The 144179-nt window shown below is 40.1% G+C and overlaps 5 protein-coding genes and 1 long non-coding RNA gene across 6 annotated transcripts in view; 5 read left to right on the top strand and 1 right to left on the bottom strand.

Moving 5' to 3' along the window:
• Positions 1-34893: 34893 nt before the first annotated feature.
• Positions 34894-37297, bottom strand: LOC110706202. The gene is made up of 3 exons (XM_021884098.1): positions 36743-37297; positions 35468-36682; positions 34894-35070 (listed from the first exon to the last, which is right to left on the bottom strand). The coding sequence occupies exons 1-3, from the start codon at positions 37295-37297 to the stop codon at positions 34894-34896; spliced, it is 1947 nt and encodes a 648-aa protein (XP_021739790.1).
• Positions 37298-43758: 6461 nt separating this feature from the next.
• Positions 43759-68955, top strand: LOC110706216 (probable transmembrane GTPase FZO-like, chloroplastic). The gene is made up of 11 exons (XM_021884112.1): positions 43759-44436; positions 45600-46165; positions 46277-46345; positions 49202-49399; positions 51612-51743; positions 55432-55518; positions 55944-56375; positions 56753-56917; positions 59525-59755; positions 59960-60075; positions 68258-68955. Exons 1-11 carry the CDS (start codon positions 43917-43919, stop codon positions 68538-68540), a joined length of 2799 nt encoding a protein of 932 aa, XP_021739804.1. The 5' UTR covers positions 43759-43916; the 3' UTR covers positions 68541-68955.
• Positions 68956-70818: 1863 nt separating this feature from the next.
• On the top strand, positions 70819-71370 carry LOC110706203 (glutathione S-transferase T2-like). Its single transcript, XM_021884099.1, has one exon. The coding sequence runs from the start codon at positions 70819-70821 to the stop codon at positions 71368-71370; it is 552 nt and encodes a 183-aa protein (XP_021739791.1).
• A 1212-nt stretch (positions 71371-72582) lies between these two features.
• LOC110706204 lies at positions 72583-73554 on the top strand. Its single transcript, XM_021884100.1, has one exon. The coding sequence runs from the start codon at positions 72583-72585 to the stop codon at positions 73552-73554; it is 972 nt and encodes a 323-aa protein (XP_021739792.1).
• A 1275-nt stretch (positions 73555-74829) lies between these two features.
• LOC110706217 lies at positions 74830-76056 on the top strand. Its single transcript, XR_002508271.1, has 2 exons — positions 74830-75134; positions 75865-76056. It is a non-coding gene; the product is annotated as an uncharacterized LOC110706217 (long non-coding RNA).
• A 50971-nt stretch (positions 76057-127027) lies between these two features.
• Positions 127028-144179, top strand: part of LOC110706205 (protein FAR1-RELATED SEQUENCE 5-like) — a 24698-nt gene continuing 7546 nt past the window's right edge. Inside the window, exon 1 of the mRNA XM_021884101.1 lies at positions 127028-127373. Coding sequence (XP_021739793.1) covers positions 127028-127373 — 346 coding nt within the window. The remainder of the gene's footprint in view (positions 127374-144179) is intronic.

Genomic DNA, 144179 nt, shown 5'->3' on the forward strand with positions numbered 1-144179 from the left:
AGCTTCCACCAATTTTCAGTGAGATGGCCCCTACCTTGGTGATATTTGCAGTGTGCATTGGGGTTCCAATTAGTTGTCCTCTTTTCTACTGGTGGGTCCCTAAATGGTCCAATAGGAGTTATAAGACCTTTTGCATTTAGTTGGTCAAATGCGATGTCATAACTCATACCTATAAGAGTAAAGTTCCTCCTAAATGGTTTGTTTTGTCCTTGGTTGTTCATAGCAAGGACTTCACTCAAATTAAAGGTGCTAACATTGTTTGAGTGGGTGGTTTTGGAAGAAGAAGGATTGTTGTTCTTCTTGTCTTTCCAGCCACCGTTGGAGTTACTTTTAGCAGCTTTTAGCTTAGCCAGGTCGTCTTCAATGTTAATTCCAATGTCATAGACGGCCTTTAAGGTGTGTAGATTATTTTGATATTTTAGATGCTTGGAGTACTTCTCTTGAAGGTTCTTGATGAAAAACCTCAAAAATTCTTTCTCGCTTGGTACTTCAATCATCCTAGTAGAGGTTTCTCTCCATTTGTTGAAGAAAAAAGTGAAACCTTCATTCTCTTTCTGCTTGAGTATTCCAAGTTCCCTATAATTAGTTTCAACTTGAATATTGCACTTGTACCTATCAATGAAAGCGTTTACTATTAATTCCCAAGTAGAGGTTCTCTCTTTGTCAAGGGAGAAGAACCATTGTTGGCAAACGGTTTCAAGAGATAGAGAAAATAAAGAGGGAAATACTTTCTTATTAATACCCTTAATACTCATTATTGTTTCAAAAGCTCTTAGATGAAAATAAGGGTTATCAGTTGCCTTGAATTTTGGGATGTCGTTGGCATTGAACTTCTGCGGAAGAAGCTCCTTGTCCACCGAGACCCCTTGTGAACTAATGCCCTAAAACTTGTAGTCACTAAATAGCTTGCTCAAGCTTTCTTGCATGAGGTCCATCTATTTTTGCTTCACAAGGTCATTGATTTTGAGGGTTAAAGCCTTCAACGCCTCAGTTACGTCGGTCAATTGATTCCTAAGTTCATTAACTTCTTCCTGAGTTGCCATTATCTTCTCAGCTTTCCTTTTTCGAGCGATTGGTTTGTCGAAAATTTGTACTTGAATAAAAAGGTTGTCTTTGACCACGCACTATAAATTAAACCATTTATTGTTTTTAATGATTTGACTCAAATTGACTTTGACTTTACGGGGTTTATAAAGAAAAAAAAAAGCAAAAATAAGGTGTATGTTTTTTAGAATCAAGTATATGGTTCAAACAAGTGGTATAATTGGAGGATTAATATCTGACTTACCCCCCTAAAAAAATGACGGAAAACAGGCGCATACAAGACTCTCTTAGACATGGTCAAAGTATACATATATGTTGGTGTGTGCTTTATATTGTGAGTGCAAGTGACATGCTTTGACTCTTATGTAAGACCATGGAACTTAGTGCCTAGACTCAATTAAGGACTTAACAAGGTATTATTATTAACAAAATAATTGAATTGATTAGCAAACTGTTTAATTAGACTCAAAGTGGTGACTCGAGCAACATACCGAACTGTCGCCGCACTTTATAGTGTAACGCCAGACGACAGAGCAGTCGTCAGGCGCTGCACAACACTGTGTGGCGCTACAGTCCAAATCTCAGCGCCATTACTGGAACATTAATCTGGACTGCTTTCGGTATTATTACTCTACAGGGTACGCCTAAAGTCGTACTAAGTTAATTTTGATTAAATTATTAGACTTTAATTACTGAAATTAATTAATAAGGCAAAGTTCTTTTAGTCATTAATCAGTTTATCTTAAACAAATGGTTAGGAAAAACACATAGAGTATGCACAACGAATAATGCACAATTAGGCAAGTAGGCACAATATGATGCAATGAGTTTGCAACCTAACCATGGCTCTAGTTCTCTAAAGTTAGGGATATGGGTTAGTCAAAGAGGGTCCATGGTTAATTGTCCGGATGCTCCGCGTAGAAGCCTTACCTTTTGAAGGGTTGGCGCGAGTGGATGGGACACCGCGAGTTAAAAAACTCGGTTCCATGGTTTGGTGAATTCAACATTGTCGGATGTACCCTTTGTTGCACAGAACGTTCAATCAGGTAGATGGAGCATGAATTCCCAGAGGGTTATGTCCATATGTAGAACACATATGGGTTTCAGAAAAGTGAGAAAAACTCAATCAGGAAGTAGGATCGAGCAAACAGTGCTAAAAACTAGTCAAAATTAGAACGCATATTTCTGGCTCAGTATTAGAATAACTTGGCGCCAGCAACCAGAGGTCGGCGCCGCAATTTAGCTTTGGCGCCTGACGATAGTAGTGTCGCCTGGTGCCAGAGTCAAATCCTCGGCGCTAGACTCAATTTTCTGACACCAGTTCCTACATGCCTCAGCAGCTTACTGTGCTCGATAAATTTTTCAGTTTCGCGCAGCATTATTTCGATCCTAGTTGTGAAAGATATTCCTCAAATTTCCTACGTGTAAAAATCCTTTGTTTTAACTTATTACGGATGGTCTTTCCAATGAGATCTTTTTATGCATATGACTATAATGTTAATCAAAATTACGCACATGAAATACTTAGAACTTTTCGAGTCTCATCCACTCATTCTAAATCATTGCCAAAATAAATTTCAGGAATTAAAATAGAAATCCTCCCCAGTGGAGTCGCCAAAAACTGTAAGGAATATTTCAAGCATTACCCCAAACTTGAACCCCACTATGATCATACACTAGTACGGTGGCGTCCAAAAGGAAGGAAGATAGAGCAAAAGAGTTGCCAACAAGTTTTAGGAACTTGTAAACCGTTCACGAGGTGAAGGTTACACCCCTTAACGATCCAGGAGATCGTCAACTCCAATAGGTCTGGAACCAAGACTGGTAGTTCGGAGATGAAGGTACAAATCCAACCTAAAAGATATTGAACCTGCCCTAATAATAAGCCTCTACTTTATTCTGATCGTATTCATGTGCGCTTTATGACTAACATGCAATCATTAGGTTTACCCTAAACCTGTTTAATCTATGTTGGTTGAATATTAATGCACAAATAAATCTATTATTGGCGATCACTTGAATTATAATCATATTAACCCTAAACAAGATTATTAATTATCTTATTAAGCATGATTACAAGTACAAATTCCCTTTAAACATGCATAAAAGGCGTGATCAAGCAATAACAATAATAATAATCAACATAATAATAATCATGATTATAATAATAATAATAATAATAATAATAATAATAATAATAATAATGATAATGATAATAATAATAATAATAATAATAATAATAATAATAATAATAATAATAATAATAATAATAATAATAATCATGTTAAGGCATAATAGCAAGATCCTAGGCATGATACTAACAAGATTAATAACAAACCCTAGCATGTCACATATAAAGATCAAATATGTAGCCATGACATGATATTAGAAAAGAAAATAGGAAGCATCACATAAATCATAATAAGCATATTTGATATTAGAAATTATAGTTGTTACCCTAAACATGATTCTAGAAACTTATTGTTGTCATTCAAAACATCAAATTAAGAAAAACATCCTTACATGATACTAGGAATCAAAATAACAACCTAGACATGATTTCTATGTCATAATATCAATAAATTAATTAAAGTACTTACTTGAATGCCTTGTATCTCTTTCTAATAAAAAAATACACACGTTAGTAACTTCAAGGAAAAAAATAATCAAAGAATTAAATTAAATAATTAAAAGAGAGATTCGGGACCAAACCCTCAGAAATTAAACCTTTCACGTCTAGATCTTGTGAATGCGGAATTTTTTATGCAAAAGGCTAGTTTAGAAAAGAGAGAGAGAGAATAAGCTTTAGCTTAGAGAAAGAAGAGAATTAGAGAGTTGTTGATTGAAAACAGAATTTTAGGAGGCTGTTTATAGAGAAAATCAGCCAGATGTGATAAAAAACGAATCAAAGTTTCGATAAGAATAAAACACGACCGCAGCGCCAAACAAGCGCGTGGCGCCAAACGCTGGACTCTAGCGCCAGATGCTAAAATCCAGTTTTCCACGCATTTTCTCATATTGATAAAATTTAGCAGTACGAGATGGAAAAATCGTATTTTCCTTTAAAAACACTTCTTTTATTCTAATTAAAACTCTTAAAGGTCAATCAAAGTCAATTTGTCAATGCTAATTAAATTAGGAATGAAAAGAACCTTCTAGAAAAATCTAGAAGACTATAATCAATTCTAATTGCATTAGTAATGATAAATCAATATTAGGTCCTCCTCTGGATCATTGGGCCGCAAATAAATATCAAACCGGGCCCAGTTTAGAAATTTGACCATTACTTCCTCATTATTCATCGGAATTGGGCTTATAATATATCATTGGAAAGCTCTTTTCAAGCCTGACCCAATTACACTATTATTAGACCCTTTCCATGGACCAAACAAAACTGGATTGGCTGTTTTCTTAAAATAGGTGTTCAAAAACAAAGAGAAAAAAGAGAACCTAAAACCAACCGCAACACTAGACTTTCCACACTTTCACTTCGTTCGATTATGATTCGACGTGAAAGGTACTTATCACTGTGTTTGGTTTTGGGGAGACACAAATGGGTGTCTACAGAAGCCCCACTTTGACTGAGTTTGGAGAAACGCAAGTTTCAAAAACAAAATTCAAAGTAGCAATAGGGACGGAGAATGATTCATAACGTTTTGCGATCCTAAATCATTCTTATAACATCAATACCTGCAAACGAGAATTAGTCAAACAGATAGGAGAGTTAAGAAACGCGTATCTTGCACCGTCAAGCACACGTCTCTGGAGTAACCGATTTGTTGCTGCATTTGCTATTGTTTGTGATAACCTTCCGCAAGCTAGGGAATGTTATCCTGTTGTTTGTTTTAACAATCTTCCGCAAGCTAGAAAATATTGCCTGAAGACCGCTACGCCTGTAACTGCCTCCATTTCCGCCGTGATAGACTTCTACAAGCTAGAGAACCCCATCGAAGATTGTTTTACCTGAAACGACCTTCTAGCGCTTTGTGACCATCTTCAGCAAGGCAGGGAACAAGATCGAAGATTGCTTCGCCTGAAACTATCTTCATTTGTTGCGACAATACTGATAAAGGAATAAACGAGTCGTTAATTGTTTATCCCAAAATCAAACACAATTTATAAAATCCTAAACCAACCTAATACAAGTATAAGGTAAGTATAGGGTCGAACCCAAAGGAGTTAGTTGGTGTTAACTTTAGCCTAAATCAAGCTATTTCAGAAATTGTAGTGAGAAAATGGTTGGTATTATGGTAGCAAAATTAGACTAATCAAGTAATTCAATAAGCTAAATACTAGGGATATAGGTTTGACATGCTAGTTCAATAATCGTGCTAATCGATGATTTCTTAGTTTGATTCAAGCATTGCAAAGGACAAACAACAATAGCAATCAAGAGAGTTCAAGAGCTATCTCCTAGAGGCCAAGCTAGGGGTCACTATGAATGGCTAATCAAGGAAATTCACAATCAAACTCAATAAATTAAAGCAAATCTCAAATTGATGGGTCATGTCATTAAGAATTACAATGCAATATAGATTAATCTTATAGGTTTATCATTCCTAATCTAATTAATCACATGCAAAACTATTTCAACCAATTTAATTGCAATAATTCAATCAATCAAAGATCATCAACTAGCACAAATTATCAATCAAGCATGCTTCCCCTTCTCCCTAATAACTAATCTACTCACTAATAATGGTGTAGCTCAAGAACAAATCACTAGAATTAGCATTGATCATCATTCTAAATCAAAATCAAGAGAAAACAATATCAACTACAATATCCAATTCAAATCCAAGCAATTCAAACAATCAAAGATGAAACTAAATCAATCAAGTAAAGAGATGAACTAGAAGAAGAAATTCTTACTAACATTAATGATTGAAAATGAAGAAATCCAAGCACAATTGATCCAATGTTGAAATACAAATCCAATACCAAGAACTTCTCTCTAACTTCTCTCTAACTTATATCTCTAAAACTAAGCTAATGAACATTATCTAAAAGTTATCTTCAAAAAGGAATTACAAGTGTATTTATAGGCAAAGAAGAAAAATGGGATCCCCACGCCCTCTCTAGTAAACCCCGCGCCCGCGGAAAAATGGGTACGGAACCCATAACAAACTCCGCGGGCTTTCTGGGAAACACCCGCGCCCGCGGGTCTTCTAGCCCGCGCCCGCGACAAAGGCACCCGCGCGGCGAATCCCCTGTTCCCAAAGGTTGATCAGAGGGCCGCGGTCTCTCTGGTATGGAGCACCCACTCTAACGTACCCGCGCCCGCAGGAAGCCCGCGGCCAGACCGCGGAGAGTTCCTGGTCGAAATTTGCCAATTTAATGCATAAGAGCCTGCGCCCGCGGAAGACTGACAGGGCTTGATGCCTTCTCCAAGGCCTATCCAAGCCCTCTCCATGCCCTCTCTGAGCCCTTTCCAAGCCGATTACTTCCTCCTTGCTTAGTCAATATAGCCCATCTTGATCCCCTTGAAAAGACAAATCCTAGGTACCTACAAGAACAAACAACGGAAAGGAATAAAATGGAAAAAGAACCAAATAAAAGAAAAACACGAAGAAAACACGAAAAACACAAGGAAAGAAAGAAAAAAAGGAATTAAAAGAAAAAGGACCAAAAATAAGATAAGAAAGCATAAAAAGGAGATGAAATCATCCTAAAAGACTACCTTATGAGTGCCATAAATGATACTCATTAAATACCCTGAAGAGTATCACCAAAGACCAACTCATGTCGATCCTTTGCTATTGTTATGCCCGTGCGTCGGCGCTTTTACTGCTTTTGAACCAGTATGTCGGTGCCTTTGAATTGTGAACCAGTATGTTGGTGCTTTTGAATCGTGAACCAGTATTTCGGTGCCCTTTGCGTTGTGAACCATTACGTTGGTGTTTTTTGTATATGTATGAACCATTATGTCGGTGCCTAAGCCAATGTTTAGGCGCTTTAAGCTAAGTGAGACGATCATTCATCAAGTCGATCACTTAATACCATTGTAACCGAGCCGATTACTAAATCATGTCAAATTTCTTATAAGGGCTAACTGGCGTACCAAGGAACCCAAATTGTTGTGAGAGGTCAAAATAACCGCTCTGATTGACTGAGAGCTTTTTCGCCGCTACAACGCCTCTAGTGCCAAGATTTATCTCTATCGTCAGTCGCTGAATTCTAGCGTCAGGCCCTGAATCTGGCGTCAAACGCCAAAGCTGTCGTTTTTGGCGCCAGATTCGGGAATTCCGTAAATATTCCCTTCTCTTCCTCATTTCGTCACTGTTGCTGATCTTCTTCGAAAATTCTCCGCGGAACTTTGCTTTACTCGTTTTTGCTCGTTTCTCAACCAAGTTTGCTCAAATTTGTTGCAAACCAAAGCTTTATTCATCTACGTTCCCGATCTATGTAAGTCTTCTTCAAACTCACCCCAATTTTTGATATATTTGACATTCTTGTTCACGAATTTTTATATAAATTTGAACCTTAAATTGCTTAATTCGATTTGTTTGTCAAATTTTATGCCATGAAATTGCTTGATTATGTTTTTATATTGCCTTGGGAGTGTTTTGAGACTTGTTTGACTCAATTTTGTGAATAAACAATCAAATCACCATTGTTGGACCTCTTAAGGTCGGGAAGACAATGTGGCTTATTCTTGATGTTTTTGCTAGCAAATCTTGTCCAATTTGTCACAATAATTATCATAGTATTGCAAGAAATTGTTTGGATGCTTGAAAAATGCCGTATATGCTCGAATTAAAATTGTGCTCTGTTTTTGCGAACATAGTATCATGCGGCTAGGCGAACCTTAAATACTATAGAACCTTAATTTATGTTGATTTTCACAGTGTAGTATGGCTAGAAAGCAAGGTTCGGGTTCACGGTCCCGAGACACACGATGGGAGCATGAGCCCGTAGAGGAGAACGCCGACCCGTCCACTTCTCTCGGTCCCCTCCCTGAATGGGATGAGCGGACTTTGTACTTTTCCCCCGACCACCACATTTCTGAGAGGGTGCGTTGTGGGATCACCGCTAGTATGACACGTTGCCATGGCTCGGACTTTGTACTTTATAGGATGTTCATCAGCATCGACGGAGAGTTGAGACTTCTCTGGGAGTCTTGTGGGCTGACTGCCCTGTTCGAGGCCACGGAGGCCATGATTTCCTCATACGGGGGTCACCGAGTGGCTCGCGCCTTGGTGGAGTTCTTTTGGGACACCACAAACACCTTCCACTTTCCTTGGGGTAAGATGATGGTCACCCTAACTGACTTTAGTCTCATCATAGGACTGAAGTTCAGTTCTACTACGCTGTCGTTCAATAACAACATCAGCGTCTACTCTCCTGAGGTTGATGAGCTGCTGGGTCCGATTGTTGTTCGTCCCCGTGCTGAGGTAGAGTCATCACAGTTCAACGCCAAGGGTATTCGCCAGTCGACTCTGGCGGCAGCTTTCGAGGATGATGCGACCACCCGAGAGCAGCGGGTGCGCATATTTGCGCTTACCTTGCTGTCAGGGACGTTTTCCTCTTACAAGGGTAGTAGAGTGCTACTTAACTACCTTTCTACAATCCGTAATCTTCAAATGATCGCGACTTACGACTGGACAAGCTTGGCCTACGCCGATTTTGTTCGAGAGTTGCGAGACTCGTGTTGACATCGGTCCTACACGGGGAACATCGCTCTGTCCAACTTCTGGAGAGTCGTAGAGGTATACTTGATTTCCTATAAAGTTTAGCTCTAAGATTTTGTTAGCACTTGCTGATATATTTTTTGTCTTTTGTAGATCTGGTTCTATGAGTACTTTCCTTCGCTTGAGCCGGCGACACCGTCGCCACGCGAGTTTCACGTGAGCGCCTGCTAAGGAAGCCGTCACGTTCGGGCGTCTACCACCCATGTTCGAGAGCAAATCCTCTCGATAAGATTTTCGCATAGTTGAACACCTTTGTATTGCTTTTGGTAGATTCTCATCTCATAGGCATTCTTCGCAGGAGCCCGATGTGCAGTACCGGCCATGGGACGGCTTGGTAGTCCCTGGGTTAGCTTTGTAGTATACTGCTAAGCGTCTCTACTTCTTAGGGACGTATGGGGCGGTAGTATACCTAGGAGAGAGGATTGCTATTCAGCACTCCTCGGATGTTTTCGTCGTCCCTGCTCCTCCGCCGCGTCACATGTTCAATTACGCGAGGCTCCTCAGCATGTCGGAGAGGACTGGTACTCCTTGGCGATCTCATGCGATCCCAGGGCAGTGCTATGACGAGGAGTTGATGCCGTTGTTACCTCCGGCCCCTATTCTGTTTGAGGAGGCGGCATTATGATTTTCATCTTTTACCTTTTGTTAAGTAGCCCCTAAGTGATATATTACTCACTTTGGTATGCTTTTGTCAGGCTGAGCCTACTGAGTTCGTGCCCCTCGTATGTCCATCCATTACCAGGGGACATACGGGCCTATCGAGGAAATGATTCCTCCGGCTCCCGAGAATCAGCGCTTTGTGGAGCGATTGATTCCTCGCCACCAAACTCAGGTGAGTTTGTTTACTTGCAATTTGTTCATATCTGTCATGCATTGTTACTGACTTTATTTCTTTGACAGTTCTCGCGCGACGTGGTCACGGCGATGGTAAGGTTTATAGACGCCTTCCGGAGCCAGCTCGTTCGGATGAGGAACATGGCTATGTGTCGTCGTGACGACGTTGTTTAGGAGGTAGCCTTTTCTCCTTATTTCTGCATTGTTAAGTTTCTATTTTGATTGTTTCTAACTTGGTTTCTTCTTGCAGGGTCGGCCCATCCCTTCTCGTACCCGGACGAGACCTTAGGTCCTGAGAGAGCCGGCGAGGTCTAGCTCGAGGCGTCGCCGTAATGGTTCTTGCGGTTGGGGTGGCCGATCTGAGGCTGCCCGGACCGAGGCGGTGGAGGGCTCAAGATCTTCATCTAAGGGTGCACGTGCTAAGCCGGTAGGCCAGGGAAAGGCTACCTCGGCTCCTAGAAGTGGTGTGATGTACAAGGTCGGCTCGTCATCGCAGAAACCTCAGCCTCTATCAGTTCATCAGGGCGACCTTGGGTGTGCGGGACCTGAGCTGAGTTTTCCTCCTCCTGGAGAGACGGGAGCTGGAGCTGGTGTAGAGCATACTCCTCGTACTGCGCAGCTCTTTGATGTGATGGGCGTCCCTCATCATCTGCGTCCTCTAGCGCCGTAGTTTGTATTTGTGTTTTTATGTATTTTGATTTGTATTGAACATTGCCTACTTGACTCATTTATTAGACATATTTGTATATACATATTATCATCTATTTATTATGACTTTATTTATCTTGCATTTATTTTTCATTTTTATGTGTGTATTGTGTGTGCAAAAATTGTGATAAGAAATAATTTTGCGCAAAAAATTCCGTCATTTTTATTATTGATGGAGGGTATCCAACTTTCTCCCCCAAAAAGAAAAAATGAAAAAGAAATTGGACTTGCAACAAACATAAAAATAAATTAAGTTTTATTAAAAATCCAAAAAGGAAAAATTGAAATTAATATATAAAATTAATTTGTAAGGGTATTTGTAGAAGGGACAAAATCGTAAAGCCATTGTACGAGTTCGAATCGTAGCCAGAAAAACGCGGTTTTGAGTAGCTCGCTGATAAGACACATCAGCGCCACGTGGTGCTAGGTGCTGCTGCTGGCGCCTGGCCCAAGAGTCGTCGTTTAGCGGTAAAGAGCGCTGACTCCGAATCCTTTCCGGATTAAAACTGTATCGATGTTGTGTATAAATAGCCCCCTGATCTGCCGGTTTTCTTCATAATTTCAGCAGATTAATCATAGTCTTAGATTTTGAAAAAATAATCATGTCTTTAGTTACTAAGAGTTTTACCAACTTCACTCGTGAATGGTGTCGGTCTTTAACTACTAAAGAGAGAAAAGAACGTGAATTTTTTCATATGGGAGATATCTATGGTGTTAAGGGGGTAGATCTTGATATAGACTTTATTCATATCGCCTTAGAATATTGGGACACAAACACTCATTGTTTTAGACTAGGGTGTGATGAAATTAGCCCTTTACCGGAGAAATTCGGTGCTGTCTTAGGCTTCCCTTCATTATATCATGCAGTAATCCTTAGAATAAATGAATATTATTATAAAGATTTTGAGCGCTTCTTTAATTTAAGAGACAGAGATCTTACAAATATTGTAGATGGTAGCATAGTTAATTTAAAAGAATTTGCACGCCATTACTTTGATAGACCTTACTCTGAATCTTTTCAGTTTTATAGAAGAAGGGCTTTTCTCTTTTGCATGCTTAACCAATATTTTCTCACTAGTGGTAAAAATAATGAGGGTCAGGCAATTATATTAACTGTTTTGGAGCAAATCGAATCTGCAAGAAATCCGATGCCATTAATTGTTGGAGAGACTATGCTTTGTCTTGATGAATTGAAGAGAAATCCAAAAGCACCTTTTCGGGGATCTCCAATTTTATTACAGGTAGAAAAATAATATTTTTAGTTACAGAAATCAAAAACATATTTTTGTATAGTAATATTAATTTATTTGCATTGAATTTTTGCAGATATGGCTAATGGAGAGACTAGAATTAATTAGTCCTCCTGACAATGTTCAAAAATATACTTCAAATTTCTTTGTGAGGCAAAAGAAACGCTTCTATAAGATGGGGCGCCATGAATGGAAAAGATTCTTTGCCTCCTGCAACTTTGCTATCAAGTGGATCATCCCTTGGTGGAAAATAGAGAAGATGGTTGGTGTCAACAAGCAACCTTTCTGTCGTCTTCCAAACTTAACCAAGATGACTTTTTATTATCCCTGCAGGGTAAAAACACAGTACGCCCTGCTTCAAACCATTCCTTCTGGGGATCTTCGTCGTCCCTATGAATTCCCTCTTTTGCTCTAGTTTCCTTCCCTTTGGACGCCACCGTACTTTAGTGTATGATCACAGTGGGGTTCGTGTTTGGGGTAGTGCTTGAAATATTCCCTACATTGGGGCACGTCTTAATCATTACATTATTTATTACTCTCGAAAACATAGAGCACCTGATCTCGGAATCCGAGAAGATATTTACTTTCCGCACGTTTTACACTGAATCCGTACTAACTTAAACTTTGAAAGGCGGACCTCTGAAAATCCGGAGCCCCGTGGTTTTGCGGGTACATACGGCTTCGTTGGATCCAGTATTCGAGTTGTAACTCTCCCAAGGGACACAAAAACCCTCGAAGTAGCTACCACGTTTGCCCACAGGTGGGTTATGGAGTAGACTTTTTCTATGTATAGATTCATTCTCTTGACACCTACTAGCACTTTCGTTGTCGCCAACCCTTATCGCAGTTACATCTATCCTTAGTGAAAATTTTACCCATAAGATGGACTTCAATTATAGGCGTGAAATTCAAATTTGAGAATGATAATTTTGAAGAAATTATGAGCGTTTGCTACAAGGGATATGATATATAGGGTAAAAGAGGGAGCATCAAGATATGGACTTGATCATGTTAATAGGGATGACGATAATTATTATCCAATGTAAGAAATGTATATTGAATTAGTTAGGGATAAGTGAAAAATTACAAATTTAACCTTACTTCGTCTCTTAGTAGCTAGGGTAATTTATTGTAATACCCTGAAAATTTCCTCCTTAAAATTGTAGGGGTGATCATGTCCTCCCTGTTGCGAGAAGATAGGTGGTGAAAGTGATGGGTTTTGGCAAGAAAACGGGAAGATATGTGGTGACAGTGATGAGTTTCGGTGAGCAGGGTAATTACAATCAGCGAGATGTACTTCTCCGGCACCGTCTCACCTTCATCACTACCTTCATAACATAAAACCCACAAAATTACTCAACCTTAATAAATATCTTAAAATCCAAAAGCATTTACAGCCTAATCACTACTACTACCTTTAGGGACTTTAGATCTCAACTCTCAAATACTGAAAAAAGGAGACGACGATGACCAAGGATGACAAATATGATGCTGCAATCAAAGTTCTAGTAATTTAATTAAGGAAAATTTGTGAGGAGTCCTTTTAAGTAGACCTTTTTGTGACAAAGGCCCTTTTATTAAAAAAAAAAGGTGGCACAAAAGATCCTTATATCATGTTTGGGTTGTGAGGAGGGTCCTTTGACCATTTTCTAGCGTTGACTTTTTTATTTTTCAGTAAAAAAAAAAGCCACGTTTAAAGCACGTGACTTATTAAGTTCCCTTTTTTCCCTATTTTCTCTCATTGTGGGGTGGATTAGCCTTGAATTACTTTGAATAGCCTTCAATTTTAATTTATGGGATTACAATTGAAGTTTTGGTGTTAATTGTTTTCAGAAATTTGGGTTTATCAATAGAGGAAAAAAGGGGGAACACGAGGGAAAAGAGGAGGGAGAAAAAAGAGAACTTAGATGTGAATTTTTTTGGTCGGGAAATAAAAAAAGTCAATGCCAAAAAATGGTCAAAGAACCCTCCTCACAACCTAAACATGATATAAGGACCTTTTATGCCACCTTTTTTTATAAAAGGGTCTTTGTCATAAAAAGGTCTACTTAAAAGGACCTTCGTCACAAATTTTCCTTTAATTAAAAATGTAGAAACAAAGAATCTCATATCTCACTTTGTTAGTTTGTAATGTGGGGATGAAATTACTAGCCTATCGACGGAATCGAAAGAGGAACAACATGATTGATGAAATCGAGATCTTAATTTAGTAGGTTCGATGCTTTGAAGGTTTTTTTGTTTTTTATTTTTTTATTTTTTATTTTTTTTATGTATGGGACATACTGATCTGAACAGAGGTTGGCTCGCGATTGGAGAAGTCCTTGGTGTCTTTTCTTTCATCGCCGATTTGACAGGGAGTGCAGGATGGAGAGTAGTGGAGAATGGAAATTGGCTAGAGAGAGAAATTTAGGATTTGTAAATTGTATCGGTTTCAGATATGGGTTGGACCGAATGTTGTGAGTCTTTGTGACTATTAGAAATTTAAGTTTTTTTAATGAATTTATAAAACGGATTCACCAATCCGGGTCCGGGTCTAGGAGTTAGACTCGGACCCAGATTCGTTTTTTCCAGCAGGACCCAGATCCCACCCGGATCAGTCAGATGAAAATTTTGAGGACCCGTATCCGTAGTGGCAATTGTTGCTTTTATTTGCGTATATTGATTTTGGCACACCCTTCATTGATATTGGCACACCTCGTTGTGATATGAGTATAAAAAACTGTAATATCACATAGGGTGTACTAAAATCAAATTATGATATGCCAAAATCAATTTTCTTTATCCACTATTGTAGGCGTCGTTCGAATTGCGCCTACGTAAATCATGTGTGAATATGCTTGGAACTCATAGGAATTGGGAATTGACATAATACGATCAGGGACAAGGAAAGTAGGGAGCCGCCAACAAGTTTTTTAAGGAACTTGTAAACCGTTCACAGATCATTTAACGCAACAACAATTAACCCGTGAAGGTTACACCCTATTTGTTTCGGGGTTTTCTGATGTCCTGCGGGAGAGTTACAATTCCCAGACTGGAACCGGACGCTTGTACCTGCAAAACAAACGGATGCTCCGGATGATTGGAGATCCGCCTCCGACGGTCAAGTTAGTACTTGATTAAGGAGTAATTAGTGCGGAAATTAAAGTGATTGGGTCTCTCTAGGTGAGAGAGTTTAATGTGTGTAATCTGCGTTTTTTGCGTAATCCCCCTTAATGAGGATTAAGGGAGGTATTTATAACCTCGGGAAACGTGCCAATCTAGGTTTAGGTTAACCTTGGGCTGATTGGGCTTCCCTCGGAAGTTGGGCCTAGGTGACCGGTTATCCCAGGTGTCATGGGAAGGACACGTGTCGTGTCGTAATTGGTCCATAGTAGACGGATCATTGCTTGACACGTGGCAGGCTCCTATTGGCCCATGTGACGGACACATGGCGGAACCTGATTGGTCCACTTGTCAGATGGTGATTAGTGGGGAAAAATCCCCTAATCATTTGCCCCTCACAGGTGGCACGTGACTGGTCACGTGTTACCTGTGACAAGTATCGCCCTGTAACAGGCGACGGCCTGCTACAGGTGTCACTCGGCGAGAGGCCGAGAGATTCTCCCGCCAAAATTTTGAATTCTGGAAGTGACCCTTCGCCTTCTCACTTCGCCTATATAAAGGAGTGTTGACTTCGGTCATTTTCACACTTGAAAACTTTGAGAGAACATTCGGACCCCTGAACTTGCTCTGACATTTTGGACCCTTTCTGCCTACCGCGTGCTCTGACAAGCCGACTGCAAAGGATTTTCAGAACTTCATCAATCGTCACTCGTTCAGGTAACCGTCGGTTCTCTTACTCTTAATTTTCTCTTTACTTTATTCTTTTTTTGAAATGGCACCACGGAAGCACACGACACGACCTAGGTTAGTGATCAGCCGGTCACCGGGGACGGCTGAATCTAGGACTAGGAGTGTCGCCTGCCCTTTTCTGGACCCATCTTTGCCCTTTATACAAAGTCCGACTGTATCTGTGTCTATGCAGAGCATGATGGCCAGAACAAAAAAGACTGCCAGGATTTCAAACTCAGACGGCTCCTCCCACAGGGTGCCGATTAGTGAAACATCTGACCAGGCGCCAGATGTGGAAATGAAACAAAGCGGCTTGAAAGCCGGCAGTTCTGAGGGAGGAGTCAAAGTGACCCCTTCCCATTTTACAGTTGACAATTCTACATTCTCTTCTACTCCTTTTAAAGGTGAGGAGGCGGGCCCCTCCGGGAGAGGGGATGAGTCGTCCTCTTCGGACTCGTCCTCTTGCAGGCGGCCGCAGCATGCCGCCTGTTCCCCCCAAGGCTAAAAAAGAGATCCTAGATAAAGGACTCTTCAAAGTAGAGTCGAAGGTGAACTCTACTTCAGGGGTACGAGAGCAAGTACCCCTGCACTGCGTCCCGAGCTTCAAATGGCTCTACGACGAGTACTTTTTGGCCGCCTGTGGCCTCAGCAGTCGGTGCTCAAGAGGTAGCCGGCCTGTCGAATACTCTATTGTTCCGTGCATTTCTTGTTATGACTTTTATTAACTTTGCTATTTGTTTTTGCACCGGACGCCATGAGCAAAATTACCGCCTCCAAGGCTGCGGCGCCCATGTTGCGGGCCTCCATCATGCAACAGTCTTCAACCGACTCCCCCAACAAAGGGGCACCCTTGGTGGGCTTCGAACCTTTCACCCTCTCTTTGGAGTTGTGTTTATGCATATACTGACTCTTTTCTTCTTTTTTAGACGGGCGCTCCAAGAGCTTCTTCTTCCCAACAGCCGGACCCCAAGGCCCGGAGGACGACTGTTGCGAGCTCTCCTGGTTCTGCCAGGAAACATGTGGCGGCTAAGAAGCAGCCGGCCACTTCTTCTAAAACTCCAGCTGGGCCACCTAGAAGTATGAAATTATCCTTGTAAATTTTAAACTTGCTCCCTTCTTTACTAGGTTTAACCCGTTTGTTTATACTTGATGCAGCCGGCCCTCAGGAGCCTGACTTGGTCGAGGTGGCCAAGTCTATGATCAAGGTCGTTCCTCCAGCTGAAAGGGAGGCGGTCAGGGGTGTCGGGACCCTTGACCTAGACGGGATTGCAGGGGTCCTTGCTGAGGTATACTTAGCATATTTTTTAGTATTTGAATTCCAGGACGCCTGTTTTCTTTTTTGTTTGGAAACTGACGCCTGTTCCCCTTTTTACTTAGGCCCTGCTCCGAGTGAACGGCCTTCGCAAGCCGCTTGACCGGAAGAACAAAGAGGTAAAGGCTGCAAAAGCTATGGCCGCCTCTGACTGTGATAAGGCAATGTTTCAAATTGCCCAAAATGAAGTTTTGACCATTGATATTCTTTATTATCAGGCGCAGGCTACCGCCGTTATCCGGGCTCAGTTAGAGGCGGCCCAGAAGAGGAATAGCGAGCTGGAGACGACCATCAACAACCTCAAAGCCGAGCTGAGACCTCTTCGCCAAAAGATGTCCTCATACGAAACCTTGGAGAAATCATTGGCGAGCGTAAAGGTACGCCTGGTGACCCAGGAGAAGAGTCTTACTCAGGAGTTCTCGGAAAAGGCCGAACAAGAAAAGAAAGAGCTGGTCCGGGAGATGATGGAAGACTCTGCTCAAATCCAGCGCATGACCTGGGGCTGCCTCTTCCCCAATGCCGACTTTGCCTCATGGGAAAAAACGTACTGCCAGTGTTCTGATAGATATAATCAAGAGATCCTGGCGGCTGCTGAGGAAGAGGCGTTGGAGGAGGAGGAGGAGCCGGTAGTGGCGCTTGTGCCGCTTGGGGGTAATGCATCAAAGAAGGATGCAGCTGAAGCCGAGTCCAGCAAGAAGAGTGCTGACCAGGCGGCAGCTGCTAATATTGAAGATTTGCCCCCTTCTTAAGCTTTATGTCTTCTTTCCACGGCCTGCGTGCCGTTTGTTTGTATTTACCCGGCCAGGGGGCTGGGGCTCTGAATATTTTTCCGGTCTTTAATGACCGGCTTCTTTTTAATGAATTTTTTTGTTTTGCTTCAAATTTGTTCAAGTATTGAATTATTCTGATATCCAATTGTACACTATACCGACTGTTTTACATGGCCGATAGTTGCAGACAGGTACGGATAGTTAGTCACGCCGCCTATGCCCCTGGACGACTGGTTGTCTGTTTCCAGGCTAGACGATCAGTCGGCCATTTATTCAATCGGTATTCGAACCATTTTAAAGACTGGATCCCCTTTAGGCAGGCGGTCCTGTCCTTTGTAAAATTAACTAAGTAGGAAAGTGGTTTTCTACTTGTCATGTTTTTAGGCTAGAGACTTAAGGCCGTCTAGGCCGACCGTTCCCCGCCATATTTAATCTAGTGTGAACAGGTGCTGTATGAACACCTTTTTAGTTTCATACTAAATTTTTAAGGAGTGACCAAGTAAACATGATTGTTACCTAGACTCCAAGTAACTGAGTAGTAGAGGCATCAAGCGGTGGGTACCGGTTGTTCCCCTTTAATCGCCAATGTTTGTTGGCTTTTAACTCATAGGTTGTTAACCTAGCAGGAGTAGTGGTTGAGAGCCCCTGTTTGCTAAAACAGGCGGACGACTCATACCTTTTAGGCTCCATACTAAGTTTGAGAGAGTGACTATGAGTTAACTTTGGTGTTACTCAGTCGCCGTCACTCCTGCTTGATTAGTAAAGGTACCAGGCGGCGGAGGCCGACTGAACCTTTTGATTCGCCAATGTTTGTTGGCTATTAACTCAAGAGGTACCCCCTGCATTTATCCCAAGTAATACAGGCGGTCATCTGACTCAGATGTCAACTGCTACCACTGGTTTGGTTAGTGATAGAGTTATCCTTGTCTCACAAACGGCTACGTGGTTGCCCTTGGGGACAGTCGTATAGGTGCCGTGTAATTAGTTTATAGAGCAATGTTCCACCCAAAAGGGAGCTGCTCTCTGCGACGAATTTCATCCGGAGGGATGCCGCCGGACGCCTGCTATGATGTTGGGACAGGTCGTATTAGTTTAAAGGTTGGATCAGTTGGCTTGGCGCCTGGACTGATCATTCGGCTTGTGGCCTTGGTTAGTTCTTGGTGAACATAGGTGCTAAGTAAGAGAAGGGTAGCCGCCTATTTAGGCACAGGGTCGGCCAGGCCCTGATCATTTTTAGCTAAGTGTAAGGGGGGTAGCTGTGTGCTTTGGAACCAGTCGGCCCTCTTCTATGGAGAGTAGCCGACTATATATCCAGACGGCATGCCCCTATGGTGAGAGTAAAATATTTAATGGAGAGTAGCCGACTGTAAAGGTACAGGCGGCATGCCCCTCTGAAGATAGAGTAAAATACTCAATGGAGAGTAGCCGACTGTAAAGGTACAGACGGCATGCCCCTCTTAGTACAAAATTGAATATTAAGTATGCAAACTTTTATTAAGTAGCCCTTGACTATTTACATCATTCAAAAGAAATATTTCTTAAGATTATCTACATTCCAAGTTCGAGGCAACGGTTGTCCGTCTGGTGTTCCCAGACGGTAGGTACCGTCCCTGACCTCTTCACAGATTCGGTAGGGTCCTTCCCAGTTGGGAGTTAGTTTGCCAGACTCATTAGCCCTTCCAACTGCTTCCATTTTTCTAAGTACAAAGTCCCCCACTTTGAGTGGACGCCTGTGTACTTTTTTGTTGTATGATCTAGTCATTCTCAGGCGGTAAATTTCATGGCGTAAGACAGCATTGCCCCTCCTTTCAGGAAGTGAGTCTAATGCCAGGCGCATGGCTTCCCAGTTTGCCTCTTCGTCATATAGCATTACTTGAAGAGTCGGCTCGTAGTGTTCTATTGGAAGAACAGCTTCCGCACCATAAGTTAGGAGGAATGGAGTTTCTCCAGTCGCCCCTTTTTCAGTCGTCCTAATGGCCCAGAGAACATGTGGTAATTCATCCGCCCATAGGCCGCCTGCTCGTTCAACCTTTTTCTTGAGACCGTCTGAGATGATTTTATTAAAGGCTTCTACCTGGCCGTTTGCTTGTGGACGGCCGACAGATGCAAAGTAGTGTGCAAAACCTTTGTCACCCAACCAGCTTTTGAGAACAGGCGTCTCAAACTGGGGACCATTATCAAAAACCATAGACATGGGAACCCCGAACCGAGTGATGACATTTTTCCAAATGAATGAAATTACATCCTTCGTCTTGATTCCCTTTATAGCCTCCGCCTCTACCCATTTAGTGAAGTAGTCGACGGCAACAAGTATGTACCTCCTTCCGCCTGTAGCAGGCATATATGGACCCAGAATATCCATGCCCCACTTAGCAAACGGTAGTGGGCTATGAATGGTAGTGAGGTCAATAGCCGGGCGGTGAATTAGCTTGCCAAACCTTTGGCACTTGTCACATTTTTTCACCATCTCCCTTGCATCTGCTTCTAAAGTAGGCCAAAAGTAGCCCTGCCGCCTTGCCCGTTGAGCAAGCGTCCTACCGCCTATATGGGAAGCACAGTAACCAGAGTGAAGATCGTCTAGTATCTCTCGTCCCTTTTCTGGAGTAACACACTTTAAGAAGGGTTGAAGGTACCCCCTTTTGTGAAGTTCTCCCTTTATTAATTCAAAACTGGTTGCTCGTTTTTTCACTGCTACCGCCTGTTGATGATCATCCGGCAGGGTACCGTTTGTCAGATATGCCCTGATTGGATCCATCCAGGTTGAGCTTCTATCTAGGATTCCAATAGGGTCTTCCTCGATGCTTCTCTTCTCCATTACTTCCCAAAAAACAGTTCGAGGAGTATCGCAGGAGGCGGATGATGCTAATTTTGACAGTGCATCCGTCTGATTGTTTTCTGATCTCGGCACTTTGGTCAGATGGAAATCCTCAAGGGAGCCGACTGCTTGTCGGACCGCCTGTAAATACTTGATCATGGCCGGATGGGTTGCTTCGTATTCGCCATTGTACTGACTCACTATCAATTGTGAATCGGAACAGGCGTCTATTTTTCTTGCCCCTGCCGCCTTGCACATGCGGATTCCGGCTAGTAAAGCTTCATATTCTGCCTCATTGTTTGAGGCCTGAAAACTGAAGCGTAGAGCATACTCGTACCTGTCGCCCTCTGGCGACTGACATATGACGCCTGCTCCACAACCATTTGAAGTAGAGCTTCCGTCCACATATACCCTCCAGACTTGGTCTGTAACTTGAGAGTCAGGAGGACGAGTCATCTCAACAATAAAGTTAGCAAAGGCTTGCCCCTTCACTGCTTTTCTAGGCTCGAAGGTAACTTCGAGGCTCTGTATTTCTATGGCCCATTTGATCATTCGGCCTAACGACTCCATGATGGTCAGTGGCCGCTTGATAGGTTGGTCTGTATACACGGCGACTGCATGTGCCAAAAAGTAGGGCTTCAATTTTTTAACAGCCGTGAAGAGTGCAAGACCAAATTTCTCCACTAAGGGATACCTCAACTCGGCATTTTTCAGTACATGACTGACAAAGTAGACCGGGAGCTGACAGCCGTCTCTTTCAGCAAGGAGAACAACGCTTAACGCATGATCAGAGACGGCCAAATACATGTAGAGTACTTCTCTGGGTAAAGGGCTGACCAGTCTTGGCAAGGAATGCAAGTGAACTTTCAATTTCTGGAAGGCCGCCTCAGCATCCGCCCCCATTCAAACCTTGCCTTTTTCTTAATTGCCTGGGAAAATTATAGGCATTTGTCGCCTGATCGGCTTAGAAATATTCCCAAAGCCGCCAGACAACCTGTTAACTTCAGAACCTCTCGGACGGTACGAGGCGACTGCATGTCGATGACCGCCTGCACCTTCTCAGGGTTCGCCTCTATTCCTCTCTGATTGATAAGGAATCCAAGAAATTTCCCAGACTCAACTCCAAAGACACATTTCTTGGGATTGAGCATGACATGGTGCCGCCTGAGTGTGGCGAAAGTTTCTCGGAGGTCCAACAGATGATCTTTCTGAAGTTTAGACTTGACAATCATATCATCAATATATGCCTCGACATTTCTCCCAATCTGATCAAAGAACACAGTGTTTATCATTCGCTGGAAAGTGGCCGGGGCATTCTTAAGACCAAACGGCATGACCGTGTAACAGTATAACCCTTGATCAGTGACGAAGGCTGTCTTCTCCTGATCTTTCTCCCATAAAGGAATTTGATGGAAACCAGAGTAGGCGTCCATAAAGCTCATCAAAGCATGGTCGGCTGTTGAGTCGACCAGGTTATCAATTTTAGGCAGAGGGTAACTGTCTTTGGGGCACGCCTTGTTTAAGTCTGTGTAGTCTACACACATTCGCCAGGTGCCATTCGGCTTTTTAACAAGCACCACATTTGCAACCCAGTCTGGGAAGTAACATTGCCGAATGAACCCTGCATCAAGTAATTTTTTAACTTCGGCGGCTGCCGCCTGACTTCTTTCTTCGCCATGGTTCCGCTTCTTCTGCCGTACCGGCTTCTTTTTGGATCCACGGCCAGTTTATGTACCGCCAAATCAGGACTAATGCCTGGCATTTCATGGACTTTGAATGCAAAGATGTCCTTGTATTCTTTCAATAGTTTGTGAAAATCGTCACCCAGGTCCCTTAGAGCAGTCGTCCCAACCTTGATTGTTCTGTCAGGACGCGAGTCATCTAACATCAGGTCCGTATGCTCACCAGCTGGCTGAGGGCGGAATTCATCCGACCGCTCCTCTTCCAATGATTGCTATTTTCTGTCTTTTCTTGCGGCCCCTGTCTGGGATGCCTTTCTCTTCTTGCCGCCTGCTTCTTGAACAGGCGCACTTTCCTTGACATTGTCAAGGTCTATTTTTCCACCGCTCGACATAGTGGCCATAACACTGGGCTTGATATCCGAGAGATAGCACTCTTGGGCCATCCTCTGATCTCCCCTTAGGGACCCGACTGTTCCATTATCCCTCTCAAACTTGAGCAACATAAGAGATGGGATTATAACAGCCTTGGAATTATTCAGGGTTGGTCGTCCCATAATCAGGTTGTAGGCCGAGAGTTCTTCTACTACCAGGAACCGGACTACCATGTGTCGTCCTTCCCCTTTTTCACCCAGGCGGATGGGTAAATCCACTCATCCAACTGGGTGGACGACTCCTCCTCCAAACCCTACTAAAGGGTGGGATGCCGGATGTATGCAATCAGTCTGATATTTTAGTTTCGACAGACATTTGCTACTGATGAGATCTGAGGAGCTTCCGGTATCTATGAGGATTCGGCCAACTCTCTGGTTGGCCACTTTACATTCAATAACGATAGGGTCGTCATGCGGCCCTCTTACCCCTCCTAGATCTTCTTTAGTGATGACAATCTCAGGAATGAAATATTTAGAGGGTCGTTCTTGGTGAACGGAATTTACATCTAACCGTCTGATATTGTCTTTGTTGCCCCTAATAGTGGGGCCGCCTCCTGAGAAGTCGCCTGCAATGGTGTAGACGACTGCATCATCTGTATCTGAACTGTCGGCCTGCTGATTCTTTTTGGCCGACTGCTTTTTCGAGGAAGTGTTCCCCGTAGATTTCTTGACATAAGTGTCAAGATCACCTTGCTCAGCCAGGCGGTCCAGATACCGCATGAGACTGATGCATTCATTGGTGTGATGACCAACATCTTCATGATAATCACAGAATTTTTCTTGGTTCCGGTTGTTTGCAGAACCCTTCATGGGGACCGGCTTCTCAATTGAGATCCGTCCCTTGATTTCCTTTAGGATAAATTGGTTATCCTTGTTAAACGCATACTTTGGGGAGTATGGTTTGAATTCTTTTTTATTTTTTTGGGCCTGCTGTTTAGAGGAATCAGCCGCCCAGACCTCTTTTCTCTTCTCGTCTTTGTTTGACGACTGTTTCTGTCGTCCTTCTCTTTTGTCGGACCTTCTCCCGTCTGACTGTTTTACCGTACTACAAAGATCAATCGCCTGTATATAAGCTTCCGCTTCAATCAAGGCCTCTTGAAGAGTCGCCACCCTCTTTCGGACCAAATCAAATTTGAAGGTCGACCCGTCTTTGAGACCTCTGAAAAAGTCAGTATAGGCTACTTCATCCGGTAACCCTTGAATCTTTATTCTCATCAGGTTAAACCGCCTGATGTAAGAACGAAGCCCTTCCTTCTCGCCCTGCTGAATTGTTCCTAAATCAAGGGTCGTCTTCTTCGCAGGGATGTTCATGGCGAAGTTGGAGGTGAATATGTAAGCAAGCGTCTTGAAGTTATTTACACAACCAGTCGGCAGGTTGCCGAACCATTGTTGTGCGATTCCTTTGAGAGTCGCTGGGAAACACTTGCACCAAGTGGGATCATCTAACCCTTGAAGGTACAGCAGGTTGGTGAATGCCATCAGATGGTCTTCTAGGTTAGTAGTGCCGTCATAAGCGCCTACTAATACATTTTTCACTTTGGCCGGCTGAGCGGCTTCAGTAATTTCCTTAGAGAAGGCCGACGGCTGTTCGCCAAGTCTAAGCAATCGTAGCTGCCAGTCCATAGGTTGGACGTTTTTTGCTGCTTGTCCACCAAACGGAGGTGGCTGTAAAAGATACTGTTGTTGCGGTACAAACGGTAAGTTTGGTACCGCCTGGTCGCTATGATAACCGGACTGACGGGAGGTGCCGCCTGACTGACTCTCATGATACGACTGAGTATGCCTCATCGAGGTATTTCACAGACTGTCTTGGAAGTTTGAAGTAGAGGTCGACTCTGACAATCGGTCACTCTTCTTCTGCTCTAGCAGTAGACGAGCGTCTGTGTATGTTTTTCTCGACTCGTCCGCCTGAATATGACGAACAGGTTTCCTATTTCCTAGAGTAGGAAAACGGTATTTTGAGAAATCAAGGGCAGGTGGCTCCTACTTCCTAGATTTAGGATGAGGGGTCGCCTCTCGCCCTTGAACTGGCTTCCTCTTTCGTGAAGTGGAGGGTTTCTTAGCCGACTGCTCCTTGTCCAGAGCAGGCGGCTTCTTGTTGATCAACTCTTGAATTTCTCCCTTGAAGTCCCTCATGAAGGTCATGAGTTCGTTCCTTGTGATGGGAGCAGACCCATCAGTCGGCTGCTGCCAAACAGGCGGTGCGCCTGCTGGCTCGCTTCCAGTTTGAAGATGTTCCCGTTCCCTTCTTTCGGTATGACGGGTACGTCGGGCCCTTAGGGTCCCGTCTGAAGCTGTGTGAGCTTCAACTTCAAATTCATTCTCAGTATCGTGGTCCGACTGAACTTGAGGGTCGTCTAGGGGACGCCTCTCTTCAGGAGCCGGTACAAACGTGGATGCCATCTCAGAAGTACTCTCCCCACAGACGGCGCCAAGATGTTTCGGGGTTTTCTGATGTCCTGCGGGAGAGTTACAATTCCGAGACTGGAACCGGACGCCTGTACCTGCAAAACAAACGGATGCTCCGGATGATTGGAGATCCGCCTCCGACGGTCAAGTTAGTACTTGATTAAGGAGTAATTAGTGCGGAAATTAAAGTGATTGGGTCTCTCTAGGTGAGAGAGTTTAATGTGTGTAATCTGCGTTTTTTGCGTAATCCCCCTTAATGAGGATTAAGGGAGGTATTTATAACCTCGGGAAACGTGCCAATCTAGGTTTAGGTTAACCTTGGGCTGATTGGGCTTCCCTCGGAAGTTGGGCCTAGGTGACCGGTTATCCCAGGTGTCATGGGAAGGACATGTGTCGTGTCGTAATTGGTCCATAGTGGACGGATCATTGCTTGACACGTGGCAGGCTCCTATTGGCCCATGTGACGGACACATGGCGGAACCTGATTGGTCCACTTGTCCGATGGTGATTGGTGGGGAAAAATCCCCTAATCACTATTCATAATCCATGAGATTACTAACTCCATATGGTTCGGAACCACAAAAGGAGTATCGGGGATGATGGTACGAAGTGAGTCATGGAGTCACATTTGCCTGTATCGGCCTCTACTCAATTCTTATAGTGAAAATTGATTCCTGCGATCTCAAAGGCATGCAAACAAAATATTCAATTTTCTCCAATCTATTATTAGGCTCAATTGGTTTAATATTAATGCAACATATAATTCTAAAATATTATGATCACTTGAATTAATAACAAGATTAAAAAGGAACTTAAACCGGTTGTCCAAATTATCTTATTAGGCGTGATTTTCAATAACATATTCCCTTTAAACATGCAATATGGTGATCAATAAATAATAGAACAAACATTAATATTGGAAGCAATTTAACAATAATATCGTTAGTCAAATCAAATGTAAATAAACCTAATCATGATACTAGCAACAAGAATAGAAATAAGAGTAATTAAGTGATTAATTACTCACTTTCCACGTTTCCTTGAATTCTTACATCATGAATAAACTGTTAGTAACTTCAATTAAAATATAAATCAAATTGAAACAATTAAATTAAATAAAAAATAGATTTGATTTGGTCTAAACCCTCAGTTAATTATACCTTTCACGCCTTGGCTTAAGTATAGAGCTTTGGGTATTGTATGGACTCCTTGGAGTGCTTAGGGGAAGTATTATGAAATAATAGGGAGGCTAGTGTTTAGGCTAAAAAAGGAGAATAGAATGATTTGATGATCAAGCTTGTTGATAATTGAAAAAGGGGAGATATGACCTCTTGACGAGGGGAAAACTAGGTCGTTATCTAATCCTCCCTCGGTCAAACTAAATTTATAAACACTTAAAAAATCCTAATACGAGTATAGAGGCAAGTCAAGGGTCGAACCCAAAGGAAGGTAATGTTCAAGCACTTTCAATTATGCGCCTAAGCTAGGTCGAAGACGAAGGTAAGAGAGAATATTAACAACTAACTGATGTGTCTATTTTATTTAGTATTTTACCCCCGTCCCTTGGCCATATTTAGTAGTGTTTTTGGCTCTTTAGAGCCACTTTTATTACTAATTGGTATTTTCTAGTGTTTTCGTAGATTTGGTTGACTTTTGCAGGGATTTACACTTTCGGAGCATTTTCCCAAGATATTATGGAGCAATTACGAGCATTGGAGAAGCACGCCAGTTTCTATAGCCCAGGGCCGGTTAGAGCCATCGAACCGGTGATTAAGGGCTCGGTATATGTGATACTGGGGCATTTGGACCAAGTATTCAAGACCTGAAGAGGAAATCCAGATTGGCCCGAAGAATTGAAGCCCAATCGGAGTCCAAATAGTGGCCCAAGAGAGCCACCCGGCCAAAGAGGCTGGCTCCCAGAGGCGCGCCCGGCCGGGCGAGGGAAGCAAAAGCTGGCGCCCGAACTCGCGCCCGGCCGGGCGCGAGATTCATACTTGAGAGGAAAAAGGCGCGCCCGATCGGGCGCGTGTCATTGTTAGGAGACGATTAGCGTCATTTAAGTTTGTTTTAGTTTAGGATTCTTACTGAGTATAAATACTTTTCCTTAAAACGAGTTTAGTATCATCTTTTACTCTTTCTTAATTATTTTTTAGATTTTCTCTCTCTACTTAGCTTTTAGATTAGTTTTCTCTCTCTTATACTTTGTTCTTAACTTTATTCTTAATTCCATATGTCTTTGGTAACGATTTCTCTTCTCTTAATCTTAGTTATTTACTTTATTTTATTCTTTTGATCATGTCTTGTTTTATTGCCTTGATTAGTTTAGTTTTTATAATGTGTGAGTGGTTTTATTTCTAGGGTTTGTGAGGATCCATAAATAATATGAAGGGGTAATTTATTGATGTTGATTATCAATGCTAGATTAATTTCCTATTGATTGATTTAATGCTCTGTGACTAGATTTGCGCAGATCTTTTATGCATGAGTTTGACAATATTGATTCGAGATTCGACAGATGAGAATTAATGTTCAGGTCTAGTTTCAATAGGCAGGTTAATTTATAAATGGTTAAGTCGAGATTCGAGAGATGAGATTTAATACCGGTAAATTAATTGTGTGATTGTAATACGTAGCGAAATCCCTTTATGATCTGAATAATGTATGCATTGATGATTGATTATTATGTTTTGGCCTGGAATATTATTTATTGGTGAACCTATGCCCTAGGCCTTTTATTCATTTTTTTTCCTCCTACTTTTATTCTTTCCAACTTTTACTCTTCGTAGTTTAGTTTCCTTCGATCATTATATTTTGGTTACTTTATAATCTAGATTATATTAATTAATTAGGAATAGAAATACTCGTTTATTTGTGGATTCGACCCTACTTCCCTATCTACATTAGTTAGAGGATTTAGGAATTACTTTTGATTAGGAGATACGACTTTACCCTGTCAAAAATTGGCGCCATTGCCGGGGAAACAGTTTTATTTTTATTTCCAATTATTATTAGAGTCTAGATTATTTTAAATTTTTTTTATTTTTAATTATTTTTTTATGAGTTGAAAATATCCATGCTTACGTCACTAAAAGAATTACATAATTTTTATGCAGCACCTAACTACTGTAGTTGTCAACGTCTTTGTCATGAAAATCCTGAATGCCCTTATGGTGAGTTTTTTGTGCGTGCTCCGAATGATTTTAGTGTCTTTCCATATACATATGATCATATTCGGAAACGACTAGTTGCTAATGAAAGTTAATGGAAGGCTCTTGATGAAAAAGTTTACGGACACTATAATAATATGAATGTTATTGAGGAAGAAGAATCACCCGTTATAGAGTTGGTGGTTGAAAAATCACTGGTTGACGAATCGGTGATTGAAAAATCATTATTTGTAGAAACGGTGGTTGAAAATTCCTTTGTTGATGATGAGGTTATTCGTAAGGGTAAAATTTTCAAGTCATTATTGGATGATAAAGATAATGACTACCTCCATGTTCGTTCTATTAATTCTAAATTTTTAACGGAGGAAGTAGAAGGTTGTGGTGTATTTTCATCTCTCTCTCTTTTGATTTTTTCTTCTACCTTGAGTTATCTTTATGTGCTCCTAACCTTTTCTTTGTAGGGATTAATGTGCTTGCAATTAAGCCCTATATAGTGCTTAATGAAATGTTTGCAGGAGCGTTTGATAAGTTACTCAAGGCGTTGAATTCCTCCGATTGATAAGAGGAGTATGGTCGAGCGGGACCTTGATAAACTAGCGCTTTGCGGGAGGCAACCCGTATTTTGTTGCTTTTTTTTTTAGTTTTTTTTTTATTTAATTTTGTGTGTTTTCTTTTTGTTTTGTTTTAGAGAGATAGAGGAGAGTATATCTTATATTTGTGGGAGTGTGATTTTGTGCAGAGATGACTAGAAAAGTTGAGAAAAGATCGAAGGGCTAAAGGAATCCCGGGGCAATTAGCAGCAACAAGTTGCCCCGTCAAATCAGTAGCACGGGCCCGATCGGGCGCGCGTACGCGTCAGCAAACTTTGTCAACTTCGACAGGCCGTAACTTTTGTGTTTCTTATCGAATTTTGGCGTGTGACCTATCATTGAAAGGCTCATCAAGTCTAGTTTCCAACCCAATTAGAATCACTGCATTATCACTTATATATCAAAAGTTATGATCGGAATAGTGAACCTGACTCAAATTTAGACTTTTCCCACTAACACTTTGTTTCTTTCTTGCCCAATTTTGTTCCAAAGAGATGTATTGCAATCCTTGAGGCTTTGGTGACATTGATGTGGTGATGATGAAGAGTAGTCACCTTGACTAATAGCTTCCCTTTAAGACAATGAGGACATTGTCTAATTTAGCTTGGGGGGAGGTTCTCGTGTCATATGGTATATCTTTCACTCTCTCTTTTTATTTTATTTTATTTTCTTTTCTTTTCTTTTGGTGTGCTTAGTATAGATTTTATTTCTTTCTTAGGTTAGTTTTATTGCTTTCAAAAATAAAAAAAAATCCAAAAATACATTCCAATGAATTATAAATCATGCTTCCCTGTGCCCCTTGATGAAAATATTTCGAAATTATTTTGATTCTTGGTTATTGATGATAAATATTGTGGATTAGTTGATCATGATTTGATGTTTGATTGTCTTAAAACCTTAATATGCTTCAATTTTGCCCAATTACTTGTGAATATAGTGCTTGACTAGTTGATTTGGTTAGGAATGTGCTTTAGTTCCTAGTATGTCAAGGAATTTGAGTATTGGTTTGCAACTGTAAGTAATGTTTGTATGACTCATTATTATGCATATTGTGGAGGACTAAGGCCTTTGTTCTTTTAGGTAGCCTTAAGATGACTTTAAATACATTTGTTCCCTTCTTGCTACCCATGTTGTTGTCTTGACTTTTTATTGTTTATTAGCCACGTTACAAGCCAATTTGCCCCATTGGTTACTAGTCCCAAGCTTGGCTTGGGGGAGCTATTAGTAAGTGAGGTGAGGGAGTTTGTAGTGTGCTTATTATTTGCACAATTTGGGTAGGTTTTGAGAAGTTATTTTATTCTTGATCATGTTTATTTTTTATGAGTTTGGAAGTTATATTTTCTTGAGAAAAAAAAATAAAGCATGATGTTATGAAAAAAAAAGAGAAGTTCAAGAAAAAAAAAAGTGAAAAAATAGGTGAACTTCAATAGAAAAAAAAGAGCAAAAGAAAAAAAATTGTTTAATGTTCAAATGTTCTAGTTAGAGGTTGATCAAAAGAAAGAAAAAAAATTTAGAAGTTGAGTTTCAATGAAAAATTTAAGTTTCGAAAATAAAGTTTGTTTATTCACTCCAGTTCTTTATTATTATATCTTATGAGTGAAATTGTAAGAGTTGGGATTATTTATATTGTTTGGAGTTGTATTTGGTGGATTTTTGTTAGAGTTGGTTATGTAGGAGATGTTGATCATTATTTATTTTGATCATGGGTTTTACTAGGATTTGCTCCCTTAAGCATAGCTTTTCTATCACTTGTTCCCAAATGATTCCTACCCTATACCCTAGCCTTACATTACAAGCTTTAAAGACCTTCCGACCTTTGTGCATAGAGTTGTATGAACGTGAAAGTGTTGTTTATCAATGCAAGTTATTATTTGACATATTTCGAGTCGACTAGTAGGTTGAGCGTACCTCCTTTTATACACACGAGACTGTAAGTTTGGAGGGCATTGTTCATATAAAGGGGTTGGTTGGAGAAAGATCGAGTACATCTTTTGCTCGCCACATAAATGAGAGTTGAGTGTGTGAGCACTAGGCTTGAATTCTATATGCTCTTGTGGTTTGCTCTATTTGACAATTGTTAGGGAAGAAGGGCAGTTAGATGGATTTGTGGTGTGCCTCAGTCGTATGCAACCAAAAATATCACAACTAAGCTAACTGCAAATAAACGTAGTTAGGGGAGTCGAGTTCGAATCCACAGGGAAGAAGGGACTAATAACTGCAAACCTAAGTGGAATTACTCTAGGAACGTAGTAATCTAAGTAACAAGGGGGTTTTGACAAGCAATGGTGACAATTAAACTAAATCAAAACAATGAACGTAAATAGTATGCGATCAATGAGAATAACGGTCTTGGTTATGCGAAATCCACAATTGAACATACAAATTGATCATAGAAGCCTCTTCAATCAAACACTATTGAACACCTTGTTGTAGAATTCTAAATTCTAAATTCTCATAAGCTAGTTAGAAATAGCAAAGCGCTCCTTTCTAACCCTTTCTAATGTATAATTTAAGACAAGCGCTCTAAATCATCCACAAGAAGAACATAAACGGAGAAATCAACAAGGATTGAATAAATTAACACAAGCGGTCTAATTTCTTCAATAATATTATTCCCTCTTTAAGTTATCAATCAAAAGCGTGCATTCATAACCCAAAGTTGCTACTTTGGAAAGATTAATTAGATGCAAGCGAATCTAACAATTCTAACCTAGCAATTGATTAAAGCAAATCATGAAATAATTCAAAGGAATAATAAACATTCAATAGATAATAAAGAGAAGAGAAATCTCACAATTCGTAGCCAAAAGCTTCAATCTTTAACCAAGAATCCGGAAGATTAAGCTTCCATGGATTCTAATTCAAAAACAAAGATTTCTGAAATTTGCCAAGAACCCTAGAAAACTTTTACTTCTCTCTCCCTTAATTCTCCTAATTAATCTCCTTTTACTCTTCATAAAAAAAGACTATATATATGTTTCCATACTTAAATAATATAAAACAATAATAAAAATAATAAATAAATACAAAACACGAGCCAAGACAAAGCAAACTGCTGAAAAATAACCAAAACAGGCCCCGAAATCTGGAAGACCCGCTGCCAGCTGCTCGGGACCCGCTGGCAGCGGCTAAAGCAGCAAAACACTTCGTCCTCTCTGGCTAACCCGCTGCCAGCGGCTCTGGCCAGCTGCCAGCGGCCCTGGCAGCGGTTCTGCTGTCTTCTGTTGTCTTCTTTGCTCTTTCTTCTAGCTTTGCTTCACCTTTACTCAAGCTTTCTCCCTTGCTCTTCCAAGCTCCATCACGCTTCTCAAATCACGAGCTAAGGTCCATACTCTATAATCCTCCTCATTAGTTCCCGAACTCACTCACTAACACCTATAAATCCCGGCTTTTGCACACAAGTGAGATCACTGCCCGAAACTCACAAAAGCTATTAAAAACTCATGCACAACATCAAAACACACCCTAAAACTCTTCTCTCAACCCTTGATAAGACGGCTTATCAAATTCCCCCATACTTGAACCTTTACTCGCCCTCGAGTAAACTTAGAGAATAGAACACATCTCCCCATTAAGGTTCAAAACAGAAGATGGCGGAACCGAACAAGCTCTACGCATTCAAACTCAAGAAGACATCCTAGCAACCACCAACTAACCGCCTTCTCACTTTACAAACTCCCTTTTTCATTTTTTTTTACATTCAACTCATCCCCCAAAACCAACCTAGAACAACAAGCACATAGCCAAGAGCATAGATATTCTCAACTATCCTACCACACGAAACTTTTGATAAAATTGGGCAAACAAGACTCAACTAAACCAAAAGTCCACAAAAGAAAACACTTCCACACTCAAAAGTCAAGAAAAATAACTCTAGCTTTCTAAGCATGATCAACACTTCTCCCGAACTTCAACTATCTCCCGAAAACATCAAGATGAGACCTACCCGACACCTCCATATTTCTCCTCCCCTTATGACACCGACTCCGGCAAATAGATGCGCAAATTCACGAATTTTTCTCTCTCTTCTCTCATTTTGCCTAGGAGCCCTTTCGGGTTTTCATCCTAGCCTCTCATCTTTTTCCAAATCTCACTTTCTCACCCACTCATTAGCCACTTTTTTGCTTAGGTCGCCCTTTCGGGTTTTCAACCTAACCGGGCCCCCATTTTTGCCTAAGCCGCCTTTTCAGGTTTTCGGCTTAGCGGGTTTCTTTTTCTTTCTTTTTTTTTCAATTTTATTTCTTTTTTCTTTTTCTTTTTGCATTTTTTTTTTCATTGAACCACAATTAAGATAGTTATACAAATCATGGAATCAAGATAACTATACAAAATTTCAAAAATATGCAATGAAAAGCTTCCCCCCTACTTAAATGAGGCATTGTCCTCGATGCAAGAACAACTACAATGAAACCAAAAGTAAGGGAAAAGGAAGAAAATCGTTACCATCTCAATGAGAGGGACCTCCAGAGCCAGAAGAGCTGGCATCACCCCGAGAAGCACGCCTCTCGGAACGACGCAAAGCACGGGATGCCAGGTGATCCATGAACGCCTCAGTTGGGGGCTCATACTGTGGATATTGAGCGGTATAAAACCGACTCATGCTTCTCTGATATGCAAGCAGCTCTTGCATCCCATCGCACACCTCCTCTAGTCTATCATCTACATCAGCCCTCCAGTGAGGCCAATCATCATGCTGCACTCCAGCAGCATCCTCACCCCCATCCTCATCAACAAACTCTCCGCCCATATGAACATCGGGATTCTCCTCTCCCATGTTCTCAATTATTACTTCGGCATCTCCCAAATAGGGGGCAACATCCGGGTCGGGCGCAAGGAAAAAGTCTGTGATGGCAGGGCCATAAGGCAAAGCTCGTCCCTCGGGACGAGGAATTCTCAAATAGTTCAGGCCCTGTGGCCCATATAGCCAGAAATAACTACCGACGACGGGGGAACGCGATAACAAACCAATCTTGACCAGAGTCATGATGTTATAAGTTAGGTACGTCGAATCTACTGGCACAAGATCTGCGGGGGGTGGAACATTTAAATAACAAGCGAGCAGGGAGACCATACCACCCATGCTAATGTGGCCACTTGAATTTGACCGCACTTTCACACAGCTATCTACAAAAATATCGACCCAATTGGGGGTGCCGACACCCTCAGGGGTCATCGCCCACAAATAAGATAATGTAGCCTTGGGAACCTTAGTAGCTTCTCCTTGACATAGTATGGTGGACGAAATAAACCTATGAACGAGTCTAAGGCATGGGTGAGTGATCTTGAAGCTATGATCACCATGAGGGTCAACTTCACAACCAGTTATAGCCCTCCAAAATGTTCGGGACGAGTACGTGCTATAATCACCCCAATGGTTCACCAATGGGGGTGCATCCCAACCAAATGCCATTCGCATATCATCATAAGACACAACATAATTCCTATTATTCAAATTAAAGGATATTTGATCACGTCCTTTAGTAAGAGTTGAAAGGAATTCATAGGTATACCTGACATAGGTGGGGGCGCATTTGGTCATGAAATTCTCCAGACCCACTTTCCGCAGCAAGAGCCGCACTACTTCCTCCATGCCTAGCTCTTGCAAAGCTTCTAAGTCAAAAAACTTGGTGCATTGCACCGTTCGTCGTGGTTGTTGAAGCTTAGTCCATATCCCCTTCTCCTTGGAATTCAACCGCACACCCATGAATCCATCCCCTCGAGGCAATGGAAGTGCCTCACCTTGACTAGAAGAAGCACCTTGCTTCTTGCCCCTTGGGGGTCTTGATGGAGATGATGCTTTAGACCTCTTGTTGTCTCTACCCATGGCTATAAAAAGGAATATGTTCACTTGCACCTTCACCTTCACCTTCAATGAAAATAAATTAAGCTTGCAATTCCACACAACCAACTCAATTTCACAATTGAAATCAAGAAAAATGGTAAACCTTAGGTGAAATTGTGATGGGAATTGAGAATTTGATGAAAGATGAAGATTTGGGAAAGGGAAATTGGTAGGAATTTGGTATAATTGGAGTAGGGGAATGAATGAGTAGAGAGAAGGAGAAGAAAAGGAGTAAGGGTTTATGTGAATTGGGGTTGAGGGAAGAAATAATGAAGTTGGAGTTGGAAAAGGGGAAATAAGGGGAAAAAAAAACTCGGGGAAGCTGGTGGAGCCGCTGGTAGCGGCTTGAGGCCCGCTGCCAGCGGCTCTGGCAGGTTTTGGGAGATTTTTGGGCTGGAAGACCCACTGCCAGCGGGTAAGGGGCAGCTGGCAGCGGCTGATGCTGAACCAACTTTTTTTTTTTTTTATTTTGAAAAAAAAAATAAAAACGTAGAGGGGGGGTCCCGCTGGCAGCGGCTCAGGAGCAGCTACCAGCGGCTGGGACAGAAACAAAGGGGTTTGGGCTGCAAGAAGACCCGCTGGTAGCGGCTGCAGAGCAGCTGCCAGCGGCTTCTGCAGGGAAGGCCCCCCTTGTCTCTGTTTTGCTCTGTTTTTGCTGCGTTTCGCGCATAAAAATTGCTCCTAAGGCCTCCACCTACACAAAAACAATAAAAACACTCTTCACATCACACGAAAAAATAAAAACTAAACTACGAAAAGTAATGGGGAAGAGTTTTCGATCGGGTTGCCTCCCGATTAGCGCCTTTGTTTTACGTCGTTGGCTCGACGCAACTCATCCCACTTCGCTACTCGGTTGAAGGCTCATAGAGGTCAATGCACTCTATGTTCTCGGATTTGAAACCATCGAAGTAGGGCTTGAGCCTTTGTCCATTGACCTTGAAGACATTGTCGGTCTCTAGGCTCTGAATTTCTACCGCTCCATGCGGGTAGACTTTCACCACTTGAAATGGACTCTCCCAATGGGAGCGGAGTTTATCAGGACATAATTTGAGTCGGGATTTTTATAGGAGGACTTTTTCACCGACTTTAACCTTCTTCCTAGCAATCATCTTGTCATGCCACAACCTATTCTTTGCTTTGTGGTATAAATGGGACAATTTCTTGCCCGGAATTGCAGACGGGCCGATTGTTGAACCTGGTGGTATAGGTGGAAGCTTGGAATGTTCATTCAATTCCCCCACCTTCACCTGCACATTAGTAGGCATAGAGAAATCCAAGCAATCACCAGATACAACATTAGTTATAGGTGTGAGGAACTCATCCCCACGATCATTGTTAGGAACATCATGCACCATTGGATCGACAACATTAAGAGAACATAAAGAATGAGTGTTGACAGGATACTTTATGGAATCATAAATGTTATACCCAATTGCTTTCCCATCAACCTCCATAGTCAAGGAACCGGTAGACACATCGATTTTTGTTTTAGCAGTCTTCAAGAAAGGTCTTCCTAACAAGATGGGGATTGCTTGTTTGTCATGTTCCATGTCAAGCACATAAAAGTCAGCAGGAAAAATCAAACCATCAACCTTAACCAACACATCTTCCACCACCCCCTTAGGATACACATTAGACCTATCCGCTAACTGAATCACTACCCCAGTTCCATGTAAAGGTCCAAGTTTTAAAGATTTAAACAGGGAGTAGGGAATGACATTGATTGATGCACCTAGGTCCAACATAGCTCGGTGCAATGTGGTGTCTCCTATTGTAACAGGAACAATAAACATACCAGGATCACCACATTTTTCTGGGATTTTCTTTTGGAAAACCGCAGAAACATGAGCACTCACCTTTACCTTCTCTTTTCCTCCCAACCTATGCTTTCTCTTGATAGTACACAGTTCTTTCATAAACTTAGCAAAACGAGGAATACTTTTAATCACATTCAAGAGGGGAATATTTACCTCACATTTGCTAAAAGTCTCATAAATATCCTTGTCTTTCTCATACCTTCGAGTATCTTGCAAGGCTTCAGGGAAAGGTGGTGTGGGTTCATAAGAGGGAAAAGTTGGTGGATTCGCCACAGCTTCATGTTCTACTTCTTGCTCTTCAGTTCCAATCAAGTCTTTAGCCCTCTTAGTTGCAACTGCAGTCTCTTTCAGCTCCTTGCCACTCCTCAATGTAATAGCGTTGGCTTGTTGCTTAGGATTCAACTCCGTTTGAGATGGAAGTTTTCCTGAATCTTTAGCTTCAAGTCTGCTCACTGCACTTGAAATTTGGCTCACTTGACTTTCCAAATTCTGAATACTGGATTTGGTTTCTTGCTGGAATTGCACCATGTTTTGCTGCATAGTAGAAACATTAGAAGTTAGTGATCTAATCATTTCTTCAGTTGACATATTATTCGAATTTGAGCTTTGGCCTTGAGGTTTGGGTAATGGTGCCCTATATTGCTGATACTGTTGCTGGCCTTGAGCATTTTGTTGTTGTTGGTTCCCTTGGGAGTTCCCATATCTCAAATTTGGATGATCCCTCCATCCTAGATTGTATGTATTTGAATAGGGATCATATCTTCTCTGAGGACCTTGCCCTTGGAAACCCATTGCATTTGCTTGCTCATTCTGCTCCTCTTGTAATTGAGGACATGCATCAGTGGGATGTCCCATGGAGGTGCATATACCACAAGCATTCAGTTGCTGCGGATTCCTTGAGTTCACCATGAACTCACGCATCATAGAAGTCAAATCAGCTACTTGACTTCCTAACTCAGACGTATTTGAATTTGTTGCATTCACCCGGCGCGTGGGAGTTCTCTGACTGAATTGCCTAGAATTTTCTGCTAGCTCTGCAATCAGCCTAGTTGCATCTCCTGGAGTCTTATTCACTAGCCCTCCTCCACTTGCTGCATTCACCATCCTCAAGTCATCATCAGTTAGACCTCCATAGAAGTATAGGATGAGGTCTTGATCGGAATACCCATGGTAAGGACAACTAGCACACAATCTCTTAAATCTCTCCCAATACTCATACAAGGATTCATCTTCCTTCTGATCCACATTGCTGATAGCTTTCTTAAGGCTCGTAGAAATAGTGGCTGGGTAGTACTTCTCAAGGAAACACTTCTTCAAATCTGCCCAAGTTGTTATGCTACCTGGGGGAAGATAGTAAAACCAATCCTTTGCTGCATCTTTGAGAGAAAAAGGAAATGCTCTCAACTGAATTTGTTCATCAGTCATCCCAATCGGTTTCATGCTAGTGCAAACCACATGAAATTCTGCCAGATGTTTATTCGGATCTTCGCCTTTCATGCCATGGAATGCCGGCAATAGATGAATTAGACCGGATTTGATCTCAACATTAGTACCTTCCTCCAACTGCTGGTATGCAATGCACAACGGTTGTTGGTTCAAGTTGGGAGCTGTGAGTTCCCTTAGAGTTCGATTGTCAGCCATCTCCTCTTCTTCTTGAATATTGAAGGAGTACGTTGATTCACTGGGGGTTGTTCTTGCCTCTTTTCGCAACCTGGAAATATTCCTTTCAATTTCTGGATCAAACTGCAAAACTTCTTTGTTAGCAGAAGGGGTACTTATCATACCTAGCGAACAAACAAAGAAAGATAGCTAAGAACAGTCCTAAAATAAATTCTACTAAGATAAACAATTAAAAAGTAATGCCTTAGTTCCCCGGCAACGGCGCCAAAATTTGGTGTGCCTCAGTCGTATGCAACCAAAAATATCACAACTAAGCTAACTGCAAATAAACGTAGTTAGGGGAGTCGAGTTCGAATCCACAGGGAAAAAGGGACTAATAACTGCAAACCTAAGTGGAATTACTCTAGGAACGTAGTAATCTAAGTAACAAGGGGGTTTTGACAAGCAATGGTGACAATTAAACTAAATCAGAACAATGAACGTAAATAGTATGCGATCAATGAGAATAACGGTCTTGGTTATGCGAAATCCACAATTGAACATACAAATTGATCATAGAAGCCTCTTCAATCAAACACTATTGAACACCTTGTTGTAGAATTCTAAATTCTAAATTCTCATAAGCTAGTTAGAAATAGCAAAGCGCTCCTTTCTAACCCTTTCTAATGTATAATTTAAGACAAGCGCTCTAAATCATCCACAAGAAGAACATAAACGGAGAAATCAACAAGGATTGAATAAATTAACACAAGCGGTATAATTTCTTCAATAATATTATTCCCTCTTTAAGTTATCAATCAAAAGCATGCATTCATAACCCAAAGTTGCTACTTTGGAAAGATTAATTAGATGCAAGCGAATCTAACAATTCTAACCTAGCAATTGATTAAAGCAAATCATGAAATAATTCAAAGGAATAATAAACATTCAATAGATAATAAAGAGAAGAGAAATCTCACAATTCGTAGCCAAAAGCTTCAATCTTTAACCAAGAATCCGGAAGATTAAGCTTCCATGGATTCTAATTCAAAAACAAAGATTTCTGAAATTTGCCAAGAACCCTAGAAAACTTTTACTTCTCTCTCCCTTAATTCTCCTAATTAATCTCCTTTTACTCTTCATAAAAAAAGACTATATATATGTTTCCATACTTAAATAGTATAAAACAATAATAAAAATAATAAATAAATACAAAACACGAGCCAAGACAAAGCAAACTGCTAAAAAATAACCAAAACAGGCCCCGAAATCTGGAAGACCCGCTGCCAGCTGCTCGGGACCCGCTGGCAGCGGCTAAAGCAGCAAAACACTTCGTCCTCTCTGGCTGACCCGCTGTCAGCGGCTCTGGCCAGCTGCCAGCGGCCCTGGCAGCGGTTTTGCTGTCTTCTGCTGTCTTCTTTGCTCTTTCTTCTAGCTTTGCTTCACCTTTACTCAAGCTTTATCCCTTGCTCTTCCAAGCTCCATCACGCTTCTCAAATCACGAGCTAAGGTCCATACTCTATAATCCTCCTCATTAGTTCCCGAACTCACTCACTAACACCTATAAATCCCGGCTTTTGCACACAAGTGAGATCACTGCCCGAAACTCACAAAAGCTATTAAAAACTCATGCACAACATCAAAACACACCCTAAAACTCTTCTCTCAACCCTTGATAAGACGGCTTATCAATTTGATTGGTTGATTTTGAGGCATGTTTATTTGATTTACCCTGAATTGTTTGTGCTTGATTTTTATTTTTTGGGGTGAAGCGTATTTATTTATTCATTGATAAGATCTTTGCTTAGGGACAAGCAAAGGTTTGGCTTGGGTGAGTTTGGTGTGTCTATTTTATATATTATTTTACCCCCGTCCCTTGGTCATATTTAGTAGTGTTTTTGTCTCTTCAGAGCCACTTTTATTTCTAATTGGTGTTTTCTAGTGTTTTCGTAGATTTGGTTGACTTTTGCAGGGATTTGCACTTTTGGAGCATTTTCCCGAGATATTATGGAGCAATTACGAGCATTGGAGAAGCACGATCGGTTTCTATAGCCCAGGGCCGGTTAGAGCCATCGAACAAGTGATTAAGGGCTAGGTATATGTGATAACGGGGCATTTGGACCAAGTATTCAAGGCCCAAAGAGGAAATCCAGATTGGCCCGAAAAATTGAAGCCCAATCGAAGTCCAAATAGTGGCCCAAGAGAACCGCCCGGCTAAAGAGGTTGGCGCCCAGAGGCGCGCCCGGTTGGGCGAGGGAAGCAAAGGCTGGCGCCCGAACTCGCGCCCGACTTGGCGTGAGATTCATACTTGAGAGGAAAAAGGCGCGCCCGATCGGGCGGTGCCTCGCCCGATCGGGTGCGTGTCATTGTTAGGAGACGATTGGCGTCGTTTAAGTTTATTTTAGTTTAGGATTCTTACTGAGTATAAATACTTTTCCGTAAAACGAGTTTAGGATCATCTTTTACTCTTTCTTAATTATTTTTTAGATTTTCTCTCTCTACTTAGCTTTTAGATTAGTTTTCTCTCTCTTATACTTTGTTCTTAACTTTATTCTTAATTCCATATTTCTTTGGTAACGATTTCTCTTCTCTTAATCTTAGTTATTTACTTTATTTTATTCTTTTGATCATGTCTTGTTTTATTGCCTTGATTAGTTTAGTTTTTATTATGTGTGAGTGGTTTTATTTCTAAGGTTTGTGAGGATCCATAAATAATATGAAGGGGTAATTTATTGTTGTTGATTATCAATGCTAGATTAATTTCCTATTGATTGATTTAATGCTCTGTGACTAGATTTGCGCAGATCTTTTATGCATGAGTTTGACAATATTGACTCGAGATTCAACATATGAGAATTAATGTTCAGGTCTAGTTTCAATAGGCAGGTTAATTTATAAATGGTTAAATCGAGATTCGAGAGATGAGATTTAATACCGGTAAATTAATTGTGTGATTGTAATACGTAGCGAAAGCCCTTTATGATCTGATTAATGTATGCATTGATGATTGATTATTATGTTTTGGCCTGGAATATTATTTATTGGTGAACCTATGCCCTAGGCCTTTTATTCATTGTTTTTTTCCTCCTACTTTTATTCTTTCCCACTTTTACTCTTCGTAGTTTAGTTTCCTTCGATCATTATATTTTGGTTACTTCATAATCTAGATTATATTAATTAATTAGGAATAGAAAGACTCGTTTCTTTGTGGATTCGACCCTACTTCCCTATCTACATTAGTTAGAGGATTTAGGAATTACTTTTGATTAGGGGATACGACTTTACCCTGTCACTAACAAAATAAGTAACCATGGAAATAAAACACTAGGAACGGGGATCAACAAGTAATCATGTCGATTGCAACAACTTGGAAAGATCAAGTCAATCAAAGGTTGTGAAGACTAATGATAAGAGCAATCAATTGGAATTAAAGAGCTATCTCCTAATTGTTAAGCTATGGTTCATTATGAATAACAAACTAAGAGAATCACAATCAAAGCCAAGCGATAATTGCAGTTCCTAAATCAATTATTCTTGTCATTAGCAATTAAAATGCAATCTAGCATAATTCTCAAGGCCGAATTGAATTACACACATGCAAACCTTCATTAATCACTTTAATCTCAACTATTAATCAACACAATTCCCAAATTAATCACAATTAATCAATCATACAAGTTTCACCCAATTCCTAGCCAACAACTACTCAAATATCATCATCTATCAACAATCAACTAAAGAAATCAAGAATTCACAAAATATGGAGAACAACTACACTAATCAAGCATCAAACATCAAAATCAATTCAAACAAACATGAAATTAAATAAAGCAATAAAGAGGAGAGAGAGTGAGAAAGCTTCATTGATTGATAATGGAGATCTTCAATACAATTGTCATCTTGAATCTTCAACCTCTCAAATAACTAACCATTGAAATTGGTGGAGCAGGGACTGATTTATGTTGCGGGAACAAGGGAAGTTGCGTGAAACAGGGAACAATGGCCGCGCCCCCGGTGAGCCCGCGGCCAGACAGCGGTGACTTACTGCCTAATTTGGTGCAGCTGAGCCCGCGCCCGCGACTGTCATACCCGCGTCCACAGCTGGGCTGCTCGGTTATTCCCTTTTTTGATAATGGATTCTTCAATAAAAACAATGGATTTTACCATATAAGAAATCTTGAACTCATTTCTGTTGTTATTCCTTAGATTTTACCATATAAAAAATTAGATTTGATTTGGTCTAAACCCTAAGTTAATTATACCTTTCACGCCTTTGTTTAAGTATAGAACTTTGGGTATTGTATGGACTCCTTGAAGTGTTTAGGGGAAGTATTATGGAATAATAGGGAGGCTAGTGTTTAGGCTAAAGAGGGAGAAGAGAATTATTTGATGATCAAGTTTGTTGATGAATGAAAAAGGGGAAATATGACCTCTATTTATAAGAAAAGAAGGGTCGAAGAATCAAGAAAAAATAAGAATTCGAATTGGAATAATACTCTTGCGATAGACAACAGTTTTTGCGGTTTTTGTTTTTATCATATCTTTTGATCTATAAATCGAAATAAGATAAATAATATGTCATTGGAAAGCTGATGAAGTCTACTTTCTAATACAAATAGAATCAAATTAAAATCCCTTGTAGAATAAAAGATATGGACGAAATAGTGGGACAGTGTCAGTTTTGGATAGAGTTTGATATTTAATTCATATCTTTTTTGTTATTACTCGGAATTGATATTATAATATATCATTGGAAAGATAATTTCAAGGGCTATCCAACCATCTAAGATTTGGATAAAAAATATGTGGCACAAAAAATAATATATGTCTATTTTTGTACGTCTTTCAATTCGAAAAGAATTAGGATTTTCAAAAAGAAAAGTTTTATTCAATTTCAATCTCTTTAATTTTATCTTTTCAAAAAGGATAATTAAGATTTTTTAGAAACTTATAGAAGCTTCTAATTAATCCTAATTGGTTTAGAAATGAGATTAAATCCTTTGGACCCTCCACATGATCATTGGGTCGTCAAAAACTTTTGTATACATCCGGTTTACACTAATATTTAGCTAATTTTACGGTAACTTTTAGCTAATTTTACGGTAAATTTTAGCTAATTTTACGGTAACTTTTAGCTAATTTTACGGTAACTTTTAGCTAATTTTACGGTAACTTTTTGTCTTTTTTGGGTGACTCTAAACATAATACAATTTTTATATAAATCAACAACAAGAAAAGTTTTATAAAGGTAATTTAATTACATTCAATCACTAATAATTGATTTTTAGTCATTTAAAATGTGATTATTTACTAATAAAGCGTAGATAATTTTTATTTGAATTGGGTTACTTTAACGCATATTGGGGTAACATTTATTCATTTCAGGGGTAATCTTTAATCACTTTAGGTTATCTTTATAATGGATGTACAATAATTATTGTACACCCGATTTTTTTTTAAAAGTTTGTGTTGGGTCGTAGGTAAGGTGGGCTTAGGTTCGGTTTGGACTCAATTTAATATTTTAGTCATAACTTATTCGTTATAACTCGGATTTGGGTTTATAATGTATCGTTGAAAAGCTCTTTTCAAGCCTCATCACTGGACCAGATTATGGACCAAAATAAACTGGAATAAACGTTTTTATAAAAAGGACACGAAATGAATCATTTTAAAAGACACGAAATGAATTATTTTGGGTTTAAAGGCACGAAAAGAGGAAATAAGCGAAGGTTTGGGGAAATGGGCGAGGAATTGGATTGGCTTATGAAATGAAAATATGGATTTAAGCACTCCAAGATTAAATACTCAACCCGACCAATAATGGCAGTGAAAGGTTATTCATCATCGGATTTGGTTTTGTGGAGACATTTATAGGTGTTTACAACTATTTAACCACTAGATTAACAAAATTCATTAATTAAAAAGATTAACTTACCGTCCTAGTATAAAAGGATTGTTTTGACAAATGTTTCGTACTTCCCTAACAATAATTTATTTAGGAGACAAAGATTTTAGATAAGCTTTCCAAATTGAATTTTCCTTCCTCAACCTCCTTACAAAACCATGAAACCAAATCCATCTTCTCAATAACAGTAGAATAGTACCACCTTCAATATCTACATCAATGTCATCTTTTACTTCTCTCTCTTCACCCCATTTCTTCTCCACTAGTTTCCTCTCTTTCAAACAATCAAGTATTCCCACAAACACCCATTTCCTTCATAGATTCACGCACCCAAATCCACCCCACCAACTCACTCAATTTCACTCTTTCAACAGAAATTCACTCCAAAACAATGCAGCTCAATCATCAGATGCTTTTGTCCCCAAAAAACCGACGCCTAGGACACTTTTCCCTGGTGGGTATAAGCGGCCTGAGATCAAAATCCCCAACATTGTGCTCCAATTGAATGCTTCTGAGGTTCTGAATGATGGGTCAGTTGTTGATTTTGTGGATATGGTGGTTTCGAAGTGGGTTGGAATTGTGGTTGTTAATGGAGACGAAGGCGGTAGTGGTGGAAAGCTTTATGAGGCTGCTTGTTTGTTGAAGTCTGTGATTAGAGACCGAGCTTATTTGTTGGTTGCTGAGCGTGTTGATATTGCTGTTGCTGTTAATGCTAGTGGAGTTTTGTTATCTGATCAAGGTTTTCTTCTGCACCTTTTTTATAGTTATTTTTATTTTTTTAATTTTTTCAATTTACTGTAATTAAGTAAGGTTTGTTTTAATTTGTGGTATGCTGTTAGTTTCTATGCATAGTGGAGTTTTGTTATCTGATCAAGGTTTTCTTCTGCACCTTTTTTTATAGTTATTTTTATTTTTATTTTTTTACAATTTAGTGTAATTAAGTAAGGTTTGTTTTAATTTGTGGTATGCTGTTAGTTTCTATGCATAATTTGTGGTATAATTGATAAGGGTTTTGTCGATTTTGTGGTTTGTTGTTAGTTTCATTACCTAATTTGTGGTATAATTGATATGGGTTTTGTTGAATTTGTGGTTTGTTGTTAGTTTCATTGCCTAATTTGTAGTATAATTGATATGGGTTTTGTTGAATTTGTGGATTGTTGTTAGTTTCATTGCCTAATTTTGTGGTATAACTGATATGAGTTCCAATGAATTTGTGGTATGCTGTTAGTTTCAATTGCCTAATTTGTGGTATAACTGATATGGGTTTCGTCGAATTTTGGTGTGCTATTAGTTTTTGTGGTATGTTGGGTGTGCTGTATTCACCTGATAATAACAGAACTTATTAAACCTTATTAGAACTTATTTTAGTTATAAATTGAACTTGGGTATCCCTTACCACTTATTAGAACATATTTTTCCCGAACTTATTCACCCGTGTATAATGGACTTGTCTTGAAATAATTGGAAATAAGGTGAACAAAACATGACCGTCGTTTGTTTTCGTCATTTGATTAATTGATGGGTTGCATTTGGGATGGTATATTGGTTGATTTAGTGTCTGTTTGTGCAATAAACCTTTACTCTCGATGGCGCAGTTGAGGTAGTGAGGGTTTAAATTTTGGTTTAGAGTTCTTTACTTTTGATATCAAGTTCTTAAAGACTACGGAGTATTTTTTATTTTTATTTTTATTTTTTTTTGTGGTTTTTAGTTTTTATTATTTCCATTGCTTGATTCTAGAAGGTTTAGTATGTGGGTCAATAATTTTGATCAAACTTTCAAAAATATTACAGACATGATCACCATTTATTGCCTCTTGAATATTAAACACTGGAGGCTTAAAGTGATAACAATGGAAGTAAATGTCTCATTAATGGGCTGATACCGCTTGTATATATCTACAGGTCTTCCACCAATTGTAGCAAGGAATACATTGATGAGTTCAAAATCAGACTCAGTAGTCCTTCCAGTTGTGGGAAAGATAGTGCAAACTGTGAAAGCTGCACTCAACGCTTCTAGAGCTGAGGGCGCTGATTTTCTTATTTATAGTATTCTTGCCGAAGAACCCGCTGAAAATTTCTTGAATTCTATTAATAATAGTGTCAAGATCCCGGTGTTTGTTGAAGTGGAATTGATAACAACTGGTTGGTCATTTGATGAAGTATCAAAGGTGCTTATGTCCAGTGCAAGTGGAGTTGTTACTTCATTGCAGGAATTGAAGTCTAGTGGTGATGGTCTTAGCAAAATTTTATATGACCCATCAGCTATAAATAGACTTGCTACAGACATAAGACGCCAGGATGAAGATTTAAGCTTCAATAAGCACGCGTTGAACACTGCTAATGGCTTTTCTGTTGATACGGGGATAGCTAGCTTTGTCAATCTAGAGGACAGAGAAATGCAGTTCATAAAGAAGGAAAGACGGTTATTAATGGAAGCAGTTGACACTATTGAGAAGGCTGCACCACTGGTGATCATTTATTGTTAACATTGGGTAGCTAAGTTATTTAAAGTGTCCTAACACTTCAACATATGTTCCTTATTGCACGTGACTCTTGATTGAGGATTAATTCTGATGCAGATGGAGGAAATTTCACTTCTCAATGATGCTATCTCACAACTTGATGAGCCATTTTTGCTGGTCATAGTGGTAATTGAGTGCTGAACTTCAACAAAATTCTGGTTCAAGGATAATATGGGTATTAGCTCTGATTTTCAATGAAAATTTTTCTGTCATGTTAGTATAATTTTACAAAATGTAATTGTAATTGGGTGGTCATTAGGGTAAAAATAATATATTGTGCATGAAAATCAGGGAATCATCAGCCTCTAATCCATTATAGAGCTTCTTATAAAATTTTCCTGTTCATGTATCTTCTTGGCTAACTTATACTTTTGCTCCCTCTGAGGTTCATGAATTTGGTTTTATAAGGTGTTTTCTGAAAGTTATAGGTCTTGTATTAGGTAACTCTGAGGACTGAGGTATAGAAAACTCAAAATATCCTTTGTTGTTTAAAGATCTCTGGCTTACTATTCTTAAACTTTGATTGTAATAAATAGTATCTCTTTTCAGGTAGGACTTTTAATGACAATAACCCCTCTTTCAATCTTGGATCTCTGATGCATTTCTCTCTCTATATTCTCATTCTCAGTCTTAAATGACTAATTATATTTGCATTGAAGTTTTTCCTTTCTTTACTTCCATGCCTTCCTTCCTTCTCTCCCTTCCCTCATCTTTTTTGCTTCATTGTTCATCTTGAGACATCAAATATGGAAGGGGCTGCACCAGGCAGAAATCTTACCCAAATATCTGTGATTGTAATCCCCAACAAAAAAAACCTAGAAATGTGAACCTAACACTCAGCTTAAACTTAGTTGCTGATATATTAGGAGCAGCAGCCATAGATTGGGTTTGGATCCAGTGGGTCTTTGGGACTTTTCCTGTAAATTTTCGCAATTGAAAAGGATGGAAATAGCGGTATACTTATATTTCTTGCCGTCTCTTCTTACATGTACAACTTCTTGTTTTCTTTTTATAAATTTTCTTGGCTATTTCCCTTTTTTGTCACTACTCGCTATTCATTTTTCTCTCTCCTTGATTTGGGTATCTGAATTTGTTGCTTTTCTACTGCATATGTGTTTGGGTTTGGGTGATATTGCATTGTAATCATTGATCAATAACCTCATAAATCATGAATGTTTATGAATTTCGTTTAAAAACATTGCATAAAATGTGAATCATTTTATGGCTTCAAGACTTGTTTTAGTTGTTTCTTCTCAACACTTTAGAACTAGGTTCTAGTAACTCTACTCCTAAACTTTAAATGTGCCAGATCTTAGTGCAATTAGGAAGATCAAGGCCTATCTTTTTTATTAGGAGACGTTTGTGCTACCAGAGAGAAAGACATTAAAGGGGAAAAGAGACAGATAGGACAGGGATAGAGACATAGCCAAAGATGATTGTGGTGGCTGACTTGATCATTGGCTGATTGGTTATGATGGTAAAAGACAATGGATGTGGTGGTGGTGGATTTGTTAAACGGGAAAAAGGGAGTGAAGGGAGCAAATGAAGGGTTTTGTGGATAAGGGAGGAAATAATTCCAGAGTTGAGCGAGATAATTAAAAGAGTGCAGATCATTGATCCTTTGTCTCAGTAAGGTCATTATATGAGATATTTCCTATTTAGAGTCTTGTAGGATTATTTGATCTTCTGAACATGAGGGATATTATTAAGTTTTCTTTATGCCTATTATTTTGGCTTTAGAGTTATCTTCTTATTCGGTTTAACGTTAGTCGAATACCCTGTATAAAGTGATTTTTGTATGCTATTATTAGGTGGACGTTTTATGATAAAATTATAGTTTAACTACCATTCAACTTTACCTCAAGAATGGTTGCTTCCTGATTAAATTATATGATTTTCATCCTAAAATCACTTATATTATTCATCCATCTAAGGATGCGCTCTATTCACCTTATTTTTACTTATCTGATCTTGTCAAGCCTTACTAAACCTTATAAGAACTTATTTTAGTCGTAAATTGAACTTATTTTAGATGCAATTATGCTAGTCTCAATTTGTAATGATTGTCAAACCTCATATCTCCTCTACCCCATAATGTTTTTCCCATATTCCATTTTGGGTGTCCCAAAATGATTTTCCCTTTTTCTTTTATGGTGTCCCTATCTAATCATTTTGTCCTAACCTTTTCCAGAAAATTTTGCCCAGATTGAATATAGAATTCATGCAAATGTGCTTTTTGTTCTTTTATTCAGACATAAGTTAAATACAACAAAAGCATTTAATGTTCTATCTTCTCCCAACGTTGAATTGTGCACTTTTCAATAGAAGTACACATACAAATGTACAATATTAAATGCAAATCATGTTTGTCCTAAATTTCTTATTTCACGAAAAATTTGACAATGGAAAAAACATTATTAGACGGAAAGAGTAATAAAGATATCCCCATATTTGCAGTGTTCAAGCTTTAAACTCTAATGCTAAAGACCTACTTTTTCAATCATGCTTTTCCGTGAAAAAAGCAGCCAAAAGCTGATTGTGCAAGGAGTGTTGTGTAAATGTGATTATTAAACTGGAAAAAGATTGTAAATGATTTGAAAGTTACTTTTATTACCATTGATGTTGAATGGCTAGTGTTTAGCACGAGTAAAAAACTGAGAGAAATTTCTGACAGGTTCATTTTTTAAATGTGGGAAAATAATTTTTTTTCCTTAGTTTCTGTTAGGTTAAAATTTTCAGTTACTTTGCAAAATACCTTTGAACCTTAACACTAAACTTCTGAATCTGGAAGTGTTCATTTTGGGTCAGAGTCATTCCTGCTCTTTGATTGTGAACAGTGCAACAGTGAACTGTTTAGCAAAACTATGTTCATTTAAGAATTTGATGATTGAATTTCTCTATGAGTGCACCCTACAACATAATGTGTTATCTCTGTTGAAGAAGTTATTACTCGGTTAATCTGTTATTGTCTTTGTGTACCAGGGTGAATTTAACTCTGGAAAATCGTCAGTCATCAATGCACTCCTTGGAGGAAAATTTGTGATGGAAGGGGTAGTTCCCACCACCAATGAGATTACCTTCCTGCGCTATGCTGATATGGATGCTAAGGAGGAGCAACGTTGTGTAAGGCTTCCTGATGGTCAAAATATTTGCTACCTACCTGCCAAAATTCTAAATAAGGTTGGTTTTCTTGGTTGTTTACTTTTTTTTTTATTTTTTATTTTTTTTATTTTTTGTAATTTAAGTTGGTGCTGTTGCTCATAGGCTTATGCATCCATATATTCCATTATTTTAATGTTAGATTATCAGATGCCTACAACTTTATTGAGCAATATTATTTTATGTAGATTTAGAGCATATGTGGTGTTATTGAACCCAATCTTAGTCATCTTCAGTCATTTGTCATCATGTTGTTTGACTGTGTCATGAGATGAATTATAAGACTGTCGTACTTATGGTTTGCACCTTGACGCCTTTCTATCTGCTATACCTTAAAAACATGAAAATACCCTTTAAGCTTCAAGAAATCAGATGACTGTTACAACATGCAAGAGAAAAGATTAAGCAAAATCAACAAACAAGAGGCGTCAAGAGCACATACATTTTATGGGGTTCATTATCAATTCATTAGCTATGTCCTCAAAGGCAGGTGAGATGAAGTGCTTTTTGTGATCTTGAAGAATATAGATTATGGAAGTAGGCAAGGTTAAGAATTAGGGAAATATATAATAATTCCTTAAACTAAAACAGAATAGGCCTGTAAAATAAGCTGTGAAAAAAAAACACCATAGCCCATTATAACGGATAGCATAGGTTTTGGGACTTCACCCCTAAACTCCTAAACTGGAGTTCTTTGACCCCTAGACCCCCGACTTGCAGACTGTAGGGTCACCCAAAATGATATATATTTTTTTTGAAACACCCAAAAGGCCTAAATGATAGATTGATTCAAGGCATATGTGAACGATGACAAAAATATGTTAATCAAGAGCATATTGCTCTATCTTTCCTTGTAATATTGAGCTCTACAGCCTCCCGAGTCTTGAATTCTATGTACAATAGCTGTTAGAATTTTATTAATTATCAACAAAGAGGAAAAACAAAGAACATGGATGTAGTGTCGCATCTTATTTTTCAGCATGCACCCGTGCAATCCATTTTTTATAACTTTTGTAACATGTAATTTTTTTGAAACATTTGCCTTCTGTGGGCAATGGTGGATCCCATGCATAAACTGTTGTAGTGTTGCTATGTGTCTTTTTCTGTAGTGTTTGGTTGCAGTCTACCCCTGGTTAGTCTGTAGCAGCTTTATGTATATGACTTGGTATGTAATTGAAACAATATGGAAAATAGAAAGTTAGAGTATCTGAGTATGTAAGATAAGATAGCAGGGAGTGTAATATAGCTGTTTATGACTTGATAATTGGTCAAATTTCACTTCATGTCTTTTTAGTCTTTTATAGATGCATTTTAATAATTGTTTTCTCTTTATCATTGCTAATAAAAAGCCAAGTTACTTTTGGAAATAACATATTTGTGTACATTTATGTTACACCTCTTAATTCCTATCAATTTTCAGTATCTTTCTACCTGAATTGTCTCAGATTAGTTTCCACACTTTATTTATCATGTGTCCCAGATTACTTCCTTTGTCCCGAGGTTTTACTTAATCAATTTTTAATTGGGGCATAGTTGATGAGATAAAATCGGTGGAACCAAATGTAATATATGTGAGAGTAAAGTGGTGGACCCTTATTGCCATGGTTAATGATAGTATGGGGAATACTCAACGGGAGAACCCAAAAAGGAAAGTGGGGCCAACTTTAAGGGACAAAGTGATTGAAGTAGTAATTTTTACACTTCTATTTTTGGAAAGATTCCACTACCAAAAAGGTAATGTTTCCGCACAGCCACAATCTCTCACATTGAATATTATTTTCTATCACATCTACCTTTTCAATATAATAATACCCTACTAGATTCTTTTATATGTCAAGACAAGTGTCAAAACTAATTTGGCAAGGAGGGAGTATTTCCTAAATCATGTTCATTTCTCAGCAGCTGCAATGTTGCATCTATAGCGCAAAAAATGATAATCTGGTTTGCAGTTTGGACTTCTTTTGAGAAGTATTGACTTTTTAAAATTTAGATTGTAGTTGCATATAGCCATGTAGAATAATAGATGCATGATCTCTGCCAAATATGATGCAATCATTTTTCTTTGTCATTGTGATCCTTCGACAAGTTTTTAATAGTTACAATTGTATATATGTAAAGAAAATATTTCATTGACATTACTTGATGCAGAATGTTTACACTATTTTAATTATGAGACAATATTTTTGAGCCGATTGCTTAAGTTAATGAATTTCCTTTTGTTATGTTAAATCAGATGGTTATTGTTGATACTCCCGGAACTAATGTCATTCTGCAAAGACAGCAGCGCCTCACTGAAGAATTTGTGCCTAGAGCTGATTTACTCCTTTTTGTTCTTTCTGCTGACCGTCCATTAAGTGAGAGTGAGGTATGTTTGCTTCTTGTGCTATCCTGTCATGCTCATTGTAAAGAATGAGAATCAGGCTGCACAACTCATTATCTTCTCCAATATAAGATGATTGTCCTTGTGATATTGGTTTATACTAAGGTTTGTTGACTGTTCTATCCAACTTATTTTGACGTGTTTGATCTGATCTTATTTTTCCCCAAAAATTGTCTATGCTAAGTCAAATCAAGTTAAAAATTATACATTTATATAGACAACACACATTCTATGTTTACTATGATGATTTGTATCAATCGATGCTTTGTTTAGACTTGACATTACTGAGCTATGGTTTACAATATAAAGTAAGACGGACCAAAAAGGAAAGTGAGCAATTAAATAGATGGAATGCTATATTTCTGATCTATGTAAAAAATTGCTAAGAATGTGATTTTTAAAATCAAGAAAAATCAAGTTTAATTTGTTTTTAGGGGTCAAATAGCCATTATAATATGGAGATGCTTGATAAGATTTTGTAGTAAACGAAAATCAATTGAAGTGTTGTGCGATATCGTAATTAAGTGGGGAGCTTTTTGTATAAAATTGCAGATGCGAACATCTACATCTAAAGAGCGCAATTGAAATTTGTGATTGTTGTGAAAGAATGCCATATAAATGAATGTTGGAAAGTGATTAGATTTTCCTCGTTTGGACCTTGTAAAGTAATTCTTGAAACTCATGAGCTCAACTTGTTGATTGTACCTCAACTGGCTCAAGAAATTTTCTCTTAATTTTCTTCAATGTTATAACAGTATAGTGCTATGTGATGAGGAGATAATGATCGTTGCCAGCTATTCCAATCACCAACTTAAGTAAGGTGATAAGCAAGGGTCATTTCCAAAGGAGTCATGCGAATAATACAGCGTAAAGCATGTGACAAGCTAGATCAAAAAGGATGAGTTGATTAGTTAACCACTACTATAGAGATGAAATCTAAAGGTATTATAGGGATAAACGATAAAGATAAGTTCAACACACATGCACAAGTTTAACTGGTTGAAATTAGGGAAGAGTTGATAGCCTACTTCGAACCATAAATGGATTACAAGATTGATTTATTGGAACAAGAACAAATTGACAGACGCAAGAGTTCTTTTACTTCACATTAAGGTATCATTAATATCATAAATTTTATAGTCACGATTGCTAATGACACTATATTAATTTCACATGTTATGCCTATGCGAACACGTTTAAATTCAACTAATCAATCAATTCAAGAGGCTAATAGTTAGCTTTACAAAATCAAGAATCCTAAACATGCACTAATTAGGCTTCCATCAATGCAATCAAACTACATGGGAACTCAAGAATCATAATAACCATTTGATTATTCCCCTAAATCCCCGAGTAGTCACAAACATGCATGGTAGGGTCTCCACCTTACCCCTAGCTAAGAGACTACTCACTAATGTTTAAAAACTCTTTCATAGCACTAATTAAGAAGTCTTTGGAAATTGACATAGTTATGTGTGATGGATCAGCAATTGGGTCGGCCCATTAAGGTCTACCAGCGAAGGGCTAAGATGGGTCAGGCTAAGATGGGTCAAGTTCACCAAGTGGGCCAAGTGCATGAAGTCAACAGCAACGGTCACCAGGAGGAAGTAGAAACAGAATTGGAAGAGCAAGGAGAGCAGTAGCTTTTGGCATAGAAGTCAATTTGGGAAAGAGACAAGCTTGAAAAGGAAGAGACACCACTTTAGTAACCATGGCAAAAAGATTGATACTCCCTAAGCTTTGGAGGTCAACCATTATTAGTTTTAGGTTATGTTAGTGCTTGAGTATAAATTGTAAGGTAGGTAGTATTAGCCGATATCCAGAAATTTGTATGAACAACTTCAAGAGAGTGGTAGCCTAAAGCTGCTAGTGAGACTAATAGCCTCAAGTTATTACTATCTTGTAATCCTTTCATTTTAATTATTAATCAAATTACTCAAGCTTACCACTAATCACTGTGACATTAATTACAATCAATTGTGAGAAAAACGAGTCCCCGACATTATGCTAGAGTTGAGATTCAACTAGTCACTATGGTAAATAACATCATGCTTGATAGGAACTAAACAAAGAGAAATCAAAGGGCAAATAGCTAAATCATTATCTATAGAATAATCTATCACTAATTAAACATACTAGTTTCAAGCAATTAACACTAGTTAGCTGGATTAAGATTGAACTAAGATTAAGAGAGCTAAAAGTTCATGCTTTTGGTTTTTTAGTAAATAATAAAGGATAAACATGAGAAGTATGAAAGAAAAAAACTAATATGCTTGATAAATTATCAATTTTTTCCAAGAACTCTTCAACTTCTCTCTTAAAAAAATACTCTCTTTTAAAGGCTGAGCTTTCCAAAAATTATAAGCTGTCCTAATTTATTGATGTACTCCATATGAAACTATATATGCTCCCCTTAAATTACAACTTAAAAGTGGATTAAAACAACTTGGATAGTAGATAGAAGTTTTGAGTCCACCTTCAGAAAATTCATGAATGCAAGAGTACTGGGCACCCACTCCTTGGTCACTCAGAGGCCACAAAGCCACTTGAAACTAATTGCAGCCTGCTCTATTGTAGTTGGAGCGTTTTACACTGCTGCTCTTTGAGTCCTCCTCGATGTTTATTGCCCTTTCTTGTTCCTTGATTTCTTTTCCTACAACACAAAACACGTGAGAGTATCAAACTACTAAAAAACAAGGGGAAAAGTGCAATTAGAGGGCATAAAAGGGTAAGATAGGGTTAACTTACTAATAGATGAATAAGTATGAAAATGAAAAAAAAAAAAGGAAAGAAAGGGTATAGTAGGTCTAGAAAAGGGGAAAACATGCTAGAGTGCTACCAATATTGTTGCATAAATGCCACTCATCAGAGTTTGTAGGTCCTGGCATATAATACTTTCTCCAGTTAATAATATCAAAGAAAACTTTAGAATATAATACTGTTGTTACTACTCGTCTGAAGATAAAAAGAGAGTATGGAAGAGAAAAACGGTGGGCCAAATTAAGTGAAATATTTTATGTCATCTGCCAAATAAGATTATAATGAGTTGTTCTTTATGGAACTACGATAACAGAAATTTAGTAGTTATTGTAGAAATTAGCGAAATATTACTAAAATTTTGGATATTCAAGTAAAACATGGACCTTGCAACGGGAATGTTTCCTAGGTCATCCACTAATCAGTAGGTATGCAAATAATTGATAAACACACCACAATCTTTTGGGTGTTGGGAGGTATAGAAAAAGTTTTTCCTATGTGTGTGTTTACTTATGGTCTGATGATTTCCTTCTTCTATCTTAAGGTTTTAGGAAATCCTGAGCTGATCTTATTCTAGATAACCAATCTGTAATCATATTCTTGCCTAAATGCCTAGGATAAGTTTTACATTATTTGAGTTCCTTTGGATACAATTTTTATTACATTTTATCTAAAGGTTAGAAATAAGCTTTTTGTTGCATGTTGTCTGTGATGGTGTTGTGTTTTCTGAACTGATAGAGTATTGATGAAACTTAGTATGGTTGATTGTAGAAGAAATTAATGGTGCTAATGCTGGTTACCCTATGGTAGCAAGTCTTGTTTAGTTATTATCCTTTTAACACATTGGGATAAGTTGATGCTTTTGAATGTTATTTCAAACTGGTGTTAATTTCAGACCTCATTTTATGTTTTTCAGGTTGAATTCCTACGCTATACTCAGCAGTGGAAGAAAAAAGTACTATTCTTGTTGAATAAAGCCGATCTATACAGGAATGGCAATGAGGTATAATTGTAACTTAAATTGAGCATTGAAAGTATCACAAACCTAATTGGTGATTAGTTATAAGCAAATAATAGATCAGGAGACAAGTTACGATAAAAAAGTGCTCCTTTTTATCTTCCTATATATTTTTTTCTTGAAGATGGAAAAACAACTAGTAGACGTATGAGGCAGCAGAGTTCATGACCTATGTGCACTGAATTTTGAAAATTTGGGATCTCATAGTTGCCTTAGATCCTCTGCAGGTATGCAATGAGCGTAGCGATGTAGAGGATCCAGACATTTAATTGAGAATTGTGTATAGTTGGGAATTGGGACTGTGAATTGCAGTCCTAGCTAGCTACTGCACATGATATGCCTTTTGTTTTTATCTGTTAGTCCTTCATTTCCGGAGGTGTAACATAACCCTTTCTACTAATTTGATGCAGCTTGATGAAGCCATTACATTTGTAAGAGATAATGTGCGAAATTTGCTGAATGTAGAAAATGTGACTCTATTTCCTGTATCTGCACGCTCTGCTCTTGAAGCAAAACTTGCGACTAATGATGGAACAGTTCAACAAAATCTAATGTCTGAATCCTACCCAAGCTCTCAGACTTTTGATGAATTTGAGAAATTTCTATATGACTTCATGGATGGTTCAACAACTGCTGGTCTTGAGAGGATGACAATTAAGCTTCAAACACCTCTTGCAATTGCTGAGCGACTATTGTCTTCCTGTCAAACACTGGTGACACAGGACTGCAGGTATGCCCAGAAGGACTTAATATCAGTGAAGGATTTAGTTCGCAGTGTTGAGGAGTATAGAAGGAAAATGGAAAACGAGAGCAATTCGTGGAGTCGGCAAATTATCTCACTGGTATACGGCATAAATGATTCCAAATTTTAGGTTTAACTAATCTTATTTCATCATTGCTTTGTTCACTAGTCTATTGATTTGACCTTGTGAATCAACTGCAATAAAATGAAAAATTGAAAAGTGTATCAGATTTTTCCATTCTTGCTGCCAGTATTCTCTAGTCCTGGCTCTCACAAACATATTGGAAAGTTGTATTTATATATTTTTTCTCCACTCTTGCACTAAATGAGCCTTTGGTAGATGAAGTATGACCTAGAAAGTGTGGTAAAAGTTACACTTGGCCTGAGTCTATATTTGTAGTATTAACTTGCTTGGTTATCTGAAAAAAAAATCTATGAGATGATTACTGATGCCTGGGTGTAATTGTATAACTGTAGGTTGGCAGTGCAAAAGAGCGTATGTTAAAACTTGTGGAATCTACCCTGCAGCTATCCAATTTGGATATTGCTTTTTCAATGTTTTTGGGAGGAGACAAATCCGCATCAGCCGCCACACAGAGTATTCAAAATGACATTGTCAGCCCTGCACTTGCTGATGCTCAAGTAAGTTAGATTCCTAGTAACTATACGCCTGTATCTTCCCCTTCAAGCTGTGCTGCTGCTTTTAGCCTTTTATGTGGAGTTGCAATGGGGTGAAGTGAATGTGTCTTGCTACCATATTGGTTCATTGCAAAGGGAAACTTTACTCGGAACCTTGGTGGAGGGGATTTTAGTTTTGATTATTTGATTTGGGGGAGGGTGTGTTTGGTTAATAAAAGAAGGTTGTTTGGCATGAGAATCTTTTGCTATAGTCAATTAGGATGTAGATTTTGATTGGTTTGATTTTTCCTTGCCAACTTAGCTTCCTTTGTGAGGATTTTGCTGGGTCTTTTGACTGGATTTCTTTTAACCAGCTTGCATAGATCAGTACTGTCAACTGTGTATATGCTACCTCCACTATTTAATTTGCTGAGGGCCAAGGAGGGAGGTGGGAGAAGGGGTGGGGGGGGGGTGGAGGACATATCTCTTTCCATCCTTTGGTGCTCTTCAATTCTTAAATTTTGAATTGTTAATTTCAAAAAATTGGATTTCTCCATTATTCCTAAAGAAGTTGTTTGATTGATCTTCAATTATGTTCTAGCCTTCCCCCCCTCCCCCCCACCAAAACCCCACCCACCCTCCAGGTTTCAGAATAGTGAGAGACTGATACTTGGGAACCCATAGTTTCAAGAGCTTTAAGACTAGAAGCTATTATGAATAGGTGCAAATGAGATGGGAAAAACCTCTAGTCTCTATCGTAGCTTAATAGTCCATGGTGTAAAGAACCAAATTTAGCCCTTTGAATATCATGAATGGAAACTACGTTGCTTCCTTCTGGCATGAATTTTCATACTAATTGTGTTTACATCTAGATGACTGATTTTAGGGTCTGACACCTCAGTTATCTTGTTCATCTATTGACAGTGGTTGATAGTCTCTGCTGATCCCTCAAATGTCTTTTTATTCCATATTAAAATGACAGAGGATTATTTCTAGCAATTCTTGGAATTATTACTGTTATTGACTCCAGAGCCAGGACAGATAGAGATATCTGTTAAGTGCTTGCCTGCTGTCTCTTTGATTTGTCTTCGAGTCATCCAAACCTCTTTGTTTGTGAATATTCACTATGAGGATAGCATATTTCTGTTACTTTAGCGTCTTTTTTCCCTGTAGTTATCCATAAGTTTATTAGGACCATCCTCACATATCAATGACAAATCCAAATACAAAGTTTGATAATAATTACTGAAATGTTGCATTCCAGTTTTTTGTGAAAGGTAGAAAGATTGCGGGATTTGATGATCTTGGCCATCTTGCTGGTAGCACTTAAAGCACTCCAAGCTTTAGGTCACCCGCAAAGTAAATTTAGGTTTGAGGAAGAAGGATACATATTCCAGCAGGCGCATATATTCTGAAATTGGGCTATATAAGAGGGAAGGAAGGAAACCATTTCTGTTTTTTAGAGTTGACTGTTGTTCACGAGTGTCAGGTGCTTCTGTTTGGCTCAATTATTACAAGATAAATGGCAATAGATCCTTTTTTTTTTTTGGTTTGCTCGACAACCAAACGGCTTTTCAACTCAAGGGGACATGTTAGATGAATTTGATGACTTGCATGGTTTGTTGAACCTGCTCCATATTTGCTGATAATGGATATGATGTGATAATGTAGATCATCTTTTGATATCTTAATCCCCCCCCCTCCTCGTCTTCGTTTTGTTTGTTTGTTGGTTGGTTTTTTGTTGTTTGCATTACGGTAACATATTTGTTAAGTGGACTTTTAACTTAGTGGTACATGTTAGTGAGATGTGATTAATGAACTGCATTTGTTTAAAGAACGCAGGAAATCCATAATACTGGATTGTTTAGATGCAGATCATTCTTCTATACACAATATGCCGTGCTATAGTAGCTAAGAACCTTCATTTAGAAGGCCAAAGTCACTGCATAGGTTTATCAAGCTAAATAATGTGCATGGTCCAAAAAAAGTGGGCAGCGTAGCTTATGCTTTTGTCCAAGAGGCTAGAATGAGACTATTTCACTCACCTTGTATTAACTACTTCAACCAACCAATGTGTCTATATGTGAAGATATGTGAATTATTTAGTTGATCTAAAGCTGTTCAGCATTTAAATATGCTTCTAGTAATTAATCTATTTCCTTCTTTTGGTACAAAAATAAAATGTTGAATGGAGAAATACACTTAAACTACAATTAATACTTTTCTGAAGGTGTATTGGAAGAATATAATTGTTCTTTTGATCATCAGATGGTTGCATACTTATTTTTAATCTCCCTGTTATAAATTGATGTGAAAAAAATGCTGATCTCTTTGCACATCCTTGAATGATCAATTCAAATCTTGTGGATAAAGTGGGCAAAAAATTAGGCCAGATTTTAATACTTTTTGATGGATGGTATGGAGAAACTTTGAAATTTGTGAGTTTTAATATGACGGTTTTCAAAAAGATTTTCCTAATTTTGGCCAACTTTGTTGTTTTAATGTTTGGCCTCGCAGAGCAGGTGTCTCTAGTCGTTTTTGTTTTGTTGTCTGGCATTAAACTATTTTCTCTTAATTTATCATCATAGCAGAAGTCTTTGTTTTCTTTATTTGATTTGGTTTCAAAAACAGAGGATTCTTAGGGAATATACGTCCTGGTTAAGAGAAAACAACATGCATGAAGGTATGCAGTATAAGGAGACATTTGAGAAAAGATGGTCTGTACTTTTTGACTCACACCACGAAGGGGATTTTACCAGTAATCTTCTGCTGAGAGAAGTTGATACCCAGAGCTTGAAATCAATAGAAAAGTTTAGTGGTACTGCAGCTTCAAAACTTTTTGACCAAGAAGTTCGTCAAGTGGTGAGTGCCATGTTCTGCAAATCTTCTTTCATCTATTTTGATTTCACATTTGGAAATTAGGAGCCTATGTTGCTCTTTACCTCAAATTATTATTACCTGATAGGTATTGCCAACAACCACAGCATAGTTTTATTGTCACATTTTAACTTATGTATAGGTTGAGGTTGAACCATTTCTAACTGCCCCTTTCTTCTCTCTCTGTAGTTCTTCGGAGCTTTTGGAGGTCTAGGAGCTGCTGGTTTATCTGCTTCACTACTGACATCAGTTTTGCCAACTACATTAGAAGACCTTCTAGCACTTGGACTTTGTTCTGCTGGCGGGTGATATATCTTTTTCCATCTCCTTGTTGAATTGTCTGATTCCACAATATCTGCTGTGCACATAGAATCTGTTCTTTTTATGACGAGAGTTATGGCCTGTTACCTGATGGAGCATCATTGATGGTCTATATAGTTTATAAATGCTCTTTATCAGAAATTTATTTGAACATGTTAATTGGTATTTTAAGGGTAGTTTTTACTCCTTAGCCCCTTCACAAAAAGTATGTTACATTTCTTTGAAGTGATGTTTCAATGATTAAATATGTAGGCTTGCTAACATAAATTCAAACGTAAATCTTATATTAATGATATTATTATCCAATATCCCATATCACCCACACTTCTACCTCAAGATGTAATCTAACACATTATTCAATCTAAACCAAACAACAACCTACGATATGACAAGTTTGTTTGATTTCTCTCAAATTTTGTGACTAGCAAAAGCACACGCTTTTATTGGGATGTAGAATTGTTTTTATTTTATTTTATTTTATTTACATAAATTGATGATAATGGTAGGAGTTGACATATTATAAATATTCTTATCTTTAATAAACAATTGCATGACAACTGGGACTTCAAATCTTCAATATCAAACTGTTTCCCTTGTTAATAATATACTCCCTATGTACTAGGATAAAAGGCATGTTACTTTTCATTAGATTCATTATAGAAAACTGTTGTACTTTTTTGTAATTTCTTAATGAGCAAGTTCTTCGATTTATCCTATTGCATTAAAATTTGATGTAGTTTTATGTGCAAAGATATTAGTGAATCCTGGTCTTTTCAAGATTTTAGGAATCCTCATGTATTTTTTTTGGGCAAAATTGCATTATATTAACATCTAAGTTGTTCTAACTTTTCATTTCACCTTGATTACCCACATTGGGTTCTTGAAACTTGGACATGGGTATGCCAATTAGGGTGTGTTGGATGGTTGAAGAAAATGAAATGGTATGGAATCAAATGAGAGGGAATGGGTGATAACATCACTTGTATGGATTGTTTGATGTTAGAATGGAATGGAAACAAATGAGGGAGGAAGGATATTAAGGAGGGTACATGATGTGGTACCACTGTGTTTGAGAGGGTTATAGGAGATTGTGGAGGTTAAGGAATCATTTACCGTCAAGCAAGGAGAATTGTACCATACCCCTCAAACAACACAACATATAATGGAGTTTTTTTTGTGATTCCATTTCCAGCTCCTTGAATTTTCATTCCAAACTTTCAGGACATTTCATTTATGACCAAATATGCAAATTTTTAAGATGGGCTATCTGACACTTGAAGTGGGTGTGTCCGAGATTTAGATGGCACATACCTGCGCAGCTGCGCCCAACACTTCTGGTAGAGTTAACTTTTGCCAAAATATTCTACCTTTCAGTCTGATACTTCTATTAGAGCTAACTTAGATTACAAGAACTAATGCTTTCTCCAATAAGCATTTTATTTTTCTATTAACTGAGTAATTAGGTTAACTAAATGTTGGTTTGAATAGTAGTCTATTGCAACGATCGTGGTGGTTCAACAATGAGATAGTTGGTCGGAAGGTTAATTTGATTACTTAAGCAACAAGCTTTCGTGCATAACACTGGCTTTAGGCAATGACTCTCCAATGTCAATACATCAATTTTTCTGGATACCCTCCTCATACAAAGCTACTACTATTTATATTACTACTACCATCTAAGAATTGGCAAACAAGGCGTTAATTACTTAGAGTATTGTTCTTGTCTTCTTTCCCCTTTTGCACAATAGCAAACAAATAGCTAAAGGTATCTTGGCTCCCGTCTGCCTCCTCTTGTAGTGGCCACGGCTTGGTGTTGTTGGTCTGTCCTCGTTGTCTCTTTTATCGCTTGCTGTAGGTGAGTGTTATGGACTTACGGGTGGTGGGAATGGGTTCATTGCAACATTTCCCCCCAAAAGAGCCACCTTGTCCTCAAGGTGAAAGTCCGGGAACCTCGCCTTGATGCCTTCGGTGTCCTCCCAAGTCGACTAAAACTCTGACCCTCCTTGCCACTTAATTAGGACTTCCTTCCCCGTACCTCGCCCCGCCTTAAACCGCATGTCCAACACACTCTCGGGCTCGACTATCAGCTTTAACTCTGGTGTGATTTGAGTTGGAATAGTGGGCGAACTTGGTATATCCCGAGGTGCCTTCTTAAGTTGTGACACATGAAACACGGGGTGTATGCGACAATCATCGTTTAACAACAATTTATAAGCCACCTTCCCCACGCGTTGCACCACCTTAAACGGTCCATAGTAGCGGGCTGCCAACTTTTCAAAGGGTCGCTTGGCCAATGACCTTTGGCGGTATGGTTGGAGTTTGAGGAACACATAATCTCCCACTTAAAATTCCACATCCCGGCACTTCCCATTTTCATATCTCTTCATAACTTGCTGAGCCCTCAACAAATTCATCTTCAATTCATCGAGTATCATGTCCCTTTCTTGTAACACTTCTTCGATGGTATCCACTGCCGTTTGCCCAGCTCCAATTCGAATTAATTTTGGGGGATCCCTACCATAAACTGCCTTGAACGGAGTGATTAGTATTGACGAGTGAGAGGTAGTGTTGTATGAATATTCGGCCAAGGAAGCCACCTTGCCCACGCCTTGGGCTGCTCTACGGCAAAGCAACGCAAGTACGTTTCAAGCCTCTTATTCAGCACCTTTGTTTTGCCATCGGTTAGGGGGTGATAAGAGGTGATCTTTCTTAATTCCGTCCCTTGTATTCGAAAGAGTTCCTTCCAAAACACACTTACAAAGACTCGATCTTGATCAGTGACTATACTCCTCGGAATTCCGTGCAACCTCACAACTTCCTTGACGAACACTTCGGCCACCGTTACGGCTGTGAACGAGTGTTTCAAGCCAATGAATTGAGCGTACTTAGTTAGGCAACCCACCACCACTAGAATAGTGTCAATCCCTTTTGACCGAGGCAACCCCTCGACAAAATCCATGCTTATGTCCTCCAATACCCTCTCCGGAATCGGTAATGGCTGAAGTAATCCCGCCGGTGATTGTTTGGACAGCTTGTTCCGTTGACAAATCACACAATTGCGGACATATTTGACCACTTCCTTTCTCATAGCCGGCCAAAATAGCTCTGCCCCCATCCTCAAGTAAGTTTTCGTGTCCCTGTGTGCCCTCCTTCAGGTGAGTCGTGGTAGGACTTCAATAGAACGACCTTCTCGAACTTCGAGGGACCACCAACCTCCCTTTATATAGTAGCTGCTAATTTTCTACGGTATATCCCGGAATTAATTCCTCTGCTTCCACTGCAGCCCGCAACTTCTGAATTTCCCCATCTTTTTCAATTTCCCTATTCAATATTCCAATCCACCCTATGAGTCGCGAGCAAGGCCTTCAACTCCCCTTCAACTTCGCTATCTCCCCTCCGCGACAAGGCGTCAACCACTTTGTTTGTCCGGGTTTGTATTGTAAATCAAAATCAAACATGATTAATTTTCTCACCTATTTTTGATACTCCATCCCAATTTCTCTTTGTTGAGTGATATACTTGAGGCTTTGTTGGTCGCTCCGGACCACAAATCGTCTTACCAATAAGTAATGCTTCCATTTTTGCACGGATAGACAAACGACCATTAACTATTTCTCATAAATCGATTTGCTTCGACCTCCAGGTCTTGCTGTAGAAAGCCACCGACCTTACTTCTTGCATGAGCACGACCCCGAGGCCAAAACCTAAGGCATCAGATTCCACCACGAAGGTTTTGGTGAAATCCGGCATAGCTAAGACTGGCGCCGAACTCATGGTCACCTTCAACCGCCTGAACGCCTCTTTTGTCGCTTCGGTCCACCCATAATTGTCCTTTCTCAATTGATCAATGAGAGGATAAGCAATTTGTGCATATTGCTTTATGAACTTACAGAAGTCTCCAGTAACTCCTAGAAAGCCCCTTAGATCCTTTAATGGTTTAGGAGTGGGCCAATCAATCATGGACTTGATTTTATCTATATCTACTGCCACTCCCTCTTTTGAAATCATGTGGCCCAAATAAGCCACTACTTGCTTACCAAACTCACATTTTTTAAGGTTAGCAAATAGTGAGTGCTCCTTAAGTGTGGCTAAAACAATTCTTAAATGTTCAATATGTTCTTCACAGCTAGCACTATAAATGAGAATGTCATAAAAAAAAAAATACATGGACAAATTTTCGTAAAAACGGACGAAATACCTTATTCATCAATGATTAAAAAGTCGTCGGAGCATTAGTTAATCTGAATGCTGTGTTACTCGGACACGACATTTTTGCCATCATACCCGGGTCGGTACGACCCGACACGGATCCGGGTATGAAATCCGTCCCGGACTCGCCATCAAGATCTCGGGTACTATGCACAGTAGCGATTGAAGAAAAGAAGCTTCAAGAGAGAGAGTAGAGAGGGAAGAACGAAGAAAGCAACCATTAAAGAAAGATGAAGGGTTTTAAGTATTTCTGTACCTTAATTTTTTTTAAGGAATAACTTTATTTAAAAAGGCTTTTTGATTTCCCAAGAATGAGATGTACAGTACATTAATTTAAAATAAAGGTTTTGGGGTTTCCCAAGAATTGGTACAGAGAGAAAAGCTGTGGTACTCATTTTTTTAATAACAAATCTAATTTGGCTTCCCAAACAAGCTTTCATAAGATTTTTTTTACTTTTTTAAAAGAAAGCTTTCATAAGATTTTATAATGTTTAATTTTAAATATTATATTATTTATCTTAGTTATTTAAAAGATACCGTATCAAAATTTATATTGAATAAATATTGACTCAAAAGATTTTTGATCTGTGCCAAATTAAAAATAAATAAAAACGTTTCTCTTATTGATGTTTTTTTCCTTAAAGAATTTATTGTCGTATCCGTACCCGAGTCCAAAGTTAAGACGGTGTCCCCGTGTCCTAAATTTTTGAAAATGATGTATCAGACACTCAGATCCGTACCAGTATAGGATACCCGTACCCGTGTCAATGGCATGACAAGAAATTTGTAGTGCCTCTCATGTGTCCGAAATGCCGTCTTATGGGTGTCTTCCGGCCGAACAAGTATTTGGTGGTAGCCGACTTTGAGATCAAGTTTTGAAAATATTTGAGCGCCATGTAACTCATCCAGTAATTCATCGATTACCGGAATGGGATACTTATTGGGGACGGTTTCTTTGTTAAATGTCTGATATTCCACACAAAACCTCCATGACCCATCTTTCTTCTGGACTAAAAGTATCGGACTCGAAAATGGGCTAGTGAAGGATCGTATGATACCTGCAGCATCCCTCCGATGAGCTTTTCGATCTCATCCTTTTGGAATTGTGGGTAGCGATATGGTTTAACGCTAACTGGGTTACTACCCTCTTTGAGGATTATGGCGTGCTCGTGTCCCCTAGTTGGAGGCAACCCTTTTGCACTTTCGAACACCACTGCATACTCCTCCATCACTCCCTTTAAAAATTCTAGCGGCCCACTCTCTTTTGGCTTCCTGTTCTTCCTCTACCCGATTCATTTCTACCAATAATCCTCCATCCTCTTTCCTCAATGTTCTAATCATAGCCTTGAGAGTGATTCCCGTCCTCGTTAAGCTCGGATCCCCTCTAATCACAACGGTTTGTCCATTCAAAGAGAAACTCATCTCTTGGAGTTTCCTATTGGTGAGCACGGTTCCTAATTTGTCGAGCCATTATATCCCCATGATTACATCCGAATTTCCCAACTTAAGAGGCAAGAAGTCCTCTTCTATTTCAATCCCATCTCCCAACAGCAATCGTACTCCTTTACATTAGAAACTCCAGAATTCGTGTCGCCGGAAACGACTTATCCAAGACTCTCAATGGTTTGCAAGGAGATAAAGTTATGTGTGGCCTACCACCGGCTGCCCTTTGATCGTTCCCTTGAGCCTCATTGTCTTAGGATTGGATAGGCCTACAATCGAGTTCATTGATATTGAGGCCGGAGTTTCTTCATCCTCTTCCTCCGATATCTCCATGGCCGTGAACTCCCTCCCGCTCTCCTCTTCTTCCTCCTCCACCAATAGCACACTAAGACCTTTAGCCGCACACACATGGGTAGGTCCGGTCCACCTTCCATCACAGTTGAAACATAGGCTCTTGGCTCGCTTCTCTTGCATCTCCTGCTTTGTCAAACGTCTCAATATTGAGAAGAGTTATGGTGGGTTCGGTTTAGGTAAGTGTTATGGTGGATGGTTTACTGAAGCAATGAATCTTTGGGAATTTTGGCTAGGTTGGGAATTGTAGGCTGGGTTGTTTTTAGTGGGGTTAAAAGATTGGGCTGGTGTAGTGCTATAAGGTTGGATAATTGTGTGCTGTGATTGGGCCGGCCCAGTTCCCAGGATGGCTGTTGTTGGGCTCCTATTGAAATAAGAGTATGGCCCAGGCTTACAGAAAACTCCACCCGTTTTCTTGAAACCGGTGACCCGATTACGCTCCTCGACCCGAACCGCCAAGTCCATAGCCTCATCTAGGGTTATCGGATTTAACATCCGGATCTCCATTTTCACCTCCTCTTTCAACCCATTAATGAATTTCCCCTTTAATATGCTCTCCGGTATGTTTGGAAGTGGGGCGACCTTCTCGATAAACACCCTACGATACTCCACCACCGTGGTGGTCTGCTGCACAGCAAACCATTGCTCGTGCAAGGATCCGGCATTAATCGGTCAGAATTGATCGAGGATGCGCAACTTCAAGTCGTCCCTATGAACCACCAGTCGATGCTGGTGCTCCCACTGATACCACCTCAGTGCATCTCCGTCCAACGCCACTACAGCTGCCTGTGATTTCTCTAACTCCGAAAGATTGGAAGAATTGGAAGAATTGCTCTCCCCTTAAGATCCACCGATCTGGGTCGGATCCATCAAAGGAGCTGTGGTTGTCCCGACGGTAGTCATGGTGAGTTTCATGTTAATGGTGGAAACTTCCTCCTAATCCGGTTTTCCAATTCCCGAAACGGAGGCCATTGAAGCACTTGTGCCTACCATGGCGGCGAGCCGTTGAAGCCACCATTTGGTTGCGGTTGCTCTACCTCGTCTTCCACCATTATGGGTTGTGCCGGTTGTTTACCCAGACTTTTGATGGCGCCTCGGATTTCCTCCATAAATTTGTCCTGCTTGCTCGCCACTAACGTGTTCTGCTGGTTTTGCTCGTTGCGAAAACGGTCGATCCTGCCTTCAAGCACCTGCCTTACATCGTCAATGGCTACTCGTTGGCTCTTAATCAAGTTCTGCTAAAGTGAGTTCTCTCCGTCACCCAGCTTCTCGAAAATTTCCTCCACTCGTTCTTTGAGCGCGGCCACTCGCTCCGGCGTCACTGTCAGCGGCGTCGGAGGCATGGTTGCTCTGACACCAAATGCAACGATCGTGGTGGTTCAACAATGAGATAGTTGGTCGGAAGGTTGATTCGATTAATTAAGCAACAAGCTTTCGTACATAACAATGGCTTTAGGCCATGACTCTCCAATGTCAATCCATCAATTTTTCTGGATACCGTCCTCATACAAAGCTACTACTATTTATATTACTACTACCATCTAAGAATTGGCAAACAAGGCCTTAATTACTAAGAGTACGGTTCTTGTCTTCTTTCCCCTTTTGCACAGTAGCAACAAATAGCTAAAGGTATCTTGTCTCCCCTGCTCCACGGTCCTCTGCCTCTTCTTGTAGTGGCCACGGCTTGGTGTTGTTGTTGGTCTGTCCTTGCTGTCTCTTCTGGCGCCTGCTGTAGGTGAGTGTCACGGGTGGTGGGAATGTGTTTATTGCATCTACAAGGGAAATTGAAGGTTAACCTACTTGATCACCTCCTATAGGCTTGATCACCTTGGCAGAAGGTTAACCTAATGCTAAGGTGATGTGCGCATAATTCAACTGTTTTCTCAGTGTCTTTACCAATATTACAAGTTTGAACTTTGATTTGCTTACTGAACAGCTAGAATTGTCTTGCTTTCGTTAGAAACAAAAGATCAGTAAGCATTATGAATTCAAAAATTGACAGGGGATTTAAAATTAGGCAATATGTTAACTGTCTCAAATCCGTCAACTTGGTTAAACTTCGGGAATTGAAGCTGTGGACTTTTGAGCCTTTGCCATTAAAATGATTATAATTTCATGCTTTTTAATATGATTTTAGCTAACAGGTCCTCGTTTTTTTGTCAGTTTGTTGGCTATCTCAAATTTTCCAGCTCGTAGGCAAAAGGTTCTAGATAGCGTTAAAAAGATTGCAGATGTTGTAGAAAAAGAAATTGTGGAAGCCATGCAGAAGGATCTGTCAATCACTGTCAAGAACATGGAAGACTTTGTATCCTTGGTCGGGAAGCCATATGAGGAAGCAGCTCAACAAAGATTAGACAAGTTGTTGGAAACTCGAGAACAGCTGACTGTTGTTGAGAAAAAACTCCAAACGTTACAGGTTGAACTTCAGAATTTACATTTATCATGAGCTTTCTTGGCAATCACTTTCTACTGAAGACAAATCTTGCTTCATTGGTATATAATGTATAGTAAGTGATTCGTGAACTCTATATGGTTGTATTCTGTTGAATTATTTTGATATATCATACAATAATATGGGTGGCTGTTTATATGATCTATCAGACACAGCTGCATTAGTTTTTTTTTTTAATTTTTTTTTATTTTTCTTTTTCGAAACGTTCTCAGAAAATGTGGTTGTAGGCTTTGTGAGTCAACAGATTTTGTGGTGATTAAATGTGTGGCTCTCTTGATTTTGAATCTTGGCACAAACATGTGTCAGTTGCTGCTGGCTTTTCGCTAATGGATGCGGAACGTTGCATGCTGTAAAACGAATACTTTGTGTCAAAACAGTTTTAAATGAAGTTTATTCCTTTGTTCTTTTAGTTCCTTGATTAAACAAAGTTTTGACTTGCTCTGAGTGATTACCGGCTTATACTAAATGTGGTAGCTCCACGACATTAGTCTTTATCACTATACTAAAAATAATGATGTTATTTTATAGTAATATGCGGCACAGACGATATTCAGATTCGTCCATCAAGCTGCAGTCAAGCTTCTGCTGCATTCCACTAGTTTTTTTTTTTTTATAGAACCGAAATTCTCTCAGGACCGGCCAGCAGGGTATATGTTTATCTGTTGAATTGTTATTTTACCAATCATCAGTCTGCTGACATCTCTGCATTCTCATGGAGTGTTGCGTTCGTACATACTTTTCTTTAATCTTATGTGAAAGGTACGACTGAATTATTAGTGGGAGAAAAAGGCGACACTTTAATGTAGTCAAAAGCTTTAAAGGAGATGACGGGAAGAAGATAGAGGCTTTGAAAAATGCTTGTGTAAGCGATGTTTTTGATTCCTCCTTTGTCTTCCCGATTAAAGGTACATGGAAAATAATAAAAATAGTCCTATATAATGCATATAATATGGCGAGCTTACTGTAAAGTCAGGCGAAGAAAGTCGTGCTGAGATAGTCCCTTTGTCTCTCAAGGGAAAAGCCTAGTGACGAAACAAACAGTAAGAACTTTTTTGCTTAGTTTGCAAGATACTTATACCCTTGATTAGCTAGTCCACATCAATTAAATTATTTGCTAACGATGGATTACGGCAGCAAATTCGACGGTTTAGGCTCCAAATTGTGTGTTAGCTAAGCCTTAGGAGTACATATTCTTAGCCTCCTTAGAGCATAACCAGCCATTGGTTATTGAGGTTGGTTATTAAGAGAGAGAAAGTGGAATAATAATAAAATGATGAGGAGAGAGAAATTTTTGGGGGAAATTTTCAATAACTTGGTTACTAGAATAACCGGTTATTGTAGATTGGTCATGGAATATTTTATTGTTTTTGATAGTGACATATAATGACAAGGCTGCTTGAGATTGTGACACCTATTCATTTAATCAATGGCTGAGATTTGCTCTGATTTTATTACCGTTGTAATTTTGTAACGACCATAATTTTAAAAATACAATTCTTAAAAAAAAAAAAAAAACCAACGACTCTATTTTATTTTTCTCTATAAAATGAGCGCAGAGGTATTTTGAAACAATTTTTTTTTAGTGAATATTACTCTCTTTATTATCAAATTGTGTAGAGATGAATATTCCAAAATCTAATAGAAAAAAAAAACCCACAAAATCTCAAAACTCATCACAACCCCAAAATAATCCTAATCTTCAACCTTACTATTCTAACATTCCAATTGATCTCAACTCAGATTTAGATACAAATTTTCAACAATTTTCAAATTATGGTTCACAAAATATCAATTTCTCAAATCCAAGTACTTTTACTCCTTTCCCTTTTCAACCACCACAAAATCCTAATTATTCATATTCTCAAAATGTTATCCCATCTTTTGAGAATATTCAAATCTCTCAAGGTGATCCAACATTTCCTATGTCCCAATTTCCTATGTCACAAGGTGATGATAGTGTACTTCCGAGTTTCAATTAATCATACACTTCGGCTGGATCAGATGATGACAATGAACCAGAAGTTGAAGTCAATGAAAGAGGTCATGAAGAAGGCAATCAAGATGGAAAAACAAAGTTTTGGTCAAAAGCTGAAGAAGTGGTTCTTGTGAAGGCTTGGCTTGAGGTTAGTCAAAATAAAAAAAAACTAACACTAACCAAAAAGGGGATGTTTTTTGGAGGAAAATTGAGGAAATGTATAATAATGTTAGATTATACAAACAAAGGTGTTTCGAAAAAGGTACTGACGGGGTAACATGAGAAGATTTGTTGAAAATGAGGGGTTCGGAGCAACTTAGAAACCGTTGGAGAAGGATCAATGCTTCATGTTCTAAATTTTGTGGTTCACATGCTCTTTCTGAATCAAGAAGGGGAAGTGGAAACAATGATGAAGATGTTATGAAGGCAGCATATAGTATATATGCTGCTGACAAAACAAAGACATCATTGATGTCTAAAACCTTTCAAGACAAGCATATTTGGGACATTTTGATACAACAAGATGCGTGGAAACCAAGTGAAGATATTGTTCAAAAATGCAAGCAAAAAACATCTACTCAAGGAAGTGACTCAAAGAGATCACGTATCAATGAAGCTGGCAACTACTCATCTTCATCAAACCCGGAAACACCAACCAGTGGTGATATTGGGTATTCAGGCTTGCCTTCCAGCAACGAATCTAGCAAAAATAAAGGAAAGAGCAAGATGACAAATATGCCACTTGCAGCATGGCAACAATGGTTGGACACGGCCCAGAACATGAACCTTATAAGGCAATCAGAAAATCAAGTGGAACTTACAAGGTTGCAACTAGAAAGGGAGAAATAAGCAAGGAAGCAAAGAAAGATTAATATGGAGTTATTTAAACACCTCGATTCAAAGCCAAACCTATCTTCGGAAGATCAAGAACTAAGGAACAATTTATTGAAGAAGTTGTTCCCCTCAGACTGATGTACTAGGTGTATGGTTAATCATAGTTTAAATGTTGCTTAGATTAATTTCAAATAATTTGCTTTTTAGTTTTCTTTTTTATGTACTAAGGTTCGATTTTTATTTTCGCAATTTTTAATGTGTTGTTGATTTAGGATATGAATGAATGTTACATTGTAATGTTATTATTAATATAAAAAAAAAACAAGTTTATTAACAATTTAGTATTAAAATCGTATTATACGATACGCTTTATATACATATAATTATTATTGATTTGACTAAACTCATCAATTCACTTTGATATTTCACAGAAAAAGATGTAAATTGATTTACATTACACTAAAAAAGAATTGATGTACCCAACACTGAAAAAAGCAAATATTAGATGACATTGATGTACTTAACACTGAAAAGGTAATAGTAACACTATATTGCTTTTACGTACATAATAATGTTAAGGTGATATTGACAATACAAAAGCATGCATCTACATTATTAAAAAATTATTAATTTTTTTCTGAATCAATGCATGCATGCAAGACTTCAAATTCACCATATAAGACAATAAAGATGACTACATACCCAACACATTTGTTCTATAAAATGGATGAGATACGTTTCACTTGATTAACAATCCATCTTTTCCCCTAAAAAACTTCTACCTTCCATTCTCATATCAACTTGGTTTTTAATAACATGTCATCCGACGAAAGCTCCAACTCTTCTAATTCTTCATCCAATTCAGAAAATAGCCAAACACAATGATATGAAAGACGAAGGCAAGTCAATCGTCTTGTTAACCGAATGATGGATGAAGTTTTTATGTCCAATCCAATTGAAATATATCAAATGTTAAATCAAGTTCCAAGGGCACCAAGGATCCCCGTTCCAAGGGATCGTGAGGATGGACACAATCGTTTATGGAATGACTACTTTGCTGACCATCCTGTGTTTCCCCCATAGTTATTTCGTCGGAGATTTCGTATGAACAAACATATATTTCTCCGAATAAAGAAAACTTTAGAAGAACGTCATCCCTTCTTTCAACAAAGACAAGATTCTACAGGAAGATTTGGTGCCTCCGGATTGCAAAAATGCACAGCTGCTATGAGGCTAATAGCTTATGGCACCTCTGCTGATTTTGTAGATGACTACATTCGAATTAGTGCATATCTTGCAAGAGATTCACTACAACATTTTGTGGAAGGAATTGTCTCTTACTTTAGTGATGAATACCTTAGAATTTCCAATGAAGAAGATCTAGTAAGACTACTAAGAATTGGTGAACGTCGAGGATTTCCAGGTATGCTAGGTTCTATTGATTGCATGCATTGGCGGTGGAAAAATTGTCCACTTCGATTAAAAGGTATGTTTTCTGGAAGACCAGGTAAGCCCACATTAATATTGGAAGTTGTGGCATCATATGATCTTTGGATCTGGCATGCTTTTTTTGGGACACCATGTAGTCGTAATGATATTAACGTTCTTGATAGATCCCCTTTGTTTAACGATGTTTTTGAAGGTCATGCACCTTCTATTAACTATGTTGTGAATGACCATCATTACAATATGGGATATTATCTCACTGATGGCATATATCCTAAATGGGTAGCATTCATTTCTACAATATCACTACCACAAAATGAAAAAGAAGGTCTTTTTGCCAAATTACAAGAAGCTAGACGAAAGGATGTTGAACGTGCTTTTGGAGTATTACAAGCTCATTTTGCAATAATACGGAATCCTGCGCTAGCTCGTGACGCATCAATGTTAGGAAAAATAATGATAGCATGTATCATTATGCACAATATGATCGTTGAGGACGAAAGAGATACGTATAAAACGTATTACGATTCAAATGAATATGATCAAGCTACAAACGCGTCTTCAAGTAATAGAAACACTGAAGAGCCTTTTCAGTTCGAAAATAGCAACAACCGAATTGCAAGTTTGGAAATTTATATGTCTAATAGAGCTTGTGTTCGTGATGAATCTATGCATAAAGCCTTAAAGAAAGACTTAGTTGAACATATGTGGCTCAAATTCGGTGTTCACAGTAGGCAAAATAATTTGCGTTAATAGTTGTATAATCGTAACATTAAATTATTGTATTTGTACTCAAGCACGGTTCGTTTTTATCTTTTAAAGATTGTTGTCATTTGATAGAATATGTACTATTTTTATTATTATCGAATTTAGTAAAGTTGCTATTATTGTGTATTTCTTAATTAACGACTAATTACTTACTAATTAAATAATATAATGCATTAATTTTAAACATAAGTCATTTTATTTAATTATTATATGCTAATAATAATTATTAGTTTTAATTGATTATTACCAAGTGTATTAGTTATATATGGTAGGATTTAAGAGAGATATTGTGTGGTGGGGTTGGGTAAAAGTAGGAGAGAGAAAATGTATAACCAAAAAGATGTGGTTAACTATTGGGAGACATTGGTTATTAAATGGGTATAAGAGTGGTTATAGGTGAGGTGGAAGATGTAGAAATTAATAAAATAAGCAATAACCACAATGGTTGTGCAACCATTGTGCATGCTCTTAATAACATAGGCTTTTCAAGATTACGCTCAAAATACTTTTGTATGTTTATTTAGTAGCCGACTGTTTGACTCTTTGTATTATCTTTAGTGTACTGGCTGAAATAGCTTTTTTCTAGTTGTATACCTAGTTGGATTCTGGCTACTCAGCTTTCTTTTTGGTGAATTTCAATTTGATGTGCTTTTTATACCCCACATAATGAAAGTGAATCCAAAGATCTTTTTGGACTTTTACCCTTTGTTTGTAGAGCTGTCAGTTTCTGACCCGAACCGTTAAACCCAACTGTTTCGAACCGATCCGAAAAGGAACTGAACTGTTTAAAACCCGTTTTTTGGAAATCGAAAACTGACCGACCCAATTTTTTCCAAACCGAAACTGAACTAAATCGAATTTGTGCAAACCGTTACTAACCCGACCCGTTATCAAGCCAAACCGTTACAACCCGAAACTGAAAGCAACCCAAACCGATTACGTTTAAACCCGATAGTAACCCGACCCGTTTTAAACTGAAGACCGTTAAAACCCGATCACTAATAGAAAAATAGCAATAGGCAGCCCCCATATGGCACCGGTTCAGGCCAAACCGGTGGCCAAAACCGGTCTAGAAATGGGCGGGATTTTAGAACATGAGAAAAGGCACCGATTTGGCCTAAACCGGTGCCAAAAATAAAAAAGACACCGGTTTGAACCGGTGCCAATTGAACCGGTGCCCTTGTTAGATTAAAAAAAAAAAAAACCGGTCAAGCTTTATTCCTTAGCTTCCTTTATATTCCTAACCCTAAATGAGAACTCAGCTTCCTTAGCTGCCTCTCTCTTCTCTCTCCTCTCTTCTCTATCATTTTTCCTTCTCGATCTCTCTGACCACAACGAAACGATCTCTTCTCTATTGTCCTCCTTCTCTGTCTGATCTCGCTATCCTCTTCTTTCCCCCCTCTTCTCCGACCTTTCTTCTCCCTTCTGTCTTTTGCCCACCACCGCTACTAACCACAGCCGCTACTAACCACCGCCGCCACCTACATGTTTCTGGGTTTATTATTCGAGGTAAGGGTTTACTAACCACCGCCGCCACCTGCATGTTTCTGGGTTTAATATTCGAGGTAAGGGTTTCTGGGTTTGATTATTTTTGGTAAATGCCTTGATTTTTTTTGGTTTGATTGTTGTAATATTGTTTGAAATTGATGGGTTTAATTGATTTTTGAATTTTCTGGGATGATTTTGAATTTTTTTTTGCGTTTAATTGATTTTCGAAATTGATTTTTCTAGGTTCTGAGTTTAATTGATTTCGAATATTTTGGGAATAATTTTAATTGATTTTTCTGGGTTCTGAGTTTAATTGATTTCGAAATTGATTGGAAATAATTTTAATTGATTTTTCTGGGTTCTGAGTTTAATTGATTTCGAAATTGATTTTGAATTTTTTTTGCGTTTAATTGATTTTCGAAATTGATTTTCTGGGTTCTGAGTTTAATTGATTTTGAAAATTTTGCATTTAATTGATTTTTCTAGGTTCTCAGTTTAATTGATTTCAAAAATTTTGGGAAAAATTGATTTCGAAATTTTTGGGGTTAATTGATCTTCGAAAATCTTGGTGTTTAATTGCTTTTCGAAATTTTGGGGTTAATTGATCTTCGTAAATTTTGGGATCTAAAACACATTTAAAAAATTTGTGGTTAATTGTGTTTCGATTTTTTTGGGTTTTTTTTTGGTTATTTATTTATTAAATTATTTTGATTTTTGAGTTCGTACATGATGCATGAGTTTCCTGGGTTTTTTTTTTGCATTTTTTTTTTGTGAGTTTTATTGATTTCTGGGTTTTAATTGATGCAGGTGTTGGTGTTAATTGATGCACAAGGATTCAAGACTTTGATTTTGGAATATTTTTTTTGATGTTGTAATTTTTATTTGTATTTTTCAATATCAATTTAACGTTGAATTTTATTGTATGATTATAATTCATTGTATTTTTTTTTGTATTGTACAATAACAGTTTAATATATTGATATATTTCATTGTCTTTTGCGCTTGTTCTAATTTATATTTTGATGTTCTAATTTATTTTAGTTGATTTAATTTTAAGGTGAAAAAGGAAAAAAAATAATAATAATTTTGGGCAGTTTTGGCACCGGTTAACCGGTTCCAAAACCAACGAAATAAATATTTTGGTTCATTTTTGGCACCGGTTTACCGGTGTATAATTGGATATATGGCACCGGTTTTGAACCGGTGTTAAAAAGGGGGTATTTGGCACCCCCCACATAGGCAGTGGTTCAAACCGGTGCCTTAGACCAGGTTTGAACCGCTGCCAAAGCACTTTTTTCACCTTGTGGATAAAAATCCGATAAACCTAAATCGTTCCAACCCGTAACCCGTTGTGACCGGACCGGTTATAATCCGTAACCCGTTGTGACCAAACCGTGTACGACCTGTAGCCCGTTATGACCAAACCGTTTAAAACCCGTAACCCGTTATGACTGAGTCAGTTACAACCTGTTACCCAATATGTTTATGATCTAATCTGTTTCAACCCACTACTCGATAAACCCAACTTATTTATGACTTGACTTGATTATAACATGACTCGTTCCTACCCATTATCTGACTAATTCGACTCGATAATCATCCGACTCAATTTTAACCCGATATGATTTTGATTAGAAACCCGTTTCAAATTGGGTAAACTCGTTTTCAAACCAACCAAGTTCAATCTAAACCGATTATAACCGAAACAATAATGGTTGGACCCGATTTCACCCGATCTATTTTGAACCGAAACCCATTTTCGAATCGACCCAGTTAAACCCAAACTGATTATGACCCGAACCAATTACGACCTGTCCTGATTAAGACCCGAACTGTTTTTAACCGAAACCCACATTAAATGGGCTAAACCCGTTTTCAAACCGACCCAGTTCAACCCAAATTGATTATGACCCGAACCGACTAGAACCCGATCCGATAAGGACCCGATCCGAATAGAAACTGCAATTAAAAAACCAAACCGAACTGACCCGATAATTATCAAAACCGACCCAAACCGACCCGCTTATTATTTCAATCCGTTATAAACCGACCCGTTATAACCCAAAACTGATAAACCCAACCCAAACCCGAACTGTTTAACCGAATTGACACCCCTATTTGTTTGGTATGTATGGTGTTATATATGGGGAAATGGTAGTTATTTTGTGAATAGTAGATATTTTCGACAACCAGGGACTGCTTGAATTGCGGATGATTAATTCGAGTGATTCTAAATTAAGCCGTTGATAGATTGTGGAGTTGTAGTCGGATGGATGTTTTTTTTTTTTTTTTTTTAATTTTTTTTTTTGGTTGTATATAGAGAGCCACGTGGCCAATTGATGAGAATTAATTTCAAGATCTCGTGAAATCGGTAGGAAAACTCTAACCATCTGAGGTATCCCTCAACCTCTGGATGGAGGACTTATTACCCTCTATAAGTTAAAATTACAAGTACTTATGGTCCCATCACTCTTCTTTGTAAATGTTATGGTACCCTAGCTAGTTGCCTTCTTGTTAAAGTGAAAATCTATCTCAATTCTTATATGAGGGAGCCCCTGTTTATCAACATGATAAACGAAATTTGTTGATCAAATGGCAATTCAGTAAATATTTTGCTTTGTTTTATGTGAAATGACTTACAAAAATTTATTTCTACTCAGTTGGTAGGTGGCACTTATGGACCACAATTAACACCAAGTTAACGAGGGCGTTAACTCTAGAAGACCATCAGCAGTATACATCTCTTTCAAACTCTCTTTATTTTCTATCTCCTCCTCCATTGAAGTCGACGATGAAGCTTACACCGCCATTGATCGATCTCTTGATTGGACTCCGCTGGAAAACAAATGAATCTGGAACAATAAAATTGTATTGAATTCTCAAAAATTCAGATTGGTATTTTTTCAATATTTTTTGTCCTTTGCTTCTTCATTCCTCCATCTTCTTCATCCTTCATTCCTCCATCTTCTGCATCCTCCATCTTCTTCATGCTTTCTTGCTCGTGAACACCATGTCACCACCACAATTTTGGCGAAAACGAAAACCCCAGTTGAAAAATTAAAGGTGAAAAGAGGAAAGGGTTACATCCTCCTGCCCAAATTTAGTGAATTTTAATTGCCCAACATCAATGGTTAGTGCTCCGACCTTAATTTTGTGACAGAGGAGACCAATGTTCAGCTTTAAATTTATAGGAGAGAGAATTTTTTTTCTTTCTAAATGAACAGGAGAGAGAAAATTAAAGGAGGAGAGAGAAAGTGTTTAGAATAACCAGAAGAAAGAGAAAATGTTCAATTATGTGTTCACGTCGTCAAATTCACGTTTACAGAAAATGTCAATTTTGCTCTTAAATTTTCAGATGAAAGTACATCAAAACCCCTTGATAAACAAAACTTGTTTCTCATTCTGATAAACTTGAATTTGCTCTTCTTATATATTCTAATAATTTAATTGACACACTTGTGAATGCACACTTTTGACCTAAAGTAACAATTAAGTAAAAGAATAAATGTTTGTAAGAAAACAATTGAATTTTAGCAAAAATAATTTTAATTTAACAAAAAATCAGATGAAGATAATAGGACAGTAGTAAATATGTATTCAATGTTAATCTATGCATAAAATCTTAAAGTCAAATTGTTAGAGGGGATATGAATAAATTCTTTAGGTTTTGATTAACTTTCAATATGCTCACTTTATTAGCGAAGATGTAAAGGTACATTTTACATGATAGGATTATGCAGTGAAGTTGTATCTATAGTTTGAGCAAATTTTGCAACTGAAATTATCTGGCTTAGCCAAAAATGCGTGTGGTTAAGAGAGCTTGCGTTTCATATTAAGAGATACCTTTCGTGATACGAAATTGAGGGCCTAAAGTTGGTCGAGCAAAGCTGCTCAATTCACATGGATATCATATGCTTCCACCATCCTACACTATATTTCAATTGGTCTAGCCTCTGATATTTCACTTAGTTTTTGCGTAAATTTTGGTTGATTTATCAAGGTGATAAACTTGTATTTTCTCTATTTTTTCTATTATGATATATTTGGCTCTCTAAAAAATACACACTTTAAATTAGAGCTGTCAATTAAGGTATTCAAGTCGGGTTCAGGTCAGGTCAAATCAGGTCTCGGGTCAAATCAAGATCAGGTTGTGTCGAGTCAATCTAGCCTAAGATCAGGTTCAGGTTCCGATCGGGTCAATTTCGGTTTAAGTTATTCCGGGTCGTTCATCCTTTCGGGTGTAGGTCAGGTCTGATTCGAGTCAAATTCATAACGGGTTCAATTTTAGGTTCGGGTAGTATTGAGTCGGGTTTGGTCGGGTTAATAGATGGTACATTCGGGTTCGGGTTAAGGTTGGGTCAGATAATTATATTATTTGGTCGGATAATCTTAAAGTTGGATCATTGTTGGTTTTGGTTCAAGTTCAATTCGAATAAATTCGATCGATGTGGTCAAGTTAATTTATTTAAATTACGCTCTGCATAATTTGTTTAACCATTATCAAGATTTTATTACACCTATATATAAAGTAATAAAGAATAAAAGGTATATAAAATTTATTAAACGTCCATGATTCGCTTCAATGACAGGTTGTGTTGGGTTATAAACGTTTTCAGGTTCTAATAGGGTCGGGTACTAGTTCGGGTTCGGATTATTGTCGGGTCGGATTAAATCGGTTGACGGTTACTATCGGTTCGGGTGCGGATTCGGATTCAGGTCATAAAATATTGAATCAAATCAGTCATCGGTTAACATCGGGCCGGGTTACGGTCATAGTTTCACCCCATTGTTCGGGTACATGTCAGGTTCAGATCATTATCAGTTCAGATCGGGTTCTCGGGTCGGGTCAATTTTTGACAGCTCCACTTAAAATTACTCCCTCAATTAAGTAAATTATACCGTGACAAATCAATAATTACGTAATCTGCCGTAATATTTGTTTTCATAAGTTAATGGAAGATATAAGCAATGTAAAACATGTGAATAATGCATTTTTTTTATTTTTATTTTTATTTTATTTTTTGAAACATGAATAAATATTCCATTTAAAGAGTAATTTTATTATTAGGTTGGTAAGTCGCAAAAATTAGTGGTATCTAATTTTATTAAATAAGTTCCATTATGATACAACTTTGTTTCTTATGTATTTTTCTAAAAAAGTTTACACTATTAATTGTCAAATTTCAAACCGAATCCGTTAATTATTCAAAATCCACCGACCCAAATGAGAACCGAACTGATTTAAAACCCATAGTTTGAAATCAAAAACTGACTTGAATCATTTAAATAAACCTGAAATTGAACCGCTCCGAATAATGTTAAACTATATAAGAACCGAACTCGTTACACACCGAATTGAAATAGAATCTAACCGAAAAATGAATCGTTTTTAACCCAAAACCGTTTGAACCGTGTTAAAAAGTAAAAAATCGTTTAAATCGAAATTGTATCATACCGCAACCCGTTTTCATCGTATTGTTTACAAACCGACCCGTTTACAAACCAAACCGCTTATAAACCAAATGATTTATAAACCAAGCTACTTATAAACTGACTGTTTACAAACTGCTTATTGTAATTTTCCATCCGTTTTAAAATACTTGCTCCACTTTTCATTTTCGACCATTTTTTAAATACTTGCTCTTATTTCCTTATTTGGAAAGGTTTTATAATATTTAATTCATTTTTCTCACCTAGTAGACAGTAGACCCAACATAAATCATATTTTATTAATTTTATATTCTCCCTCCTCCAATTCTCTATATTACTTTTGCTTTTTATAATTTTTTATTTTTTCACCTACTCCACTACCTCTATATTTTATTACTTTCTCCAAATTATTCAAAAATCCCGCATATGAAGAAATAAAGTAAGTATTTGAAAACGGAGGAAGTATATTGATAACCTCATTAGAATTAATTCTGTCATCTTAATCTACATGTATGAATAAAGGGAAGATTAATTATATTATTAACATTATATATTGATATTATTGAGGTAAACACCGGTTCCTGCTCCTAGGATCCTTAGTTTTATGTTTTACCTTTGCTTTTATGCTGGTCTAGTGTCTTCTGTTTGGATTACTTACATCCAATTTTCTTGTACTCATATTGATGTAAGGATAATCTTTAATTAATATTTTTCGTCTAGTTTGTGTTAAATAAAAAAGACTTCAGACGATTCTTGTTTGGTTGTGCTCTCTTACGGTTTTGTGACTTTTGTCTATTCGTCCTATCATTGTTTTGAATTATTGATCCAAACAAATGTCACTTATCCATCAATTTGTACTAATAAAAACATAACTCCTAGAAAATTGATTAACCTTATTTAACTTTATTTCCCTACTATTAAAGCGAATAAAAAGGACAACATCTTCTCCTGCAATTTGGTGGGCCCAGTGAACACGTTGCCTATCTATTAGCTTGTAAATCTCGCATTGCTGGAAAGTGGAGCCCAAACGTTGTATCTGTTGCACTAGCCAAAGAACACAAATCCCCCCCCCCCGACCATCACCCTGCAAAAGGGTGACAAGATTATAAGAATCTGTAAAAAGTAGGGCCGAATGAATGTGACGGTTGGAAGCTCATTGCAGGACATATAAACAAGCTAAGGCTTCTGAAGGAAGGGAGGAAGTGTAAAGTCCAAAATTATTCCCGCCAATAATCCTATGATCCAGCGGATCTGCATTATCAATACACCATCCCATTCCTGCATGCCTAGTGTCCTTGTACCATGCTCTGTCAATTTGAATCTGAACGAAGAGGGAACCTGTACGAGAAACCCCTAAATGGGCCACATGAAACCCTGGCGGGGGCAAACCCTCATGAATAGTAGAAGACGGGGAAACTGCCGTAATACATTTTGTATTTATAAAGAGAGTATGAGTTTGCAAGATGTTTAAAACGTGAAACCCAACTGGTTGTGTAACAGGCGTAGCAGGATTGAAAACTCTGTTATTCCTAAATAACCACAGAGCCCAAAGAGTACTAACGAAGGTACTAATGTTGGAACCAATCTGAAATAGAAAGATCTCCATGAAATTGTGAGTGGATGTCCAAACATCCACCCCTCCATGTTGCTCTTGCAATTCTGCACTCCCTAAAAAAATGGTTAAAATCCTCGGTCGGTGCACCGCAAAGGTCACATGACACATCTTGTATTGGAACCCCCCAGTGATGAAGTTCTGACTTGACCGCTAACCCATTATGAAGTAACTTTCATAAGAATAATTTCCATTTTGGTTGTAAGGAAAGGGACCAAAGAGTTTTCCAGCTGGTTGAGGGGAGTGCTGTTGTATTAGCATTGCATAGCCCGTCTTGACCGAATATTTGCCCGAGATAGTGGGCGCCCAGTAGTGGAAGTTCGCTTCATTTACATTAGGAGCTTCCATAGAAAGAATTGCAGAAGCGTCTTGGGATTGAAAATACTGCTGAACTTTATTATCAACATCCCAAGATAGAGTCTAGGGATGAATGAAGAAATATAACGTCCAATCGTTTGTAGTGTCTAGGAGGATTCCTGGTTTGAATTCAGGAATAGTACCATTGACCCAATTAGAATGCCCTGCAAGAATGTTATTGCCATTCCCAACTTTCCAGCTGCAACCGTTGGAAAGAAAGGCATCTGCATGTAGGAGACCTCTAAGGCCGTAGGAACTCCGACCCGAAAAGCGGCGAGCAGGAGACGGAGCCGAAGCTAAGAAGTGAGCACGGGCAGTATAAACTCCAGAAATGAGAAGTTGGGGATTGTTAACAATTCTCCAGACTTGCTTCATAAGAAAGGCTTTATTTAAAGTTGAGATACAGCGAATTCCCAACCCTCCCATACCCTGAGGGAGGTGCATCTTATCTTTGCCAACCCAATGCATATCCTGATTCCCTGAGTGGGACCAGAAAAATTTTAACAGAAGGCCATCAATTTTCCCTACAATAGAAAGCGGGATTTCAAAGCAAGAAAGAAGGTGAGAAGATTAACAACCAAGATGGAGTTAATGAAGATTAACTTTTGCGATTGAGAAAGACGGACAACATTGAGCGTCGTAATCCGCGCAACAATTTTATCGATCACAAATTGGAAAAAATCCCGCTTCTTTCCTATGAAATCAATAGGGGATCCTAGATGATGGTCAAACACCTGAATAGGCGTCATTCTGAAAATTACTTTAAATTCCTCCTGCGCCAGTGGAGGTGTTTTCGGGCTGGTTTTGAGCAGTGACTTGTTGAGGTTAAGTTCCTCTCCAGAGATTTTTGTAAAGCACCGGATGATCTGGAGGATACTAGTGCACGAAGAAGAGGTCGCCTTGAAGAAAACCATTGCATCATCAGCGAAGAATAAATGGGAGATAACCGGACTATCCCTAGAGATTTTAATACCCTGAAACTGGCGCAAATCTTGGCCCAAGTGAAGCATTATGGAAAAAATATCCATGCAAAAGAGGAAGAGGTATGGAGACAAAGGATCTCCTTGACGAAGACCACAATTAGGCCTAAACGATTTAGAAGTATTGCCGTTGATGAGAGATTTGTAGGAGACTGTGGAGATACACTAATGAACCATCTGAAGCCATCGGGCAGGGAACCCATGGTTTGAAGAACTTGTAAGAGGAAAGTCCGGTGAACTATGTCATATGCCTTACTCATATCAATTTTAAGCGTAGCGAGCCAACTAGAACCCATTTTAGCAGAGTTAATATTCTCCCCAACAGTTTATGGGACATTAAGATGTTATTTGACATAACTCTTCCTTGAAAAATAGCGTGTTCAGAATCAGAGATGAGGCCAAGCAAATAAGGACGCATCCGAGCAACTAAGCACTTAGAAGCACATTTGTAGATCGTATTGCAGAGGCTAATAGGACGGAAGTGAGTAACCTCTATAGGTGAGGCAATCTTAGGAATCATGACAAGGAGGGATTGGTTCCATTCCTTATGAAGTAAATCATTATGAAAAAAACTTTGAATAGCCGCGACAACAGAATCCCCAACCGTATGCCAATGAAGCTTGAAAAATTCTACGGTAATACCATCAGCACCTGTGGATTTACAGTTCCCCAAATCAAACATCGCTGCCTGTATTTCCACTACATTAAAGGGGCATTCTAGAATATTAACCTGTGAAGAAGAAAGCAAAGGAAGATGTAGTTCATGAAGGACAATATCAAACTCTGGATCATAAATTGGAAGTGCATCGCACTTAAAAGTTTCCTTTAGAGAATGGACAACAATTCGTTGAACCTCTTGTTGACCAGATTGTAAAATGTCGCCTTCATCCAGCAAGGAGGAGAAGGTATTCTTCTTTTCCCGACACTTTACCTTCGAGAAAAGGAGTTTAGAGGAGCACTCCCCATTTAAGATCCAATCCTTTTTACATTGTTGTCTCCAGAACTGTAGTTGTAACAATATATTTTCCTTCGAAGTAACTATATTGGACAAATAAGAATAAGTGTTTGAGACGGACCGAATTACCTCCCCTTCAACTGAGAGTGCTTCACTGAAACTCTTCCAATCCACCCCCTAGAATTTCTTATTATTAAGGCACCAGTTCGTAATTTGAACTCGGACAAAATCGAGCTTTTTTGAGAGAGGGAATAATGGTGATCCAATGTTCTGCAGTTGCCAAGTCTAAGTAACAAAATCATGGATCTATTGATAATTGAGACACCAATTATCCAATTGATATGGCCTATTGGAGAGTTGGCAGAAGAGGGTATCCTAAAAAATAATGGCAGCATGGTTTGAAACCAGAATAGGTTGATTGAGCAACCTACTTTCAGGGAAGTTAGTGAACCAATCAGAGGTCATATAAGAACGATCTAGCCGTTGTAGAATAAGTTGATCCCCTTCCCGATTATTGGACCAAGTGTAAGGTGGGCCTTTGAAAGGTGTGGAAATAAGACTCAAAGTAAGCCGAAAATCGATAAATGAATCATATTCCCTAATGACATTAGAACCACCAATCCTATCATAATGGTGTTCAATTTTATTAATATCTCCAGTAATCAAAGTATTAGGGACTATAGCTAACAAATCCAAAATCAAGCCCCAAACTTGGGGACGATCTTCTAGAACAGGAGCACCATAAACAAACATCACACATTTATCTATTGCATTAGGAATTTTGACATTACAAAGTACAACATTTGTAGCAAAAAACACAAGAAATATCTTCCGATCCAAACCCAAAAACAACTAGGCCACCACTAGTACCTACCGCATTTGAACCTCTAACAAAAGAGAGATTTGTACAAGCAAGCAAACTTGAAACAACAGAGACAACTACCTTAGTTTTACTAAGAAACAAAAAAGAAGGTTTAAACTTATGTAAGAGCCAAAAATCATAAGGGAGTTTGGGGGAGTTATCGTCATTAAGACCCCGACAATTCCATGATGTAACAATCATGGACACCTTGGGAGCCGTGAATGGCCAGCCGCTGAACCAAAGGTACTACCTGGAACATGTGTAAAAGAAGCAGAAAGAGCAGGAACATTCAAAGGACAGTGTGGGCCGCAAGTAGCAACAAGATCATCCAACTTTTGAAACTTAAAAGTGGATGTAACCTAAGAGTCTGTAACCTTTCTCTTACATCAAGCAGCATCAAAAGGAGCCTTTTAAACTCAGCATTTAAAAAGGCAGAAGAAGAAGAGCCATGAAAGCCCAAGTCCATAGCAACCGAAACATCAGAGTAGCATTTTTCCTTGGGGTAAGAAACCTGAGACGAAGGTGGAAACAAGGAGAAGCCACCTTTGCTATATAAAATGAGATTTTTTTTATCTTCCTTCGCTTTTGAGACCATGACGATCCTGCATACCCAAAGAAAGGAGGTTGTTCATATGACCTGCACCGATTGAATGGCAGTTGACGGCTCCGTTTCTTCAGTCAATTGTGTGGCACAGATGGAGCAGTTGCAGCAGCTAGAGGTGGAACCGTGGAAGCTCCGTAAAGCAGTGAGCAGTTGAAGAACGAGCGAAAGAGTTAGATTCTTTCATGAGTGTGAGCAAAGCAAACAAAGATTGCACTTCCATATCCATTAGAACATGCGAATCAAACGACTCAGAGGAGTGAGATTGAGAATGATCAAGCCCTGGACTTGGAGACTCGGCAAAATTGGTAGCATAACTGTCGGTGAAGAACTCCTCTAGAATAACCGACATACAAAACCCTCCACCAAAGTTGGAGCTTGACCGTGGTAAGCTGAAAGGTGCATACGAATCTCTTGGAGGAGTAGAAGCCCTTTTATGTTAAGCTTCAGCAGTAGCAACCATGTTTTCCTCAATAAACCGAGTAAATAAGGGGTTATGATACGACTTGGGTGTAGTGGGAACCGTCTCACAAGAAGGGAAAGAATTCGTGCTCTGTCCAGAAGCAAAGTACTCTGATATAGAAGGTGTAGTCGCAACAAGTGTTCCCGGTGTTGAAATTTTCTTGAGTACCTTCCACCATATTAGTATAAAAAGGCCGCCTAAGAGGATTAGTGTACCGTCATACCTTGAGCCTCAAAGGACTCCATTTGAGCATGAATTCGCCTAGTCGCTACATAATCCGAAGACCTACAAAAATCCTCATAATGACCCACACAACCACACTTCTTACAAAATCTAAAAAACTCCTTCATCCCTAAAGTAAACCCAAAGGGGAGCGAATTCACTGGGAACAAAACATCCAGGGATTAAAGGCTTAAAAAGATCAACCAAAACTTGTCCGGGAAACTCTGGATCTTCGAGAAATTCATCACCATCATAATCAAGTGTTTCAACCAACCCTGCAAGGTCTAGGGTTTGACAGCCCATCAGGATCAAGGAGCCCTAATGGAAGGCCATAAACACGAATCCACAACCTAGTCATGTCGAAATTAACTGAAGCAGGCACAAAACTTATAAATCGTAATAATCACTAATATTTTGAACTAATTTGATACGACATACTGATTAGACAAGGTAACTGAACATATTTACCGATATAATTTAATTTCAATACCATAGAACGGTTAGATATTATGTGTATATATAATCAGTTAAACGGATCGATGAAACCTTTTTAATCATAAATGTTTTCTTTCACTATAAAAGTCAAATTATTTTTTAATATGTTAATAATTTTATGCAAATATATAATTCTACTTAATCACCATATCAATTATCAAAGTAACAGGAAGCTAAGTTGTATACTCGTGAATTTAAATATCGTAACATAGTATATAATCTTTAATTATTAATAATTATAAAATGAATTGTAATTTTAAGCCTTGTTGACTAATCAAGTTTTGAATTATCGAATTGCAAATTTTATTAAATATCTTAACATAGTATATAATCTTAGATTATTAATAATTATAAAACAAATCTTAATTATAAGCCTTGTTGACTAATCAAGTGTTGAATTATCGAATTGCAAATTTTGATGTTATATCATCTTATAAAATCGTAATTATGACCCGATCTCTCTAAATCAATCAAACAAGAAGCACATAATAGCCTGATAATAAAACAATACTTCTTCCATTTCATATTAGATGACACATTTCAATTAAGCACGTTTGCCAACGTATACTAACTAATGCAAATATTGTTGATTACATCGTAACAAAAATTATAAAAATTTGATATTAAAAAAAGTAGATGTTGAAATGAATCTAACATGACCCCATTTGACTATATTTTTTCTCAACATAAAATTACAAAACAAAGTCAAAAGAAGTTATGTGAATAGTACACAAAATTAAACTATGTGTTATCTAATTAATTTGGAACGGAGTAATTGATAATCTAATAAACTAGTAAGATGAGTATAGCTAAACTTGAAGCATAAATACATATAACATGATATATAAAGATTCAATGACGATTTGTATATAATATGATGCCTAAAAATGAAGTGACGAAGTCCTCACTTGATGTAAAATAAAATCTAGCAGGGATAATATGTGTAATTAATTTTTTTTTTTTTATTTTTTGTATTTTTTTTGTATTTTTTTTTGTAAAGTTAAGAACTGTAATCTACTCAAACATAGCATGGATAATTTCACTAATTATCATTCTACCCCTTTTGTTCATAATTATTTGCCTTCAAAGCCATAGTTAATTCAGTTTTGGTGCGTAATCTTTTTGAGAATAAAGTCGTGGTATCTTGTAAAATTAATATGATAGGCTAATTTTATTTTTAGTAATGACCTAATAGCAAAAATAAAAAATAAGACAAACTGTAGGGAATATATTTCAAGCATTAATCCCTAGCTTGAACCCCACTGTGGTCATACACTAAAGTACGGTGGCGTCCAAAGGGAAAGAAGATAGAGCAAAAGAGTCGCCAACAAGTTTTAGGAACTTGTAAACCGTTCACAGGGTGAAGGTTACAACCCTTAACGATCCAGGAGATCGTTAACTCCAATAGGTCTAGAACCATAACTGGTAGTTCGGGGATGAAGGTACGAATCCAACCTAAAAGAGATTGAACCTGCCCTAATAATAGGCCTCTACTTTATTCTGATCGTATTCATGTGCGCTTTCTGACTAACATGCTATCAATAGGATTAACCCTAAACATGTTTATCTATGTTGGTTGAATATTAATGCACAAATAAGTCTATTATTGGCGATCACTTGAATTAAAATCACATTAACCTTAAACAAGATTATTAATTATCTTATTAAGCGTGATTACAATGACCAATTCCCTTTAAACATGCATAAAAGGTGTGATCAAGCAATAATAATAAAAATCAAGCAACATAATAAATAATCATCACATTAATAACCATAATTAAAATAATCATGTTAAATCATAATAATAATAGCAAGATCCTAGGCATGATACTAACAAGATTAATAACTAACCTTAGCATGTCACTAAACAATAAAGATCAAAACTTTAACCCTAACATGATATTAGGAAGAAAATAGGAAGTATCACAGGAATCATAATTGATATAAGCAAATCACCCTAAATATCATACTAAGAAAAGCATCCTAACATGATACTAGGAATCAAAATAACACCCTAAACATGATTCATATACCATAATATCAATGCAAACAATTAAAGCACTTACTTGGATGTCTTGTACCTCTTTCTAATAACAAAATACACACGTTAGTAACTTCAAGGAAAATAATAATTAAAACAATTAAATTAAATAATAATTGAAATAAATATTTGGGACCAAACCCTAAGAAATTAAAACCTTTCACGTCTAGGGCGAAGGCAACTTCGAATTATGCTAGGTGTGTCTAGTGGTAATTGTTTCGGGGTTTTCTGATGTCCTGCGGGAGAGTTACAATTCCGAGACTAGAACCGGGCGCCTGTGCCTGCAAAACAAACGGATGCTCCGGATGATTGGAGATCCGCCTCCGACGGCCAAGTTAGTACTTGATTAAGGAGTAATTAATGCGGAAATTAAAGTGATTGGGTCTCTCTAGGTGAGAGAGTTTAATGTGTGTAATCTGCGTCATCTCCCTTAATGAGGATTAAGGGAGGTATTTATAACCTCGGGAAACGTGCTAATCTAGGTTTAGGTTAACCTTGGGCTGATTGGGCTTCCCACGGAAGTTGGGCCTAGGTGACCGGTTATCCCAGGTGTCATGGGAAGGACACGTGTCGTGTCGTAATTGGTCCATAGTGGACAGATCATTGCTTGACACGTGGCAGGCTCCTATTGGCCCATGTGACGGACACATGGCGGAACCTGATTGGTCCGCTTGTCAGATGGTGATTGGTGGGGAAAAATCCCCTAATCATTTGCCCCTCACAGGTGGCACGTGACTGGTCACGTGTTACCTGTGACAGGTATCGCCCTGTAACAGGCGACGGCCTGCTACAGGTGTCACTCGGCGAGAGGCCGAGAGATTCTCCCGCCAAAATTTTGAATTCTGGAAGTGACCCTTCGCCTTCTCACTTCGCCTATATAAAGGAGTGTTGACTTCGGTTATTTTCACACTTGAAAAATTTGTGAGAGAACATTCGGACCCCTGAACTTGCTCTGACATTTTGGACCCTTTCTGCCTACCGCCTGCTCTGACAAGCCGACTGCAAAGGATTTTCAGAACTTCATCAATCGTCACTCGTTCAGGTAACCGTCGGTTCTCTTACTCTTAATTTTCTCTTTACTTTATTCTTTTTTTTGAAATGGCACCACGGAAGCACACGACACGACCTAGGTTAGTGATCAGTCGGTCACCGGGGACGGCTGAATCTAGGACTAGGAGTGCCGCCTACCCTTTTCTGGACCCATCTTTGCCCTTTATACAAAGTCCGACTGTATCTGTGTCTATGCAGAGCATGATGGCCAGAACAAAAAAGACTGCCAGGATCTCAAACTTAGACGGCTCCTCCCACAGGGTGCCGATTAGTGAAACATCTGACCAGGCGCCAGATCTGGAAGTGAAACAAAGCGGCTTGAAAGCCGGCAGTTCTGAGGGAGGAGTCAAAGTGACCCCTTCCCATTTTACAGTTGACAATTCTACATTCTCTCCTGCTCCTTTTAAAGGAGAGGAGGCGGGCCCCTCCGAGAGAGGGGAGGAGTCGTCCTCTTCGGACTCGTCAGAGGACGATTCCGAGTCTAGCTCTTCTGGCCATGCTTCTCTGGACACAGAAGAGAAAAACAGTCGCCTACAAGAAGCGAGGCTTTCTCACGCAGTTGAGAAGGGGGACGATTGGGCGGAGCCATCCGCCTCTCACTGAGAGCAAAATACCCCCTACTACTGCACGGTACCTCGGGGCCGGACCACAGCCATGCAAGAGAAAGTGGAGAGCTTTATCGCAAACCACACAATGGGCCCCGGCTTTTTAGTGTTCGTGCCGGATCCAGAAGACACAGTCGTCTGGCCGGCTGGTACCAGTTATGATGGCGCCTGCTTTGGCTGCTACGAGGCGGCCATCAAGGCTGGGCTGCGCTTCCCACTACATCCGGCTGTTCAGCGGATCTTGGATGGGTATGAGTTGGGGTTATGGCAGTTAGCCCCGAACTCCTGGGTCAACGTACTCGGCTATGTTGCCGGGTGCGAACTGCACGGGGTGGAGCCGAACTTCGAGGCTTTCGCCCACATGAACTACCTCAGCCGGACCCCTAAGGCAGGCGGTACCGGCTGGTATCAATTGACGAGCCACAGGGGCTACCTCATGACGAGAGGTAAAGCAAACAAATGGAAGGACTGGCGGAGCACCTTCCTTATCATTAAGAGTTCAGACACAGAGCTGAACAAGCGCTTCAACAGGTGGAACAGGAATCCGCCCCTTCTTGCAGGCGGCCGCAGTATGCCGCCTGTTCCCCCCAAGGCTAAGAAAGAGATCCTAGATAAAGGACTCTTCAAAGTAGAGTCGAAGGTGAACTCTACTTCAGGGGTACGAGAGCAAGTACCCCTGCACTGCGTCCCGAGCTTCAAATGGCTCTACGACGAGTACTTTTTGGCCGCCTGTGGCCTCAGCAGTCAGTGCTTAAGAGGTAGCCGGCCTGTCGAATACTCTGTTGTTCCATGCATTTCTTGTTATGACTTTTATTAACTTTGCTATTTGTTTTTGCAGCGGACGCCATGAGAAAAATTACCGCCTCCAAGACTGCGGCGACCATGTTGCGGACCTCCATCATGCAACAGTCTTCAACCGACTCCCCCAACAAGAGGGAACCCTTGGTGGGCTTCGAACCTTTCACCCTCTTTTTGGAGATGTGCTTATGCATATACTGACTCTTTTCTTCTTTTTTAGACGGGCGCTCCAAGAGCTTCTTCTTCCCAACAGCCGGACCCCAAGGCCCGGAGGACGACTGATGCGAGCTCTCCTGGTTCTGCCAGGAAACATGTGGCGGCTGAGAAGCAGCCGGCCACTTCTTCTAAAACTCCAGCTGGGCCACCTAGAAGTATGAAATTATCCTTGTTAATTTTAGACTTGCTCCCTTCTTTACTAGGGCTAATCCGTTTGTTTATGCTTGATGCAGCCGGCCCTCAAGAGCCTGACTTGGTCGAGTTGGCCAAGTCTATGATCAAGGCCGTTCCTCCAGCTGAAAGGGAGGCGGTCAGGGGTGTCGGCACCCTTGACCTAGACGGGATTGCAGGGGTCCTTGCTGAGGTATACTTAGCATATTTTTGAGTATTTGAATTCCAGGACGCCTGTTTTCTTTTTTGTTTGGAAACTGACGCCTGTTCCCCTTTTTACTTAGGCCCTGCTCCGAGTGAACGGCCTTCGCAAGCCGCTTGACCGGAAGAACAAAGAGGTAAAGGCTGCAAAAGTTATGGCCGCCTTTGACTGTGATAAGGCAATGTTTCAAATTGCCCAAAATGAAGTTCTGACCATTGATATTCTTTATTATCAGGCGCAGGCTACCGCCGCTATCCGGGCTCAGTTAGAGGCGGCCCAGAAGAGGAATAGCGAGCTGGAGGCGACCATCAACAACCTCAAGGCCGAGCTGAGACCTCTTCGCCAAAAGATGTCCTCATACGAAACCTTGGAGAAATCCTTGGCGAGCATAAAGGTACGCCTGGTGACCCAGGAGAAGAGTCTTACTCAGGAGCTCTCGGAAAAGGCCGAGCAAGAAAAGAAAAAGCTGGTTCGGGAGATGATGGAAGACTCTGCTCAAATCCAGCGCATGACTTGGGGCCGCCTCTTCCCCAATGCCGACTTTGCCTCATGGGAAAAAACATACTGCCAGTGTTCTGATAGATATAATCAAGAGATCCTGGCGGCTGCTGAGGAAGAGGCGTTGGAGGAGGAGGAGCAGCCGGTAGTGGCGCTTGTGCCGCTTGGGGGTAATGCATCAAAGAAGGATGCAACTGAAGCCGAGTCCAGCAAGAAGAGTGCTGACCAGGCAGCTGCTAATATTGAAGATCTGCCCCCTTCTTAAGCTTTATGTCTTCTTTCCACGGCCTGCGTGCCGTTTGTTTGTATTTACCCAGCCAGGGGGCCGGGGCTCTGAATATTTTGCCGGTCTTTAATGACCAGCTTCTTTGTAATGAATTTTTTTGTTTTGCTTCAAATTTGTTCAAGTATTGAATTATTCTGATATCCAATTGTACACTATACCGACTGTTTTACATGGCCGATAGTTGCAGACAGGTACGGATAGTTAGTCACGCCGCCTATGCCCCTGGACAACTGGTTGTCTGTTTCCAGGCTAGACGATCAGTCGGCCATTTATCCAATCGGTATTCGAACCATTTTAAAGACTGGATCCCCTTTAGGCAGGCGGTCCTGTCATTTGTAAAATTAACCAAGTAGGAAAGTTGTTTCCTACTTGTCATGCTTTTAGGCTAGAGACTTTAGGCCGTCTAGGCCGACTGTTTCCCGCCATATTAAATCTAGTGTGAGCAGGTGCTGTATGAACACCTTTTTAGTTTCATACTAAAGTTTTTAAGGAGTGACCAAGTAAACATGATTGTTACCTAGTCGCTAAGTAACTGAGTAGTAGAGGTATCAAGCGGTGGGTACCGGTTGTTCCCCTTTATTCGCCAATGTTTGTTGGCTTTTAACTCATAGGTTGTTAACCTAGCAGGAGTAGTGGTTGAGAGCCCCTGTTTGCTAAAAACAAGCGGACGACTCATACCTTTTAGGCTCCATACTAAGTTTGAGAGAGTGACTATGAGTTAAATTTGGTGTTACTCAGTCGCCGTCACTCCTGCTTAAGTAGTAAAGGTACCAGGCGGCGGAGGCCGGCTGAACCTTTTGATTCGCCAATGTTTGTTGGCTATTAACTCAAGAGGTACCCCCTGCATTTATCCCAAGTAATACAGGCGGTCATCTGACTCAGATGCCAACTGCTACCACTGGTTTGGTTAGTGATAGAGTTATCCTTGTCTCAAAAACGGCTACGTGGTTGCCCTTGGGGACAGTCGTATAGGTGCCGTGTAATTAGTTTATAGAGCAATGTTCCACCCAAAAGGGAGCTGCTCTCTGCGACGAATTTCATCCGGAGGGATGCCGCCGGACGCCTGCTATGATGTTGGGACAGGTCGTATTAGTTTAAATATTGGATCAGTTGGCTTGGCGCCTGGACTGATCATTCGGCTTGTGGAATTGGTTAGTTCTTGGTGAACGTAGGTGCTAAGTAAGAGGAGGGTAGCCGATAAGAATTAAACATGGAGAGTAGCCGACTGTTTGTCAGTAGGCATGCCCCTCTTAAGTAAAAATGAAAAATGAGTATGGAGAGTAGCCTACTATTTGTTAGTAGGCGTGCCCCTCTTAGTACAAAATTGAATATTAAGTATGCAAACTTTTATTAAGTAGCCCTTGACTATTTATATCATTCAAAAGAAATATTTCTTAAGATTATCTGCATTCCAAGTTCGAGGCAACGGTTGGCCGTCTGGTGTTTCCAGACGGTAGGTACCGTCCCTGACCTCTTCACAGATTCGGTAAGGTCCTTCCCAGTTGGGAGTTAGTTTTCCAGACTCATTAGCCCTTCTGACCAAGATGGTCAAGGGTCAACTATCCATGGTCAAGATGAGGAGGTTCAACACGGTGCTATTGAGCAAGGTGCTAAGGGATTATTCTTGTCTAAATCATTCTTCAATCCTATGCACGGTTTTAGTCCAAAGAGTTTAACAAATGGTTACACTTCCCTTAGTGTAATTAATCTTGTTGAAGGTATCTAGTACATGAGCCGTTTTTCCAAGCTTGAAGCCACGCATGATTTATGCATTTGGGAGTTACATTGGACTGATTTTGACAGCGTGATTCAAGGCTTGTGTTGGGCGTGAATTAAGGCATTAGTTGGCTGATTATTCTACCTCTTTACTTGGGGTTTACATGTACTTAATTAGAGAGTTGTTGCTAGAATAAAGGAGCTTGAATCAAGGGTTTAAATGGGAGGTTACAAGCGTGACTCAAGGGGGTTGTTTGCATGTTTTCTTGGACGTTGAAAATGCTGTTTGAAGACCTCATGATTGCTGAACGTTTTCTCCTTAATTTAAGCATAGTTTTAAGCTTAGTTGATTAGTTTTACTTTGTTGTTATGAGGGGTTAATTGGACAGTCATATGAGCCTTTTAATCACCTTATAATTAGCATTTTATCTTGTCTTTTAATTAGGCAAGTGATGGATGATCATTAAAAATTGTAGAAGGGAATCCTATGTTCCTTTATGTAACTTATACACTACTATAAATAGTGTACTATGCATGAATGAAAAGCATCCAGAAATTTGCTTAAACACTTGTGTTTTGTTGATTAAACGTGACTTAGCAATTAGTCATTTTTAAGGTCCAAGTTTGATAACTCGAATTTGAAGAGTGCTAGTTTTGGTAGAGTGTTCCCAAACCTAGGAACTTGCGTAGTGAACGAGTGGGTTGAGTGTTCCCCATTCCTAACTACACCAAGCAAAGGGTGAGTGTTCCCCTTTGTTATATCCGAGACTAGGGTTGAGTGTTCCCCTATTCTCCCCTTCACTATTCACGATTTCACTAAGACCCCTTAAAACGTACTTTTGTAACAAGGTTCTCATCTTGCTTACACATCATTTGGCGCGTCAGGTAGGGGGAGTTTTCCTAAACATTTCCTAAGGGGTCGTATACCTACACACCATGGGAGAGAATCAAGACTTGAGGACAGCCTTGGAAGCTCTTAATCGATCCATTGCTAGTCAAGAAAGGTTGGCCGAAACCAATGCCAATCTACAAGGGAACCTTGCTGCCTTGATGGCAAGGCTCATGAACGAGCAAGATAGGAGAGATCAAGATGAAGACCCTCCACCTAGGAGGGAAGATAGGAGTCTCAAAGTGGACGTCCCTTCTTTTGATGGGACACTTGATCCAGAGAAGTACTTGGAATGGGAGAAATCCTTGGAAAGGTACTTTGAATACAAGGACATTCATGAGGATGTTCAACGTTTTAAGATTGCCAAAGTCAAATTGAAGGGCTATGGTGATAGTTGGCTACAAGGAGAGCAGAGGGGACGTACCCTTAGGGGGAAAGCTCCTATCTCTACTTGGGGCAAACTCAAGAAACGGATGAAAGACCGTTTCATCCCCCACAATTACAAGCAGAGTCAATATGTGAAGTGGAGTACCTTGCAACAAAATGGGGACTCTGTGGAGGATTACATAAAAGAGTTTGATAGACTTGCTATTGTGTGTGAAGTAACCGAAAATGAAGAGCTCAAAATGGGGCGTTTCATATCTGGTTTGGACCAAGAATTACAAGACAAACTTGAAGGTTATACTAACCTCACGTTTGCTGAAGCTTGCAAGTTGGTGATTAAGTTCGATGCTAAGAGGAAGAAGAAGAAGCCTACTACCATTCCTCAATTGGCACGAAAACCTTCTTTTCCTACGAAGGAAGGTTCTTCCTTTAACAAACCAAGTAATCCACCAAAAAAGGACACAAAGGACGTGAAGCTAGGTGACATTGTGTGTTACAAATGTGGAGGACGAGGTCATTACAAGAAGGATTGTCCTAATACTAGGGCGTTAACCATACAAGAGGTTAAGCTCATGGCCACTCAAAACATCAACTGGGATGAGTTTGAGGAGGGGGAAGAAGAAGTTGAAGATGATTGTGATGATTGCATTGCCGAGCCAGAGGAGAAGACTAGCCTCGTGATTAGGAGGGCCTTACAAGCACGTGTGGAAGAGGATGCTGCCCCCCAACGACAACACATTTTCATCACCCGTTGTAAAATTGGTGACGAGGTATGTGATTTGATTATTGATGGAGGAAGTGAGGCTAATACCGTGTCTAAGACCCTAGTATCTAAACTTGGTCTTACGACTACTAATCATCCACAACCTTACAAATTAAGTTGGTTAGATTCTAATGCTAGCACTGGGGTTAGGAAGCAATGCATGGTTTCTTTTTGTATTGGTCCGTATTGTGATTCTATATTATGTGATGTTGTGTCCATGGATGCTTGTCATATTCTACTTGGTAGGCCTTGGCAAACTGATAAAAGATCTATACATGATGGGTATCACAACACGTATACCATAGTCCATGAAGGGAGAAAGAAAAAACTACACCCTTTACCACCCCCACGGTTTTCACCATCACAAACACCCCAAAAAGAAGTATCCTTGTTGTCTCTTAAAGAGTTTGAAAGGGAGTTAGATGGTGAGGGAGAGTTGTTCATACTATACTCCAAAGAAACCCACGAAAATTTTGTTGCTCAAAATCCTAAGTTAGCCCAATTGATTAAGGATTTTGAGGACGTTTTTCCGAATGAATTACCTAAAGAACTACCACCCATACGTGGAATTGAGCATCAAATCGATCTCATTCCCGGAGCACCTTTGCCAAATAAGCCAGCCTATAGGTGTAACCCTTTAGAAACTAAGGAATTACAACGTCAAATTGAAGAGCTAATGGGGATGGGTTATGTGCGTGAGTCCATGAGTCCATGTGCCGTTCCTGCTTTGTTGGTCCCTAAGAAAGATGGTACTTGGAGAATGTGTATTGATAGTAGAGCCGTTAATAACATTACTATCAAGTACAGGTTTCCAATTCCAAGGCTTGATGACATGCTTGATGAGTTAAGTGGTTCCAAGGTCTTCTCAAAGGTAGACTTGAGAAGTGGGTATCATCAAATTCGCATGAGAGAAGGGGATGAATGGAAAACCGCGTTCAAGACAAAGCATGGGTTGTATGAGTGGCTCGTCATGCCATTTGGCCTTACAAATGCCCCTAGCACGTTCATGAGATTAATGAATGAGGTGCTAAGGCCATTTCTTGGCAAGTTCGTGGTAGTATACTTGGATGACATTCTCATTTATTCACGTGATGAAGAATCTCATTTTGATCATCTTTTCCAAGTATTTTCTGTTTTGAGGCAAGAAAAATTGTATGGGAAACTAGAAAAATGTGATTTTTTATTGTATGAAGTCATGTTTCTTGGTTACATAGTTTCAGGTGATGGCGTGAAGGTGGATCCTAGCAAAATTGAAGCAATTCAATCATGGCCTAGTCCAAGGACACTCACGGAAGTTCGTTCATTTCATGGACTTGCCTCCTTCTATAGAAGATTCATCAAGAATTTTAGCACACTCATGTCTCCCATCACCGAGTGTACTAAGAAAGGCGTGTTTGAATGGACACCCCAAGCTCAAAGGGCATTTGAAGAAGTCAAGAAGAAGATGTGCAACACACCCATCTTAGCACTTCCGGATTTTTCCAAACCATTTGAGGTTGAATGTGACGCAAGTGGAAAGGGTATTGGTGCCGTATTGATTCAAGGTGGGCGTCCCATTGCTTACTTTAGTGAGAAGATGAGTCAAGGCAAGTTGAATTACTCCACCTATGATAAAGAGTTCTATGCTATGGTAAGAGCTCTAGATCATTGGTCACATTACTTGAGGCCACAACCTTTCATATTGCATTCCGATCATGAATCCTTGAGGTTCATACATGGCCAAAAGAAGCTGAATGCAAGACATGCAAAGTGGGTCGAATTCTTGCAAACATTTAACTTTTCCTCTAAATACAAGAGTGGGAAAGCTAATGTGGTTGCGGATGCCTTATCTCGAAGGCATAATTTGCTTGGAATGGTTGAAGCAAAGGTACTTGGGTTCGATTTGATCAAAGAATACTATCAAGAAGATGATGAACTCAAAAGGATAATTGATAACTGTGTCCATGGAGTCTATGATCTGTTTTCCTTACATAATGGTTTTCTTTTTAAAGGAAATAGATTATGTATTCCAAAATGTCCCATTAGAAGTTTGTTGATACATGAAGCTCATGGGGGAGGGCTAGCTGGTCACGTTGGTATTCACAAGACAGTGGAGCTTCTCCAAGCTCACTTTTATTGGCCGAAAATGTTAGCCACGGTTCATCATGTGGTGAGTCGTTGTTCTACTTGTCAAAGAGCAAAGATGGTGTTTCATAAAGGTCTCTACAAGCCCTTACCAATTCCCGAGAGACCTTGGGAAGATGTTAGTATGGATTTTATTGTAGCTTTGCCAAGAACTCAAAGAGGCAAGGATTCAATAATGGTGGTGGTTGATCGGTTTTCAAAAATGGCTCATTTCATTCCTTGCCATAAAACTGAAGATGCAGTAAAAGTGGCTAAGTTATACTTCGAAGAAGTGGTTCGTTTTCATGGGGTGCCACGCACCATTGTGTCGGATCGTGACACTAAGTTCCTAAGTCATTTTTGGAAGTCTATATGGCGTTTGATGGGAACTAAGTTATTGTTTTCTACCTCACATCATCCACAAACCGATGGTCAAACGGAGGTGGTGAATAGGATACTTGGTTCGTTGCTTAGGGCTTTGGTAAGCAAAAGTACCAAAGATTGGGATAATAAGCTTGCTCATGCCGAGTTTGCTTATAATAGGACACCTAGTGCTACTACGAAGTACTCTCCTTTTGAAGTAGTATATGGCGTTAACCCTTATGTTCCCATTGATCTTATTGCTTTGCCAAAAGACAAGTTCGTTCATGGTGGGGCAAAGGAGCAAGCCGAGTTCATGATAAAAGTCCATAAAGAAGTTCGAAGAAACATTGAAAAGGCAAATGAAATCTACAAGAAACAAGCCAACAAACGAGTTAGAAATATGAAGTCTTTTGAAGTTGGGGACTTGGTGTGGATTTACATGAGGAAAGAACGTTTTCCTAGCAAAAGGAAGAACAAGCTTATGCCAAGAGCCGAGGGTCCGTTTGAGGTCGTGGAAAGGATCAATGACAATGCATACAAAATAGATTTGGGAGGCCAATATGGTGTCTCAAGTACATTCAACATTGGTGATCTTGCGCCTTACTTTGATGATGACGAATTGAGGGCAATTCCTTTTGAAGAAGGGGAAGATGACCAAGATGGTCAAGGGTCAACTATCCATGGTCAAGATGAGGAGGTTCAACACGGTGCTATTGAGCAAGGTGCTAAGGGATTATTCTTGTCTAAATCATTCTTCAATCCTATGCACGGTTTTAGTCCAAAGAGTTTAACAAATGGTTACACTTCCCTTAGTGTAATTAATCTTGTTGAAGGTATCTAGTACATGAGCCGTTTTTCCAAGCTTGAAGCCACGCATGATTTATGCATTTGGGAGTTACATTGGACTGATTTTGACAGCGTGATTCAAGGCTTGTGTTGGGCGTGAATTAAGGCATTAGTTGGCTGATTATTCTACCTCTTTACTTGGGGTTTACATGTACTTAATTAGAGAGTTGTTGCTAGAATAAAGGAGCTTGAATCAAGGGTTTAAATGGGAGGTTACAAGCGTGACTCAAGGGGGTTGTTTGCATGTTTTCTTGGACGTTGAAAATGCTGTTTGAAGACCTCATGATTGCTGAACGTTTTCTCCTTAATTTAAGCATAGTTTTAAGCTTAGTTGATTAGTTTTACTTTGTTGTTATGAGGGGTTAATTGGACAGTCATATGAGCCTTTTAATCACCTTATAATTAGCATTTTATCTTGTCTTTTAATTAGGCAAGTGATGGATGATCATTAAAAATTGTAGAAGGGAATCCTATGTTCCTTTATGTAACTTATACACTACTATAAATAGTGTACTATGCATGAATGAAAAGCATCCAGAAATTTGCTTAAACACTTGTGTTTTGTTGATTAAACGTGACTTAGCAATTAGTCATTTTTAAGGTCCAAGTTTGATAACTCAAATTTGAAGAGTGCTAGTTTTGGTAGAGTGTTCCCAAACCTAGGAACTTGCGTAGTGAACGAGTGGGTTGAGTGTTCCCCATTCCTAACTACACCAAGCAAAGGGTGAGTGTTCCCCTTTGTTATATCCGAGACTAGGGTTGAGTGTTCCCCTATTCTCCCCTTCACTATTCACGATTTCACTAAGACCCCTTAAAACGTACTTTTGTAACAAGGTTCTCATCTTGCTTACACATCACCTTCCAACTGCTTCCATTTTTCTAAGTACAAAGTCCACCACTTTGAGTGGACGCCTGTGTACTTTTTTGTTGTATGATCTAGTCATTCTCAGGCGGTAAATTTCATGGCGCAAGACAACATTGCCCCTCCTTTCAGGAAGTGAGTCTAATGCCAGGCGCATGGCTTCCCAGTTTGCCTCTTCGTCATATAGCATTACTCGAAAAGTCGGCTCGTAGTGTTCTATTGGAAGAACAGCTTCCGCACCATAAGTTAGGAGGAATGGAGTTTCTCAAGTCGCCCCTTTTTCAGTCGTCCTAATGGCCCAGAGAACATGTGGTAATTCATCCGCCCATAGGCCGCCTGCTCGTTCGATCTTTTTCTTGAGACCGTTTGAGATGATTTTATTAAAGGCTTCTACCTGGCCGTTTGCTTGTGGACGGCCGACAGATGCAAAGTAGTGTGCAATTCCTTGGTCACCCAACCAGCTTTTGAGAACAGGCGTCTCAAATTGGGGACCATTATCAAAAACCATAGACATGGGAACCCCGAACCGGGTGATGACATTTTTCCTAAAGAATGAAATTACATCCTTCGTCTTGATTCCCTTTACAGCCTCCGCCTCTACCCATTTAGTGAAATAGTCGACGGCAACAAGTATGTACCTCCTTCCGCCTGTAGCAGGCGTATATGGACCCAGAATATCCATGCCCCACTTAGCAAACGGTAGTGGGCTATGAATGGTAGTGAGGTCAGTAGCCGGACAGTGAATTAGCTTGCCAAACCTTTGGCACTTGTCACATTTTTTCACCATCTCCATTGCATCTGCTTCTAAAGTAGGCCAAAAGTATCCCTGCCGCCTTGCCCGTTGAGCAAGCGTCCTACCGCCTATATGGGAAGCACAGTAACCAGAGTGAAGATCGTCTAGTATCTCTCGTCCCTTTTCTGGAGTAACACACTTTAAGAAGGGTTGAAGGTACCCCCTTTTGTGAAGTTCTCCCTTTATTATTTCAAAACTGGTTGCTCGTTTTTTCAGTGCTGTCGCCTGTTGATGATCATCCGGCAGGGTACCGTTTGTCAGATATGCCCTGATTGGATCCATCCAGGTTGAGCTTCTGTCTAGGATTCCAATAGGGTCTTCCTCGATGCTTCTCTTCTCCATTACTTCCCAAAAAACAGTTCGAGGAGTATCACAGGAGGCGGATGATGCTAATTTTGACAGTGCATCCGCCTGGTTGTTTTCTGATCTCGGCACTTGGGTCAGATGGAAATCCTCAAGGGAGCCAACTGCTTGTCGGACCGCCTGTAAATACTTGATCATGGCCGGATAGGTTGCTTCGTATTCGCCATTGTACTGACTCACTATCAATTGTGAATTGGAACAGGCGTCTATTTTTCTTGCCCCTGCCGCCTTGCACATGCGGATTCCGGCTAGTAAAGCTTCATATTCTGCCTCATTGTTTGAGGCCTGAAAACTGAAGCGTAGAGCATACTCGTACCTGTCGCCCTCTGGCGACTGACATATGACGCCTGCTCCACAACCATTTGAAGTAGAGCTTCCGTCCACATATACCTTCCAGACTTGGTCTGTAACTTGAGAGTCAGGAGGACGAGTCATCTCAACAATAAAGTCAGCAAAGGCTTGCCCCTTCACTGCTTTTCTAGGCTCTAAAGTAACTTCAAGGCTCTGTATTTCTATGCCCATTTGATCATTCGGCCTGAAAACTCCATGATGGTCAGTGGCCGCTTGATAGGTTGGTCTGTATACACGACGACTACATGTGCCAAAAAGTAGGGCTTCAATTTTTTAACAGCCATGAAGAGTGCAAGACCAAATTTCTCCACTAAGGGATACCTCAACTCGGCATTTTTCAGTACATGACTGACAAAGTAGACCAGGAGCTGACAGCCGTCTCTTTCAGCAAGGAGAACAGCGCTTAACGCATGATTAGAGACGGCCAGGTACATGTAGAGTACTTCTTTGGGCAAAGGGCTGACCAGCCTCGGCAAGGAATGTAAGTGAACTTTCAATTTCTAGAAGGCCGCCTCAGCATCCGGCCCCCATTTAAACCTTGCCTTTTTCTTAATTGCCTGGAAAAAGTATAGGCATTTGTCGCCTGATCGGCTTAGAAATCTTCCCAAGGCCGCCAGACAACCTGTTAACTTCTGAACTTCTCGGATGGTACGAGGCGACTGCATGTCGATGACCGCCTGCACCTTCTCAGGGTTCGCCTCTATTCCTCTCTAATTGATAAGGAATCCGAGAAATTTCCCAGACTCAACTCCAAAGACACATTTCTTGGGATTGAGCATGACATGGTGCCGCCTGAGTGTGGAAAAAGTTTCTCGGAGGTCCGACAGATGATCTTTCTGAAGTTAAGACTTGACTATCATATCATCAATATATGCCTCGACATTTCTCCCAATCTGATCAAAGAACACAGTGTTTATCATTCGCTGGAAAGTGGCCGGGGCATTCTTAAGAACAAACGGCATGACCGTGTAACAGTATAACCCCTGATCAGTGACGAAGGCCGTCTTCTCCTGATCTTTCTTCCATAAAGGAATTTGATGGAAACCAGAGTAGGCGTCCATAAAGCTCATCAAAGCATGGCCGGCTGTTGAGTCGACCATGTTATCAATTTTAGGCAGAGGGTAACTGTCTTTGGGGCACGCCTTGTTTAAGTCTGTGTAGTCTACACACATTCGCCAGGTGCCATTCGGCTTTTTAACAAGCACCACATTTGCAACCCAGTCTGGGAAGTAACATTGCCGGATGAACCCTGCATCAAGTAATTTTTTAACTTCGGCGGCTGCCGCCTGACTTCTTTCTTCGCCATGGTTCCGCTTCTTCTGCCGTACCGGCTTCTTTTTCGGATCCACGGCCTGTTTATGTACCGCCAGATCAGGACTAATGCCTGGCATTTCTTGGACTTCAAATGCAAAGATGTCCTTGTATTCTTTCAATAGTTTGTGAAAGTCGTCACCCAGGTCCCTTAGAGCAGTCGTCCCAACCTTGGTTGTTCTGTCAGGACGCGAATCATCTAACATCAGGTCCGTATGCTCACCAGCTGGCTGAGGGCGGAATTCATCTGACCGCTCCTCTTCCAATGATTGCTATTTTCTGTCTTTTCTTGCGGCCCCTGTCTGGGATGCCTTTCTCTTCTTGCCGCCTGCTTCTTGAACAGGCGCACTCTCCTTGACATTGTCAAGGTCTATTTTTCCACCGCTCGACATAGTGGCCATAACAGTGGGCTTGACATCCGAGAGATAGCACTCTCGGGCCATCCTCTGATCTCCCCTTAGGGACCCGACTGTTCCATTATCCCTCTCAAACTTGAGCAACATAAGAGATGGGATTATAACAGCCTTGGAATTATTCAGGGTTGGTCGTCCCAGAATCATGTTGTAGGCCGAGATTTCTTCTACTACTAGGAACCGGACTACCATGTGTCGTCCTTCCCCTTTTTCACCCAGGCGGATGGGTAAATCCAGTCGTCCAACTGGGTGGACGACTCCTCCTCCAAACCCTACTAAAGGGTGGGATGCCGGATGTATGCAATCAGTCTGATATTTTAGTTTCGACAGACATTTGCTACTGATGAGATCTGAGGAGCTTCCGGTATCTATGAGGATTCGGCCAACTCTCTGGTTGGCCACTTTACATTCAATAACGATAGGGTCGTCATGCAGCCCTCTTACCCCTCCTAGATCTTCTTCTGTGATGACAATCTCAGGAAATGAATATTTGGAGGGCCGTTCTTGGTGAACGGAATTTACATCTAACCGTCTGATATTGTCTTTGTTGCCCCTAATAGTGGGGCCGCCTCCTGAGAAGCCGCTTGCAATGGTGTAGACGACTGCATCATCTGTATCGGAACTGTCGACCTGTTGATTCTTTTTGGCCGACTTCTTTTTGGAGGAAGTGTTCCCCGTAGATTTCTTGCCATAAGTGTCAAGATCACCTTGCTCAGCCAGGCGATCCAGATACCGCATGAGACTGATGCATTCATTGGTGTGATGACCAACATCTTCATGATAATCACAAAATTTTTCTTGGTTCCGGTTGTTTGCAGAACCCTTCATGGGGACCGGATTCTCAATTGAGATCCGTCCCTTGATTTCCTTTAGGATAAATTTGCTATCCTTGTTAAACGCATACTTTGGGGAGTATGGTTTGGATTCTTTTTTCTTTTTCTGGGCCGGCTGTTTAGAGGAATCAGCCACCCAGACCTCTTTTCTCTTCTCGTCTTTGTTTGACGAGTGTTTCTGTCGTCCTTCTCTTTTGTCGGACCTTCTCCCGTCTGACTGTTTTACCGTACTACAAAGATCAGTCGCCTGTATATAAGCTTCCGCTTCAATCAAGGCCTCTTGAAGAGTCGCCACCCTCTTTCGGACCAAATCAAATTTGAAGGTCGACCCGTCTTTGAGACCTCTGAAAAATTCAGTATAGGCTACTTCATCCTGTAACCCTTGAATCTGTATTCTCATCAGGTTAAACCGCCTGATGTAAGAACGAAGCCCCTCCTTCTCGCCCTGCTGAATTGTTCCTAAATCAAGGGTCGTCTTCTTCGCAGGGATGTTCATGGCGAAGTTAGAGGTGAATAAGTAAGCAAGCGTCTTGAAGTTATTTACACAACCAGTCGGCAGGTTGCCGAACCATTGTTGTGCGATTTCTTTGAGAGTCGCTGGGAAACACTTGCACAAAGTGGGATCATCCAACCCTTGAAGGTACATCAGGTTGGTGAATGCCATCAGATGGTCTTCTGGGTTAGTAGTGCCGTCATAGGCGCCTACTAATACATTTTTCACTTTGGCCGGCTGAGCGACTTCAGTAATTTCCTTGGAGAAGGCCGACGGCTGTTCACCAAGTCTAAGCAACCGTAGCTGCCAGTCCATAGGTTGGACAATTTTTTGCTGCATGTCCACCAAACGGAGGTGGCTATAAAAAATACTGTTGTTGCGGTACAAACGGTAAGTTTGGTACCGCCTGGTCGCTATGATAGTCGGACTGACGGGAGGTGCCGCCTGACTAACTCTCATGATACGACTGAGTATGCCTCATCGAGGTATTTCGCAGACTGTCTTGGAAGTTTGAAGTAGAGGCCGACTCTGACAATCGGTCACTCTTCTTCTGCTCTAGCAGTAGCCGAGCGTCTATGTATGTTTTCCTCGACCCGTCCGCCTGAATATGACGAACAGGTTTCCTATTTCCTGGAGTAGGAAAACGGTATTTTGTGAAATCAAGGGCAGGTGGCTCCCACTTCCTAGATTTAGGATGAGGGGTCGCCTTTCGCCCTTGAACTGCCTTCCTCTTTCGTGAAGTTGAGGGTTTCTTAGCCGACTGCTCCTTGTCCAGAGCAGGAGGCTTCTTGTTGATCAACTCTTGAATTTCTCCCTTGAAGTCCCTCATGAAGGTCATGAGTTCGTTCCTTGTGATGGGAGCAGACCCATCAGTCGGCTGCTGCCGAACAGGCGGTGCGCTTGCTGGCTCGCTTCCTGTATGAAGATGTTCCCGTTCCCTCCGTTCGGTATGACAGGTACGTCGGGCCCTTAGGATCCCGTCTGAAGCTGTGTGAGCTTCAACTTCAAATTCATTCTCAGTATCGTGGTCCGACTGAACTAGAGGGTCGTCTAGGGGACGTCTCTCTTCAGGAGCCGGTACAAACGTGGATGCCATCTCAGAAGTACTCTCCCCACAGACGGCGCCAAGATGTTTCGGGGTTTTCTGATATCCTGCGGGAGAGTGACAATTCCGAGACTGGAACCGGGCGCCTGTACCTGCAAAACAAACGGATGCTCCGGATGATTGGAGATCCGCCTCCGACGGTCAAGTTAGTACTTGATTAAGGAGTAATTAATGCGGAAATTAAAGTGATTGGGTCTCTCTAGGTGAGAGAGTTTAATGTGTGTAATCTGCGTCATCTCCCTTAATGAGGATTAAGGGAGGTATTTATAACCTCGGGAAACGTGCCAATCTAGGTTTAGGTTAACCTTGGGCTGATTGGGCTTCCCACGGAAGTTGGGCCTAGGTGACCGGTTATCCCAAGTGTCATGGGAAGGACACGTGTCGTGTCGTAATTGGTCCATAGTGGACGTATCATTGCTTGACACGTGGCAGGCTCCTATTGGCCCATTGACGGACACATGGCGGAACCTGATTGGTCCACTTGTCAGATGGTGATTTGTGGGGAAAAATCCCCTAATCAGTAATGTATGAGGAATTGTGTTTGTAAAAGGCTAGGCAAGAAAGAGGGAGAGAATCAAGAATTTCTTGATGAGAGTTGATAAGAATTATAAAGAATAAGAATTGATGAGAATTGATGGTTGAAGATTTGATGAGTGTAGATTGTAGATTGTAGATTGTAGATGAATGAAAACGAAGATTATTGGAGGCTATTTATATAGAAAATTTGCCAAAAAGATAGAAAATCGAACCAGAGTTCTGACGCAAAAAAAACGAGGTTGGCGCCTGACGCTGACATTAGCGCCAGGCGCCAGGCTTAGCGTCAGGCGCTAATGCTGGAATTTGGCGCTAATTAAATTTTTGACGCGTTTTCCAAAATCAGATAGAAATTAACCGTACAGGAGGATAAAATCGTATTTTCCTCAAAAACATTCTTTTATTCTTATTAAAACTCTAAAAAGTCAACAAAAAGTCAATTTATCAATGCTAATTGAATTAGGAATGAAAAGAACCTTCTAGAAGAATCTAGAAGCCTAAGACCATTCCTAATTGCATTAGGAATGATAAATCCATATTAGGCCCTCCCCTATATCATTGGGCCGCATATAAGGCTCAAACCGGCCCAGTTTAGTAATTTGGCCATAACTTCCTCAATATTCATCGGAATTAGGCTTATAATATATCTTTGGAAAGCTCTTTTCAAACCCTATCCAACTATACAACTATTGGAACTATATCATGGACCAACAAAATTGGATTGGCTGTTTTCTTAAAATAGGTTTTCAAAAACAAAGAGAAAAGAAAAGAAATTAAAACTATCCGCAACACTAAACTTTCTACACTTTCACCTTATTCGATTATGATTTGACGTGAAAGGTACTCATCACTGGGTTTGGTTTTGGGGAGACACAAATGGGTGTCTACAGAAGCCCCCACTTTGACTGAGTTGGGAGAAACGCAAGTTTCGAAAACAAAAGTCAAAGTATCGATAGGGACGGAGAATGATTCAGAACGTTCTGCGATACTAAATCACTCTTGTAACGCCAATACCTGCAAACTAGCGTTAGTTAAACAGATAAAAGAGTTAAGAAACGCGTATCTTGCACCTTCGAGCACACGTCTCTGAAAAGTAACCGATTTGCTGCTGTTGTATTTGTCGTGATAACCTTCCACAATCTAGGGAACGCCATCTTGCTGCTTGTTTTGACGATCTTCCGCAATCTAGGGAACGCCGTCGATCAATGTTGCTACATCTCGAGCCTTTTTTTGAATCATAGTGACAACCTTTCCAATCATAGCAAAAGTCGTCGAAGACCGCCTCATCACGAACTGTCCTTCTCAAATCTAGGTGACAACCTCCACAATCTTAGCGAATGCTATCAAAGACCGCCTATCTCGCGCTATCTTCTCAAATCTTGGTGAAAACCTCCACAATCTCAGCGAATGTCGTCGAAGACTGCCCATCTCGTGCTATCTTCTCAAATCTCGGTGACAACCTCCACAATCTTAGCGAATGTCGTCGAAGACCGCCCATCTCGTGCTATCTTCTCAAATCTCGGTGACAACTTCCACAATCTTAGCGAATGTCGTCGAAGACCGCCCATCTCGTGCCATCTTCTTAAATCTTGGGTAACAACCTCCACAATCTTAGCGAATGCTGTCTAGAAATAACCTCTCTTGAAGTCATCCTCATTTGTTGCGATAATATTTCGAAGAAAACTTCCGAAGACCAACGCTTGTCGATCCTTAAAGCTCGCTTGAACTTTGCTTTAGCCTGGTGCGTCGGCGCTGCTACTACTTGTAAACCAGTATGTCGGTACTTTGAGTTGTGAACCTGTATGTCGGTGATGTGAACCATTACGTTGGTGCTTCTGAACCAGTATGTTGGTGCCTTTGTGATGAGCCAATGTTTAGGCGCTTTAAGCTAAGTAAGACGATCTTTCATTAGGTCGATCACTTATTTGCGGTTGTAATCAAATCGACTACTTAATCATGTCAAATTGCTTATAGGGGCTAACTGGCGTACCAAGGAATCCGAAATTGTTGTTCTAAGAGGCTTCAAGCTCTGTCGCTGCTAAAATATCTCTGGCGCCAAGAATTGGCTCTGTCGCCAGGCGTTGTAATCTGTTGCCAAACGCTGGATGTCGTTGTCTGGCGCTGGAGTCGGGTCTTCCCTATTCTGCTCTTGCTGCCGTTGTTGCTCGGTTTGTTAATTAAATCTCTTCATCTCCAATTTCCCGATCAATGTAATTCCTCTTATCTTGGAGGAATCTCCTGTGTCATATTCGCGGTTTTTTTGAAAAAAATCGGGAATGTCCTCGCTTGCTGGGATGCACCTGCATTTATATCTTTAACTATAGGACTTTGCTTATCTTTCTTTAGGGTTGACCTAAGACTTAGTGTTGCTTGACTCATTGACTTGACATGACTCAAGGTATGAACTTGACTCGCTGTGATTGACTCGAGGTTGACTCGACTCAAAGTGTTGGACACATGTGTTAGAGTCAAATCAAGGTGATATCATGACATGACTCAACGTGTACATGACTCGTGTGTGCATTATATTGTGATCGTGCGACTCGAAAAATGCAAAAAGGCAAAAATTTTCCATCATTTTTGTGGAGGGTACCGACTTTCTCCTGAAAAAGAAAGACGCAAAAAAGAATCGAAGTTTTTGAATGTGCATGTTGAATGAGCTTAGTCAAATGTCATTTGATACTTTCTCTCAAGGATTGTAACATCTTAGACTATCCTACATGACTCGATAATGAAAGTATTTAGGTAACTTAGGTGCGGAGGATAAGTACCTCATACTTTGTGATGCAATGATGATTGATGAGCGATTTTGACATGACAAGGCATGCTTTAGCGTTATGTTAAGATTTCATGACAAAGGGTTCCTTAGGGAAAGACTATTTGGTCATGTATCTGTGCGGTGTGTGAAAGTGATACTAAAGTTAGGCCGCAAGGGCTAAGTGTGTGGGAAAATATATTGAAAAGAGTCAAATGGTGGTGACTCTTAGGCTAAGTAAGCTAATGATGTAGGGATCAAGCCCCCAAGTCTAGCTCTAAGTAAATAGGGATGAGCATAGGAGATCCCTTGATATGATCATGGTGTATGAATGTGAATATGAATGCATATTTATTACGGTCGCACCTCGACGTGAGGTTGCCTACGTATCCGTTAGGAATCAGGCCGAATGTAGCTTTAGCCGAACCTCACACAAGTGTGTGTATACCTCAAAAAGGTCTTTTTAAGGGTTGTAACGTGGTTAGGTTAAAGGTTATAGAAGAAGGGGATAAAGGCTCAAGACCCTCGATAAAGCCCCCAAGGTGTGCAACTTTGCTATTGAATATTTGTATTTTCATGCTTGAGGTTTTCTACTTTTTTTAGCTCTTTCTTTTTCTTTAGCATTAATTTCATTTTTATAAGTGTGGGCAATCCCGATCATGCGGTGTATCACTAACTTGGCATTCATGTTTCTCAAGCACGGTACCGAGCACTCGATAAGAGACGCAATATGAGACGTGTTCATATCAAAGATATTTTCATATCAAAGACATTGGAACACTTGCCCTTTTGTACACTTTTATTTTTAAATTTTTTTCTATTTTAATCTTTTGAAGTCACTAAAGCTTTTTATGAAATTGAAAATTGCATAAGTTGCACACCATCCCATCCCAAAATTAGGTAGATATGGGTTGAAAACGAAAGGTCTATCGTTAGGCGAGGCTCAAAGTGGTTTATCAAAATAGGATTGCATATTTGAAGGGTGACAGGTAATATGATGTGGCTACAAGGGGTGCCTCAAATCATTGGTATACCTTGTGCTTAGTTTGACATGGATTTTTTTTTTAAATGCAATGTAATGAAATGATCATACGCAAGAAAATAAATGCTCATTTTATTAAAAAGGAAAAAATAAAGAATCTACAAAATTAATCTAAGGGGAATAAAAAGGTCCTATGCTAGACTTATTGGGGAAAATAAAAAAAGAAATAGAAAAAAAAGTCACGAAATCTTGTCGTTGAAGTTCGCCTCTTGTCTTGTGTCGTTTGCTTTATCATCACTCGCTCTTCTTGTTAGCTGGAGGCATGGGAAGCTTGTTATTATCAATCAAATGTTGGATAGCCTCCTTTAGCTTCCAACAGCTCTCAGTTGCATGAGCCCTACCTTGATGGTACTTGCAGTGTTCATCTAGATTCCAAGTAGGCAATCTCTTTTCAGGTGCGGGATCTTGAATAGGTCCAATGGGAGTAATGAGTCCTTTGGCATGGAGTCGATCGAAGGCAGTATCGTAGCTCATCCCAATGGGGGTGAAGTCTTTCCTTAGTTTCTTCTTAGATCCTTGGTTATCCATGGCTAAAACTTCATTGAGATCAAAGGTACTAACATTGTTACTAGGGTAGGCGTTTTCAGAAGAAGAAAGATTGTCGTTCTTCTTTCCTTACCAGCCACCGTGGTTACTATTGTTAGTAGCTTTTTGCTTTGCGAATTCATCTTCGATCTCGATACCTATGTCATAGACGGCTTTGAAAGTATTCAAGTTGTGTTGATATTTTAAGTGCTTTGAATACTTTTCTTGGAGATTCTTGATAAACATCCTCACAGACTCTTTTTCGGTGAGGACCTCAACCATCTTAGTGGAAGTTTCCCTCCACTTATTGAAGAAAGAAGTAAAGCCTTCACTCTCTTTTTGTCTTAGCATTTCAAGTTGTCTATAATCAGTTTCGACTTGGATATTGCATTTATACCTATCAATGAAAGCGTTTACTATTGATTCCCAGGTAGAGGTTTTCTCTTTGCATTGTCGAGGGAGAAGAACCATTGTTGACAAACAGTTTCAAGAGATAAGGAAAACAAGGAATGAAACACTTTCTTATCAATCCCCTTAATGTTAATTATAGTTTCAAAGGCTCTTAAGTGAAGGTAAGGATTATCTGTTGCCATGAATTTTGGGATGTCGTTGGCATTGAACTTATGCGGAAGAAGTTCTTTGTCCACCAAGACCCCTTGTGAACTAATGCCTTGAAACTTGTAATCACTAGATAGCTTGCTTAATATTTGCATGAGCTCCATTGTTGTTGCTTCACAAGGTCATCAATTTTGAGGGTTAAAACCTTCAATGCCTCAGTCATGGTAGTCAATTGATTCTTAAGTTCATTGACTTCTTTTTGAGTTTCCATTATCTTTTTAGATTTCCTCTTTTGACGAATCGGTTTATCAAAAAGTAAGACTTGAATAAAGAGGTTGTCCTTGATTAATCGCCCTTCTCTCCTCGACCAAGTACAGTGGAAAGGGAAATTAGGGATATTCATTGTTAATTATTTGACTCAAACTCTATTCAACATGCAATGGATAGAAGATGGTAGAAAAATGATGGTGGTGATATGGAGAAAGCATGTAGATGGAGAGATATGAAAAGCTAGGAATAGAATGTACCCCCAACTCAAATGACGGAAAAAACCGACTCATGCATGAACCTAAGACATGGTCATGGTGATATATACTCAAAGTGTGTGCTAAGACTGGTGAGTGTAGGTGACATGTTAAGACTCGTGTCATGACCATGTGGCTAGACTATGTGACTAGACTCAATTAATTACTTAACAAGGTATAATTAACAGTAAAAATTAACCAAATTAATTAGCAAACTGTTTAATTAGACACAAGGTGATGACTCGAGCAATAAACCGAACTGTCGTCAAAACGACAAGACTGGCGCCTCTCTTTGCAATGTAGCGCCAGACGATAGGATTGTCGCCAGGCGCTACACTCCACAGAGTGGCGCTACAATTGAAATTTTGGCACCATTGCTGGAGCGTTGATCTGAAACTGTTTTTAGTATTATTACTCAACAGGGATATACCTAAAGTCGTACTAAGTCAACTCTGATTAAATATTAGACTTTATTTACTCATATTAATTAATTAATTAGGCAAAGTTCTTTTAGTCATAACTTAATTTATTTTTAATCTTAGCACAAGTCAAACAAACGGTTAGGAAAAAAACACATAGAGAATGCACAAACAATAATGCACAATTAGTCAAGTAGACACATTATGATGCAATGAGTTTGCAACCTAACCGTGGCTCTAGTTCTCTAAAGTTCGAGATATGGGTTATTCAATAAAGGGTCCATGGTTAATTGTCCGGATGCACCGCGTGGAAGCCTAACTGTGAAGGGTTGGCGCGAGTGGATGGGACACCGCGAATTTAGAAAAACTCGCTTCCATGGTTTGGTGAATTCAACATTCTCGGATGTGCCCTTTGTTGCTCAGAGTGTTCAATCATGTAAATGGAGCATGAATTCCCAAAGGGTTATGTCCATATGTAGAACACATATGGGTTTCAGAAAAGTGAGAAAACTCAATAAGGAAGTAGGATCGAGCAAACAATGCTAAAAACTGGTCGAAATTAGAACGCATATTTCTGGCTCGGTATTGGAAGAACTTGGCGCCAGAAAACAGAGGCCAGCGCCACTTTTTGTCTTTAGCGCCTGGCGATAGAGGCTATCATCTGGCGCTAAAGTCAAAATACTGGCGCTAATCTTTGTTTGCTGACGCTAGTTCCTACATGCCTCAGCAGCTTTCTGTGCTCGATAAAATTTTCCAGTTTCGCGCAGTGTTATTTCGATCCTAGTTGTGAAACATATTCCTCAAATTTCCTACGTAAAAAAATCCTATGTTTTAACTCATTACGAATGGTCTTTCCAATGAGATCTTTTTTATGCATATGACAATAATGTTAATCAAAATTACGCACATGAAATACTTAGAACTTTTCGAGTCTTATACACTCATTTTAAATCATTGCCGAAATAAAATTTAGGAATTAAAATAGAAATCGTCCGTAGTAGAGTCGCCAAAAACTGTAGGGAATATTTCAAGCACTAATCCCTAGCTTGAACCCCACTGTGGTCATACACTAAATTACGGTGGCGTCCAAAGGGAAAGAAGATAGAGCAAAAGAGTGGCCAACAATGTTTTAGGAACTTGTAAACCGTTCACAAGATGAAGGTTACAGCCCTTAACGATCAAGGAAATCGTTAACTCCAATAGGTCTGGAACCATGACTGGTAGTTCGGGGATGAAGGTACAAATCCAACCTAAAAGAGATTGAACCTGCCCTAATAATAGGCCTTTACTTTATTCTGATCGTATTCATATGCGCTTTCTGACTAACATACAATAAATAGGATTAACCCTAAACCTGTTTATCTATGTTGGTTGAATATTAATGCACAAAAAAGTCTATTATTGGCGATCACTTGAATTATAATCACATTAACCCTAAACAAGATTATTAATTATCTTATTAAGCGTGATTAAAAGTACCAATTCCCTTTAAACATGCATAAAAGGTGTGATCGATCAAGCAATAACAATAAAAATCAAGCAACATAATAAATAATCATCATAGTAATAATCATAATTAAAAGGAAAAATTAAATACACTTTATTAATCCCAACTATTGCCGATTTACTTCTAACAATCCGAACTAAGGTTTATTTTTAACAATCCTAACTATGCCCTTAGTTTTCCTCCAACAGTCCCAACCGGTCAACAAAAAGTCAACAACCTATTGTAACAGGTACCATCACACGTGTCAACACGTGATTGGTCCAAATTTAAAAAAAAATTAAAAAAAATAAAAAAAAACCCAAAAATTCCCAACCACCTTCTCCATCGCAAAACCCTAGCTGACTGCCTAACATCGCCGACAGAAACTCAACGGATACCACCCTTACCCACCGGACATCGCCGACCTAACCTCAACAACCCTAGCTGGCCCAATCCCGACCCCCGAAACCACCTACCCAGCCACCCTGTTGGACTTTCGTTGGACTTGTTGGTGGTTTTGGGAATCTGGGTGACTGGGAAGGTGGTTTCAAGGGTCGGGGATAGGTCACCTAGGGTCGTAAAGGTGAAATCGACTTGTTTCGGTGGTTAGTGGGGACGTGTGGCTATTTTCCGACGAGTTTATGTGGGTTTCACGGTGTGGGGTTAGGGTGTTGCGGTGGTTAGTGGAGAAGGTGGCTGGGTGGTTTTGGGGGTTGGGAGAACCTGTCGGCCATTTTCGGGGTGGGGGAAGGTGGCTGGGTGGTTTTGGGGGTTGGCCGGCCGGTTTCCCGGTTGGTTAGCGTTTGGTTGGCGGTTTCCGGTGGGCTAGGGGTGGCTGGAATGGGTTTTGTTTATTTTTTTTTCTTTTTTTTCCTTTTTATTTTTTTAACATTAGGCCAATCATGTGCTAACATGTGGCATTTAAAAAAAATAAAAAAATTTACCTTTTTAGCAGGTAACCGGTTTTTGGGATTGTTGTAGGAAAACTAAGGGCATAGTTAGGATTGTTAAAAAATAAACCTTAGTTGGGATTGTTAGAAGTAAATCGGCAATATTTGGGATTAATAAAGTGTATTTTTCCTAATTAAAATAATCATGTTAAAGCATAATAATAATAGCAAGATCCTAGGCATGATATTAATAAGATTAATAACAAACCCTAGCATGTCACTAAACAATAAAGATCAAAACTTTAACCCTAACATGATACTAATATGATATTAGGAAGAAAATAGGAAGGATCACAAGAATCATAATTGATATAAGCAAATCACCCTAAATATCATACTAAAAAAAGCATCCTAACATGATACTAGGAATAAAAATAACATCCTAAACATGATTTCTATATCATAATATCAATGCAAACAATTAAAGCACTTACTTGGATGCCTCGTACCTCTTTCTAATAACAAAATACACACGTTAGTAACTTCAAGGAAAATAATAATTAAAACAATTAAATTAAATAATAATTGAAATAAATATTTGGGACCAAACCCTCAAAAATTAAAACCTTTCATGTGTAGGGCGAAGGCAACTTCGAATTATGCTAGGTGTGTCTAGTGCTAATGTATGAGGAATTGTGTTTGTAAAAGGCTAGACTAGAAAGAGGAGAGAATCAAGAATTTCTTGATGAGAGTTGATAAGAATTAGAAAGAATAAGAATTGATGGCCGTAGATTTGATGAGTGTAGGTTGTAGATTGTAGATGAATGAAAACGGAGTTTATAGGAGGGTAATTATAGAGAAAATCAGCCAAAAAGATAGAAAATCGAACCAGAGTTCTGACTCGAAAAAACGAGGTTGGTGCCAGACGCTGACATTAGCGCCAGGCGCCAGGCTTAGCGTCAGGCGCTAATGCTGGTGTTTGGCGCTAATTAAATTTTTGACGCGTTTTCCAAAATCAGATAGAAATTAACCGTACAAGAGGATAAAATCGTATTTTCCTCAAAAACATTCTTTTATTCTTATTAAAACTCTAAAAAGTCAACAAAAAGTCGATTTATCAATGCTAATTGAATTAGGAATGAAAAGAACCTTCTAGAAGAATCTAGAAGACTAAAACCATTCCTAATTGCAATAGGAATGATAAATCCATATTAGGCCCTCCCCTAAATCATTGGGCCGCATATAAGGCTCAAACCGGCCCAGTTTAGTAACTTGACCATAACTTCCTCAATATTCATCGGAATTGAGCTTATAATATATCTTTGGAAAGCTCTTTTCAAACCCTATCCAACTATACTACTATTGGACCCATATCATGGACCAACCAAACAGGATTGGCTGTTTTCTTAAAATAGGTTTTCAAAAACAGAGAGAAGAGAAAAGAAATTAAAACTATCCGCAACACTAAACTTTCTACACTTTCACCTTATTCGATTATGATTCGATGTGAAAGGTACTCATCACCGGGTTTGGTTTTGGGGAGACACAAATGGGTATCTACACAAACGTTTAATTAAATAGAGAGGACGGTCTTCAAAAAAAAAATTACATAGAGAGGACAAGCACAAATTGCCCGTGACAATTGCGTCCGTAAGGCTTGATCCAGGCTAGCCATTTCCTTATGAAACAAGTATTATAAACCTTTTAAGCGAAAATAACTACAAACAATGATACTAACTTGCACCAAGACACATACATGAATATAAGTACATCTAGAAAGAGCCTTATATTATTTCAAAAAAAAAAAAAAAAGTAAGAGCCTTATATGAGATCTAATATGCCGAGATATGGGGGAAACTGTAATCATGTTTTTTTATACTATTACGAGGAGTTCCCGCCGTCTTTAGCGAGTGGACTAATCTCCCGTGGGAGTTTGCATGGGTACCTCGATGGGCAGCATCCCTCCCAGCTGGGATTTTTTCCATACCCAAGGCTCAAACCCTAGACCTTGGTTAAGGAGCTAGAGGCCCTTAACCACTCACGTCAACCCCAATTGGTGGAAACTGTTATCAGATAGTAAAATATTGTAAGTTGAAATTCTTTAAAATTAAACTAGGTGAGGATTGTCGAGGGTTATGAATAATTAAAATAATTGACAAGCTAAGAACCTATTATTACGGGAGGTGATACACATAGACAAAGTCTATGTGTAGCCCCACATAGACAGCCAATGAAATGGTGACACATCAATTTTGTAAAAAAAAGAAAGAAAGAGAGTTGAGCGGGATAGTTGAGCGGTAAAAATGAGTGAGATTCCCGCCTAAGAAGAGAGTAGCGGTAAGGATGAAATTATGGCGCCATTTTGCTAAAAAATAATACTCAAAAATTTCGATTATTCGACCAGAAGAGGGTATTCTCCTTTCTCAGCGTACGATTACTTAGTCGAGCAAGGTATGTTAATATAGTTTTAGATGGTGCCATTTTGCTAAAAAGTATTACTAAAAAATTTCAATTATTCGACCAGAAGTGGGTATTTTCCTTTCTCAGCGTATGATTACTTAGTCCACCAAGGTATGTTAATATAGTTTTAGAAACAATTTCTACGGTATTGGAGAATGAAGTTCAAGTCATTTGTTGAATCGAAGCTGAAGTAAGAAGCTCAAAACTTTATTGGAGGCATTGACAGTAAGTATTTTTAATTGAAAGTTTTTCTCTTGATTTGACATAGTTATAGTGAGTAATAAGGTAATATGTTATATTTGATGAAAAAGTTGTTTATAAGGAAATATAATTGGGTTGAAGAAGATAGATATGATTATAGTTTTGCTATTTAATTCCAGTCCATGGTTTAAATTATGAAAAAATATGGAAGTTATTGATTTGTAGTTAATAATGTATAATGTACCTTTATCGTGAGTTTATAAAATTGATTTTAAAAAATCTTTGTGTGAAATTATTTTTTTTAGTATGAATATAATTATAGTGGTATGATTATGTATTATTACATGTATATTATTTAATTGTGGTGGGGAATTATTTATGAGTTTAATTGTGCTGTGCAGGGTTGGGTTGTAGTGTAATGGCAAATGTGGAGGGCAATTCAGAAAGAAACATTAATCTAAACGAGGTGTTTGAGGATTGTGAAGAAGAGGATCGGGGAATAGCAAATGACCCAGAAGTTGGAATGACCTTTGTATCAGGAGAAGAGTATGTCCAGTTTTGCCACGATTATGCTTTCAAAAAGGGTTTCATGTTCTTCACTGAAACTAGCAAACTAATGGATGAGTACAAGGACGAAGGTGTTACTCGAACAGGGGTAGGGAAGTATGAGACAATGTACCATATGATGCAACGATTAAGATTTAAATGTAAAATGGGGGGTATAAACAAAGCAAAGGGTCAAACGTCATAGGGTGCAAAGTGTTTGTTGATGGTCGTTTAATAGATGGGAAGATGCAAGTGGGGTTAGTGGAAGGTAAATTGAAGGAGAGATAATTTAAAAGTAATAAAATTGGGTCCTACTAGTTGAGAAAAATGAATCATATTATAAAATCTTTCCAGATAAGAAAATGGAGCAAGTATTTAAAAACGGCCGCAAAAGGAAAGTGGAACAAGTATGTAAAAACGGAGTCAGTACAAAAAGTTCGTATAAAATATTTCAAATAATACTATGATAGTTATATTATATGGAGTACCAAATTTTTCAAAAAAAAATGTTAGCAAAAAAGAGAAGGGTTTTTTTGGACGGAAAATACCACACTAGGAATTGACACGTGTCATTTATGGTGTCTGTTGTTATATTATATTGTTGATTTTGTATGTAATCATTTTTGAAAATTAAGAATTACCTAATATGAAAGGTATAATATATATCAAATAAAATAATTTGGAAGTTATTTGTTAACTAAACATGGAAATTAAATTAACTATAATTACATAAGTTTTTTCACGTCTAATAAATTTCAATAACTTTAATAAGCTCTAACAAGTATAAATAAAGTGGTATAACTTCAATATAGTCCAATAGGTTATGATAACATAAATAACAACTAACAAATTCCAATAAGTTATGTAATGTCTCATAACTTCTAAAAGGTCTTTAATAAGGTCCAATAAAGCTAAATTAGGTGTTATAAATTACAATCTAATGTAGGATTTCATTTTAGAGACCCACGACATAGGATTAGAGGTGTCAAAACCGAACCGACCCAAAAATAATTATCGGTTTTGAACTGTAACCGATCCGATTTGACCCGATAAAATCGACACCCAAACCCGATCAGTAACCGAACCGAACTCGACCCGAATCCAAACTTGACCCGATCTAAACTTAATCCGGCACCGATTTGATCCAAACTAAACACAACACGAATCCGATTTGACCCGACCTGAACTTAAATCGAACCGATTTAAACCGACCCGAGTACAACTCGATCCGAAGTTGACCCGAAAAGTAACTGATCAAATCCGATATGTTTTGACCCGAACTGATTAACATGACCCGATTTTAACTCAAGTTGATTTTACCCGATCCGAAAAACCCGATCACAATTAATTATCGTTTTTTTTTATTTTAGTTCTTATACTACTATATTAACTAATTACTAATAAGTTAACTTATTTTACTACAAAAAAAATATTCCAGAGTAACAAGTTTACATCATGTACATACCAATTGTATAAAATTACTTTCTAAGCTTTACATTTGTCTCATCTAAAAGATGAAATTGAAGATTGTACAATTCAAGATTTATAATAACCTTAAAAAGATGACATTCTTATATGTATACTATATACCACTATATGTAACTATCATTTGTCAATATATCACTTGCTCATTATATTTTTTATCGTTTCACTTATATGATACGACTTCATATAAACCCAATAATAAGGTAAAAACTCAATAATAACTCTAGTTTAAAAGGAACCTTATTCGGATATGAATTTTGTCAACTCGACCAAAATCCAGTCAAGCACAAAAAGGAATTGAATTGAAATTGAACACCAATGATGAATTAAGGGTACAAATCAATCTTATCTTAATCAAACCGAACTTGACCGAATCGAAATCATCCGAACCGAAATCAACCTAACACAAATCCAATCGACACGAAATAACCCGGTAAAAGCCCTTTTGAATCCGAACCGAAAGTAAACCGATCTAGAGTTGATCAGACTCATATCTGACCCGGAATCGATTTACCATGATCCGAATTTGATCCGGCCCGACCCGATCCGAGTTAAAAGAATAATTTTGACCCAAATAAATCCGATACGAACATACCCGACTCGAGTAGACCCGACCCAAACTCCATCCACTTAACCGAATTAACACCTCTACGTAGGATTTTATTTTCTTAGTGCGCCATGTAGGATTATAAATTTTTGTTGTAGCCAAACAAATAAGAGATTATTTATTTCTTTAAGTTAAGGGAAATTGACAAATGAGATTTTTAAGTATAAACTAATTAAATATATAATATTATCTTTTCATATTAGGAATTTTATCTTAATATGTAACAAATTTTAGCACATAAACAAAAATGAATGATAAAAAGAACTCAAACAAACCATACATCGCACCGGCTTCCTCTACTGAGTTTAATAGAGTCTAGTAAAAAGGATGGATAACCCTTATCAAAACTCATTTTTCCTAAAATAATAAACTATGATATCTAAACTTCAGAGAACTTATCTAAGCTTAAGATCTATTTTGTTCACCTTCTTTTCCACGTATTTCAGGTGTAACAAGTTTAGAAAAATTCAGTTACGGGTATGTTTAGTATACCTTATTTTCACTTATTTTAGGTGTAACAAGTTCACATTAGTCGGTACAAGTTTAATAAGTTTAGATAAGAGTTACTAAAGTAAAATTACATCTAAAATAATTTTGAATAACGTCTAATAAGTTCAGATAAGTTCATGTAACTTCAGATAAGTTAAGAGAAATTCAGAATAGACAAAATGAGGTGAATAGAACACACTCTAAGTTCAGATTGCTTCAATTCATGTCTAATATATTGTGATAACAGTTACCCAAATTTCAAATTACAACTAAAATAAGTTAGAATTCACCCTAAGTTCAGATAACTTCAATTCGAGTCACGTATATTCAGGTCATATTCGGGTCATGTCAAAATATGGTCGGGTCATGTATGGGTTGTTTAATTTGTGAATCAACCTCAAATCAATAATTTATTACGCAGTATATAATTTGTAGGGGTGAAGTTCGGTTTTCAATATGTTTTTTGGCTGAACCGAAACCGAACCACTTTATTTCGGTTTTGGAATTTTGCAAAACGCACCGCACCACTTTCAGTTGAAACCGAACCAAACCATACCACCAAAATTTCGGTTTTTTGGAAAATATAAAACCAAACCACACCGAATTTCCTATCAAGCATCATAAATTAACAAAATTGACCAACATTCACAAACTTTTTTCATTCTCAAGTTCAAAATCACATATTATACAACTAGTCTAACAATTAAATTAACAAAATTGACCAACATACATCATAACATTTTTTGTCATTTGTATCCATAATTACAACTAAGAATTTGATATGAATTTTAAAAATAAAACATTCTTCTTTTTTATACAAATATATTACATATACTCCTAAAACAATATATTTTTATACTAAAATAACACAAATGGTGCCTTACATAATTTTTCTAAACAATTTCAATACTACAACAATACACTTGGTCGTCGTCGTCTCTTTCGCTTGCTCACCGGCACCTTTTATTTCACCCTCCGTTGTTCTACACCATCTTATGTACCACATCAGTGTATGATTTCGCCGAACATCAATTCATACTCTAAACCACATCAATTTTTCATTACATCGAACCATCGTCCCTTCTTTTACTCTCAACCACCTTACTGACCTTATAGCCACCGTCGTCCACCGTCGTCTTTAAGTCACCATCGTCTACCCTCGCCTTAAACACACCGTCGTTCTCCTTGAAGCCACCTTATTCAGCTTAAACCCACCGTCGTTGACCATCGCCTTAAAGCAAGCCACCGTCGTTGACCATCGCCTTAAACCCACCGTCTTCGATCCTCACCCTTAAGCCACCGTCGTCGGCCATCATAAGTCTCTACTCGCAAATATTCATCCCAAAAGTACAATTATTTTCAAATTTAGAATTTGAATTTCAAAATTTTCTTTTCAAAAATTTTCAGAATGAAATTTTCAAAACTATTGGGGTGGAACCAAATGGGCCAAGCTCATCAGCCAACAAAAATATTTGTCTATGTGGGGTACATGTCTATGTGTACCCTTTTCGTATTATTACTCAAATAGAGAAGTTCCTGATTTTGGTGCATGTCCTTTAAAAAGTAACCTTTTATCGTTACAGAAGAGAAAAGTTTTAAGTAAAAAGCTGATATGCATGTTATGTACACTTACCTAAATTAGATTATTCTTAAATAATAATAGCCCACAAAGGCATTCTTGCTTACCTTGCTACTTTCAACTAGTGGATCTTTTAGAATTTGTTGTTGCTATTACCACCGCTACTTATTATTTTCATTTTATTGTTCAATTTTTTTTAATGGATTTTTTTATTTTCGTAGATATTACAAGTTGTTTCTGATTAAAGATGTCCGTACAGAAGTAGAAAAAGTAATACAGAAAAGGTATAATTATTGCAACTCTCTACTGTTTTTTATATCCCGTTTTCGAATGATGTACTTATATTTTATTTTATGATAGTAACCGTTTTTAATTTACTGTATAAAGAAAAGGCATAATTGTAAGTTAAATAAATACGGTACTAATTAAGGGTAAGATTTACTCAAATATGTTTAGTTTCTACTCCATTATTTTCATACTTTGAAAATCTGCTCAATTATGAAAAGTAAATGTCATTAATTATCAACGATAGCAACAAGAAAGTCTTAGTTACATAATGATTTGGAATTAGCTAACATAAATAGTCATAACTCATAAGGGATAGTTTGCAAAGAAAACAAAGCATATGAAGATAACAAATTAATCTAAATAAAAGTGGGTGAAAGTGTGTTGTGAACTAAGAACCAAAAAGGGTATGAACAAAATTATTTATTAAACTAGTGGTAAGGGGTATAAAGAGAAGAAAAACATCTGAGTAAAACACATTGGGGTTTAAGAAAACCTTGACAAACAAAGTAAAATTTGCAAAACATAATTTGAGATAAAATAATATGAAAACAAGTAAATATATAAATTAAATAATACAAAGAATAATAATCATATTCTCTGACGTGAATTTTCTCCTTAGATCTACTCCACCCTATCCAATACCATAATTTCTATAGGAGGTTTTGTGTGTGGCCAGCTAACACATGACAAAAGTATCCCCTTCAACCAAGTAACCCCTCCGACCAAATAAACCCTTTAACCTAGCAACCCCTAGTAACCCCTCCGACCAAGTGACCTCTAATAACCCCAAACCGACTTAGTAACCCCTGACCAAGTAACCCTTAACTGGACCTAGTAGTCCTTAGTAACCCATGAGGCCATGACCAAGTAACCTTTGACCGACCAAGTAACCCCTAAGCATGTAACCCCTGACCGGATCTAGGAACCCTTGACCACGAAATACTACCACCCAGAACCACCACCGACAAACCACTACCAACCTAAACCACCACGAACCCGTAACCACCACCAACGAACCACTACCAACCAAAACCACCAACGAACCCAGATTCACAACAACCAAACCACTTCTACCCAGAACGAAACCATCATCAAACCACCACTACCCACCCGGCGAAACCATTATCTTTTGGAACTCTTGGTACCCACAACTACCACCCGTGAGACCACCAAAAACCACCATACTAGATCTGATACACGAACGAAAATACCACCCTCGAAACCACAAAAACCAACACAACTGACGAATGAACCACCACGAAGACGATGAAGACGATTATCAACAATGAAGACGATAACCGTCGTAACCAAAGATCCTGCAATTCTACTTTTTCAATTGAAAATGGTAATTAAAGCTTCTATTATCTCCAACAATGATGATTGGAATTTGTTTGATTATCGATGATTGGAATTTGCCTCTTTTTTTTTCTTTTTTTTTGAGGAAATTGAAATTTGCCTGATTGTTTCTCGAGAAAATGAGAAGGACGAGAGAGAAAGGAGAGAGAGGAGGGAGAGAAAATAATAAAATGGAAAAAATTTGTGCCTAGCCGCATGGTGTGACCAGCCACATATAAAACTTTGTGTAATTTCAAAATAATCATATAATTTCTTAATCCTCAAAGTAAACATATCATTCTCACTCTCTTTAAAGTTCTTTTCCTACCATCACGTTCCCATCACTAAATTTGGTACTCTTTAAACCTCCTTATCGGAGTCTCACTTGGTCTCCATTATACGAGATCAAATCACTCTAGACGATTCTACCTCATATTGTATTCAATGGATGTATCCTATATATACTTTCTTCTTAATTATCTCATTCCTCAACCAATCCTTTCTAACTTTCTTGTATGGTCATGTATCCATCATAGCACATACACATCTCTGTCAGATTTATCTTATGATAATTGTGACAATGCTCCACAATAAAGTTTTTTGCTTTCTTCTAATTATCAATGACAATAATATTAAAAGAAAGTGGGGATAATTTTAGGAGGGAAAAAACTCCAATTTTATAGTAATTATTTACAACATCTTTCTTAAGATAATTGACACAATCAAACTTAACACACATGTCAATACATTAATTTGAATTTAGATATATATGACTAAATTAAATATTTGTTTATATTAAATAATATAAAGAGTCGATATTTTAAATTTTATATTAATGCATACCTATTTAATAATATATTTCATAATAAAAATTATTTTAATACATCACTAATAAAATACGATCAAAGTAAATAAATGAATCTATTCGAAAATAGTAAATTAATGAATAATGAATTGAATAAAAGTCAAACGTGTCAGCTATTACGCGACAATAGAGTATAAACATGTATTTTTAATAAAAACTCCAAATAAATAGCTAGTATTTATTTTATAGACATGTGTTTTAAAGTACTTAGTAGATAAGTAGCACATATATGACAAGAAACTCATTTAAGTCGTGAAAAACCTCCCAAAGTATTGAATATCATTTTTACTTGCTTGTATGCCTTTAAGCTCTAGTCCCTACATAAACATGTCTATGAATGTAAATGTCTGGAGGGGATCCTCTTTTAATTTGGGGGAGACGATTCAAACAAGTTAAAAAATACTTTGTATATGATTGCATATATAACGTGGATGATACATTCGGGTGTATAATTAACATCCTGACACTAATGTGAATAATATTTTGTAAATTGAAGTGGTCGTAGCATGTTAAGAAAATCAGTCGTAAACCAAGACTTTATTCTGGCCCTGGTTGGTTGGGTTGAAAACTTTTTCCAGGAAAATAGTTTTCCTTATTTTACATTGTTTGGTTTGGATCAAATATGAAAAAAAAAAATTTGGACTGAAAACTATTTTTCTTTATACAAGAAATAGTTTTCCCCCAAATTAGAAGGGAAGCCATGTTTTCCACTCTTCTTCTATCTTTCCCCTTCTTCTTTAACTGCAAACTCAAGTAGATCTTCTCACTGGATCTCTTGCTGTAACTTGGCAACTCTCTCTCTCTCTCTCTCTCTTCTCTTGACTTGATATTTTGATTATTTTTGGGTATTTTTGCACAAAAATTATTAAATACATTAATTCGTAATAAATTTTTTATGTGATTAAATTTTCTAAAGATGATTATAACTTGGGAACTTGTTATTAGATGCAATCTACTTGCTACAAATTTTATTTTTATTCATATATTTACATGTTTTTTTCATGCCCACAAAGTGTTTGATAAATTGTCTCACTTAATATTAGTTTTATTTTGTTTAAATTGGAAAATTGTTTTATATATAACCAAACAAGGAAAAATGTGTAGGAAATTATATTTTTTAATGGAAAAGGTTTTTCAACTCATTTTTCATTGTAAACATTTTACATCCAACCAAACAGGACCTCTAGATGTACAAACATGACAATTAATTTTGAACACTAGGAATTAATTCATTTGCAAATATTTTCGGCCTACAAAACTAGTGCTAATGCAACTAGTTTTGGTGATGATATTACATACAATATTGAGAAGAGGATCTAATTTCTATGTGTTGCGATTTGCGAAGCGCCTTTGTTAAATTTTTTTTTTTTAAAAAAAATAATAATCTATGTAGAACCTAGCCGCTTGCATGCATCTGTTCCCTCTCCTCCCCATTTTTTTTCCTATGGTTTTTCAGTTTCAAGATCATCTTAGACCGAAAATAATATAAGGTTGGCTATTCTTGACCATTTTTTTTTATTTGATTCACTTTATCTTTTTAGTATCAATAGATGTAAATATTTTATCAATCCATTTTGCATGCACCCGGTGTACAGTATTTTTACTGTACATCGGACATTGTGCACGTGCCACTCATTTACTAAGTTTTTTTTTTTTTTTTTTTTAAAAAAAAAAAAAAACAAAATCGCGAAATTTGATACCTCAAAATCAAAAAAATGCAGACAACAATGGAGGAGAGAGAAAGTGAGAAAACTCAGCTCTTGATCATGAACTGAGGAGAGAGAAAGTGAGAAAACGCAAAAATTGTAGAAATCGATCATCAATTGAGAAGAAAAAAGGTGAAAAAACGCACAAATTAAAAAATTTGATCATCAATTAAAGTAGAGAAAGTGAGAAAACTTACAAATTGAGGAATTCGATAAACGCAAATATTGGAGAATTCGATCATCAATGGAAAATTCGACTTTCGATACCACAAATAGTAGCAATCTCATCCACGGATTGCTACAAAAACAGAGGCAAATTGAAACTGAATTTGAAATCGATTTAAATCGATCGATTATAGAAGAAGAAGAAACAAAGAGTTTTGGAGATGAATTCGTACCAATACTCAACAATATAAACAATGTAGACGATGCAGAAGAAGCAATTAACAATGCAGAAGAAGCAATTGAGATTGCAGAAGAAGCAATTGAGAATGCAGAAGAAGCAATTGAGAATGCAGAATATCAAGTGGTTCCTGGCAAATCAATTGATTCAAATTCAGAAGAAACCACCAAATCAAATGCAACTGAAGGTAATTTCTGTTTCGGGGTTTTCTGATGTCCTGCAGGAGAGTTACAATTCCGAGACTGGAACCGGACGCCTGTACCTACAAAACAAACGGATGCTCCGGATGATTGGAGATCCGCCTCCGACGGTCAAGTTAGTACTTGATTAAGGAGTAATTAATGCGGAAATAAAAGTGATTGGGTCTCTCTAGGTGAGAGTGTTAAATGTGCGTAATCCCCCTTAATGAGGATTAAGGGAGGTATTTATAACCTTGGGAAACGTGCCAATCCTAAGTTTAGGTTAACCTAGGGCTGATTGGGCTTCCCTTGGAAGTTGGGCCTAGGTGACTTGTTTTTCCAATTAGGCATGGAGGATGCCACGTGTCATGACATAATAGGTCCAGGGTGGACAAATAGGCGTGTGCCACGTGGCAAACCCTGAAAGTTCCAACTGGAGGACACTTGGCAGGACCTGATTGGCCCACGTGGCGCTTTCCGATTGGTGGGAGAAAAATCCCCTAATCATTTTCCCCTCACAGGTGGCACGTGGCTGGTCACGTGTTACCTGTGACAGGTGTCGCACCGTGACAGGCGACGGCCTGCTACAGGTGTCACTCGGCAAAAGGCCGAGAGATTCTCCCGCCCTAATTTTGAATTTTGGAAGTGACCCTTCGCCTTCTCACTTCGCCTATATAAGGGTGTGTTGACTTCAGTCATTTTCACACTTGAGAACTTTTTTAGAGAGAACATTCGGACCCCTGAACTTGCTCTGACATTTCGGACCCTTTCTGCCTACCGCCTGCTCTGACAAGCCGACTACACAGGATTTCCAGAACTCCGTCAACTTCACTCGTTCAGGTAACCGTCGGTTCTCTTACTCTTAATTTTCTCTTTATTTTATTCTTTTTTGCAATGGCACCACGGAAGCACACGACACGACCTAGGTTAGTGATCAGCCGGTCACCGAGGACGGCTGAATCTAGGACTAGGAGTGCCGCCTGCCCTTTTTCGGACCCATCTTTTCCCTTTATACAAAGTCCGACTGTCTCTGTGTCTATGCAGAACATGATGGCCAGAACAAAAAGAACTGCTAGGATTTCGAACTCAGACGGCTCCTCCCACAGGGTGCCGATTAGTGAAACATCTGACCAGGCGCCAGATGTGGAAGTGAACCAAAGCGGCTTGAAAGCCGACAGTTCAGAGGGAGGAGTCAAAGTGACCCCTTCCAATTTTATAGTTGACAAGTCTACATTCTCTCCTGCTCCTTTTGAAGGAGAGAAGGCGGGCCCCTCTGGGAGAAGGGAGGAGTCGTCCTCTTCGGACTCGTCAGAGGACGAATCCGAGTCTAGCTCTTCTGGTCATGCTTCTCTGGACACAGAAGAGAAAAATAGCCGCCTACAAGAGGCGAGGCTTTCTCACGCAGTTGAGAAGGGGGACAATTGGGCGGAGCCATCCGCCTCTTACCGAGAGCAAAATACCCCCTACTACTGCACTGTCCCACGGGGCCGGATCACGGCCATGCAAGAGAGAGTGGGGAGCTTTATTGCGTACCACACAATGGGCCCCGACTTTTTAGTTTTCGTGCCGGATCCAGAAGACACAGTCGTCTGGCCGGCTGGTACTAGTTATGATGGCGCCTGCTTTGGCTGGTACGAGGCGGCCATCAGGGCTGGGCTGCGCTTCCCACTACATCCGGCTATTCAGCGGATCTTGGATGGGTATGAGTTGGGGTTATGGCAGTTAGCCCCAAACTCCTGGGTCAACGTACTCGGCTATGTGGCCGGGTGCGAACTGCACGGGGTGGAGCCAAACTTCGAGGCTTTCGCCCACATGAACTACCTCAGCCGGACCCCTAAAGCAGGCGGTACCGGCTGGTATCAATTGACGAGCCACAAAGGCTACCTCATGACAAGAGGTAAAGCAAACAAGTGGAAGGATTGGCGAAGCACCTTCCTTATCATTGAAAGTTCAGACACAGAGCTGAACAAGCGCTTCAACAGGTGGAACAGGAATCCGCCTCTTCTTGCAGGCGGCCGCAGCATGCCGCCTGTTCCCCCCAAAGCCAAGAAAGAGATCCTAGACAAAACTCTTTAAAGTAGAGTCGAGGGTCGACTCTACTACAGGGGTACGAGAGCAAGTACCCCTGCACTGCATCCCGAGCTTCAAATGGCTCTATGACGAGTACTTTTTGGCCGCCTGTGGCCTTAGCAGTCGATGCTCAAGAGGTAGCCGGCCTGTCGAATACTCTGTTTTTCCAGGCATTACTGTTATGACTTTTTATTAACTTTGCTATTTGTTCTTGCAGCGGACGCCATGAGCAAAATTACCGCCTCCAAGACTGCGGCGGCCATGTTGCGAGCCTCCATCATGCAACAATCCTCAACCGACTCCCCCAACAAGGGGGCGCCCTTGGTGAGCTCCGAACCTTTCACTCTCTTTTTGGAGTTGGGTTTATGCATATACTGACCGAGTGTTTTTTTTTTTTTTTTTTTTTTAGACGGGCACTCCAAGAGCCTCTTCTTCCCAACAGCCGGACTCCAAGACTCGGAGGACGACTGTTGCGGGCTCTCCTGGTACTGCCAGGAAACATGCGGCGGCTGAAAGCAGCCGTCCACTCCTTCTAAAACTCCAATCGGGCCGCCTAGAAGTATGAAGTTGTCCTTGTGAATTTAGACTTGCTCACTTCTTTACTAGGTCTAACTCGTTTGTTTATGCTTGATGCAGCCGGCCCTCAGGAGCCAGACTTGGTCGAGGTGGCCAAGTCTATGATCAAAGCCGTCCCTCCGGCTGAGAGGGAGGCGGTCACGGGTGTAGGCACCCTTGACCTTGACGGGATTGTAGGGGTCCTTTCTGAGGTATACTTAGCATATTTTTGGTTATTTAAATTCCAGGACGCTTGTTTTTTGTTTGAAAACTAACGCCTGTTCCCTTTTACTTAGGCCCTGCTCCGAGTGAACGGCCTTCGCAAGCCGCTTGACAGGAAGAACAAAGAGGTAAAGGCTGCAAAAGCTATGGCCGCCTCTGACTGTGATAAGGCAATGTTTCAAATTGCCCAAAATGAGGTTTTGACAATTGATATTCTTTATTATCAGGCGCAGGCTACTTCTGCTATCCGGGCTCAGCTAGAGGCGGCCCAGAAGAAAAATAATGAGCTGGAGGCGACCATCAACAATCTCAAGGCCGAGCTGAGACCTCTTCGCCAAAAAATGTCCTCCTACGACACCTTGGAGAAATCTTTGGCACACGTTAAGGAGCGCCTGGTGACCCAGGAGAAGAGTCTTACTCAGGAGCTCTCGGCTAAGGAAGGAGCTGGTCCGAGAGATGATGGAAGACTCTGCTCAGATCTAGCGCCTGACCTGGGGTCGCCTCTTCCCCAATGCTGACTTTTCCTCCTGGGAAAAAACGTACCTCCAGTGTTTTGATAGATATAATCAAGAGATCCTGGCGGCTGCTGAGGACGAGGCGTTGGAGGAGGAGGAGCCAGTAGTGGCGCTTGTGCCGCTTGGGGTGGATGCATCGAAGAAGGATGCAGCTAAAGCCGAGTCCAGCAAAAAGAGTGCTGACCAGGCGGCAGAGGCTACTATTGAAGATCTGCCCCCTTCTTAAGCTTTATGTCTTCTTTTTACGGCCTGCGTGCCGTTTGTTTCTGTTTACCCGGCCAGGGAGCCGGGGTTTTGAATATTTTGCCGGTCTTAATGACCGGCTTCTTTTGTATCTTTTACCCGGCCAAGGGGCCGGGGGTATGAATATTTATGCCACAAATGTTTCGTTTCAAATTTGTTTCGATTTTGCTAAGTATCGAAACTTTGATATCCAATTGCATACTATACCGACTGTTTTGCATGGCCGATAGTTGCGGACAGGTACGAGGTAGTTAGTCACGCCACCTATGCCCCTGGACGACTGGTTGTCTATTTCCAGGCTAAGCGATCAGTCGGCCACTTTAAAGACTGGATCTCCTTCAACCAAGTAGGAAGGTGGTTTCCTACCTGCCTTGTTTGTTTTTTTTTTGTTTTTTAAGCTAGAGACTCTAGTCGGTCCAGGCCGACTGTTCCCCGCCACATTTAATCTAGTGTGAACAGGCGCTGTATGAACACCTTTTTAGTTTCATACTAAATTTTTAAGGAGTGACCAAGTAAACATAATTGTTACCTAGTCACCGAGTGACTGAGTAGTAGAGGTTTCAAGCGGTGGGTACCGGTTGTTCCCCTTTATTCGCCAATGTTTGTTGGCTATTAACTCATAAGATACCGACTGTTCTTATCCCAAGTAGTTCAGTCGGTTTGGTTGACACGGATGGTTACTGCGAACACTTGTTTGACCTGATTAGTCAGTTAAGTGAGAGGTATCCTTGTCCGGGAAACGGCTACGTGGTTGTCTTGGTTATACAGTCGTATAGGTGCCGTGTAATGATTTTATAGAACAATGTTCCACCCAAAAGGGAGCTTCTCTCTGCGACGAATTTCATCCGGATGGATGCCGTCGGACGCCTGCTATAATGTTGGGACAGGTCGATTTAAACTTTTATTTGGATCAGTTGGCTTGGCGCCTGGTCCGATCATTTCAGCCATGAGCCTTTGATAGTTCTTGGTGAACTGTGTTATGGGAGAGTAGCCAGTTGTGTGGAACAAGCGGCGTGCCCCTCTTAATTAAAAATGAAAATTAAACATGGAGAGTAGCCGACTGTTTGTCAGTAGGCATGCCCCTCTTAAGTAAAAATGAAAATTAAACATGGAGAGTAGCCGACTGTTTGTCAGTAGGCATGCCCCTCTTAAGTAAAAATGAAAATTAAACATGGAGAGTAGCCGACTGTTTGTCAGTAGGCATGCCCCTCTTAGTACAAAATTGAATGAAACAACAAGCTTTTATTAAGTAGCCCTCGACTATTTACATCATTCAAAAGAAATATTTCTTAAGATTATCTACATTCCAGGTTCGAGGCAACGATTGGCCGTCTGGTGTTTCCAGACGGTAGGTACCATCCCTGACCTCTTCATAGATTCGGTAGGGTCCTTCCCAGTTGGGAGTTAATTTTCCAAACTCATTAGCCCTACCAACTGCTTCCATTTTTCTAAGTACAAAATCCCTCACTTTGAGTGGACGCCTGTGTACTTTTTTGTTGTATGATCTGGTCATTCTCATGCGGTAAATTTCATGGCGCAAGACAACATTTCCCCTCCTTTCTGGGAGTGAGTCTAATGCCAGGCGCAAGGCTTCCCAGTTTGCCTCTTCGTCATATAACATTACTCGAAGAGTCGGCTCGTAGTGTTCAATTGGAAGAACAGCTTCCGCACCATAAGTTAGGAGGAATGGAGTTTCTCCAGTCGCCCCTTTTTCAGTCGTCCTAATGGCCCAGAGAACATGTGGTAATTCATCCGCCCATAGGCCGCCTGCTCGTTCAATCTTTTTCTTGAGACCGTCTGAGATGATTTTATTAAAGGCTTCTACCTGGCCGTTTGCTTGTGGACGGCCGACTGATGCAAAGTGGTGAGCAATTCCTTGGTCACCCAACCAGCTTTTGAGAACAAGCGTCTCAAATTGGGGACCATTATCAAAAACCATAGACATGGGAACCCCGAACCGAGTGATGACATTTTTCCAGATGAATGAAATTACATCCTTCGTCTTGATTCCCTTTACATCCTCCGCCTCCACCCATTTAGTGAAGTAGTCAACTGCAACAAGTATGTACCTCCTTCCACCTGTAGCAGGCGTATAGGGACCCCGAATATCCATGCCCCACTTAGCAAACGGTAGTGGGCTATGAATGGTAGTGAGGTCAGTAGCCGGTTAGTGAATTAGTTTGCCAAACCTTTGGCACTTGTCACATCTTTTCACCATCTCCATTGCATCTGCTTCTAAAGTAGGCCAAAAGTAGCCCTGCCGCCTTGTCCGTTGAGCAAGCGACCTACCGCCTATATGGGAAGCGCAGTAACCAGAGTGAAGATCGTCTAGTATCTCTCGTCCCTTTTCTGAAGTAACACACTTTAAGTAGGGTTGAAGGTACCCTCTTTTGTGAAGTTCTCCCTTTATCATTTCAAAACTGGCTGCCCGTTTTTTCAGCGCTGCCGCCTGGTGATGATCATCCGGCAGGGTACCGTCTGTCAGATATGCCCTGATTGGATCTGTTTCGGGGTTTTCTGATGTCCTGCGGGAGAGTTACAATTCCGAGACTGGAACCGGACGCCTGTACCTGCAAAATAACGGAGACTCCTGAGAGCTCCGCCTCCAACGGTCAAGTTAGTACCCGATTAAGGAGTAATCAATACAGAAATTAAAGTAATGAGATCTCTCTAGGTGAGAGTGCTTAGTGTTGGTAATCTGCGTTGTTAGCGAGATTAGCCGAATGTTAATAAGTCTGTTCTTCTCTGCTTGATCTCTTAATTATTCGGTCTCCTGATTAATGAGGATTAATCGAGTATTTATAGCCTTGGGAAGCGTGCAACTCTCTAGGTTTAAGGTAAACCTAGGGCTGATCGGGCCTCTAGACTGAATTGGGCCTTGATGGCCGGTTGTCCCATTTGGCATGGGTGGACACGTGGCGTGTCTTAAGTGGTCCGTGGAGGACGTATCTGTGATTGACACGTGGCAGGTTTCTGTTGGCCTTCGTGAAGAACACGTGGCGGAACCTGGTTGGTCCACTTGTCAGACGGTGATTGGTGGATAAAAATCCCCTAATCATTTGCCCCTCACAGGTGGCACGCGACTGGTCACGTGTCGCCTGTGACAGGTGTCGCACGGTGACAGGCGACGGCCTGTTACAGGTGTCACCTTGCAGACGGCCGAGAGATTTTCCCGCCCAAATTTTGAATTTGGAAGCGACCCTTCGCCTTCTCACTTTGCCTATAAAAGGAAGTGCTGACTTCGGTCATTTTCACATTTGAGAACTTTTGCGAGAACATTCGGACCCCTGAACTTGCTCTGACATTTCGGACTTTTTCTGCCTACCGCCTGTTCTGACAAGCCGACTGACCCGAACTTTCAGGACTTCATCAACCGTCACTCGTTCAGGTAACTTAGTTCTCTTACTCTTAATTTTCTTTTTATTTTTTGAAATGGCACCATGGAAGCACACGACACGCCCTAAGTTAGTGATCAGCCGGTCACCGGGGACGGCTGAATATAGGACTAGGAGTGCCGCCTGCCCTTTTCTGGACCCATCTTTGCCCTTTATACAAAGTCCGACTGTATCTGTGTCTATGCAGAACGTGATGGCCAGAACAAAAAAGACTGCTATGATATCAAACTCAGACGGCTCCTCCCAAAGGGTGCTCCTTAGTGAAACATCTGACCAGGCGCCAGATGTAGAACGAGGCGACTGTCAAGCTGACAGTTCTGAGAGAGGGACCAAGGTGTTCCCTTCCCATCTTACCGTGGACATGTCTAATTTTCCTTCTGCTCCTTCTAAGGGAGAGGAGGCGGGCCCCTCTAGGAGAGGGGAGGAGTCGTCCTCTTCGGACTCGTCAGGGGACGAGTCCGAATCCAGCTCTTCTGACCATAGTTCTTCTGGCTCAGAAGAAAAACATAGCCGCCTACAAGAGAAGAGAAGTTCTCATGCAGTGGAGAAGGGGGATAATTGGGCAGAGCCGTCCGCCTCTTACAGAGAGGAAAACGCCCCCTACTACTGCAGGGTACCCCGGGGCCGGATTGCAACCATGCGAGACAACGTGGCGAGCTTTATTGCTAACCACAAAATGGGCCCGGAGTATTTACTGTTTGTGCCGGATCCAGAAGATACTGTCGTCTGGCCGGCTGGTACCAGCTATGGTGACGGCTGCTTTGGCTGCTATGTGGCGGCCATCAAAGCTGGACTGCGCTTCCCATTACATCCGGCTGTTCAGCGGATTTTAGATGGGTATGATCTGGGGTTATGGCAGTTAGCCCCCAACTCTTGGGTAAACGTACTCGGCTATGTGGCCGGGTGCGAACTGAACGGGGTGGAGCCAAGTTTTGAGGCTTTCGCCCACATGAACTATCTCAGCCGGACCCCTAAGTCGGGAGGTACCGGCTGGTATCAATTATCAAGCCATAGGGGTTACCTCATGACGAGAGGTAAGGCAAACAAATGGAAGGATTGGCGGAACACCTTCCTTATTATCGAGAGTTCAGACACGGAGCTGAACAAACGTTTTAACAAGTGGAACAGGGATCCGCCTCTTCTCGCAGGCGGCCGCAGCATGCCGCCTGTTCCCCCAAAGGCTAAAAAAGAGATCCTAGACAAAGGACTCTTCAAAGTAGAGACTAGGGTGAACTCTACTTCAGGGGTACGAGAGCAAGTACCCCTAAACTGCGTCCCGAGCTTCAAGTGGCTCTATGACGAGTACTTCTTGGCCGCCTGTGGCCTCGGCAGTCGGTGCTCTAGAGGTAGCCGGCCTGACGAATACTCTGTTTTTTCACGCCTTGTTTACTTGGGATTTTTACTAACTTTGCTGTTTATTTCTTTCAGCCGACGCCATGAGTAAAATAACAGCATCTAAGACTGCGGCGGCCATGCTGCGGGTCTCGCTAATGAAGCAGTCGTATGCCGACTCCCCCAGCAAGGAGGCACCCTTGGTAAGCTTTGAAAACTCTTCTCCTTTTAGTTGTCTTATGCAAATACTAACTCTTTTTGTTTTCAGTCTGGCACTCCAAGGGCTTCTTCCTCGCAACAGCCGGACCCCAAGGCTAGGAGGACGACTGTTGCAAGCTCTCCTGGGTCTTCCAGGAAAACAGTGGCGGCTGAGAAGCAGCCGGCCACTTCTTCAAAAACCCAGGCGGGGCCGCCTAGATGTATGGACACTTGCTTGTAAAAACTCACCCTTGCTTCCTTCTTGATTAGGTCTAACTTGTTTTTTCCTTTCGCTTAATGCAGCCGGCCCCCAGGGACTAGACTTGGTTGAGGTAGCCAAGTCTATGGTTAAAGTAGTTCCTCCATCTGACAGGGAGGCGGTCAAGGGTGCCGGCACCCTTGACCTCGATGGAATTTCAGGGGTCCTAGCTGAGGTATACTTAGCACCTTTTTGAGCTTTTGAGTTCCAGGACGCCTGTTAACTCTTTTGATTGGAAACTGACGCTTGTTTTTCTTTGTACTCAGGCCCTGCTCCGAGTCAACAGCCTTCGCAAGCCGATTGATCGGAAAAACAAAGAGGTAAAGGCCGCAAAGGCTATGGCCGCCTCCAGCTGTGATAAGGCAATGTTTCAAATTGCCCAAAATGAAGTACTGACCATTGATCTTCTTTATTATCAGGCGCAGGCGACCGCCGCTGTTCGGGCTCAGCTAGAGGCGGCCCAAAAGAAGGTTGACGAGCTGGAGGGGACCGTCACCAACCTTAAAGCCGAGCTGAAACCCCTTCGCCAAAAAATGCACTCTTACGAAGCCATGGAGAAATCTTTGGCTAACGTAAAAGAACGCCTGGTGAACCAGGAGAAGAGTCTTACCCAAGAGCTCTCGGACAAGGCCGAGCAAGAGAAACAAGAGCTCGTCCGGGAGATGGTGGAAGACTCCGCCCAAATCCAACGCATGACCTGGGAACGACTGTTCCCCAGTGCCGACTTTGCCTCATGGGAAAGAACGTACCGCCAGTGTTCGGAAATATATAATCAACAGATCCTGGCGGCTGCTGAAGAAGAGGCGTTGGACGTTGCGTTGGAGGAGGAAGAGCCGGTTGTGGCGCTTGTGCCACTTGGGGGTAAGGCATCAAAAGATGGTGCAGCTAAGGCCGAGTCCAGCAAGAGGAGTGCTGACCAGGCGGCTGCTGCTGATACTGAACTGCCCCCTTCTTAAGCTTTAAGTATTTTTTTCTTTTCACGGCCTGCGTGCCGTTTGCTTTGTAATTACCCGGCCAGGGGGCCGGGGTTTTGAATATTCTGCTGGTCTTTTATGGCCGGCTCATTTTAATCAAATTTTTTTGTTTTGGTTCAAATTTGTCTAAGTATTTGAAATTTGCTCACTAGACCGACTGTTGTGTATGGCCGAACGTTAAGACAGGTACAAATAGTAAGTATGCTACAAATAGTAAGTATGCCGCCTATGCCCCTGGACGACTGGTTGTCTGTTTCCAGGATAGATGATCAGTCGGCCATTTAATCAATCGGTATTCGAACTCTTTATTCAATTTGACCAAGTAAATAGAATTACCTAGTAGCCAAGGAATTAAGTAGGAAAACAAGCGGCGGGTACCGGTTGTTTCCCTTTATTGCCAATGTTGGCTTTTAACTCGTTATTTGTTAACCTAGCAAGAGTATTGGTTGAGAGCCTTTGTTTATTAAAAACAAGTGGACGACTCATACCTTTTAGGCTCCATACTAAGTTTGAGTGACTATTAAGTTAACATAGGAGTTATTTAGTCTTTGTCACAATCTTGATTGAGTAGTAAAGGTATCAGGCGGCGTAGGCCGGCTAGACCCCTTGATTCACCAATGTTTGTTGGCTATTAACTCAATAGGTTATCCAGTAGGAATAGGGGTTCGAGTGCCCTTGTTTGTTTAAAACAGGCGGACGACTCAAACTTTTTGGATTCCATACCAAATTTGAAGGAGTGACTATGAGTTAACTTTGGAGTTACTCAGTCGCCGTCACTTTTGTTTGAGAAGTAGAGGTACCAGGCGGCGTAGGCCGGCTAGACCCCTTGATTCGCCAATGTTTGTTGGCTATTAACTCAATAGGTACCCCCTGCATTTATCCCAAGTAATACAGGCGGTTATCTGACTCAGATGTCAACTGCTACCATTGGTTTGGTTAGTGATAGAGTTATCTTTGTCTCAAAAACGGCTACGTGGTTGCCCTTGGGGACAGTCGTATAGGTGCCGTGTAATTAGTTTATAGAACAATGTTCCACCCAAAAGGGAGCTGCTCTCTGCGACGAATTTCATCCGGAGGGATGCCGTCGGACGCCTGCTATGATGTTGGGACAGGTCGAATTAGTTTTGTAGTTTTGATCAGGTGGCTTGGCGCCTGGTCTGATCATTTGGCCGGTGGCCTTGGTAAGTTCTTGGTGAACGTAGGTGCTAAGTAAAAGAAGGGTAGCCGCCTGTTAGTTACAGGATCGGCCAGGCCCTAATCTTTTTAGCTAAGTATTGTGAGTAAAATACTCGATGGAGAGTAGCCGACTGTAAAGGAACAGACGGCATGCCCCTCTAAAGATAAAGAGTGAAACTCTATGGAGAGTAGCCGACTGTAAAGGTACAGACGGCATGCCCCTCGTAATTCAATATTGAATAGTAAGTGCAAACTTTATTAAGTAGCTCTTTACTTTACATCATTCAGAAAAAATATTTTTTAAGGTTATCTACGTTCCAGGTTCGAGGCAACGGTTGTCCGTCTGGTGTTTCCAGACGGTAGGTACCGTCCCTGACTTCCGCATAGATTCGGTAGGGTCCTTCCCAGTTGGGAGTTAGTTTTCCAGACTCATTAGCCCTACCAACTGCTTCCATTTTTCTAAGTACAAAGTCCCCTACTTTGAGTGGACGCCTGTGTACTTTCTTGTTGTATGATCTAGTCATTCTCAGGCGATAGATCTCATGGCGCAAAACAGCATTGCCCCTCTTTTCAGGAAGTGAGTCTAATGCCAGGCGCATAGCTTCCCAGTTTGCCTCTTCGTCATACAGCATTACTCGAAGAGTCGGCTCGTAGTGTTCTATTGGAAGAACAGCTTCTGCACCATAAGTTAGGAGGAAGGGAGTTTCTCCAGTCGCCCCTTTTTCAGTCGTCCTAATGGCCCAAAGAACATGTGGTAGTTCATCTGCCCATAGGCCGCCTGCTCGTTCAACCTTTTTCTTGAGACCGTCTGAGATGATTTTATTAAAGGCTTCTACCTGGCCGTTTGCTTGTGGGCGGCCGACAGATGCAAAGTAATGCGCAATTCCTTGGTCTCCCAACCAGCTTTTAAGAACAGGCGTCTCAAATTGGGGACCATTATCAAAAACCATAGACATGGGAACCCCGAACCGAGTGATGACGTTTTTCCAAATGAATGAAATTACATCTTTCGTCTTGATTCCCTTTACAGCCTCCGCCTCTACCCATTTAGTGAAGTAGTCAACGGCAACAAGTATATACCTTCTGCCGCCTGTAGCAGGCGTATATGGACCCAGAATGTCCATCCCCCACTTAGCAAACGGTAGTGGGCTGTGAATGGTAGTGAGGTCAGTAGCCGGACGGTGAATTAATTTGCCAAACCTTTGGCACTTGTCACATTTTTTCACCATCTCCATTGCATCTGCTTCCAAAGTAGGCCAAAAGTAGCCCTGCCGCCTTGCCCTTTGAGCAAGCATCCTACCACCTATATGGGAAGCGCAGAAACCAGAGTGAAGATCATCTAGTATCTCTCGTCCCTTTTCAGGAGTAACACACTTTAAGAAGGGTTGAAGGTACCCCCTCTTGTTAAGTTCTCCCTGTATCATTTCAAAACAGGAGGCTCGTTTTTTCAGTGCTGCCGCCTGTTGAGGATCATCCGAATGACATGGTGCCGCCTGAGTGTGGCGAAAGTTTCTCGGAGGTCCGTCAGATGATCTTTCTGAAGTTTAGTCTTGACAATCATATCATCAATGTATGCCTCGACGTTTCTCCCAATCTGATCAAAGAACACTGTGTTTATCATTCGTTGGAAGGTAGCCGGGGCATTCTTAAGACCAAACGGCATGACCGTGTAACAGTATAATCCCTGATCAGTGACGAAGGCCGTCTTCTCCTGATCTTTCTTCCATAAAGGAATTTGATGAAAACCAGAATAGGCGTCCATAAAACTCATCATGGCATGGCCGGCTGTTGAGTCGACCAGGTTATCAATTTTAGGCAGAGGGTAACTGTCTTTGGGGCACGCCTTGTTCAAGTCTGTGTAGTCTACACACATTCGCCAGGTGCCATTCGGCTTTTTAACAAGTACCACATTTGCGACCCAATCTGGGAAGTAACATTGCCGAATGAACCCTGCATCAAGTAATTTTTTGACTTCGGCGGCTGCCGCCTGACCTCTTTCTTCACCATGGTTCCGTTTTTTTTGTCGTACCGGCTTCTTTTTCGGATCCACAGCGAGTTTGTGTACTGCCAGATCAGGACTAATGCCTGGCATTTCATGGTCTTCAAATGCAAAGATGTCCTTGTATTCTTTCAACAGGTTGTGAAAGTCGTCACCAAGGTTTCTCAGAGCAGTCGTCCCTACTTTGACTGTTCGGTCAGGATGGGCGTCGTCTAATATCAGGTCCGCATGCTCACCAGCCGGCTGAGGGCGGAACTCATCCGGCCGGTCTTCTGCCAATGATTGCTATTTTCTTGCCTTTCTTGCGGACTCTGTCTGGGGTGCCTTTCTCTTTTTGTCGCCTGTTTCTTGAACAGGCGCACTCTCCTTGACGTTGTCAAGGTCTGTTTTTTCTCCACTTGACCCAGTGGCCATAACAGTGGGCTTGACGTCCGAGAGATAGAACTCTCGGGCCATCCTCTGATCTCCCCTTAGGGAGCCGACTGTTCCATTATCCCTTTCAAACTTAAGCAGCATAAGTGACGGGATTATAACAGCCTTGGAATTATTCAGGGTTGGTCGACCCAGAATCATGTTGTAGGCCGAGAGTTCCTCTACCACTAGGAACCGGACTACCATGTGTCGTCCTTCCCCTTTTTCGCCCAGGCGAATGGGTAGATCCACTCGTCCCAGTGGGTGGACGACTCCTCCTCCAAACCCTATTAAAGGGTGGGAGGCCGGATGTATGCAGTCCGTCTGATATTTCAGTTTTGACAGACATTTGCTGCTGATGAGATCTGAAGAGCTCCCGGTATCTATGAGGATTCGGCCAACTCTCTGGTTGGCCACTTTACATTCAATAACGAGAGGGTCGTCATGCGGCCCCCTTATTCCTCCTAGATCCTCTTCAGTGATGACAATCTCAGGAAATGTATATTTGGACGGCCGTTCTTGGTGAACGGAATTTATATCTAACCGCCTTATATTATCTTTGTTGCCCCTAATAGTGGGGCCGCCTCCTGAGAAGCCGCCTGCAATGGTGTAGACGACTGCATCATCTGTATCGGAACTGTCGGCCTGTTGATTCTTTTTGGCCGACTGCTTTTTTGAGGAAGTATTCCCCGTAGATTTCTTGACATAAGTGTCAAGATCACCTTGATCAGCCAAGCGGTCTAGGTACCGCATGAGACTGATGCAGTCATTGGTGTGATGGCCAATGTCATCATGATAAGCACAGATTTTGTCTTGGTTCCGGTTGCTCGCAGAACCCTTCATGGGGAGCGGCTTCTCAATTGAGAGCCGTCCCTTTATTTCTTTTAGGATAAACTGGTTATCCTTGTTAAACACATACTTTGGGGAGTATGGTTTGAATTCTTTTTTCTTTTTCTGGGCCGGCTGTTTAGAGGAATCAGCCGCCCAGACCTCTTTTCTTTTTTCATCTTTGTTGGACGACTGTTTCTGTCGTCCCTCTCTGTTGTCGAACCTCTTCCCGTCCGACTGTTTTATCGTACACAGATCAGTCGCCTGTATATAGGCTTCTGCTTCAATCAAGGCCTCTTGAAGAGTCGCCACCCTTTTTCGAACTAAATCAAATTTGAAGGTAGACCCGTCTTTGAGACCTCTAAAAAAGTCAGTATAAGCTACCTCATCCGGTAACCCCTGAATCTGTATTCTCATCAGGTTGAACCGCCTGATGTAGGAACGAAGCCCCTCTTTCTCGCCCTGCTGAATTGTTCCCAAATCAAGGGTCGTTTTCTTCGCAGGGATGTTCATAGCGAAGTTGGAGGCAAATAAGTAAGCAAGCGTTCTGAATTTGTTTACGCAACCAGTCGGCAGGTTGCCGAACCATTGCTGTGCGATTCCCTTGAGAGTCGCTGGGAAACACTTGCACCAGGTGGGGTCATCCAACCCTTGAAGGTACATCAGGTTGGTGAATGCCATCAGATGGTCTTCTGGGTTAGTAGTGCCGTCATAGGCGCCTACTAGAATATTTTTTACTTTGGCCGGCTGAGCGGCTTCAGTAATTTCCTTGGAGAAGGCCGACGGCTGTTCACCAAGTCTAAGCAGCCGTAGCTGCCAGTCCATAGGTTGGACGTTTTTTGCTGCAGGTCCACCAAATGGAGGTGGCTGCATAAAATACTGTTGTTGCGGCACAAATGGTAAGTTTGGTACCGCCTGGGCACTATGAAAGCCGGACTGACGGGAGGTGCCGCCTGACTGACTCTCATGGTACGACTGAGTTGGCCTCATCGAGGCATTTCGCAAACTGTCCTGAAAATTTGAAGTAGAAGCCGACTCTGATAATCGGTCACTCTTCTTCTGCTCTAGCAGGTGCCGAGCATCTGTGAACGTTTGCTTTGACCCGTCCGCCTGAATATGACGAACCGGTTTCCTATTTCCCGTAGGATAACGGAGTTTTGTGAAATCAAGAGCAGACGGCTCCCGCTTCTTGGATTTAGGATGGGGAGTCGCCTCTCGCCCTTGAACTGGCTTCCTCTTCAGTGAAGTGGAAGGTTTCTTGGCCGACTGCTCTTTGACTGAAGCAGGCGGTTTTTTGTTGATCAACTCTTGGATCTCTCCCTTGAAGTCCCTCATGAAGGTCATGAGTTCGTTCCTTGTGATGGGAGCAGACCCATCAGTCGGTTGTTGCCGAGCAAGCGGTGCGCCTGCTGGCTCGCTTCCTGTTTGAAGATACTCCCGTTCCCTCATTTCGGTATGACGGGTACGTCGGGCCCTTAGGGTCCCGTCTGGAGCTGTATGAGTTTCAACTTCAAATTCACTTTCGGTATCATGGTCCGACTGAACTTGAGGGTCGTCTAGGGGACGCCTCTCTTCTGGAGTCGGTACAGACTTGGATGCCATCTCTGAAGTACTCTCCCCACAGACGGCGCCAAATGTTTCGGGGTTTTCTGATGTCCTGCGGGAGAGTTACAATTCCGAGACTGGAACCGGACGCTTGTACCTGCAAAATAACGGAGACTCCTGAGAGCTCCGCCTCCAACGGTCAAGTTAGTACCCGATTAAGGAGTAATCAATACAGAAATTAAAGTAATGAGATCTCTCTAGGTGAGAGTTCTTAGTGTTGGTAATCTGCGTTGTTAGCGAGATTAGCCGGTTGTTAATAATTCTGTTCTTCTCTGCTTGATCTCTTAATTATTCGGTCTCCTGATTAATGAGGATTAATCGAGTATTTATAGCCTTGGGAAGCGTGCAACTCTCTAGGTTTAAGGTAAACCTAGGGCTGATCGGGCCTCTAGACTGAATTGGGCCTTGATGGCCGGTTGTCCCATTTGGCATGGGTGGACACGTGGCGTGTCTTAAGTGGTCCGTGGAGGACGTATCTGTGATTGACACGTGGCAGGTTTTTGTTGGCCTTCGTGAAGAACACGTGGCGGAACCTGGTTGGTCCACTTGTCAGACGGTGATTGGTGGATAAAAATCCCCTAATCAGGATCCATCCAGGTTGAGCTTCTGTCTAGGATTCCAATAGGGTCTTCCTCGATGCTTTTCTTCTCCATTACTTCCCAAAAAACAGTTCGAGGAGTATCACAAGAGGCGGATGATGCTAATTTTGAAAGTGCATCCGCCTGGTTGTTTTCTGATCTCGGCACTTGAGTCAGATGAAAATCTTCAAGGGATCCGACTGCTTGTCGTACCGCCTGTAAATACTTGATCATGGCCGGATGGGTTGCTTCGTATTCGCCATTATACTGACTCACTATCAATTGTGAATCGGAACAGGCATCTATCTTTCGTGCCCCTGCCGCTTTGCACATGCGGATTCCGGCTAGTAAAGCTTCATATTCTGCCTCATTGTTTGAGGCCTGAAAACTGAAGCGTAGAGCATACTCGTACCTGTCGCCTTCTGGCGACTGACATATGACGCCTTCTCCACAA

Source organism: Chenopodium quinoa, unplaced genomic scaffold (assembly GCF_001683475.1).
Source record: "Chenopodium quinoa cultivar QQ74 unplaced genomic scaffold, ASM168347v1, whole genome shotgun sequence".
Classification (NCBI taxonomy): domain Eukaryota; kingdom Viridiplantae; phylum Streptophyta; class Magnoliopsida; order Caryophyllales; family Amaranthaceae; genus Chenopodium; species Chenopodium quinoa.

Coding starts and splice junctions, on each gene's coding strand:
- LOC110706202 (XM_021884098.1), bottom strand. CDS start 37,297: ATGGTGAATGCAGCAAGTGGAGGAGGGCTAGTGAATAAGACTCCAGGA. Junction 36,683..36,742: donor TTAGATCACTAACTTCTAAT/GTTTCTACTATG, acceptor TCCAGTATTCAG/AATTTGGAAAGTCAAGTGAG. Junction 35,071..35,467: donor AGATGATTGCTAGGAAGAAG/GTTAAAGTCGGT, acceptor GTTTTTGTGTAG/GTGGAGGCCTTAGGAGCAAT.
- LOC110706216 (XM_021884112.1), top strand. CDS start 43,917: ATGTCATCTTTTACTTCTCTCTCTTCACCCCATTTCTTCTCCACTAGT. Junction 49,400..51,611: donor CTGCCAAAATTCTAAATAAG/GTTGGTTTTCTT, acceptor ATGTTAAATCAG/ATGGTTATTGTTGATACTCC. Junction 55,519..55,943: donor TATACAGGAATGGCAATGAG/GTATAATTGTAA, acceptor AATTTGATGCAG/CTTGATGAAGCCATTACATT.
- LOC110706203 (XM_021884099.1), top strand. CDS start 70,819: ATGAGGGGTTCGGAGCAACTTAGAAACCGTTGGAGAAGGATCAATGCT.
- LOC110706204 (XM_021884100.1), top strand. CDS start 72,583: ATGAGGCTAATAGCTTATGGCACCTCTGCTGATTTTGTAGATGACTAC.